At 42.1% G+C, this 144,179-nt stretch overlaps 3 protein-coding genes and 1 long non-coding RNA gene across 4 annotated transcripts; 1 reads left to right on the top strand and 3 right to left on the bottom strand.

The window, feature by feature from the left end:
* Window positions 1-1,822: 1,822 nt before the first annotated feature.
* On the bottom strand, window positions 1,823-22,638 carry got1l1 (glutamic-oxaloacetic transaminase 1 like 1). Its single transcript, XM_077223148.1, has 8 exons — window positions 22,415-22,638; window positions 19,960-20,141; window positions 17,979-18,102; window positions 17,589-17,806; window positions 10,886-11,036; window positions 10,621-10,780; window positions 2,804-2,946; window positions 1,823-2,636 (listed from the first exon to the last, which is right to left on the bottom strand). Exons 1-8 carry the CDS (start codon window positions 22,539-22,541, stop codon window positions 2,497-2,499), a joined length of 1,245 nt encoding a protein of 414 aa, XP_077079263.1. The 5' UTR covers window positions 22,542-22,638; the 3' UTR covers window positions 1,823-2,496.
* Window positions 22,639-22,921: 283 nt separating this feature from the next.
* On the bottom strand, window positions 22,922-25,829 carry npm2a (nucleophosmin/nucleoplasmin, 2a). Its single transcript, XM_077223150.1, has 5 exons — window positions 25,433-25,829; window positions 25,243-25,325; window positions 24,446-24,556; window positions 24,276-24,369; window positions 22,922-23,165 (listed from the first exon to the last, which is right to left on the bottom strand). Exons 1-5 carry the CDS (start codon window positions 25,530-25,532, stop codon window positions 23,116-23,118), a joined length of 438 nt encoding a protein of 145 aa, XP_077079265.1. The 5' UTR covers window positions 25,533-25,829; the 3' UTR covers window positions 22,922-23,115.
* On the top strand, window positions 25,027-118,279 carry LOC143732276 (uncharacterized). Its single transcript, XR_013201085.1, has 5 exons — window positions 25,027-25,166; window positions 27,914-28,024; window positions 58,611-58,697; window positions 105,655-105,836; window positions 117,961-118,279. It is a non-coding gene; the product is annotated as an uncharacterized LOC143732276 (long non-coding RNA).
* adrb3a (adrenoceptor beta 3a) lies at window positions 56,894-102,345 on the bottom strand. The gene is made up of 2 exons (XM_077223147.1): window positions 100,340-102,345; window positions 56,894-58,792 (listed from the first exon to the last, which is right to left on the bottom strand). Exons 1-2 carry the CDS (start codon window positions 101,629-101,631, stop codon window positions 58,765-58,767), a joined length of 1,320 nt encoding a protein of 439 aa, XP_077079262.1. The 5' UTR covers window positions 101,632-102,345; the 3' UTR covers window positions 56,894-58,764.
* Window positions 118,280-144,179: the final 25,900 nt, after the last annotated feature.

Raw genomic sequence — 144,179 nt, forward strand, 5'->3', positions numbered from 1 at the left:
TGGAATTAAACCCCCTGTGTGTTATTTATTTCACCCACATAATTTATAATATTGATGTGTATTTTGTTTATCACTGATTGTTGTTTCACTGAGTTTTTATTTGTGGGCTTAAATACTCACAAACAGTCATAATTGAAAAATCCCACCCTCTCTCTCTGACATTGACAGCATTGGTAGTGCTGCTTGAACTAATGGATCGTTGATTAAGGACAGGTGTGGTAGTTTGCTGATAAGAAGTGACAAGCGAGAGTGTGAGTCTGAGTAGGTCTGCAGGGGAACACAAGCACACCGCGAGCCGAACCTACTGTATACGGGCAGGAATATCGATTGCTGCGTTTGAGGACGGACAGTTACAGCCGGATGAGCAGTGGGCACGGATCTGATTATAACCTATCAATGGAGACAAGTCAAGCGGATCGGAAGGAACGCAGATGTTCGTGCGGTGGATTCAACGCCTGATTTGAGCTAAGTAAAGAAAAGTTGTCCTGCCTGTCAACTATTGTGTGTGCGTGAGAGCTGGGCTAGTATTTTGCCTGAGACTAAGGGTTGCTTTTACTCCTCCTCAGCGTTGCCGCTGTTTTGGATCACGGAGCTGCGTGAAGGGACGAACTACTGCCTCGTTTGAACCGGCACCCCTTTCCGCGGCCTGCTTGCCTATCGGACTTCCATATAAGGTCAATGGACCGGGAATATAGTGTGAGACTTGACTGAAGACTGTCGAATTTTTCTGTCAATGCATCTGATTTTTTATGCGTGGTTGATGATTTTATATATTGATATAGGACAGGATTTGAATTTTGTAATCTAAGCTGAAGAATTTATGAATTGGGCTGTTGCATTAACTGACCAGTGAGTTGCCTTCCTTTACTTTTTTATCCTGTTGCAAATGTTATAAATTTTAAACAAATTGTTATTAAATAAAATTGTGTAAATTCTAGAAGTGGTCGTTGTCCTTTTCCTGTCAGTGGAGAAATTAAATGCTGGTATAATTAAGAACCTCACCTTTCGGTGTGACAAAATATAATAATTTATATACACATAAATATATAGCTCAAACACGTGATGCAACAATTGTGACCATCAGAGAGGAAAAGGGAACGACCGCATCCAGAAACGCACAGGTGGAATGACATCTTGAAAAAGACGCAAACGTACCTGTGTTGCTCTTTCAGGAAATAGGACCCATCACCAGTGCCTGAGCACACAGGGGAATGACCGCGGCAACTGAACAGTGAACTGAAACAGTGAAGCACTTTTCCACCCTCTAACCAGCCGTCAACGCACACAAACCTTTAGAATTTGTTGCTGTTAAAACACCAGTTGAGAGCTCAAAGCTCACAATCCCCGCTGCACTCACGCTGTAGAAACCACCAGCACTGGGAGAGACCTCCGAAACTCGCTCGTTGTAAAAAATAGCACTCTTCAGAGACATCAAATGATCGGCTCCGAAGCGAAAGGCACTAGTGCGTGCATCCACCTCCATATTTATACCTGCGCCGCAAAAGGTGGAGTGTGTGTGATGCGAATCACGCACGCCAATTCCATTGGCTCGTTCAATAGTACTCGAAGAACATTGGCTCTCTGACGCCATCCACATTCAGTCGACGTAAGACTACGTCTGACGTTCTCGACTGAAAGGGAACTATGGGTGTTAACATCAGAATGAGCTCAGTTAAACGGTTAGTTCACCCAATAATGAAAATTCTATCATCATTTACTCACTCTCATGTCACTCCAAACATGTGTGACAAAAGAATGTACTTGAGGAATGTTGGTAACCAATACATCTGGAAAAATAAAAAAAGTTCCACAAAATAAATTATTTTCTTTTTTTTAATAAATGACAGATAACATTTTATAACACGAATGCAGCAGCATGAATAAATAGGCAAATGCCCATCATGTAATTAAACATGCCATATCACGAAAGATTTCAAATGTGGAAACATGCTTTTTTGGCTCTCTCATCAAAAACTAATGCATCATCCAAAACTAAGGCAAAGATATGCTTAATACAGTTTATTTTAGAAGAGAAAAATGGTAAGATGATGCCATTCAATGTTTTAGGATACTGATGTGAGAATTTGCTAATTAACACACTTCTGAGTAATGTATGGGAAGGAAATGTGAGAATGTGCTTGATTAGTAGCATCACACAAGGCTGCGGGTGATGCAGATGTTCTTTTATTTCTTAATTTCTTACTTTCGGCCCTATTTAAAAAAAAAAAACACTGTCCTATCAAGCACACGCACACACACACGCAATATTGCCTTCAGTATTCAAGCACAGGGAACCAGCAAAGTCTATTGAAGCTCTGCCTGCATTACAGCCATTACATTAAAAGTTAAGCCTAAGTTTCAAAAGTTTTACTGTGCTCAGTACACTGTATGAATATATTTGAAATATACCTACTTAAGAAAAAAATTCGCACTGCATAACTGATGAAAAGCATATCGCAGATGAAGGGTTTAAGTAAGCTTGAGTATGATGTGAGATCAGAGTTGAGAATGTATGGCTTGATGGATGGATTCAGCAACGTAGTCGAGGTTACGGCTGTTAATGGCACTGACGTTTAGACACCCGTTGGGTAACAAGTAGATGTGTTTCCTCTGAATCAGAAACTCCACCTGTTGATCTGAGAGAGAGCATGACATTCATTACGGCTTTACAGTGTTAACTTAAATGCATACTGTATTGGGCTCACCTTGTTATATTAGCATTAGTTATGCTGAACTGCTAGCTCAAAAATATGAAGAATGTGGAAATAAAATACCCTATGCATGTATTATGTATACCACTCACCATTCAGTCCAAAGCAGCAATAAAGCCCTCCAGATTTTGTTATGTGATCCCAAAGCCCCGGCCCACCCAAAAGCCTCAGTCTCTCACGCAGACGTTCTCGGATTAGCATGCAATGTTCAGCAATGCCCTTCACACCCTCCTGCCTGAGAAAATACTTCATACTCAGTCATTTACTGAATAATAAAAAGAGCAGTTTTTAATTTCACCTGAATGTTGCATACATAATAGAAAGCCTTGGGCATTTGTTCATCTCAAAATCATTACCGCATTTATGCACGTTCACAAGTGTAATGTTCAGATGGAGATGTTCTTAATTTTAAATGCCAATTTCAGGAGTGAATGATTTCACATTGCTTTTGACCATTAAAATTAAATTAAATGGCTATGATCAATAACAAACTAATCTATTCAGGCAGCTATATAAAGTGAAAATCAGATGCTCTAATTCAAAAGTGCCAAGGACCACATACACATGAAACACGTTTAGATACTTAAGCCACAATTAAAATGTATGAATGGTATTTGCATTATATGGTAAAATGTGAAACTACATGGCATTATGCAGAGATAATAAAATTATGTTTTTAATGAAAAACGATACTCGGTTACTAACATAACCTCGGTTCTCTCTAGAGAGGGAACGAGTATTGCGTAAGTTTAGCTTACGCTACGGGAAAGATTCATCTTCTCGAGATACTGAAGCCAAAAAATTATCCTTAATTCTGTATTCCTTGTCAACGCAGTGCAGCAGCTAGTAGACCTAGAGCAGGCCATCTCGCGTGCTCATTGGCTGCCCTGCGGGCAACTGCTGCAGCCTACCAGTGAGCCCGGCGTGACGTCACGCCCAATGAAGGGCGCCCGCGCCTTCATAGCGTCACAGCCCGCCAGAATGGGCGTGGCTTAGCGTATAACACTAGGGGCTGTAGGCTGAATTCCCTGGTTTTCGTCGACTGAAGCGAAGTCGCTCGTGGCGCGAGCACGGCCGGTTACGCAATACTCGTTCCCTCTCTAGAGAGAACCGAGGTTACGTTAGTAACCGAGTATCGTTCTCTTACGAGAGGTTCTCTCGTATTGCGTAAGTTTAGCTTACGCTACGGGAACACTTTGTCAACGCCGTGCGCGCCAAGCATCCACATGAGACCCCGAGCTTTCAGGGGAACCCCATAAGTGGAAAAAATAAGGTGGCCAGCCACGCGGGCCATCACTTGTACATAAGCACACATAGGGAATACAGAGCAGCGCGCCGGTCTGTATAGGCTCATGGCACATACCCTACTTAGTGCAGCTCAACCAGGAGAGCTGAGTCATGTGAGAGTGATCTGAGCAGGAGATCTGGGCAGAATACACCTCTCCTTCAGACTGACAACAGTTTAGCCTGCAAGGCAGGAACTTCTAGGTTATAAAACCTGACAAAGGTAGACGGGGAGCTCCAGCCCGCCGCTACACATATGTCATGGATAGAAATTCCACTGGACCATGCCCACGAAGAGGCCACGCCTCTCGTGGAATGAGCCCTGATGCCCAGAGGGCATTGCAGACCTTTTGACGCGTAAGCGGCCGCTATAGCGTCTACTATCCATCTGGACAGGCTCTGTTTCGAGGAGGCGAGACCCTTGGTGCGCCCACCAACGAAACAAAAAGCTGTTCCGAACGCCTGAAGGAGGCGGAGCGCGTCATGTAAAACCTCAGCGCTCTGACAGGGCAGAGGAGATTCACATCACCTTCGCTGTCAGATGCTGGGAGAGCTGACAACGAAATAACTTGCGCTCTGAATGGAGTGCCCATCACTTTAGGGACATGGCCATGTCTAGGTCTGAGGATGACTTTAGAGTCATTCGGTCCGAACTCAAGACACGACGCGCTGACAGACAGCACATGCAGGTCCCCTACACGTTTTACTGACGACAGTGTAGTCAGAAAGACGGTTTTCAGTGATAGATATTTCAACCCCACGGTGTCTAGTGGTTCAAATGGAAAAGCTTTCAGGGCCTCGAGGACCAATGCAAGATCCCACATGGGAACCGACGGGGGGCGCGGCGGATTCATCCTTCTAGCTCCTCTAAGGAAGCGGATGGCCAACTCGTGTCTTACCAATGACTGGCCGTGCGTCGATTCTGCGAACGCTGCCACGGCCGCCACGTATACATTGAGCGTGGATGGGGAACTTCCCTTATCCAACAGCTCTTGTAGGAAGGTGAGCAGATGCGCCACCCCGCATGTCCGCGGTTCCAGATCTCTGTCGGTGCACCATCCAGAGAACAGCGACCATTTAGACGCGTAGAGCCTTCTCGTGGAAGGGGCTCTAGACTGCGTGATCGTGTTCATCACTCCTTCTGGCAGGGCAACGAGTACCCGTTGATCAACCATAAATGCAGAGACCAGCGCTATGGATTGGGATGCCAGATCGTGCCGCGAGCCTGAGAGAGGAGATCTGCCCTCACCGGATTCAGCCACGGAGCTGTATGTGACAGCCCTGCTAGTTCCGGGAACCAAATCTGATTCTCCCAACGCGGGGCTATGAGGAGCACCGAGTGGCGCGTTTCCCTGATTCTCTTGATCACCTGTGGCAACAGATAGACCGGAGGGAAAGCATATAGCGGGAGGCTGGGCCAAACCTGGGCCAGCGCATCCTCATCCTTCGAACAGACCGTCGGGCATTGAGCGTTGTCTTTTGACACAAATAGGTCGACTTCCGCTCTGCCGAATAGGCGCCACAGTTTCTGGACCGTTTGGGGTGCAGGGATCATTCCCCTGGGGGAACGTTGTCCCTGGACAGTTTGTCTGGGCCGTCGTTCAAATGGCCAGGCACATGCGCCGCCCTCAGCGAGCGCAGGTGCATCGGAGACCAAATAAGGAGGCGTTCCGTCAGATTGCAGAGATTTCTGGATCTGACACCGCCCTGACGGTTTACATAGGATACCACAGACATGTTGTCCGAGCGGACAAGAACATGCTGGTCCTGTATGAACGGGAGGAAGCACTTCAGCGCGTTCTCGACCGCTATCATTTCCAGACAGTTTATGTGAAAACCCTTCTCCTGGTCTGACCACTGGCCAAAGGCCGGTCTGCCCTCGAACAGTGCGCCCCAACCCGAGTTGGACGCGTCTGACGAGATGACTTTACGATAAGAGATGGTTCCCATCATTACTCCCTGCTGGTACCAGTCGGCCACTAACCAGGGCTGCAGAGCAGCTATGCAGGCCTGAGTCACTCTGATTTTCTGGCCGCCAGACACCCGGCGGGACACGCGAGCATTCAACCAGCGTTGGAGCGGGCGCATGCGCAGTAGGCCCAGCTGGAGCACCGCTGCAGCTGATGCCATACAGCCCAACATCCTTTGAAATGTTTTCAAAGGGAGAAAGCTGCCCTTCTGGAAAGATGCGGCTAGGTGGCGAACACGGCGCGCGCGCTGTGTCGATAAACGAGCCGTCATGGTCACCGAGTCCAGTGCTATTCCTAAAAGGAAATTGACTGGCTGGGCAGTAATGAGCTCTTGGTCCAGTTGATCGTGAGACCCAAGCTTTCCAGATGACTGAGAAGCACTGTTCTGTGAGATAGCAGTTCTGTCTCTGACTGTGCCAATAGCAGCCAATCGTCCAGATAGTTCATTATTCGCAGCCCCTGACTTCTCAGGGGGGCGAGCGCCGCGTCCATGCACTTCGTAAATGTACAGGGTGCCAGGGACAGGCCGAACGGCAGGACGGTGTAATGATATACCTGACCGTTCGAAGGCGAATCTCAAAAATTGCCTGTGACGGGGTACTATCTGAATCTGAAAATAGGCATCCTTCAGATTTAGAGAAATAACCAGTCCCTCGGGCGAACGTGCGTGAGGATTTTCCTGGTCGTAAGCATTTTGAACTGTCTTTTCGCAAGCACTTAGTTCAAATATCTCAGATCTAGGATAGGTCTGAAGGCTCCGTCCTTCTTGGGTACGAGAAAAATATCGGCTGTAAAAGCCTTCCTCGCTCAGAGAAGGCGGTACCTTTTCTATAGCCCCTTTGCACAGCAGCTTTGCTATTTCTGCGTGAAGTAGGTGTGCTACTTACGCATTCACAATCGTCGCGGTCCGGGCTTGAAAGCGCGGGGGACGGCGAATGAATTGAAGTGTATAGCCCTGCTTTATTGTGCTCAACACCCATTCTGAAATCCCTGGGATAGTTTCCCACGCAGCTATGTGAGCCGCTAGGGGGGAAATCGCCATTTGCGGGCTTGTGAAACTGAACCGGAGCCGAAAGCGCGGTGCGCGCGCTCTCGGTTCTGGGCAATGGCTGCGCGCTGAAAAGCCGAAAACGGCTGATTTATGTGAGATGTCCCAATCATAAGGGATGGGGAACAGTCTTTTGTCATTTTTTGACGCGCGAGCAGCGCTCCGTGCGGGAAAGCTTCCTGTAAGCGTGAGCGCGTGTGCGCGGGCACGAGACTTACAAGTGTATTTGATGCCCCGATCATAATGGATGGGGAGCGTTTTTTTAATGCCCTGCGTTTTGTGATAACACTTAAACGCGCAGGCGCAGCCCGGGGGGAGGTTAGTGTTAGCAAGCGTGAACGCACTCAGGCGGGCACGAGACTTACATTCATAACCTGCTTTCTTTTGTGAAACTGACCCGGAGCCGAAAGCGCGGCGCGCGCGCTCTCGGTTCTGGGCAATGGCTGCTCGCTGAAAGCCGAGACCGTCTGATTTATATGAGATGTCCCAATCATAAGGGATGGGGAACATTTTTTTTTTTTTTTTTTTTTTTTCACTTTTTGACGCGCGAGCCGCGCTCCGGGCTGTAAAGCTTCCTGTAAGCGTGAGCCCGGGCACGAGACTTACAAGTGTATTTGACGCCCCGATCATAATGGATGGGGAGCGTTTTATTAATGCCCAGCGTTTTGTGATAACACTTAAAACGCGCGGGCGGAGCCCGGGGGGAGGTTTGTGTTAGCAAGCGTGAACGCACTCTGGCGGGCACGAGACTTACATCCATAACCTGCTTTCTTTTGTGAAACTGACCCCTTAGCCGAAAGCGCGGCGCGCGCGCTCTCGGTCCTGGGCAATGGCTGCTCGCTGAAAGCCGAGACCGGCTGATTTATGTGAGATGTCCCAATCATAAGGGATGGGCAACATTCTTTTTTCACTCTTTGACGCGCGAGCAGCGCTCCGGGTGGAAAAGCTTCCTGTAAGCGCGAGCGCGGGCACTAGACTTACAAGTGTATTTGACGCCCCGATCATAATGGATGGGGAACGTTTTATTAATGCCTTGCGTTTTGTGATAACGCTTAAACGCGTGGGCGGAGCCCGGGGGGAGGTTTGTGTTAGCAAGCGTGAACGCACTCTGGCGGGCACGAGACTTACATTCATAACCTGCTTTCTTGATCGTGTAACAGAGCGGGCAGATAGTGGGCACAGACTTGTGGACACATTTCTTACATTCAACACTCGAGCGGCTTTTCTGCGCTTCATGAGAGTGTGCTCTGCGAGGTTCGGAGTGCTTATGTGTAGTGGTGAACACTGGGGCGTGGGCACACTTCATTACACTTACAACACCGACGGCATGAGCCGGACCAGACATTTTACTCATTTTGAGATTTTTCTGGGTCGCCGTGAAAACGGCGTTTGTGTGCAGGCGAGAGGGTCAACAGACCGGCTCGTTGGCTGCTAATTGAACCACTGCAGTAGCCTGGTTGAAGGGGACTGACAGGGAATAAACTCAAACACGCACGCCTTTTCGGAGGCAATGTGTCTGTTAGTAAGCGTGAGCGCTCGTGAGCGGGCACGTAACTTACATTCTTAATCTGACATTATACTCACTTGAGATTTCTCTGGGTCGCCGCGAGAACGGCGGATGTGTGCAGGCGAGCGGGTTGCATTACCGTCTCGTTGGCTGCCAAATACACCACTGCAGTAGCCTTATCTAAGGGGACTGACATGGCGAGACATTTCGACGGCGGCGCGCAAGCCCGTCCGGGTCATGCAGAGAGCTCGAGAGGGCTCTGCATGACGCGCGAACGGGGACTCGAGGGCGGGGTAGCTCTCTTGTAACGTAAAGAGAGCTAGCCGCGTGCTCGGTGGTCGAGCAGAACTGGAACAGTGTTTGTACGAGGGCGCACGCACGAGTAGTGGGCACGGGACCTACATGTAACACAGATGATGCCCGTCTGGGTCATGCAGAGAGCTCGAGAGGGCTCTGCATGACGCGCGAACGGGGACACGAGGGCGGGGTAGCTCTCTTGTAACGTAAAGAGAGCTAGCCGCGTGCTCGTACGTGTCCCTCGGCCTCATTCTCAGATGCGACGGCAGTGAGGCTCGTGAGCGGCAGCTGCGCGTCGGTGAGGAGAGGCGGGGGGTGTTGAAGGCTTCGAGTCGAGCCCGCAGGGTCGACAGCGGAAGCGCTTCACAGCCGGAAGTGCGAGGCGTCTTAAAAAAGACACTCGCTGCTCTTTTAGAATAGGTTTTAGAATAGGTTTTAGCAAGGTAAAGGATACGTCGCCGGATAGCGTAGCTCGCACGGATGGCTGAAGGTGGCGAAGACGGCCGGCTTCCTCAGCGCTCTCCTAAGCTGGCTGTCCGCTGTTCGACGGCGGCGGTGGCTTCTCTCAGATCCAGCGATGCGAAGAGCTCGCTGAAGAGACGAAAATCAGGGAATTCAGCCTACAGCCCCTAGTGTTATACGCTAAGCCACGCCCATTCTGGCGGGCTGTGACGCTATGAAGGCGCGGGCGCCCTTCATTGGGCGTGACGTCACGCCGGGCTCACTGGTAGGCTGCAGCAGTTGCCCGCAGGGCAGCCAATGAGCACGCGAGATGGCCTGCTCTAGGTCTGCTAGCTGCTGCACTGCGTTGACAAGGAATACAAAATTAAGGATAATTTTTTGGCTTCAGTATCTCGAGAAGATGAATCTTTCCCGTAGCGTAAGCTAAACTTACGCAATACGAGAGAACCTCTCGTAAGAGAACCATCTTGCTGCATTTGTTTGCACATGCCTCTTGGTGTGACAGTGTATGTACTCTGTAATTCAGTGGCATTCATGCATTTAAAGTGTGACTTAAGCATCCAAATACTTTGTGAGGACATTATAACATAAAATGCTGTGAAAAAAAACCCATTTACATTCAAGGATTTGGCATATGCTTTTACCCTAAGCAAATTACAATAGAGGAACACAAGCAATGAATCACAGAGTTAACTATATTCAGCATTCAAAAATGCCAGGGGCCAGTTGCATAAACTTTGCCACTATGGCAAGACTGTGCCTTAAGAACTAGCAGCAAGACAAGAGGTAATCTTTAAAAAGAGTAAGAGGTAAAATAGTCTTTAATTTTCTGATTAAAATTTGACAGATCTACCTTTTTATGTAACTGACTTAAAAAGTTAGAACCAGCCATAAAGAAAAATAATTAGATGAATAACTTTTGAGACTAGGCTAAGCAGTATATGCAACCGGCCACAGGTTTATTATAAAGCAAGACTAAAAAACAAGCTAGAGCAGAACTGAAATGCAAAGAATGTATGAACATTAAAAGGGGTCATGACAGGAAAAATTACATTTGCCTTGCATTAAAAACATCCTGCAAGTTTCATAGTTTAAAATGTCGTTCTCATTATAAACAAAGCATTTATTTATCTAAGCTTCAAAAATGGCTCATTTGGATATTTTGGAATTTGTGACGTCACACCGGCAAATTCATTTACATATGACTTCCCCCAGAGCAAGACATCATTGAATAGTTAAACATCATTGTACCATATATGTACATCGTCCATCCATGTCATGACCCTTTAAATAAACATTTTAACCATGTTAAAATGCATAAATGAATGGAATAAGTCTTACCACTCAACTAAATGGGCAGGATTACTTAATATAGTGGCAACCACCCTGGCCCCTTCCATCGGTGGGCAGGACCAAAGAGTCTGAACGAGTTTCTCAGCTTGAGATTGCACGGCCAGCATGTTCTGCTTTAACACGCAGAGAAGATGTCCCACTCTCTCACCTGTCAATGTCATTAGCCAAAATAATAGTCTAGTAGCTTGACATTGAGACATGTTTTTTAGTTATTTAAACTATAACACAATTTCAAATGGAACAGTAAACACACCATAGAGGCCAAAGTTGTAAGAAAAAGATTGAGCGCAGAGCAGTTCAAGCCCCAAAGACACACAATGACGAACAGCCCAGGCGTCTTGCTCAAGTGAACCACTGCACAAGCCTTGGGCAGACATCAAGAAGAAGGGAAGCAACTGCCGCTTCTAATCAAGAGAAAGAGAAAAATGGGGTTTCCACATAACATAAATTTCATTCAAGGAATCCTTATCAAATGCTACTGTCCCAAACTGTGGCTATAAGTGATGAAAGCTTGAACTATGCTATGTATACACTAATTATTATGAGATCAAAGCAATACACCATCCATCAATGGTCAGTTTAGTATACATCTGATAGCATGTATTAAGGCCCCGATATACTCACGGCGAAGTTCTTTTTCGTTCTTCGCTTTGGGGTAAAACAAAATTCAAAATTTAGCAGTGATATACTGTTGAATATGCAAATATCTGTTGCGCGCTTTCCTCTCAATAACAAATTGAGCACACAAAAAAAAAATAGAAAACGGCAAGAATTTTTTGTAAACTTTTTGTGCATATTTGTAAAACAACTGATCACTGCAACGTCTATATGTTTGCACGAGCTCTGCATTCGGCACTCCAGTAAAGTCACATCACATTTATTTATATAGGCTATGGAACTTTATACAATAGATTGCTTATAATCAAGCAACGTGACAATTGGTAGTATGAAGGTGTTTAGCAGCCGGAATGAACTTTTCCAGAAAGTTCGCTTTGGCAAGCTGTTTCGAACTCCCAAAAAAACTTTGTTTTGGACTGATTTTGTTTGAAATGAAACCACATCAGTTCATTCTTCTATTTTGCTTGACGTATATTGGGGCCTTTAACCCGATATTTGTTTACTTGTTTTAACACAAGTGCATAGAGACTAATTTAAATTATGGATCAGAAAACATGAAAGAAAGTGTTAGATCGCTGATCGATTGCTCCTGTCTGCCTCGCTGCCTGCTGTGCTGTGAGTTTTGTCTGCTTCGAGGCTGTAAGCTCCGTCTAAGCCTCGTATTAGCTTCGTATTTCTTTCTGTTTTGAACCATCATTTACTATCATTTCTAATTGTTTATACTACTTATTACAGCTTACTTATCATTCGCTAGCTTCCGTAATTCTTAGCACGACACACTAGTAACTCGCTAAGTCTGTTTAACGCGCCACCCGTGCGCATTTTATTTATTTTTCTCTCGCGCGCCCGCGCCTCTGAGTTAATAAAAGCCCAGGTGAGTAAGAATCAGTCAACAAACACGGTGAGTAATGTCTTGTCCTGTTATTGTCACCTGCACTTCATGCCACATGTTTAGCAATATAGGATATATATGTGATAAATGCAAGGAAACAGTCAGGCTGACGGAGAAGATTTCAGAACTAGAGACACGCATCCCAACTTTAATTGAGTATAGTAAGTGTGCAAGAGCTTTAGATACTATTTTGGATGCGCCTAGCATAGTGAACCCTTTACATGATTCGGTTCCGGCTGAATTATTGCCTGTGCAGCAAGGCAAATGGGTGACAGTGAGAGGTCGCTCTAGTTGCGGATAAAAAAAAAACACTCTTCCGCTCCGATTACCACAACAAATCGATGTGCCCCACTCAGTGAAACACCGACTGAGAATTCTGTTGATTGTGCCCTGGTAAGTGGCGATTCTATTACACGGAACGTGAAAATAGAGACACCAGCCAGCATAGTCACATGTTTGCCGGGAGCCAAGAGCGCCTGACATCAAAGCAAATTTAAAAGTGCTGGCTAATGCTATTCGTAAATTCTCTAAGATTATTATTCACGTCGGCACTAATGATATTCCACTTCGCCAGTCGGAGATCACCAAAATTAACATTAAAGAGGTGTTTGAACTCGCAAGTACAATGTCAGGCACTGTAATTTGCTCTGGCCCCCTTCCTGTCCGAAGGAGTGATGAGATAGTTAGTAGATTGTGTTCACTCAATGGCTGGCTGCGTAAGTGGTGTCCGCAAAATAATATAGAATTCGTAGACAATTTAAAGGTTTTTGGGGCAAACCTGGCCTGTTGAAAAGAGATGGTATTCATCCCTCCTGGGATGGTGCTGCTCTTCTCTTTAGTAATTTGGCTCATAGTCTTAGAGATAAAACATGACAATCTGGGGCTCAGGTCAGAAAGCAGACAAACTGGCTAAACCGACCGTCTGCTAGCGGCCTCGCGTCACCAAGGTCAGATAAATCCCATCACATAGAGGCTCTTTCACCTAGATATCATCATATAGAGACTGTGTCTGTTCCCCGAATTTGGAAATACAAAAAACTTCCAAACCTATCTAAGGTTAAAAATGTAATTGATGTTCAACAATTAAAAAACAGATATAATACAGATGAGCACACGATAAAGCTTGAGTTGCTGAATATTCGATCCCTTACTTCAAAAGCACTTATTGTTAATGATATGATTTCAGATTATAACCTAGATGTGCTTAGCTTTTGACAGAAACCTTAGCCTGGTTAGAACCAGACCATTCTCAGTTGTAACTGAGTTAGGGTCTGGCAAAGGTCCATAGACGAATCATTTCCACAGGGGCGTCACCAACGGACGTTGCTCAAATGCTTCTGGGCGCAATTGGATAGACCTATAACCAATCAGAGCGATGAAGGAGATGACGTATGCAGAGGACTCTCGCTAAGACCCACCCATTCGTTTAGCCACCAACGGGGCAAGCTGGTTGTAATCATTTTTTACAGTCTATGGTTCTAATCTATGGTTCGTTGTTATGGGAAGAAGGAGGTGGAAACCGGTGAACATTCACATTTGAATGACAAAATAAAACAAATACAAAAACGAAAGTAAAGACGGCAGTCCCTCACGGTCGACTGCCGCCACACATAATAAAACAAAACATCAAATAAAATTCAGGCCTGTCCTCTCTCGGTCTTCAGCGTTGTCGCTCCTCCGTGAGAGATGCGAGACCGGTGCGTCTCACTGGTGTCATTCATTATCACTTGCGCCGTTCTCTCACGTCCCTCTGCCTCGTCCTGCTCGCCACACTGGTATATCAGATTTTTGCAGAATCCAGTCGGTAAGACAGCAATAACATATGTTTTAGACTTGAAGGCTTCGAGTGTTGTTCTTTGCACGGGTTTAAACGAAAAGGTCGATTTTAAATCGCTTAAAACAGACGCGATAGCTGATTCGAACAAGTGATGTTCCACGGTGGCATCCATCTTTGTAATGTACAAAATCTGCCTCACCGTCACTGCGCTGTCGTCATCGTGTAAAGCCCACCCCAACGTTTCTGATTGGTGCCGCGATTTAGACGGATTGGAAATGGGTTTGAATGGGCTCTTTGCCAGACCTACTTGCAGAGCAAATCTAAATTTGCTGGAAGTTGTCTGGGTTTTCCCAGGCTACAGAAACCTGGCTAAAACCAAACGATTACATTACTTTAAATGAGTCCACCCCGCAAGATTACTGCTATAAACATGAACCTCGTCCGAAAGGCAAAGGGGGAGGTGTTGCTGTAATTTATAGTAATATTTTCAAAACCACTAAGAAATCTAGTTTTAAATATACTTCTTTTGAAGTGTTGGTGCTTAATGTAAAAATATATAGTGTAAACGATAAATCACGTTTGAGAATTCTGCTAGCTACTGTATACAGGCCACCAGGGCACCATAAAGACTTTATCAAAGAATTTGCTGACTTTCTATCAGAATTAGTATTGGCTGCAGATAAAGGACTAATTGTTGGTGATTTTAATATACATGTAGATAATGAAAAAGATGCATTGGGATTGGCATTGATATTGATATTTTGGATTGCATGGAAGGAGAGCTCGATTGCTTACAGAGAGGCTTTAAAAGCTGCTAGATCTGCTTATTTTTCAACCCTATTTGAAGAAAATAAACACAATCCTAGGTATTTATTTGAAAAAGTGGCTAAACTAAAGAAAAAGAAAGCTTCAAGCCCAGAAGTTTCCAAGAAACACAGCAGTAATGAATTTATGAACTTCTTCACTTATAAGATCGATAATATCAGGGACAAAATTATAACTATGCAATCGTCTACTACAGTATCGCATCAGACAGTGCATTGTAGTCTCCCTGAGGAAAAATTTGATTAATTTGTTGCTATAGGAGACAAAGTATTTTGCAAAATTGTTAACTCATCTAAATCGACAACTTGTATGTTAGACCCTATACCAGGGGTAGGCAAGTTCGGTCCTAGAGAGCCGCTGTCCTGCAGAATTTAGTTCCAACCCTAATCAAACACACCTGAACAAGCTAATCAATGTCTTCAGGATTACTAAGGCTATAGGCAGGTGAGGTTTTTTTCAGTGTTGGAGCCAAACTCTGCAGGACAGCGGCTCTCTAGGACCGAACTTGCCTACCCCTGCCCTATACCAACTAAACTATTGAAAGAGATGCTTCCAGAGGTCATAGATCCTCTTCTCAATATCATTAATTCGTCTTTGTCTCTAGGATACGTACCAAAACCCTTTAAGCTGGCTATGATTAAATCGCTTGTTAAAAAAATGCAACTTGATCCTACGGAATTAGTCAATTACAGGCGTTGAATTTGCACATCTCGAATTTGCCTTTTCTGTCAAAGATATTAGAAAAGGCAGTATCCTCACAACTGTGTTCCTTTCTTGAAGGAAATGCTATCTGCGAGGATTTTCAGTCCGGATTTAGACCGTACCATAGCACTAAGACTGCTCTCATTAAAGTCACAAATGATTTGCTCTTATCATCCGATCATGGTTGTATCTCTCTATTAGTGTTACTTGATCTTAGTGCTGCATTTGACACCATTGACCACAACATTCTATTAAATAGACTAGAAAACTATGTTGGCATTAGTGGAATTGCACTAGCATGGTTTAAATCATACTTATCTGACCGTTATCAGTTTGTAGCAGTAAATGAAGAGATGTCTTATCGGTCAAAAGTTCAGTATGGCGTACCACAAGGCTCAGTACTAGGACCGCTGCTGTTTACTCTGTCCATGCTACCGTTAGGAGATATCATTAGGAAACATGGAATTAGTTTTCACTGTTATGCTGATGATACTCAGCTCTATATTTCCTCAAAACCTAACGAAACTTACCAATTCACAAAATTAACGGAATGCATAGCTGATATAAAAAAAATTGGATGACTAGTAATTTCCTTCTACTAAATTCTGAAAAAACAGAGATTCTAATTATTGGACAAAAAACTTCCACACGCAATAACCTAAAATACTGTTTAACACTTGATGGCTGCTCTGTCTAGTCTTCGTCGTCAGTTAAGAACCTAGGTGTGCTCTTTGATACCAATCTCTCATTTGAAAGTCACGTGTCTAGTATATGTAAAAGCGTATTTTTCCATCTTAAAAATATATCTAAATTACTTTGTATGCTCTCATTGACAAATGCGGAACAATTAGTTCATGCGTTCATGACCTCAAGGCTAGATTATTGTAATGCTCTACTGGGTGGTTGCCCTGCACGCTTAATAAAGAAACTACAGCTGGTCCAAAACGCAGCCGCTAGAGTTCTTACCAGAACCAGGAAGTATGACCATATTAGCCCGGTTCTGTCAACACTGCATTGGCTCCCTATTAAACATCGTATACTGTACATTTTAAAATATTGCTGATTACTTACAAAGCACTAAATGGTTTAGCTCCGCAGTACTTGAGCGAGCTCTTAACGCGCTATAGTCCTTCACGTGTATTGTGATCTCAAAATTCTGGCCAGTTGATAATACCTAGAATATCAAAATCAACTGCTGGCGGTAGATCCTTTTCCTATTTAGCACCAAAACTTTGGAACAATCTTCCTAACATTGTCCGGGAAGCAGACACAGTCTGTCAGTTCAAATCTAGACTAAAAACACATCTCTTTGGCTTATCATACACATAACACATTATAGATTGCTATGATTCAATGTTAGGCTGCATAGTTTAGATCAGCCGGAACTCGGAACACTTCCCATAAATCCTGATGTACTTTGTACATCATAAGAAGGATGGCGTCTACGCTAATATTAGTCTCTGTTTATCCCGAGGTTTGCCGCAGGTTTGCCACGACAACAACGCATCCCTGAAGTGCCAGCCTCATCAACACTGTGAAGGCCTCATGGACACCTCAACAAACTCGTCTCCATACCGGCGTGATGACTCCGACCCCTAACCAGATGAACTGGATAAATATTGTGAAAGTTCTGATCCAATCTGACTTCTGACCTATTATGCCGCCTAAGTCATAATCATACACTGTTCGTTTGTTGCCCAAAGGAGGACTGGCCCGCTGACTGAGCCTGGGTTCTCCCAAGGTTTTTTTCTCTATTCTGTCACCTGATGGAGTTTTGGTTCCTTGCCACTGTCGCCTTTTTTTCGCCTTCATTCGCCATTGGCTCTTGGCTTGCTTAGTTGGGGACATTTAACATTTAATTTTGAATTTAACAATATTATTACAACTTTACTTTCCTGTTATCTCTGTAAAGCTGCTTTGAAACAATTTGTATTTTAAAAGTGCTATATAAATAAAGGTGACTTGACTTGACTTTAAAACTTCTGTCATTCTCATGGTGAGAGGTTCAGTGAGGCTGAAGTATATTGATCTTACCCTGAGGGTCTAACTAGGCTTACATACCTGATAATGCACTTTCTAAATAATTCAAGAGAAAGACGTCCGTTTTTAAGTTCGATTTCTTATTTCATTCTGAGACCATACCATCATGACCTCAGCTACACGTTTCCAGTCCTCTTGAGAGAGTTCTGCACTAGTGGGATGGTGGCTTGAAGCAAACAGGACCACCACACACCGTTCCGGAGCGTTCTCCAAGTCATGCACCATGTTTTCCATGCACACATCATTGGATTCTGCATCCCAGTACCGATAATGTTGCACATCCTCAATCCCTGCTGCCTTAAAGGTGCCAGTCAGTGAGTCTTTAAGAAACGACAAAGAGATTACCACATGTGCTGCGACTGTTTATTCAAAGTGCAGATACTTTTAAGGTTCATCTTCAGTTTTTGGTTCAAAATTACTGAACATTAGAATTTGATTTCTAGATAAAAGAAAAAAAATCCACATTATGGCATGTGCACATTTTGTACCCACCATCACAGGGAGAGGAGAGCAAGATTGGTCCACTCCAGGAAGAACTTGAACAATACCAGGATCTCAGTAACTCAGCGCCCAGGCGCACTGCTCCGGTACATCCAACTGTTTGGACGCCAAACACCTACCGCATTTCCAAACACATGTCAAATTGAGTTGGTGATTTGGAAAGTAGGCTAAATATAATTCTCAACATAAGTATTTCCCAACTTTTTGTGTGTACCCCCTCAACCCCCACAACGAGGCTCAAATACCCTTTTGCCAAATCAGAATGTGAAGATTATCATTTATTTAGCAAAAGTGGCCATTATTATTATTAATCCTGATTAACTTTTAAAACAACAATAAAAACATTTAATAATGGGTACAGGGATGTCATGCAACGTATGTTTTGGAGGTGCACCAGTTGAAATCTTGGGTCCCTTGGTGCAAATTACTTCAAGGAACCATTCACCAGAATGTGTTTTTGTGTTTAATGGTCAATTCACATTGCACCGAAAGACGGTAAGAGACACTTTTGTGTTAACCGTCGTTTGTTTTTGCCAATTGGACACCTTTGTGGAATGTCTGAGAAGTAACATACTATAATCTGGTGATTGTCCCCATTGGTCTATCAGTGCAGTGTTAATTGGCCTTAAAAACACAAGACAGGAATGAAAAAAAGCAAGGTCTACAGAAGTGTATTTTAAAAGTTTAAATATCTAGTTCAATCATGAAACTCTAGTTTGCACAGGCGGATAGGTCATTTAAATGCAATCAGCTATCAATCACATCATTTACTACAGTGTTTCTCAACCCTGTTCCTGGAGGCACACCAACACTAAACAGTTTCGAACTCTACAGAGACTCCAATGTTGTTTTCGAAATAGCCTCATACACCGTCATTCACTGTTCCCTATACAGTATACTCGTTCCCTATACAGTATACTCAACTAATATAGTCCACTTAAAGGTCTAGGACTTTTAAACAAACAGACCATGCACAGTGCTTGAAGTGGGCTGATACGCACTATCGGCACATCTATATTTAATCTGTAGCATAACTTTGTTTTTTACTTGAACCCACCACTTCGAGCACCGAGCATGCAAGGGGACTCAAGATTAAAAACTGAACATACAATTATTATTATTTTATTAAACAAGAAAAATTGCAATTAATTGTTTCGGTCACTGATCAATATTTGTTTTCACCATATGGAAAAGAACAGCCTCTGCATTTTTTTATTTTGATGGTGATTTTTGTCAATTTTAGACAAACACTTCATCATCCATAATAATCATGCATTTTAATTATCAAATACTGTATATGATTTATTGGAAGTTGCTTTCAAAACCAACTCAACTCAAACAACTGAGCTTGTGGGCCCGCGTTGCTGACACCTGAGCTTGTTTGTCGGTCTCACGTTCTGCGGGAACTGTCATGGAGAAACTTTTTTTATGAGAATTACCAAATGTCAAATTTATTTATAAAAGAAACCAAAAGTTGCAATTTCTGTTTTATAGGTTTGACAACTTTAAGTCCCTGCACATTACATTATATTCCTCTTTTAAATCATGTGGATTTGCTTGTTTCATCTGATTGAAATGCTTAAGGTTGACAGAAATGTGAAGACTGGGTTTTTGTCAGGCCTGAATATGAACACTAAAGTATCATGTTAATCAGTTAAAAAATAGTAAAGTGATCAGTGGAGGTTAGTTTCTATTCTGCACCAATATCTCTAATGTTTGACGTGGATGACTAATCCATTTACTCTTCTCCGTAGTTCAATAATAAAAATCTATATGCAGTTTACAGCTTGTACTGACATTTCACGATAGTGTTGAAGATGACCAGCTTTACACTTATCTACAAACAAACTAGACATTGGATATGTACCAAGCCTCTACAGTGCTATCAGTGTATTCAGCTTGCGAGTCGTTGTTGATCACGTTGGTCTACACAGAGTGACGTCTGTTACTGAAAATAATTAAAGGACATTACCCTGCTTTCAACAATGGCGGGGCTATCTTTGCCCAATGCTAGTTCGGTTGCTCTCTGGGTGAATTCTGGGATCCCAAGGATGGGTGGGTACTCTGGAGTTAGAGTCGGGTCTGTGGCAATTTGCTGCTTAATTTTACGTACGAGAGGAAGCCATGTGGTGTCTCCATGTTCTCCAACATACTCTGGTCATTGAGAGAAATGAATATTTGATTATAAACAGGCAATGTTGTGAAGTAAGAAATATGTAAGAGTTGTCATTTTTTGTATTCCTTTAAATGACCTATAAAATTATGTGAGAATTGAATGGTTTTTACAATAAAATAAAATGCTATTTCTCATGAAAAGCAAATGGCATTAAGGTATTAGTGTCATATGCATCATAAATATGTTTGGTGTACTTTCTGAAATCTGACATTTCAGGTGTACAAAAATTTAAATTCTGTCATAATTTACTCACCCTCAAGTTATTCTAAACCTGTATGAATTTCTTCCTTGCGTTGAACACAGTAGAATATATTTTGAAGAATGTGGGTAACCATTGTTTCTGGTCACAAGTGACTTCTATAGTATTTATTTCCCATACTATAGAAGTCAGTGAAGGTCATGAAGTCGTTTGAGAGGCTGGTGTTGGCCTACCTGAAGGACATCACATGACCCTTGCTGGATTCTCTTCAGTTTGGCTACAGAGTAAACAGGTCTGTGGTTGATGCAGTCAACATGGGACTGCATTATATCCTGTAACATCTCGATAGACCTGGGACTTATGCAAGGATCTTATTGTGGACTGTAGTTTAGCCCTTGTAATGGGTTTTAAATGGATACGATAGTAATCTGTCTTTTAGAACTAAACATGTTTCTTACACTAAAAATCTGACCTTTAGATTATCTAACCTTATGATAAACTTTTACCCGACTTCCCCTTTGGGTCTAATATTATGACTAACTCTTACCTGACTTCCCCTTTTAGGCATCCTAACATTCTAACATTTGAACACAATGTACTGTTCGAAATTAGTGAAAACTCATGACTTTGATTGCATGAGTTTAAAAATAACAAATATGGGAAATGAAACTAGACAGATGTCTAAACTTGAAACCTTTTGGTTACCTAGGAACAAGAGGGCTTGTCTATGAAGAACCAATCAAATTGTGGGGTCATTTTGTAATTTATCATGTAATTTTGCCATACCCCTGTTCTATAAAAACTGTTGTATTCGTGTTTACTGGTGGGATTCTCTCTGAAATTTGTCTGAGATCCTCTGGCCGTGATTAAAGCATGTTCGAAGGCATTGTCTGAAGTCTGTAGGTTATTATAGCTGCGCAGCAAGTTAGGGTTAGTAGACTCAGCCGCCGCGATGTGTAGACGCGCTAGGGTATTGGGTTAGAATCGGCCGATGTCGACTGTAGACGCGCTAGAGTATAAATATTATAGGAAGTAGTTAGGTTTAGGAAAAAATCTACGACAACTTCAATACCATCATGCCTGATCTTCTCACAGCCAAACTGACCCAGCTCCCTGTGCCAACCCCAATCTGTCATTGGATCCCCAGCTTTCTGACAGACATGCAACAGCTAGTGAGACTGGGAAAACTCACATTCAAGACTCTCACAATGGCGCCCCCCAGGGTTGTGTGCTCTCTCCACTGCTCTTCTCCCTGAATACCAACGCATGCACTGTAAAAGACCCTTCTGTCAAGCTCTTGATGTTAGCAGATGACAGTCATCCGGCTTATCCCAAACAGTGATGAGTCAGCTTACAGACTAGAGGTTGAACAGCTGGCTGTCTGGTGTAGTCACAACAACCTGGAGCTGAACACACTTAAAACAATGAAGATGATCTTGGATGATCGGCTCCCAGCAGGCTATATTGAACAATTAAACTAGTGTAACTGTGCATTGTCCACCATAACCGTTGTTCAAATAATTTACTGATGTACAATTTTAGATGTAAATTTTATCATAAACTGTACACTTGTAAATAAAGTATCTGTACATTTATTAATTACAATAAAAAAATGTTCTATACATTTCTACTTTCGGTATTTAAATTTTTGTTTCTTATATTAATATTGTTATATTTCATTTCCACTGTGTAATTCCCATATGTCCGCTCTAAGTTAATTTCTGAAGCTCCTGTCACCAAGACAAATTCCTTGTGTGTGTAAACAAGCTTGGCAATAAAGCACATTCTGATTTTGATTCAATGGGGACCAGCAACTGTATGGCTACTCATATTCCTCAAAATATCTTTTATGTTCAACAAAAGAAAATCCTAGGTTTAGAGCAATTTGACGGTAAGTTAACTGATGGCAGAATTTTCATTTTTGGGTGAAGTAAGCTTATCCCTTTAAGAGCAAAAATTCTATTTTGATTGTATAGGGTCTTTAATTTAACCATCATCATTATAGGTAGTAGTCCGTGTCCAGTTTGAGGCAGATCTAGTAAAATCACTCACCCCTCCCAGCTAGATTCACTTTATCAGGGTGCGTGTCTCGCTTGAAATCCTCTGCAAGCTTCATCTCGGATGATATGAAGACTGCACAATCAAACACAGAAGAAGTAGACATCTTGTGCTGGTGCATTATGTTGTTTTCCCACTGTAAACACAAGTCATTCTACAGATCTGTCAATGACAACCTGCAACGGTTTGTTTACTGTCTGTTGCTTAGATGTGTGACTGTTTCCTAGCAACGGCTCATTAACATTTTAAACTCTGCCAAAAGTCATGATGTCATACCCCCACCAAGCTAGTTCATCTATAATAGTGGTCACTGCTAAGTAAACAAAAAAAATATTTTACAATTAATGACATTCTGTCATAGGACAGATTAATCAGGTCACATAAACTGTTCCTTCTGCATGGTATATACTTTATTTCTTGAGACAATTGTGTCTTTTTTTATAAGGTATGCATATCTCAGTCATCTACAGATGAGGAAAAATACATCATATAAAATTGTGGTATTATTTACACTCAAATTTTATTATTTTACAAGACTTACTGTTTTTCATTAGCATTAAAACACTTAAGTTAATACAGTTTGTCAACATTGAGCACCACTATGATGCTTTAGAAACAAACATCGATAGGGTGCATACTTTCGTCACACAGGATCCATGGTTCAAACTGTCAAAATAAACTCTCATCACTGGCATTTAACCATCTTCATCCTCTACATCCCCTTCAGTCATTTCAATAGGATTCACTGCAAAAAGGTAGAAATTAATATTTAGCATGGTTGAGCACCATTCATAATTGAACAGAATGCAACAGTGCTGGTTCCAGAAGTATTTTCCCCATTCATGTATCCCATAGGGATTTATAAAACTACTCATTTACAAATGTTGACTATGTAAAACTAATTTATTTTAAGTTTATTGCAGAATATGCATATATATGGAGACATTTACGTAATTTGAGTGGAGAGATCAACTAGATTACTTTGCAGTGATTCATGGGAGAGGGAGGAGCTAAAGAGCTTTTTTGGGGGTTTCCTTTTCTGTACAGCATCATGGGTAATGTAGTTTTACATGAGGAATTCCGATGTTAAACATGATCATTTTAAAAAAATAAGCTGAAATAATGCAGGCTGATGCCTTCAGCAGTAGCAAATACCATAGATTAACAACCTTGTAGCTCAGAGTAAGCCTGTTTTTAAAGGTTTATAAGTTATCGTTCAAAATCAATTTCCAGTTTTTACTTCCGGAACCCGAATGTTAAACTCTATTGGAAATGCCTATAAATAATTTAGTACATTTAAATTGATATAAATAGCAAGCAGAATTGTAATTCAAATATATTACCATCATCATCATTACTATTATTTAGAATTTTTCTTTTTAAATAAAACATTTTCATACATGTGGAGCATTGTGGAAAATTACAATATAATCCATTTCACCACTAATTTTAAGGTCAATATTTATTTTTATACAGTTATCTGAATGAATTGAGAAATATTTTGTAGTGCTGTAAAGGCAAAATTTAAATTGTATTGTTATAAATTAAAATTAGTTTTATTTATTTTCATAGTTCGAAATTTATGTGATCAACTTACACTTTAGAAAAAATGCAAACAGTTTTGAATTAAAATTGTATTTAATTTTTGTGGTAAAAATTGTGTTGGGCTAAGGAAAGTCCTCTGTTGTGTAGTATTGAACAATTTCTATGAATTGCAGTTCAGTGCAATCTTTGTCATTCCAATTCAAATCTCCATTCAACAACCTGCATTTTTTTTGGGGGGGCAACAGTGAGTTTTGCCCAACCCTGGAAAATACAAAAAATAGAATACAAGTATTATAATGCAAAATCTTACATGTGATATGCTGAGCAGAGATGAACACAGGTCCTTTACCAGAGCACAGTTTAAAGGTGACAGGTGGGATGAGCTCCAAACCAGGAAAACTGATCTGCAATACAAAACATTCACTCATGTACATTTATGATAAGAAGTTGTCAAACAATCAGCGACAATAATAAATTCACCATTGGCATGCAGTGGCGGAGAGTGGCAATAGGCAATGGTTTGGATGCTCCGACACCGTCACAGACGGACACAATATGCATCTCATCTCCAGCCTCCTCACTAAGACATATCTGTCAAAACAGACATCAGGCCATTTCAGAGTAATTAAAAAAACGGTGGATTTGTTTGTAGGTTATCAGGCCCATTCATACACTTTATCAATGCCTTTTCAATATTTCATCCAAAGTCATTATTTACTCGCCCTCATGTAACGAAATGCAAAGACCCATTAAAACAAAAGGTACATTTTAAGTATTTTACATTGATACTGGTTCAGTCAAATCACGAAACGAAAAAAAAAAAAGTTTTATAAACTTCTAGTTCCAGGCCCTGACACATTACAGTTTCTTATCATTGATGCAAATTATTTTAAGCTTTTAGCCCACCACCACATTGAATAAAAATAAATGTATAAACAAATAACTATGTATTTTTTAAAATAAATAAATAAAAAGACAAACAACACGGCTCCCTTTGTGTTTGTGTTCATGAGCATTGTTGACAAGATTTGACTTTGAAGAATGATAGCATTGTTGAAAAGATTTGACTTTGAAGAATGATTCAAATGAATCGGAATTGCTTAATGATTCAGTCACAACGATTAACAGCTCACTAGAGGGAAAGCTGAATTAACATACGCCACGGAAAAAGAAAGTCATACGAGTTTGTAACGACTTGAAGGTGAGTAAATGATGACAGGTTTTATATTTAGGTGGACTATGAGGCCCAGAACTGGGTGTGTGATAAGAACTGATACCGTTTTGATGAAAAACTGATTCTCCAGAAGATCATTTTCTGCTTGAAAGACAGCTGTGGTCTCGGTGCCACTGAGTACACAGCCTTTCAGAAAGAAAGAAAGAAAGAAAGAAAGAGCAAGTAAAAGTAGGTAAAACCTTGTAGTCAATCGAAATTGCTCGTTGTAGGCTACAGGAGGGAAGTGATCTTACCCCAGTGAACACAGGCTCTGTCAGACACAGATGATGAGATGGATAATTCAGACAGACTGATTGAACTTACAGAGTCATTTTCGACATAGCAGCTTGTCATTTCAGCCAGCACAAACGCTGTTCAGGTGAAATATTGTGAGAAGAGAGTCTGTCTGATCCCTTTCTTCCCCTAAAGTAAACGATTCAGCACGGCCTAATGTTTGTTTACAAAGAGACGTTTTAGAAGCGTAATTCTTTTCATGAGAAAATAATCAACACTATACAATCAATATCAAGTAGCCTAATATCTGGCACAATGACTGAACAGCTATGACGTTTTAATATGAACAGTGCTATGCACATTGACAAAAACACAGCACGCAGATCACTGATCATCAATTGGATCTGTTAGTGATGAACTTCAGGTGTTTTTGCCTGAGCGTGCGAGACGCTTCATCAGACACTAGAGGGCGCTCGATGCCTTCTCATCAAGTGTGTTGCCTGAGGATGTTGTTGTGGAAAGTTTGTAATTACCTACAGTAGTTATTAGTTATTTCTCAAATACAACTTTTTATTAACTTAAAGTTTGCTGAAACAACGGTTTTGTTCTGTGATATGCTTTGTGATTTTTTTTAAATTATCTTAATTTATTAAAAACATTTTTTTTTGCCTAAGCATGCTGGCAGTCATAACCTGTGTCAACTAAGTTTAACCAAGTGTAAGCACACACACACACACACACACACACACACACACACACACACACACACACACACACACACACACACACACACACACACACACACACATATATATACATAAGCTAAATGGCTGTTTAAAATGTGTTTTCGCTATCTTTAACATTTAGCCACAGGGGAAAATCATAATATTTCAGATCACAGTCATACTTATTAACATGTTTAAGTCTAGGGGTCAGAGGGTGTAATTACCACAGAGAGATTATCATGCATGATAATAATCTACATTTCTGTTTGATGATAACTACATTTCTGTTTCACATGTCAACATCTTATGCTCTGACCAAGCAACACTTCCCCCCCCCCCCCACACACTTTTTAAAAATGTATTTTATTTATTTATTTATTGTCTAAGGCAGGTAAATGCTCCTTGCTTTTCCACGGTCACAAGATCTTGACTAGCTCACTGTGGTAGATTTTTCTTTAATCAAAATAAAATTCGCATTAATTGAATAAAATAGAGAAAGTATGTCACTCAAATTATATTTTTAATACAATTAATTAAGAATTATTATTATTAATGATTAGATATTATATTATATGAATTATATTATATTGTGTTATTTGGTCCTTGCATTTGATTGTCTTAATGGTCTTCCAAGAGTGCTGATATTTATTACCTTTTTCTACCTTTCTTCTTCTACCTTGTTTTCCCCTTTCTGTAAAATATAAATAGGAACATTCCAGTATTTTATTGCTGTACCCGGAAATGTCACACATGGGTCATTAAGGTCCCGTGTCATATTCTTGAGTATCTACCTTTTGCCTGAACATGCAAGTTCCCTGTGATTCATATCTGAACCCTGTTATGATTTTCTGGTTAAAAATGTTTTAAATTCACTTTGCTTCATCGTGATTCATTTCTTTCATTGTACATTTTTGTGGCTCGCTGTGTACTTGTTGCTCCTTCATATATATATTTTTTTAAATTAATGCAAATCTTTAGTTTTTGATGTGTTTATCCATGTGTTGATGTATGAACTTGATTTTATTTACCAATGTAATTTGTTGCACATTGTTTAATCATAATCAGATTTACAGTAGTGTTTTGTGTTTTGAAAGAAGTGTCTTATGCTGCTCACCAAGGCTGCATTTATTTGATAAAAAACACTAAAAACATAATAATGTGAAATATTATTACAATTTAAAATAACTGTTTTCTTTTGTAATATATTTTAAAATGTAATTTATCAAAGCTGAATTCTTAGCATCATTAGTCTTCAGTGTCACATGATCCTTCAAATGGGAGACAATACAATTGTGTGCAACACCTGCGCCGAAATTCGAGCCCTTAATATGGAAAAAATCGATTCGTGGCCGTTGAGAATCGATTTTGAATCGACCACATTTTAAAAAACGATTAATCGAAAAATCGATTTTTTCCCCAGTCGTTCATTTATTGTTTGTTCACAGTGAATTAACTTAACTAATGTTAACAATTACAACATTTGATTTTAATAATGTATTAGTACATGTTGAAATTAACATTAATTTAGATTAATAAAAGCAGAAGTATTGTTAATTCTTAATTCATGTTAACTAGTTAACTAATGTAATGAAACATTGTAAAGTCTTACCAAACAAGTTTTTACTGTGACTTTTGATCAATTTAGTGCATCCCAAACTATTGAGCAGTATTGTATTGACCTGTAGTTAACCTCTTAAGATTTTTATTGTCTCATGATTTTCACATATGCCTCACTGATGTTGCAGGGTGAAATTCTTGTACACATTGTTTTTGCAGGTGAGTCCGACTGCTGGCGGTGCTGCTTATCAGATGGCTAACCGATCTATCCTGCTCTATGACATTTTTACCTCGTGTTTTCTGAGGAATTCTTCACATTCTCTTTTTTTAGTAAGTCTCAATAGTGTACCCACTCACTACACACTCATCTATGTTATCTCTGATGTCCCTGTTATCTTGGCATCGGCACCCTGCCCAGACCTGCAGTTTATTTGAGGAACAGAAACTCATAAACAAGCACAGTATTACTTAGAATTATGAAGGAAATAGTAATTATGCTATATACTTTTGCGAAATTGAGTTGTTTGGGTTGATACTATTTTAAGTCAATGACGTGAAGTATTCAGATATTTTTAAACATGGTAGAATATGAATAGAAATTATCACATTTACAGTAATTCCCTTTCACCATCTAAAAATGTAATATTTAATCATTAATAATCATTTATTGAATAAATAATTGGTTACACTTTAGTTTTGGGGAACATACTTTAAACTATGACTTTTGCCTTAAACTCGTAGTTTATGACTTATCAAAAGTTAGTGAGGTAGTTGTAGTGGTTTAAAGTAGGATGTATGGTCATGCAGAATAAGGCCTCAATATGTGGTTTATAAGGACTAATAAACAGCCAATATAGTACAAGTTTAGCTAATAGTGAGAATTGGTCCCTGAATAATTAATTTTAATACTACTATTAGGCCTATGCTACTGTACTAATAAGGTTGTATTTCTTCTTAGTCAAACTCAATAATGAATGCCACTTTTAGCAGTTCTTATAAATCTGATTTAGTCAAAGGACATCTGTTACAGTTTTATTGTTGCCATTGATTCCCTTATTGAATCTTGAATCCCCTACATTCCAACATTTATTTGTTTTAGAGATTCTGAGCAGCTCCGTCCGTCTTCAACCTTGATCTGATATACCTCTTTAGGAAAATGCATCTTCCCTCCTGACATGATGCTGTTTATTATGGCTTTGAGCTGCATGGGAGGTTTGGAGATCAGTATCTCCTAAGATGATTTTTTTTTTTCAGTACTTAGTGGAGGTCATTGACCGAGTAGGACATTGAAGTATCGTCAAATACCTTAGTCTAGATGCCAGTTCTGACGTTTTTCCTTAGGATATTGTTTTGCCTTGTACTGTATCCACATGTTTTTTGTTGTCAGCTCATCTTGTTCTGTGAATGGAGGTTCTCCTTTAATTGTTTCCATCCAATTGTTACATCCTGGGTTGGTCCAATGCCACATTCACCATATGAACTGTTAAACACAAATACTCACGCATGCATACTCTATATCTGTCTGGTGAGCTGTGTAGAACTTTATATATGGTGCAACTCAGGCATTTTTTGTTTATGTTCCACTGAGTCATATGGACTTATGACACCAACATTTACGTTTATTCATTTAGCAGATGCTTTTACAAATGAGGAATACAAACAGGCAAATCAACATAAGGAGACAATAAACACAAGAAGTGAGAAGTTTCAGACCTTGTTCAGAACATTACAAGCTAGACCAGGAATAAAGGGGTAAGCATAGAAGAAGATTATTGTTTGTTTTTCAAGCAGGGTGCAGTTTATTGCTCAATCGATGAGATGAGTTTTCAGCTCTTTCTTCAGGGATTCAGCTGTTCAGATAGGGTTGGGAAGATCATTCCACCAGCAAGCAACAGTGAACAAAAAAACCTTCTGGAAATGATTTTGAGGCAATCGGTGATGATAACACGAGGTGCAGCTCACTTACCAAGGAGAGTCTGAATCAGTTGCCGTTCTGGAGGCAAGCACCAATATTGAACTTGATGCAAGCATCAACCAATAAGCAGTGCAGAGAGATAAACATGTGCTTTCGTGGGCTCGTTGAAGACCAGTAATGTGGTTGCAATGTGAACCATTTGTAGATGTTTGCATATCCAGCCAGACGAGCATTGCAACAGTTCAGTGGTGTGGATGCATTGCATTATAGTGCAACACCAAGTGTTTTAAATTACTGATGCAATTTTAATAAAGCACTGTTTGTAGTCAGAGAGAATTAACACAATTAAGTATTTTGCTGGTCACGTAATCTTGTTATTAGGCTACTGATACCTTTGTAAAAAAGCCACATAGACATAGGTGTATATGACATTTTTTTTCCTTTCAGCCAAACACAAACAGAGTTATATTAAACAATATCCTGGCTCTTCCAAGCTTTATAATGGGAGTGAATTATATAATGGGAGTGAATCGCTTGGAAACAAGCATTAGGGACGGAGTTTGGGCTCGATCGTAACAAGAGGTTCTCCTGTTCCTACTGTTCCTTTTTCTCCATGGAAACCACAGAGCTAAAACAACAAATGCTGCCGCTGAGATAATGGCCTGGTGAAGCCAAGGAAAGGAAATTGTCTTGTTTACTACATTCTGAAGTCCTGCTGAGGCTACCTTGCGACACAAAGACTGCATTCTGGTTCTGGTTCTTTTTGCTAATGGCGGACCCTGAGTTTTCCAGCCTGAGATCGGAATTCCGATCTATTGAGGCTTTACTGGAGGACGCGGTTCTTCGACAATCTTTGCTCTTCTCTTGTTTGGAAACCCTGTATCGAGAAATTCCATCAGGATCTATCATTTCAACGCCTCATGATTCTAACAGTTTGACTGCCCATACGTACTCTACCTGGTCGTCTGTGGAGAAAAAAAAAAGAAACCGGCTGTCTTCACCGCTATTTGCTACCGAGGATGATGATTTCTCCATCCTGGTCAGAAATTTCTTTGCACCGCTCCAGACACTTTGGCCAGAAAGCCGACTAGAGCAACCTATTGCAAATGCCGCTTGGCCCTGAAGTGCAGCATGAATATTTTAAGTTATTGGATCCCGCTGAACATAGTCATATGTTGGCCGCTGGCCCTTGTAATAGAAGAAGAAAACGTGACATTCTTTATCTTCTTCTTCCCCCTCTCCCGTTAAAATCCGAAAATGTTGCCGTCGCCATTCTCCCGTTGGTGTTTCCGGCCTCGAGAATGTCTTTCTCATGAAACACTATCCGGGAGAAAAATCGGCTTCTATACATGATGCCTCTTTGTCAAACGCTCCGACGATGACTGATGACGTCATACACCTGGGTTCCCCTTCAATGTTTCCAAACCCGGTGGCAATCATCTCTGGGGAGACTACACTGCCCTCTGGCATTCTGGAGACAAAATCCCCTGTTACCTGTACTCTTCCTGCTAATCTTGCGGTGTTCTCATATAAGGACACTCTTTCTCCACAACTTCTTTTGCTTGGGGACTCAATAGTTAAAGACATTAGACTCCCAGAAGCCATCACATACTCACTCAGTGATGGTAAGGTCAGTGATTTTGTCCTCCTTTTACCAAAACTTCTTGATCTTTACCCTTCTGTAAAAACAGTGATTGTACATGCTGGGGCAAATGATGTAATGGATAGGCAGTCAGCAAAACTATACCAAGACTTTGAGAACCTTTGTTTTAAAGCTGATTCCCTAGGTAAACAACTCATTGTCCCCTCTATGGGAAGTTTTTTAGTTGTCTTTTTGGATTGCACTTATGGTTAAAAAAATTTGAATTGCTGCTGGTTTTAATTTTATTGGGAATTTTGATTACTTTTGGACTAGATATGATCTGTTTGGAAGAGATGGCCTTCATCCTAATAGAGAAGGAGTACAAAAATTGACTTTTATCCTTTTAAATTACATGGCCTTTGGTATACATTGACAGTTTTTCCAGCTAGACACTCTCCCTGTGCTCTTAGATATTTCCCAATCGATAAGTTATGAAGGTCCTGCTGGAAATGAAAATCCCTTCTGTCTCTGTCCATCCACTCAGTTTGTGTCATCTAGTGTTAGTGTCCCAAACAACCCTATCCCAGTAATAATAAGTGATAGAATAAATCGATCACATCCAGCCTATGGGGTAAATCTGGCAAATCTTCAAAGAGTAACTAAACAAACTCAGATTTCTAAAGCAGATCATATCAGCATAATTAAATTTGTTCTTTTAAATATTAGATCTTTATTTAAGTCATTTTTAATTAATGATCTTATTTGTTCATATAACCTTGATTTTCTATTTCTAACTGAAACTTGGTTAGATCTGGCAAATAATGTGTCTGCCCTCATTGAATCAGCCCCTCCTAATTAAAAGTTTATGAGTGCCATCCGTTCTAACAAAAAAGGAGGTGGAATAGCCACAATTTTTAATTCATTTTTTGAATGCAGACAGCTATCTTTTGGCGAGTTTGTTTCCTTTGAGTATTTGAGTTGAATTATTAAGGGTTCCCCTCAAGTTCTATTACTGATCATTTACAGACCACCAAAGTACTCCCCTAGAGTTTTTCTTGATGAACTAGGTGATCTATTGTCTTTTATTTGTTTAGAGTTTGACTTTGTTTTAATATCTGGGGATTTCAATTTGCATGTTGATAATCCAGATAACAACTCTGTCAGTGAACTACTTTCACTGCTTAACACATTTAACCTAACTCAACATGTACAGGAAAAAACACACTTTCTTGGTCACACACTTGACTTGGTGATCACAAGGGGTATTGATATTTCTGTGACTGTAAAGGATTTAGCATTGTCTGATCATTCCTGCATCTTCTTTGATGTTTCCATGTCTACTCATATGTCTAACACCTCTGTGATGATAGAAAAAATAATTATTAATGATCGTGTGATCATTAATATCACTCTATTAAATGCTCTCTTTGAACAAGTTTTTTCTCTAAATTTCTGAGCCACACATCTAAATCAGTAGATGATTTGATGGATCATTTTAATTCACAAATGTAAGATATTATGGATAATATAGCACCATTCAAATTTAAGAAAGTCAGTAATAAACAAAAAGCCCCATGGAAGCTTAATTCAACAGTTAAGCTTTTGAAGAGAGATTGTAGGAAGACAGAAAGACAGTGGCGAAAAAATAAACTCCCAGTACACTATAATATCTATAAGGAAAAGCTTAAAAATTGTAATACTGAAACTGGTAATGTCACGGATCACAGAGGAATCAGACAAGATGGTAAGTTATCAGTGTTTATTTTGCAGAAGGATTGCGGTCGGAGATAACAGGTGAGAAGAAGTAACATAGAAAGTTCAATGAAGCTTAGCTGTGGTTTTAAGTCTCTCTCTTTCTTTCCCTCTCTTGCAGGTGGCGTGGCGATGGCTGGTACGGATGGGTTGATCCAAGATGAGTGAAGCGACGGTAAGTAGAAGGTAAGTGATCGGGAAGTCTGTGAGCCATGGAATGACGAGACCAGACAAGTGACTGCAGTGAAGGTGAGTGTTTTATAGTCCATATGGTTGATGGGACACAGGTGACGGTGATTAGTACTCAGGGGATAATGAACGGGGAAAAGTCTGGTTGGGTGAAAGGGAACGAGTGGGCGGAGATGGTGATCTGGATGATGTAACCCTGACAGTACCCCCCCCCTCCCGAGGCGGCTCTTGAGGCCTGAGACGGGCGCTGCCGGCGGCGAGGTCGACCACGACCCCTGGGAGCCGGACGATCCGGATGATCACTGTGGAACTGGGTGAGTAGCGTTGGATCCAAGATGTCATCTCGCAGGACCCAGGAACGTTCCTCTGGTCCGTAGTCCTCCCAATCCACCAGGTACTCCAGCCGAGGACCTCGCCGCCGAGAATCCATGATAGAGCGGACTCGATAAATGGGCTCCTCTTCAACGGGAACGGGAGGAGGTACGTCAGTGGGAAGGTTATCTGAGGGAACAGGGGTGACAGGGTCAGTGAAGGGTTTAAGTAAGGAAACATGGAATGAAGGAGCAATCCTGAAATGAGGGGGAAGATTGAGCCTGTAGGTCACTTCGTTCAACTGCCTCTGGATGGTGAATGGTCCGATGAATCGAGGACTCAGCTTACGGCAAGGTAGACGGAGACGGATGTCTCGAGCCGACAACCACACCTTTTGACCTGGCTGATACTGAGGGGTGTCGAGTCGGTGACGGTCCGCTTGTTCCTTGTGTCTCCGTACTGCCTGCTGTAGATGCACAAGAGCTGAGTCCCATACCCCCTCGCTCTGATGGAACCAGAAGTCGACAGCTGGAACCTCCGAGGGCTCACCCGACCAAGGAAAGAGTGGAGGCTGGTAACCAAGGATACACTGGAAGGGGGTGAGCCCGGTGGTGTTCTGCCACAGAGAGTTTTGGGCATACTCAGCCCATGGGAGGTAACGGTTCCAGCTGTCCTGGTACTGATGGCAGTACGTCCGCAGGTAACGTCCAATCTCCTGAATCTTCCGCTCAGTCTGGCCGTTAGTCTGCGGATGGTAGCCTGAGGAAATGCTGATGGGGACCCCGAGGAGTTTGAAGAAGGCTTGCCATACTCTTGAGATGAACTGAGGTCCCCGATCCGAGACGATATCCTCTGGGAGGCCGAAGTTCCTAAAGACGTTGTGGAATAGAGCTTCAGCTGCTTGTAACGCAGTGGGAAGACCAGGTAAGGGAATCAGCTTACAACCTTTAGAGAACCTGTCCACAACAACGAATACGCAGGTAAAGCCTTCTGAATTTGGTAGATCAGTCATGAAATCGACACCAATGTGTGACCATGGTCGCCTGGGAAGAGGTAACGGCACGAGCTTGCCTTCTGGGACTCTCCTCGGGGTGTTGGTGATGGCACAGAGTGAACAACCGCGGATGAACCTGGAGACATCTCTGGAGATGGACGGCCACCAGTACCGTTGACTGAGGAGCGAGAGGGTACGCTTGCTACCCGGATGTCCAGAGCCCGGAAGGGAGTGAGCGGAGTCCAGAAGGGGAGTACGTAGATGTGGAGGTACGAAAATACGCCCTTCTGGACCTCCCGGCGGAGCGGGTTGACGTGTCAGTTCCTGGGCGATCTGTTGGTCAACCTCCCAGACGATTGGACTGAGGATTACGGCTGGAGGGAGGATAGGTTCGGGATGAAGATCTTCAACAGAGGTGTGATGGAGTCGTGAAAGTGCATCAGCCTTGCAATTCTTACTCCCGGGACGATATGACACCACAAAGTTGAAGCGTGTGAAGAATAGAGCCCAGCGGGCTTGTCTAGGGTTCAGTCTTTTAGCCTCCCTTAAGTACTCCAAGTAGCGATGATCGGTGATTACTGTGAATTGATGGTTAGCTCCCTCCAGCCAGTGCCTCCACTCCTCAAGGGCCAGTTTGATGGCCAGCAGCTCTCGGTTACCGACGTCATAGTTCCGCTCCGCCGGGGCTAATTTCTTGGAAAAGAAGGCGCATGGAAGGAGTTTGGGTGGCTCACCCTGCCGCTGAGAGAGAACTGCTCCTACTCCAGTAGATGAGGCATCTACCTCTACCACAAACGGAAGGTCCGGGTTTGGATGAATGAGGATGGGAGCAGTGATGAAAGTTTCCTTTAAACGCTGGAAGGCCTGTACTGCGGAGGGAGATAGGGACAGAGACTTGGGCCGTCCCTTGAGGGAAGAAGTGAGGGGAGCACTGATATGACTGTAGTTCCGGATGAATCGTCTATAGAAGTTCGCGAACCCCAGGAATCGTTGCAGTTCCTTTACGGAGGAGGGTTGTGGCCAGTTCTGGATAGTTTCCACCTTCCTCTGGTCCATTTGGATGCCCTGTTGGTTGATGACATAACCCAGGAAGTGAACGGTAGAGGTGTGAAATTCGCACTTCTCCAGCTTCAGATATAATCTGTGTGCTCTCAGCTTCTCGAGGACCTGGATGACATGTTGATGGTGCTCAGACATAGAAGAAGAGTATATGAGTATATCATCAATGTAGACGATTACAAAACGGTTGAGGAACTCTCGAAGGACTTCATTCATATGACCTTGGAAGACGGCAGGAGCGTTGGACAGTCCGAAAGGCATGACCTGATACTCGTAGTGGCCCGAGGGGGTCACAAAGGCAGTTTTCCATTCATCTCCATGCCGGATTCGGATCAGATTATACGCACTTCTAAGGTCCAGTTTGGAGAAAATGCGTGCACCACGCAGCTGTTCCAGGGCGGCAGGTACCAGAGGAAGGGGATAGCTGAATTTGACAGTGTGAGAGTTAAGATGACGGTAATCGATACAGGGCCGCAAGCCTCCGTCCTTTTTGGCCACAAAGAAGAAGCTCGAAGCGGCAGGGGAGGTAGATGGTCGAATAAACTGCTGATGTAAAGCGTCCTTCACATACTCCTCCATGGCCTTCTGTTCCGGGATGGACAGAGGATATATACGACCTTTGCGAAGGGTGGCTCCGGGTAGCAAGTCGATGGCGCAGTCCCATGGCCGGTGTGGAGGTAGTTTGGTTGCCAGTTCCTTACTGAATACGTCCTGGAACGCCTGGTACTCCACTGGGATTTCGCCTTGAACTTGGACTTCAGGGCTTTCCACCGAAGTAGAACAGACAGGAACTCTAGTTTCCCCCGCGGGTGACTTGGAACGGGACGAAGAATGAACCTTCTGGATGGAACTGAGGCAGGATCTATGGCAATCTTCACCCCAACGGAGTACCTCTCCAGTTCCCCAGTGGAGTACCGGCTGATGTTGTACTAACCAGGGACGTCCCAGGATGATATCCGCGGTGGACTCCTCCAGCACCATAAGAGAAATTTCCTCAGAGTGTAAACAGCCGATACGAAGAGTTAGAGTGGGTGTATAATGGCGAATTCGACCACGACCTAATGGCTTGCCTTGTATGGTTTGGACGGGAAGATCTCGGCACAGACGGCGTCGCCGAATATTCAACTTTTGGAGAAACTGGGTGGATATGAAGTTCCCCGCAGACCCGGAGTCAATGAGGGCTTGCGCTGGGAGACAAACACAGGAGGTTAATACATGTACTCTGGTACGTGTGAGAGGCTCAATCTTCGGGGAGAGTTGAATGGCACTTACCGCCTGTCGCGGAGGTCGTACAGGGCAAGAACTGAGGAGATGCTTGTCGGAAGCACAGTATAGACAGAGGGAATGTTGAAATCTGCGCTGGCGTTCAGCTGTAGAAAGGTGGGTGGAGTCTACTTCCATTGGAACTGGTGCTGGAGGAGTGACTGAAGGCGCCGGAGGCGGAGAACTTACAGTGGGTACAAACCTATCACAAGCGGTGAGACGCTGGGCTGTACGGATTGTCTGCTGGATCAGATTCTCTAACCCCATGCTGTCCTCATACACCACCAACAGCTGGCGGACGTTGGAATTCAAACCATGACGAAAGGCGGTGATCAGGGCGGTTTCATTCCAGCCGCTAGCTGCGGCTAGTGTGCGGAACTGAAGCGTATACGAACTCACTGAAGAATATCCTTGACGGAGGTTATAGAGTTGGTCGTGAATGGACAGTTCTGATATTGTTTGCCCAAAAACCTCTTTAAAGTGCTGTTTAAAACTTGAGAAGGATTTGACCACCGGGGCATCTGAATCCCACAATGACTGTGCCCATCGAAGTGCTTGACCAGATAAGAGTGAGATAATGAAAGCCACCCGGGCGGTATCACTACGGAACTGATGCTCATTCATGGAGATATACAAGGATACCTGGAGAAGAAACCCACTGCAGTTCTCCGCCTCACCAGAGTAGGGCGCTGGCCGGGCCATGGGACTCGCAGAGGCAGTGAACGAAGCAGCGGGAGGTTGCGGAAGTGGAGGTGGTGGAAAGAGTGCCGCGGCGACCGGAGGATTAGCCGCTGAGGAATCCTCTTCTAAATCCGACTGATTCTGCATAATTACTCCTTTCTGTGGTCTGGTCTTCTGTCACGGATCACAGAGGAATCAGACAAGATGGTAAGTTATCAGTGTTTATTTTGCAGAAGGATTGCGGTCGGAGATAACAGGTGAGAAGAAGTAACATAGAAAGTTCAATGAAGCTTAGCTGTGGTTTTAAGTCTCTCTCTTTCTTTCCCTCTCTTGCAGGTGGCGTGGCGATGGCTGGTACGGATGGGTTGATCCAAGATGAGTGAAGCGACGGTAAGTAGAAGGTAAGTGATCGGGAAGTCTGTGAGCCATGGAATGACGAGACCAGACAAGTGACTGCAGTGAAGGTGAGTGTTTTATAGTCCATATGGTTGATGGGACACAGGTGACGGTGATTAGTACTCAGGGGATAATGAACGGGGAAAAGTCTGGTTGGGTGAAAGGGAACGAGTGGGCGGAGATGGTGATCTGGATGATGTAACCCTGACAGGTAAAGCTAGACAGTTGTTCTTTTCTAACATTATCAATCAAAACATAAATAATGCTTGAGTTCTTTTCTCAACAGTGGAAAAACTGACAATCCCCCCTCAAAAACTGCCACCTGAATTTATCTTGACCATAAAATGCAATGAGTCAAAAGCATATTACTGTGCAACCAGAACAAATAACTACAGAAACATTAAACAGAATGGCTAACTTTAGTTTGATTGATACTGAAACAGTTAATAAAACAGTGCATAGCCTCACTTCTTCAACTTGTACACTAGATATTTTACCTACCACCTTTTTAAAATCTGTTTTTCATATTCTAGCACCAGAACTGCTTAACATCATAAATTCATCTTTACAAATGGGCACATTTCCTAAATCTTTGAAGACTGCTGTTATAAAACCACTTCTCAAAAATAATAACTTAGACACATCTATATTAAGCAATTATAGGCCGATTTCAAATCTACCGTTCATTGTCAAAATTATTGAAAACATTGTTTTTGATCAATTAACATATTTTTTAACAATTAATAATTGCCTAGACAATTTTCAGTCAGGTTTCTGGACTCACCATAGCACAGAAACAGCTCTTGCTAAAGTCACAAGTGACATCCGGTTAAATATAGATGAAGGCGAGTTGTCTATCTTAGTATTATTGGATCTTAGTGCAGCTTTTGACACTGTAGACCATTACATACTGCTCCATCGACTGGAACATTGGGTTGGTTTTACCGGTGTTGTGATCAGCTGGCTAAAATCGTATCTTAGTGATAGGAGTTTTATTGTTAAAATTGGAAATTGTTCCTCAACACTAACATCTTTATCCTGTGGAGCTCCCCAGGGCTCGATTTTGGGTCCACTGTTATTTAATCTTTACATGCTACCACTTGATAAACACATAAAGAAACATTCAATCTCCTACCACAGTTATGCTGATGACACTCAAATTTATTTACCTCTAATGCCTAATGACTATACCTTGAACATTGAAACACTGAAACTCTCTGTCAATGCATTGAAGAAATATATACTTGGATGTCACAGAACTTTCTTCAGCTTAATAAAAATAAAACTGAGGTTATCATTTTTAGAAGAAATTAGGAAAAATGTAAAATCTCTACCCTGCTTGAAAAAAAGGGCCTAATAGCAAAGGAAGTGGTAAGAAACCTTGGTGTCTTAATAGATAATAATCTAAATTGTAATAGTCATATAAAAACAATCACAAAATTAGCATATTTTCATCTTAAAAATATCATAAACTTAAAAAATGTATGTTTAAGGAAGATCTTGAAAATATCATACGTTCATTTATTTATAGTAGGATTGATTATTGTAATGTGCTTTTAACAGGACTCCCCAAAAATACTTTAAAACCGCTCCAAATGGTACAGAATAGTGCAGCCAGGATTCTTACAAAAACCAAAAGAACAGATCATATTACTCCAATTTTAAAGTCCTTACACTGGCTCCCAGTTAGATACAGAATTAATTTTAAGGCACTCTTACTAGTTTTTAAATCAATAAAGGGGATGGGACCTAAATACCTTCACAATATGTTTCAACAGCATACTCAACCAAGACCCCTTAGATCACAGCATAAACAGCTTCTACTAAAACCTAAAGTTAGAACAAAACAAGGGGAAGCTGCTTTTAAATACTTTGGCGTCCGTCTCTGGAACCAGCTTCCAGAAAACATTAAAAACGCTCCAACTATCACAATTTTTAAAAATAGATTAAAGACTAAGCTTTTTTCAGAGGCTTTTTGCAGTTAATGCGTAATAAATAAATTTATTTTCATTGTCGTGTATTTTTGTGTATTTATTTCCTTGTTGGTGTTTTATATAGAATTTTAATTATTTATATTATACTGTGTGAAGCGTATTGTATTGCTGCTATGTATGAAATGCGCTATACAAATAAATTGCCTTGCCTTGCCTTGCCTTGAATAGGCCTGAGATTTTGATGCCCAAAAAAACCACATCCATCCATGATAAAAGTAACCCATACGGCTCCAGAGGGTTATTAAAGGCCTTCTGAAGCAAAGTGAGAAAAATATCCATAAATATAACTTTATAAACTGTAATCACTAGCTTCCGGTAACGTCCGTCCGCACGTTCACGAGAGAGTTGATTTCCGGCGTGTGACATAGGATGTAGGAAGTAGGAGTAGCGTAAGCAGGTGAGAGTTCAAACAAATAGTGCTAGGCAGCAAACTCAAGCTCCTCTTGAGCTCCTCTCCTCTTTAGAAGTTTTAGACTTCTAATTTGTGACTGGTGTTTTGTTCTGCTCTTTCTCTCTTCAGCCAGAACTCAACTCATGTACGGAAGTCAGTGATTCTAGTTTATAAAGTTATAAATATGGATATTTTTCTTACAAAAATGCATCGCTTCGCTTCAGAAGGCCTTTATTAACCCCCTGGAACCGTATGGATTACTTTAATGATAGAAGGAAGTGCTTTTTCTAACTTCAAAATCTCAGTTACTATTCACTCCCATTATAAAGTTTGGATGAGCCAGGATATTTTTTTAATATAACTCAGATTGTGTTTGGCTGAAAGAAGAAAGTCGAATAACCTTCCAATTTCAATTCGCTCTTTAACTTCTTTTTCAATATTTAAGAATCACCTAGCTCAACATCTTCTGAATATATGTAAATGCGTCATTGTAACCTATTTTTGGCATGGCACATACATTTTTGTCTGTATATGAGTTTATTTGTGTCTAGATGTGTGTTTTGGTACATATTATATGTGTTTACTTTGTTTAGGGATGAGTGCGTCACCTTTAGAGAGTCTTGGATGAGTAAATGTCTTGTTTGTATTGGTTTTGTTTATATATTTCTGTACTTACCATTATTGTAAAGTATGTTGTTTTTTTCTTATTGTGTATTTGTTTTTTGTTTTTGTTTTTTGTTATGTCTTATTTGACAGCTGTTGTAAGGTCAGTTTTTGTATCTAGATTTGAGGACCCCCTCGAAAACGAGATGGTTCATCTCAAGGGGTTATTCCTCCTCAATAAAATAAATGTCAATTAAATTAAATATACAGGTAGGATGGCTTGAGGGTGAGTAGTCTAAATTATGCGATCATATTCATTTTTGGGGGATACTTTAAGTAAGACTTAAATACATCTTTGTATGTAATTCCATAATTACCATATTGTCTTCAAAATGTGGTTAAAGTGTACTGCTGAATATAGTGATAGACGGTTATGGTAAACTAAAATATACTTTAATGCCATTTCTATTTAAACTTGTATGTCATGTATTTAAATATATTTGTCATTAATCATTTGTATGGATGAAACGTCTCGGTTACGTCGGATGACGACGAATGGGGTTTCGCTTAGAAAGCCTATCGACTTCAAGTATTACAAAACGAGCCAATGGCAAAGAAATGCCATGGGTCTGCGGAATTTGCATAGCGTATCTCCGCCTTACCTCGTGGGTATAAAAGGAGGACGCCGGCAACATGCAGATATGTTTCTTCGCTGAGGAGCCGAGACTGAACTCAGGCGATCCCGGTGGTACAGCGGAATGTGGCATGCAGACGTAACTTCTCCATTCCCTACTCAGGGAACGAGGGTTACATACGTAACCGAGACGTTCCCTTTCGTTGTCATTCCGAGTTACGTCAAATCTCTAATCGAGCCACCTTCTCGGCTGTCTTCCAGTGCCCTGCGCAAATCTGAGATCGCTATCGTGAGACTGGCATGGACGAAGGACTCTTATTTAGTACAGGAATACCAAGGTACACTGGGGAGCATATCCCATAGAAATATGCAATTACTGCCAACCCAGAGGGGGGGACTTAGAGAATACACATATGACCCGGAGGGATGCATATGGAGAACACTGGGGTGTCCAGCCGCAGGTGGAATATTTCAACCCCAGGGGTGGCAAGGTGGCTTGCCAAGGGAAAGACACATGTGGGGGTCACTCAGAGGAGGGACCATGCACACGGGAGGCACCTAGCCGACGCGCACGTCACGGATGCTGGAGGAACTCAGGGCTTTCAGGGAAGCTCACCTGAGGAGAATATCACACGTATCCAGTCCGTGGAGTGGAATGGCGAGCAAGCGAAGACACCTGAGCGGCTCCAGTACTAGCTGGTTAAAGCGAGTACATGAGAGCACAATGGCTCCACTCGGAGATTGTAGAATCTGGCGAATGTGTTAGGTGTCGCCCAGCCTGCAGCTCTGCAGATGTCTGTTAGCGAGGCGCCATGCGCTAGAGCCCACGAGGACACCACACTCCAGGTGGAGTGGGCAGTCACACCAAGGGGGCACAGTCGACCTTGCTGCTGGTATGCCAAGCAATGGTGTCCACTATCCAGTGAGGCAACCTTTGCTTGGAGTCTTTCAAGAGCGAGAGCCTTTCCCTTCAGCTTCCCACCATAACAGACAAAGAGCTGGTCTGAGGTCCTGAACACTGCGTTCTTTCTACATAGGCGCGGAGAGCACTGATTGCAGAGGCTCAAAGGGAGCACTCTGCAGGGCAGTAAACACCACTGAGAGGTCCCAAGAGGGAACGAGAGGAGGGCGAGGAGGATTCAGTTTCCTCGCTCCTCTCAGGAACCTGACGATCAGGTCGTGCTTCCCCACAGACTTACCTTCGATTGGATCATGGTGTGCGGCAAAAGCGGCTACATAGACTTTCAGGGTGGAGGGAGACAGCCTTCGCTCCAACCCTTCTTGAAGGAAGGAAAGCACGACACTGATTGAACATCTCTGGGGGTCTCCTCGGTGAGAAGAGATCCAGTTGACGAAGAGGTTCCACTTCAACGCATATATCTTTATCTCTGTAAAGCTGCTTTGTAACAATCTACATTGTTAAAAGCGCTATATAAATGAGGATGACTTGACTTGACTTGACATAGACGGGTCTCGTGGACGACGCACTAGCGGAAGTGATGGTAGCCACCACCGGTGGTGGTAGGGTACTCAAACCTACCACGTCCCGTCCAGGAGCCACACGTGGAGGATCCAAAGATCGGGACGAGGGAGGAAGGAGGTCCTTCCTCAGAGGAAAGGAGGAAAGGAGGTCCTTCCTCAGAGGAATTGGCCAATGAGGTGCTGTTGCGAGGAGTACTAGTTCGGAGAACCAGGTCCCGGCGGGCCAGTGTGGCGTGACCAGAATGACCTGCTCCTTGTCCTCCCTGATCTCGCATAGGTCTGTTCAAGACGGCTCACTGGGGGAAAACCGATACTTGCGGGGCCCCGCGGTCAGCTGTGCGCCAGTGCGTCCGTGCCGAGCGTGCCCTCGGACAGGGAGCAAAACAGAGCGCAATGGGTCGAGTCGTGGGAGGCAAACAGATCTACCTGTGCGTCCCCGAACTGGTCCCAAACCAGCTGAACTGACTGGGGATCGAGTAACCATTCTCCAGGGAGGGGCTGCAGCCGTTGGAGCTCGTAGGCTCCACAGTTCAGGGCTCCAGGAAAAATGTCTCGAAGCGACCTCAGATGCTTCTGACTCCAAAAGAGGAGGTGGCGGGTGAGTTGCGACATACGGCGGGAGCGCAGACCACCTTGATGGTAGATGTACGCTACTGACGTGGTAATGTCAGAATGGGCTAGTACGCGTTGACCTTGAGCAACCCAAGAGCGGTGTAGAACAAGGCATACTGCCAGCAACTCGAGGCAATAGACATGCTAAGGGCGCTAGGTCCTGTCCAGGAGCTGGCGGCAGCATGTCCATTGCGCATGGCGCCCCAGCCCGTAGTGGAGGCATGTGTTGAGAAACAACATGCCCGGAAGCTCAATCCAGGGGCACTAGCCCGTAGAAACTGAGGTTCGACCACGGGGTGAAGGTCTGACGGCAGGTCGGAGTAACTGGTACCTGGAGCACGCCGTGTTGCCATGCCAACCTCGGGGCTCGGTCGCGAAGCCAAAGCTGAAGCGGTCTCATATGAGCAATACGAGCACCGATGTTGCGGCTACGGACGCCATATGCCCCAGGAGCCTCTGAAAAAAACTTCAGTGGAACCGCACTCTTGCGTTTGATTTTCTCAGGCAAGTCAGCAGTGGCTGAGTGGAGAAGGTGACCAAGTCAATACCGAGAAAAGAGATCCCCTGCATGGGGCAAAGTTTACTCTTTTCCCAGTTGACCCGAAAGCCCAGACGAGCTAGGTGCCGGAGCACGGTGTCCCTGTGTTGGCAAACCTGGTCTCGAGAGTGAGCTAGGATAGCAAGTCGCCGAGATAGTTCAGGTTGCGAACACCGTGTTCCCATGGAGGAACAAGGGCTGCCTCGACAACCTTTGTGAAGGTGCAAGGAGACAGGGCTAGCCCGAATGTAAGAACAGCGTACTGATATGCGTGCCCCCTGACAGCAAACCGTAGGTACGGTCTGAGTCGAAGGAGAACGGAGAAATAAAAGTAGGCGTCCTTCAAATCCCTGTAATGGCAATTAAAAAAAAAATCTAAACACATTATAAATGTTAGAAATGTATTGCTAAAACATATTACAAAGACTGTGAACTGTGAAGTACTGAATTTTGGAGTTAGACCGTTAAACAGTTTTTCACCATTGCTATTTTCCGTATTTTTAGGCGGGTCTAAAACGGGGCTCGATGACGCACTGGAGCCCCTGAGCTCCTGGACACGCCCCTACTTGATGACGCACTAGAGCCACTGAGGCTGGCCGCTCCACTAACAATATAAATAGAGCACATTCGCATCAGTTTGGCGCTCAATGACGAGTTACTGTCAGTACTATTATTTGTTACTACAGTGTACAGTTCGCTAGTTAGCTATGTCTTCGTCACGGAAATGCGTACTACCTGGATGCGATCATGTACAAAACAGATCGGTGTCCTTATTTAAATTTCCTAAAAACGATCACATCAAGAAGAAGTGGATTAATTTTGTGAAGAGCCACCTTGATGGGAGCTGAGGATCACCACCAAAACCCGCCTCTGTAGTGATCATTTTACACGGGATAGTTTTATAAACTTTCGTTGAAGACAACTGGGATTCAATGATACGCTGTTACTGGTGAATGGGGCCGAACCGACTATCTCCCGCCTCGGCCTTCATCCTCCCATCGCGCAGACAACTGGTGCGATCATCGGCAGTGCGTGCCCACCAATGAGTGTAAGTTGCCTTGTGTGCTAATGTTATAATTAACCTAATAAGCTGCTAGGAGCATCCATTCCGGCTGTAGCTGGTCGTGACAGTTGAGTGTGGCAACGGCAGCTTTACCGCGAGTGGGCGTGGTTTCAGCCAGCGGACACACCCCCAGCGTTTGAGAGCAGAGACCACTGCTAATTTTTTCAAGATTTTGATAGATTAATTTATGTACTTGCCGGCTTTTTTATCATTCAAATTTGGCTGGGTGGCTAATAACAAATTTTTCTGTGATATGACAAACTCAGAACACATACTTCATTTTGACTTTACAGGGACTTTCAGGTCGATTGCTGCAAACCAATCCTGTGGCCGCACACATTCGGAAATGCGTCTGGCCAGGAGCATCTTGAACGGCAGCTTGTGAAGGGGGCGATTCAGATGCGCAGGTCCTGGATTGGCCGTTACCCACCGGATTTCTCCGGGACAATGAGGTTGGGGCTGTAAAACCCGGACCGGACTCATTTCGGCTGGTGGGACAGTCTCGATCGTACCCTTCGCCAGTAGGGTAGCAACCTCCGCTCTCATGATAGGGGCATAGCCACCGACCATAGTGGAGCGGACTCCCCTGAGGCGGGGAGGAGACCGTGCAAACTGAATCGAGCAAACCCAGCAACCCAGCGGAACAGATTGGGAAGCTCTAGCCAGGCTCCCAAGAACTGTGCCAGCGGCATGCGAACCACAGACGTCCCCTCGGTGGTGCAGTGAAGCGGAATGACCGGCCCGGACGTGGACGGCATAGCGGCCCGGTGTGGGGGCATGGTCATAACCGCAACCTGACAGAGGAGGCCAGGGAAGGACCAGCGTTCTGCGGGGGCCTGCTCTGCCAGGGGTCTGGTGACAGGGGGATGAGAGCGGTACGGTCCGGAGACGGCACGCACTGTCATCCGGCTCTGAGACAGAGGGGGTCGAAAGGTGCACGGCTCGGGGGCGGCGCACCGTGTCGTCCGAGAACTCTGTATGCTCAGAGACGGGAGAGTCAGTTCTTTCTGAGAATAAGGGTTCTTCCCCGGCCCTCACCGGGGAAAGGAGTGACCCTGCTACCAGCTCCTGGAAAGAACTGAGTCCCATCTCTGAGCAGCCCATCTCAAGAGTGCCACTTAACGCGGCGTATAGCGGGGGGCGGGGCTGGAGAGGGCTGTGGCGTCCCCCTGCGGCTTCCTATACGGCGGGGCTGTCGGGGCAGAAGATGCCTCAGTCTGCTCATGGGCGGTTGAGAACTGTTGTACAGCCCCCAACCGCACCGCCGAAGGGCAAACCTGGGATATGAGGGTGTCGAGCAGATAGGATCGCACCGAGAAGAAGCACTCTGAGGACACAGTTCTTTTAATATCACAACAGAGCGTTCAACCGGGGGACCCCAGTGTACCCATGGGCAGCGGCCCTGTGGAGGGGAGGAAGGGCGGAGAAGATCAATGAGGGATCGCTGGAAGACATGGGGGTCTTCAAGGATTTCGAGATCTCCTGATGCACATCCAGGAAGAAAGGTATTGGAGTGGACACTGACGGGTCCACTGATCGTCCAGGAGTGAGCGCTCAGGACAGGGTGGAAGGTAGGGCTGGGTAAAAAATATTGATTTCTCGATTTTAATCGATTCTCATTTTTACTAACCGATATCGATTCTTAAATCCTAAGAATCGCTTAGTCATCCTGTTTTCAATTGATGAATGAATGGAACATTGTAGTGCGCATCCCATCCAATAAACGCAATAATCTTTGTGCTTTGTTATTATTGATATGAAACAAAGTCTCAGATTTCAAATTACGTCCATTTTCTTACGAAATTCAAAAACATAAATACCGTTTTCGCGCTCTGGCGCGAGACCGCTCTAGCGCAGCGCAAGAGAAGCAGCAGCGCAGAGCGGACATGATCTTCACTTCCGCCTTAATAATACCTGTTACAACGCAAAATAAACATGAATGAGCATCTGAAAGTGAGTTAAAAGATAGAGAACAACGAATGGCGTCAGTGAAACGTCTCAGGTTACGACTGTAACCTATGTTCCCTGAGAACAGGGAACGAGACAATACGTCAACGACGCTATGGGGAACGCCTCAGGCGTGACAGGTGTCTGAAATCACTATCAAATCATGTCAATCATATTGACCGGCGACAGCCCGTGAATCATTAGCGTGAATGATTAACGTGCGACCTGGAAGTATAAAGGGGCGCCTTGCAAACATGACAAATCACCTTATCGTCTGAAGGGACTGTACGGTAGGCAAGCCCCGCGGCATGGCAGGGAGACGTATTGTCTCGTTCCCTGTTCTCAGGGAACATAGGTTACAGTCGTAACCTGAGACGTTCCCTTTCGAAGGGAACTCAACAATACGTCAACGACGCTATGGGGAACGATATACCAACGCCGCCATGCTAAGGGGAGTGCATGCCAAGTGGCAGTGACAACTGTCAGAACCAGCAACTTCAAATGAAACACTAGAACCACTCACCCTCAGGTCACACTGGGCTGTCAGTGACAGCATTCCCTACGGTCATAGCCCAAGCTACAGCCTCACAGAAAAACCTTCATAAACATGGTTAAATGAAAGGTCTACCTGGGCCGGCTCCGGGCCTGGAACCTCAGCTTCCAATTAGAAGGGGTCCCTTCTAGGGAATGTGGCTAGGGAACCCAAGGGAACCCCAGCCAGTCACTATTCAGGGGAACGTACTCACCCCGAAATGCCACCAGGACGGCCTGACCTGGCGCCAGTACATAGACACTTAGTCTGGCCAAATCCTGTCTGTCTGAAGACAGAGCCTCTGGACAAATGCCTTAAGTAAGGCATCCAACCCGAGGGACTGCGAAGCTGGCAGTGAACCACTCGGCCCGGATCTCAGAGACGGGATATCCCGGAGAGTATGACTCAGCATAGTGCTTTCCGACCCTTGCTAGCGAGGGGAGTTTCTCTACTCGATCCACGGATCAACCCAGTGTCTGTGTTTCAAAACACTGAGGAGGCCTGTGAAGGCCTAAGGGCTGATCTAACTGGGAGGCCTCACGAGAGGCCTACGACCGTCTGACCAGACTCAGGAAGCCGCATGCTCAAAGAGACCCTCGTGAGGGGAGCATAAGGTCTGCCTGGTAGGCAAACCAGGCTGTAGGCAGAAAAGGTTCCGGGAGGGAACCTTTAGCAGAGAATGAACACTTTAGCGAGCCAGGGCGCAAGCTCGCCTTCAGCAGCTGCCTATTAAGGCTAGCTGAAACTGATAGCAAGAGACCACTAGCTTCATAAACCCAGCACCACTAGGGAGCGTTACAGGGAGGCCCGGAGAGGCCTACTACCTGATCCTTTAGGGAGGCACGTGAGGCCTACTACCTGATAACCACAGTACGTGGGAACTCACCTTCAGGGAGGCCCGGTGAGGCCTGCTACCCTATGACCACAGTATGTGGGGAGCTCACCTTCAGGGAGGCCTGGAGAGGCCTACTACCTGGTAACCACAAACTGTGGGAACTCACCTTCAGGGAGGCCTGGTGAGGCCTACTACCTGACCGTTCTCAATCAAGGAGGCCTGGAGGAGCCTACTACCTGATACCCCCAGTATGTGAGATGCTCACCTTCAGAGAGGCCAAGAGAGGCCTACTACCTGATAACCACAGTACGTGGGAACTCCTCCTTCAGGGAGGCCCGGTGAGGCCTGCTACCTTACAACCACAGTATGTGGGGAGCTCACCTTCAGGGAGGCCTGGTGAGGCCTACTACCTGGTCACCACTATCTGTGGGAACTCACCTTCAGGGAGGCCTGGTGAGGCCTACTACCTGACCGTTCTCATTCAAGGAGGCCTGGAGGAGCCTACTACCTGATAATCACAGCATGTGGGAACTCACCTTCAGGGAGGCCTGGTGAGGCCTACTACCTGACAGCCAAAATATTTGGGAGCCCACATCCAGGGAGGCCCAGAGCGGCCTACTACCTGACAGCCACAATATTTGGGAGCTCACATTCAGGGAGGCCCAGAGAGGCCTACTACCTGATAGCCAACGTAAGTGGGAATTCGCCTTCAGGGCGGCCGGGTGAGGCCTACTACCTGATAACCATCTTAAGTGGGAATTCACCTTCAGGGAGGCCTGAGTGGCCTACTACCTGATAACCACTGGTAGCTTTGAGCCCTGAATCCGGGTGAAAGTATAAGGTGGCCTGCTAAGGCCAGCCAGCTGGGGACTCGCCTATCAGGGAGGCCTGGTCGGGCCTACTAGCTAATAGCAAGTCATATTCTGCCATAAAGTACACTGTTGGAAACCATACTACACAGCATAATTCACTAATGGGCTTCCAGTAGCGCTATAAGGTATGTCCCACAATGTTGGGACTCACCTCCGAGGAGGCCTGTTTAAGGCCTACTACCCATCAGTGAGTCAACTGCCCGAACCACCAAGGCCAACCACGTAAAGTGAGCTGGCCTACAGTGCCCTCTGGGGGGCTGTCCAATCAAGGAGGCCTGCTGAGGCCTACTACCTAATGGCGCAGCCTTCGTTGGCAGAAACACTGTTTACACAGCGCCTACAGCATCCTGGTGCCTAATCACATTGCCCATGGCAGTGTACTCCGCAAGAAAGCTAGCACCCTTAAAACAAGGGGAGTACAACATACGCCACTCTGCCTCAACGGAGGCCCCAGTTAGTCAGGGGCCTACCATCTATGCATGGGCGTCAGCTCAGGGCAATGCTCTGGCTTCAGGGGAGCGTACTTCGACCAAAGAAGAAGTGAAGCTTACTTCATACTCGACCCGAGCCATAGTGGTGCGAGGTGGGATAAAACAGAATTGGGAGTGAAGTGCTCAGACCTACCCTGTATCACAGGGGAATACTCACACCTCACCCTGAGGTTACCAGGGTGCGGGCCTGCCAGCGGCTCTAGGGGTGACAGAAATGTATCTGTGCCCAACCTAGGGGAGTGGGGCTTGAATGAAAGCCAACCACCTACAACCTAACGCTCGAGCAGTAGCTCAGCGAGGTGAGTGAAGCTTAAACTGGCGGCCTAAATCCGTAGGCCAGTTCTGCATGGCAGAGTCGGGCAGGAAACCCAGTCTTCTTCGTGAAGCGAAAGACGGCCTAACCCTGCTCAATAAAGACATATATACCACGGAGGCCTGTTTGAGGCCTACCATGTCCTTACAAACCATCCTCAGCACCACGCTGCATTACTCTAGGCACCCCAGAATGCAGAGAAGGGGGCGGGCCTTGGCCTAACGACTCCCACGGGAGGAGGCTGTTTATACAGGGATGCTAGAAACCAACATTCACACAGTGAAGGGTCAGAGGAAGAAATGCTAAAATTTTTAGCAGAGCGCCTCTATTATCCCTGGCACAGCCTAGGCCAGCTACAGAGGCGGCCCTGGTGAGGGCCAGCCTGCAAGCATAGATCAATCTGAGGGCTCGGAGGAGCCACAGCCTTACTAAAGAATATAGTCTGTATTATTCCATACAAAGGGCTGCAGAATCGCTCAGCCTAATGAAACCCAAACAGAGCTCAAGGGGCGAAATACTCAGGAAGAACTCAATGGACCCGTGGGCCGGACATAAGATCTATCTGAAGCTCTAGCGTCAGTCAACACTCTAAGTAAACAATTCTAAGAGAGATACCAACTACTCTACCCTGAGGTGGCTAACAGCCTGAAGGCTAACATAGTTATCGTTCTGGCCACCTAACGGGGAACTTCAGGGCCCTAATGATCCAGGAAACTTCTCTTATCTTATTACCTTGACATGACCCCATAGCTCTATACAGGGAACGAGGTCTGTAGAGAGATACATCTCGGAATTTTAATTCACAAAAAATTACTCTTAAAAGACCAGTCAGCTCACCTGCGGCGTGCGGAGTGAAGACTCGCCAGATAGTTCTTTATGACCCTGGGGTCCACCACTTTACATGCCTGAAAGAGGCGTTTCTACTAGCCAAGCCTAGGCGGGCCATTGGAACATCGTTCTTATCATAGGCCCAGCCCCAGGCCTGATGTAATGAACGTCTGGGGAGTCAGAAGAGAGGAGAGGGCTGGATTTCTTTTTAATGAAGCCCTCCGGGGAGATTATCCATCAGCGACACTGTGTGCGCTTGTGCTGGATAACCTCCCTCAGATCCCTCTTCTTGCGAGAGTCACGCCTCTTCTGCGCCCTGTTCCTCCACGGAGGGGGCGCACGAGAGGCGACACTGGCTCTCTGGCCCTGTCTACGGTCCTCGGACCGTGAAGGGCCAGGCCCTCCCGCCTGCCTGGGTGTGGAACCGGATCTCAGCGGTATGCAGGATCCTGCAGCAGGTCGGCCTGATATGCCTGCAGCACCGCCATAGTGTGCAGGGAAGCACCAGCCTGAACCGCTGTCGTGTATGCTCTGCCATTCAAACTTGCTGTTGACTTTAGCGGTTTGGATGGCAGGGTTGGAGCTCTCAGTGTCGACGCCTGCCCAGACACGAGATAGTTCGCAAACGACTCGTCAAATGGGCGGCATCGACACATACCCATGCTCTGCGATCCCCTCAACATCAGCGAAATTAACCCGCTGATGTCGGTGAATACGGGCAGAGTATGGGCTCTTCCATGCCCTCTCGATCTCCGTGTGAAGATCAGGAAGGAATGGAAGGCTCACCTGAGCTGGTGTGTATGGCAGGGGAGAAACCGATCGCCAAGCCTACCACGAGCGGTCTCTCCTCTAGCGCGTCGCCATGGCAGCTACAGCCTGTTGGCGGCGCGCTCCACAACATCCACCAGGTCTGCATACATGGGGCAGGGTGGCTGAGAGGGTTCAGGATCTACCTGATTATAAACCTCCTCAGCCATCTCCTGCTCGTCCTGAAGAGCAGCAACTGCAGGAAACCATTGGTGCCTGCAGTTCGCCCTCGTCAGCCGTCGAATCATTTGAGAGGTTTACAGGACTCTCAAGATGATCGATGAGCTCTATCTGGAAGCCCATGATGCAAGTCGCCGCTCTGCCTCGGCACGAGCGGGACCACGCGGACCAGACGTTGAACCCCCTTCACTCGAGAAGAGGGCCACACGAGAGCGGAGCGTTTTAAGAGAAAAACGCTCACAGTTCACACAGAGGATTCCCTCGAGAACCTCTCGTGCGCGCTCTTCTCCCAGGCAGGAAAAAACACACTCGTGTGCTGTACATTTCATTTTCTTACCGTTTCATTGAGTAGCTTTTTCAAACAGACAGTCCCTGAAGACGATGAGATGGTTTGTCATGTTTGCAAGGCGCCCCTTTATACTTCCAGGTCGCACGTTAATCATTCACGCTAATGATTCACGGGCTGTCGCCGGTCAATATGATTGACGTGATTTGATAGTGATTTCAGACACCTGTCACGCCTGAGGCGTTCCCCATAGCGTCGTTGACGTATTGTTGAGTTCCCTTCGAAAGGGAACAGCTTGTAAACAATGTCATGTAACGTCACATTTACCTCAGAAAAACCATATCCAGTGACCCTGAACTCGTTAGTCAGCTAGAAAAATTAACTCTAGGAGCATTTTGGTAAATATGTGCACCATATTACATATTCATTATATTTTTTTATGTTCTTCAATATTTAATGCATGTTTGAATAAATCTGGCAAGTTTTTATGACAGCCACCATTTAAATGTTTATATTTCATATAACTTTATTATTAGAAAAATAAATAAAAGTGTAATTTAAGTGTTTGTATACAAATCAGTAAATCTGTACCTTCAACATTAAGCTATAGTAGGCTAATGAAACAATTTTAATGATTTAACAATTTTAACAATATTGAATCGAATCGAAATCGAATCGAATTGTTAGCTTGTGAATCGAAATCGAATCGAATTGTGAAATTTGTGTCAATACCCAGCCCTAGTCGAGCCAACCCAGCCATCCCACTCTAGTCCGATGCTCGCGGCGGCCCGGGAAAGCATGGCCGTCATCTCAGGATCTGACTCGACAGATGCCATATGCACACCCGAAAGTGGCAGCACTGTCGAATCTTCACTTCCTGAAGATTCTTGCCCACCTTGTGATGCTGCGATGGACAACAGATCCGATTTTGGAACGTCAAAGGAAACCCGCGGGGGGTCCGAGGACGGGCCCGGGGGCATCCCGTGATCGCGCACGGGTTGCGTCAATGAAGAGGGGGGGCGTGGGGCACAGACGGATAGTCGGCGCCTTTGTTCCACACCATCACCCTCAGGTCACCCTGGCCGCAAGCCGAACTAGCACCTCACGTGGAGAGTGTTAGATTGGGTTGTGGATGAGGGGACTCTCTCTCTAACGAGATCATTGGGTCACGTTCCCGCGGGGAGAACATGAGTCATCCACAAACGCTGCTCTAGTGTAATCAAGCCCAAGCACGCAGAGCAGAGAATGTGCCCATCAAAATCGAAAATGAGTCAACCGCAACCAGAAATGCACCGTCGAGCTGTCTTTAAAAAGGCGTGCAAGCTCTTTTGTGAGAGGAAAAAACTCCACAATGTTGAAGCAAGTAGGGAGAAACACACTCACTGGCAGATCACTGCACAGATCAGCAGGCAATATGAACTCGCTGCAGATCGCCGTCACACCAACACCGGAGAATGGCTCGTCTCGTAGAGTGAAGTCAGGAATGGCTGTGGAGTGAAGAGATACTCTTGGCTCCGAAGCGAAAACATATCTGCATGTTGCCAGGATCCTCCTTTTATACCCACGAGGTAAGGCAGAGATAAGCTATGCAAATTCCGCAGACCCATGGCATTTCTTTGCCATTGGCTTTTTTTGTAATACTCGAAGTCGATAGGCTTTCTAAGCGAAACCCCATTCGTCGTCATCCGACGTAACTTGGAGTGACCCCGAAAGGGAACTGCAGTTAAGTATATTTAAAGTATAATAACTTTAAATGTAATAGCAACTAACACTACAGTTAAAGGGGTGGTAAAACGCATTTTTTCGAAGGCTTGATTGTGTTTGTGGGGTGCACTGTAACATGTGTTCATGCTTTGTTTTTTAAAAATTGCATTATGTTTCATATATTTTACCTTTATTCTACACTGCTCTGCCCCTCCTTGTAAAAAAGGTCTGATGGTTTCCTGGTTCTATGAAGCCAGTCCCTCAAAACTACGCAATGGGCTAAGATTGGTTAGCTGTCCCAGTGTGTTGTGATTCGCTGAACGACTAGTGCACCTTCTCCAGAAACGTCACGCCCCGTACCTTTACCGGTAGCCTAGTTTGTGCTTTGGTGTATTAGGCCGGTGACACACTGGCTGTGTGGCGTTTCTGTTGCGTGTCAGCTGTGTGGCAGTTGCGTTGCGTTTTCTGTCTTTGCACACCAGAACGTGTCTGATGCGGCGCTGCTGACACGGATCACCCTTGTTCGACATATGGAAGAGAGATGTGGAAGCCCTATATACTGTAGCCTACTTTATGTTAAGCATAAATATAAAGCCTACTGATAAAGACACTGTCAGCAGTATTGACAGCAAAATAGACTACAGAATATTTCGTTCTGTATTGACAGGTGCAATATTTGAAAATTGATAATTATTTTTAAATTATATTTATATCTGAATTTATGTCAAAACCTAGACTTTCAACCATCAAAATGTAATTTATTAATATGTATTCGTGTACAAAATAAAATATAACATCTTTCCCTATTCCATTTTGCCTGGAAACGCTTCCAACACGCTTGCGTGTCGCGTGAAAAATAGGTGTCGGTTCTATTTCTAGCATGCGCACGTTTTCCACATGGCTCAAGCCGTGCCTGAGACGCGTGTGTCACACAGGCAGTCTGCATTGCAAGCTCTAACCTGTTAACATGGAAGCCGAAATAAAAACGGACACGCCACGCAGCTGAGCCAGTGTGTCACCGGCCTTATAAAACTATGAAACGTTTGTGAAGATGATCGAGCAGAACCTGTTCGAGAACGGCTGTTAAACAACGTTTCAGAATGGTTTATTTTTTGTTGTTCTCTCATTACTTTTTAGATACGCTGTTATTTAATTGTACTAATTATTATAGAATTACAAAAAAATAAGCTTCATAAACAAGAATTTCATATATTCGTTCTAACAAATTATTCTACAGTCCTCAAAGGGATTTTTTTGAGTAAAGACTGCGGATCTATAGTGATTGTTTCTGACTGTATGCCACCGTTACTTTTGTATTTTTAGAACGATTGTAGAAATATCTGTCGACAGAACTATTAATCCAAAATGAACACTAAACATCGGCTGCCAAATCAAACACAGAACCATGTTTAGCATGCCTGTAGATAAACAAGCATGTAGATAAACATAAAAGCTCTAATCAAAGAATAATTTACACTAATTCTAAGTTCGCTGTTGAGGTTAAAAAAAGTTTGTAACCTTAGGTGTTTGTCGGATAAGTTAAGTATGAATGAGCATTTAACAAACTAGCAGAGCCAAACAGCGTTTTCATTTGTTTATATCCTTGCTACAATGCACAATTAACAATACAAACTATTACAGGAAAACACATCGACGAAAAATAAATAATACTTACAGGTTTTGGCCCGTAAACAAAAGCTTCTGATTTTAAAGTTGGAACTGCTCCATCTTTCAGAACAAGCCGATGTGCGAATCTTGCATTGAGCTCGCGAAGATTGTGAAAGCTTTCCTCCGTAACATGTGCAGCTCAGAGAGCAATATTTGGGTCATAATTATGAGGGACCCTGTTAAAAATAAATTTTAACCATTTATCCCTAACTCCCTTGTCCCTAGGAAGGCTGAACAAAGTGGACCTGCAATCCGGATGAAAATAACAGCAGTGCTTCGACGGCATTGCGACAACTCATCTCCAAAACAGTAATATAAAATGGCCTCGCCCCGCTTATTAAGTATTCTCGGAGGAGGGGTTTATGTAAATAATGGGATATGCTGACGTCAGCAACTCCGGAGGAATGTCGTGTAGTCCAAAACCGGCCGTTTGCTGTAGTCCTTAGAAATTGAATTTTTTTAAAGCAAATATCTCCCTTTGCTTTGAACTTTGAGCGCTGTAACTTTGCAGATGTTGTTTATGCAAAAAACAGCAACATTACACACTAGCTAAAGTTAGAAAAGGGAAATCGTGTTTTACCACACCTTTAAAATTACTTTTCTAAAGCATGTCAAAAAGTTGCTAAAAGAATATTATTAAAAAATACATCACTTTAAAGTAAAACATTTGGCATTATTACAAAGTTCACTTTTTAAAAAAAAATACATCTTGAAAGTGTACTCTCTTTAAGTAAACTTAAATGGCCTTTTATTTCTTTAATATACAGTAATGTCTGCAAGTACGGTTTTTAAAAAATATATTATGCTACACTTTATTTTGATTATCCACTTTACTGACTTTCTATTAACTATTTGTGACTTTTCAACATGTCAACTTACTACACTGTTAGTATACTGTTAGGTTTTAGGGTTTGGAATAGTAGAATAAGTTGACATGTATTTGCAAAGTTAGTAAAATGGACAATCCAAAAAAAGTGTTACCACATATACAGTAAGTTTAATATTTGAAGTACACATATGCACAGTCAATACAATTAAATGAACTTATTTTCTCACTACGGATGATTGGAGTCTTCATGAAGTGTACATGTCTTTAAACTGATTTAAAAAGTGTTATTCTTTTTTGTGTAAAACTTTTTAAAGAGGAAAACGCTACCAAGTACACATTTAAATTCTAAATTAGTGATTACCACATTGTCTTGTCATTTATGCAATGGATGTAAGCTTGAACCATCATAAATGTAGGATGTATTCTCACACTCATTCTGAGCCCACATAACGAATATAATATCTTTAATATACTTTTTTAATTTCATAATTTTGAGCATTTCTGTCAGCTCAAACATTCTTTTGCCCCACATACATACAATTACACACAATTGTATATACAGAGTTTGAAAAGTAGACTGATGTGCTTGCTTAAAATGTATTTAATATCAATAAGTATTCATCTGATATTTTTTTTATTTTTGGTTTCCCTTTGTAATCTCACTTAAATAGTACATCTATCTCTACCAATGTACCTGATCAAAAACCTGAACAAAAACACATGTACCTAAAATCCTGTTCTCATATTTGTCCTGTTAACACAACATCAAAACTCCATCATTTGATATTATAGTGCTAAAGTTGCCACAACTGTCCAATACTTGCTACAAAGGCTTTTTGAGGAAATCAGTGAAAGAAGAAGTTGTCTGTATCGACTTGGTATGAGATGGCATTGTGATCAGTAAAAACAGGAAAAAATAAAAAATAAGATTTTTGACATTGGCATAAAATGTGTTTTTAACACATTAAGCATTAAAAGTTATATTATACAAATAGGTGATTGTGTTCCCTCTCGGCACACTATGTCAAAAATACATTCTAGAATACGAGGTTCAGGTGCTTGCTTATGTTGTAGGCCTATAATTAAAAAAAATGTGAGTAGAGTCCAGAATATTGTAATGGTTGGAGGAGTGTAAAGCTTTTTTGTCCTCTTTTTTCTGAATTTTTGAAATAAACAAAAAAAAAGCAGAATTGAACATTAGTCAGCAAAACAGATAAATCTGATGAGTGCCAAAGTATTTTTATTTTTTTTTAGCAGGGATGCATGGTATATTGATTATTGGATGATATTGGATGTATATATTATTTTATCCCTCAATATTATATATAATTGTGTATACTTGATTAACTTTGTCGTCATCTAACACTCACTTAAAGTTAATCTTTAAATACAGTAAGAATTTGTCAACACCACAATTTAATCTTTAGAGAATCTCAAAATATAGATTTTTCATATTATATATTACAAATTCATTATTGATTTTAGTTTTTATCGATTTATTTAAATAGTGTAGAATTTTAACATTGGCTATTTATCTGGTTTAGCAGTATCAACCAGAATGTTAATATCAGCGCATTCCTGTTTTGAGTTAGTGAAGAATTGTCCTTTCTCTACTTTTTTTTTTTTACAAAGCAACCATATTTGAAAAATCCCATGCAAATTCTGAGCTGTCTACACGCTCTCTGTTCTCGGGAGAGTTCAGGTTTGCTTGCAACGTTAGAGTGGGAAATCTTGTAGCTTATATTGAGGTTGCTGGACTGGGAAAAATCAATGACTACTGAACCTGTACAACAAAGAAATATTAACGTGGCAGGTATTTTACACATTCACAGCTAAAATGTGGGGGTTAAAATAAATAATGATAATTTAGTATAGATATTGTACAAAATGGAAACTTTTTATATTTAAAAAAACACACTGTGCTTGGAAAAGTCTAACATCTAGAGTTCTTGTGTCCCATGTATTTGAAGAAGTCCATACTCAGAACATAGCTCTGAAAAACATGTTGGAGGACCTACTGGTCTGATTAATTTTTTTTCCATATTACACTCCTTCATGAGCAGTACCAGTTCAGTCGTTCTCTCCATAGACGGGCTGCTTGTGAGAAAGTTCTCGTAGCGCTTGCCTCTGTATGGTTATATCTTTGCACTCTTCTGTCTTTCAGTTTTGGAGCAGGCTCCCCTGATGGCTATCATGGTTGTTTTTGCTGGGCCCTTGTGGTCTCTGCTGGGGAAGTCCCGCCAACTGTGATGTAAGTCAATCCTTTTCCCTGTTTCTTCTTCCTCAGCGTCCTTTCATTACAGCCATGCTAGAGACTCTCAGCCATCCTGCTCCTCTTGGTTACAGCTGGAGGAAATAAATAATACGTGTTAAAGCTGAAGCTCGTAATGTTTTTCAATATATTTTGTAACTTTTTAAATACTTTTCTTACTCCAACTGAATATGTAGAAACAAGTATAAGAACCATTTGTAGGTGCTATAATCAAACATTGGGTCCTATTTTAACGATCTAAGCGCATGGTCTAAAGCGCACGGTGCAAGTACACTTAGGGCATGTCCGAATCCTCTTTTGCTAGTATAACGACGGGGAAAATGGTCGGCACATCCGGCACATGGTCTTAAAAGGGTTGTCCCTATTCTCTTAATAAATAATGGGTGTGTTTTGGGCATAAAGTGCAGTAAACCAGAGTGTCCTTTCCCATTCCCTTTAAAAGGCAGTTACGCTCGTGCCATGGCTGATTTGCTCTTTACATGGCAGAATTTGCAAGTGGAAAAACCGAACGCGTCTCCAGTGAGAAAACGTATCTGCTCATGCGCAAGGTTAAAGTGCAAGCAGACCATCTACGGGACAAGCTGGATTCCACCATATCTTTATGGACAAAATAATAATCTTTTATATTGTAATCCTTTTATTTTTAGAGTGTACGTGCCCGCCTATAGGCACCCTTTAAATAAAAAAATTAAAAAATACTACAAATAATGGCACAGTCTATTTCAGTTGCCTCAAAATATCAATGTGCCATCAATGCGCCTGAACACACCTCGTTTTCAGACCAGCACGCCCATGGGAGCACAAATGCGCATATGCATTTGCTATTTAAACAACGTGGCCCAGGACGTGAAAAAGATAACTGCGAAAAACTGAAACTAGCAAAAAACATTTGTGCCTGGCGCCACATTGCAACTAGTGTATGATAGGGCCCATTGTCTGATACAGCAATATTAGATTAACCAAGATTGGGGTGTTAGCGGTATTATTTGTTTCTGACCACAGACAGGGAAGTGTTCTGTCTGAGGGAAAAGTCATTTTTTGGTGATACAGAAATGACACAAGTATGGTGTACATTTTAGGACATTCTCAGACCTCAGACATATGAAGACAAGGCATCATGCCTCAGACTAAAAGGCTTCAGTCATTGGACAAAACGGCAGACTGAAAAGCTTCAGGCCTCAGGAAAAACAATGTCAGGTGACGAAACAGCCTCAGACAAAAAGGCATCAGACATAAAGGCATCAGCTATAAGGCATCGGGTGAAACGGACTCAGGTGGAGTTTAGAGGTTTGGCGAGTTTTATTTGCACGTTTAAAAAGTTAGATGACATATTTCAACTAGCTATAGCTTGTATGTTGGCAAACTATTGATAGTTTTCACGATTGTGAAGTTAAAGCGTTCTTAAGACATATCTCAGCACCAGAACATCATACAGACATGTTTGTTGGCTCGTATGCAATCATGTATGACACCCTAGCAACCGAGTGACGAGTTTTGCCACTGCAAGCACCTCTTCACATTTTCTTCAGGAAATGTACATTCTAGTTTATGATGAGATGCGCTCCAGTTCACGTGCAATGCAAGTGACCGCGCCTGCGCCTCCATGTAATGATTATATTGTCTGCTATATTTGCTTCTTATTTATTAAATCCAGGCAATTGGTTGATGAAAAATTTATTAAAATTAAGATACAATTTATATAAAACGAAATTCACTTTAAAGAAAGGCTTTCTACAAAACAAAACTTAATGAATTGGTCAAAATCATGTCTGACCCATTTATTGCGCATCCTATCACTTTTCATAATCAACATTGAAAAAAAATAACATTATAATATTTTAACAAATATGAAACTAAATGCGCTTATTTAATGGCTATAGTAGACCTACAGACTCTCTATTGTTGCACATTCATTTAATTATGATTTTTAAGTTTAAAGGCATTTGTTTGTGCATAGTAAAACATATCTGCAACATTTATCAAGTTCACAGATAATTATGCGTGCATGTATTAATCATTTTGATGCTAAAATCATAATAAACTAGGCTATAATACAAAAATGTCAAATACAAAAATCAGATGAGCCCAGAATATGAACCCAACGCGTTTAATTAAACGTTTAGCATTTTCCTCCCATAGAAAACCATTATAAAACGCATAATATGGCTTAATGCAGATTAGAATGTCCCCTTATTATGTTGAAATAGCAAGTTATTTTGTCGAAATAACAAGATTATGTCGAAATAACGACTTATAATGTCGAAATAACGAGATGTGTTGAAATAACGACTTAATATCTGGAAAAAAACAAGATAAGTTTTCTTTTTGTTTCTTCACAGCCTGAATATAATTCCAGAAATTATTTTTTGGGTATTGCTATCGGGGTGCTTTGGTCTTTCTTGGGGGTGCTGAAGCACCTGCTAGCCCCTCCCAAGCGCCACCCATGAATATATCCCAATACAAATGAAAAATGTTTATAGCAATGTTAAATCAAGCAGTTTTAATCAAGCAGTCTAATAGCTCGAAAGAACGCTTTAACTTCACAATCATGACAAACTACCGATAGTTTGCCAACATACAAGCTATAGCTAGTGCAAATGAAACGTGCAAATGAAACTCGCGAAATGCATGTTCTCTTCTGTATAGAACGTAATTAGTGTAACATTTGATGAAAGCAATTATATAATTAAAGCTGCAAGCAGCATTTATCGGTGTTAAGGCAGTTAAGATTTTTAACCACACAAGCATCAAAAGATATCAAGTTTTATGTAGCAAGTATTTAACCACTGACATCATAGATGTAATAGACCATGTTTTAGCATAATTTACCATGATATACCACATTTTAGTGTGATTTTTCATGATTTACCATGTTCCAGTATGATTTACCATGAATCTAGCATGATTTACCATAGTTTACCATGGTATACCAAGTTCTATTATGATTCACCATGATTTACCCTGCTTTAGCATGGTTTACCACAATTTAACACATTCTAGTATGATTTAATATGATTCTAGCATGATTTACCATGTTATAGGATGTTTTACCATGATATACCACATTCTAGAATGATTTATGATGGTTTTGTACATTATGGTATGAACATTATATGATCGTGGATGGAAAAGACCATTTACAGCTAATACAAAATTAGACAACCTGCTCCTTCCCTGTGACACCATAACAACCACATTTGGCTAAATTGTGTCTCATTTTTCACCCCTGCTTCAGCATGACAACATCAACACCAGGAGGGAGTGTATCCTGAGATGCCTCGTCATCTACCTCAATGAAGATCCAGAAACCTTCTTCAAAGAATATCTGGTAAATTCATCACAGTATGTTTGTCATATATTGTTGAACTGTTACTCCCTCTCACTTCTCCCATGACACACTATTTACATTGACAGAGCCCAGGTGTTCTTATGTACTGGTCTAGACTAGAGATCGTACATGTTTCTGAGTTTAGGGGGGAGTGTGAGTGTGTGCGCTTGGAGTGGGGAGGTTGTTTAGAGTTCTGTTGGCCTGGGGGATGAAGTTGTGCTGTTGATAATGGACAATTGCTTTTCTAGATTTATTTTTGTGTCTGTCGCCATCACCTGTGGAGCCCTGCATCACTTTATGTCCCCTTATTTCTCTGTCCATCTTTATTAAACACTTGCTGTGTTTTCTGTGTTTGTGTTGTTCAGGCGACCGAGGATGCAGAAAGGGACCTAGCAACCACAGTCATGGGGATTTACGTGATCCGAAGTGATAGGGATCAGGAGCCTGAGGACGTTGGAGTTGTGATTAAAGGCATCAAAGTCCTGAGCAACTTGGGCAGTGTCATCATGGGCTTCGTAATGCTTTTTGGACTCATTTATGCCCTTGATCTGAGTTTTTCAGACAACCTCAAATACACCTTCGAGTTTTTCCAGAAGATCATAATGAATTTGGATGGGCACAAGCTGAATGCAAAGATACAACAGTTAGAATCAAGCTGTTTGCATAAGAGGACAAAACCATGTGACGATCTCCCTTGATGGAGGGTTTTAAGACTGAGATTACTTGGTCTTGGACAAGTGTTTACACCCAGAAAAATTGCCCATTTCACCTCTCCATCATGATTTCTTGACTCTACCTCCTCCGTACCATTCCTCTCTACTTATTTGACTTCATGACTCGAGAGGGATTAAATTGAGCTAAAAACAGCTCAACGCGCTGTATTTTTCTTTGATTGTTAGTGGCCAAATTACAACAGCTTACATAGCCTATTGTTTTTTTCTTTCCCTTTGTGTAAATGATAGTTCAAGGCAAGAAACTACATATACAGAGTTTTTGCAGTTCATTCTATCCAGCTATAGTGTCTTTATTGTTTATGTTTGGGATAGCTGCGCATTCATTGTTTACAAGTATACTTGTGTTTTATCTAGTAAAAAAGTTAATGTCTTGATATTTTTATTGAAATATGCTCTCCAGACATGTATTAGGATGCTTACAAATCTGCTTGGAACAATATTTTCTCACTTATGAATAAAAATAAATAAATAAAAATACACAGAAAAAGTATGCTTTTCACATGTAAATCCTTAAAAGGGGAATTTATTCCTACCTCATTAGAATTTCCAGAATTTATGAATATGAACACTTCTAAAGTTTCCTGCTGCACACAAGATGTATCCTACTGCACACCCATGTTCAGTGTTGTGCACTTTACAGCTTCAAGTTTCTACATCATATTAATATAAATTTAATATTGGATCAGACTTGAATTCCAAATTAGTTGTGATATCACAAGTCATGCCAGTAGGCCTTCCCGTTAAAACTGGAATTTCACTAAGTTCGGTGAAAATTCCCACTTTCAGCTGATGTGTGAAAATAGCATTTTATGTCTCCAACTCTGCACATACATGTTTGATTTTCACTGTGTAGAATAATGTAGAATAGATGGCATTTCGATAATTATTGATCTAGAGAGTCCAGAGAATAGGCCTAGACTGGTTTGGTTCCGATCGGGCGAAAAACCAGGGACTAGTTCGCAAAAGTAGGGTTTGGACAAAATCCGACATAACTTTTTTTTTTTTTTTTTGCTTAAAGGGTCTAAGAGTTATGAGCAATTTAGTACTTTTGGTTGCTGTAGCGCCGCCTATGGGCCAATCGGGGTCATACTCTGATAGGTTCTCCCCAAAAGTGTGGCCTACCATCTGGCCGAGTTTCAAGTCTCTAGGCCTTACGGTTTGGGCTGCACGAGGCGTTTTTTTTTCAATTTAAATTTTTTTCAAATACCAATTACAATAGGTTTTCAGCACTTTGTGCTTGAACACCTAAATATATCATGACGGGTTACTGCCTCCATCAGATGTTGTTGTATCTGATCTGAACCACGTACATGTGATAGGGCTGGGCGGTATATCGAGTTTGTACAATATATCGATATTTTTTTCCCCACGATATGGAATGAGGCAATACCGTGGCGTTTATATCGATACAGTAACGTTAGTTTGATACGAGCACATCTGAAAAATAGCGGAGTACGCAGTGTGAGCTCCTGCAGTGAAAGAACAGTACAATTTGTCCTAAACATGACACAAGCTTATTAAGCGCTTCAAAATAACAGGTAAGATAGTTAAAAAGTTTAAAGCAGCTTGCCCTGTTAGATGCTCGGACAGATAGCCTACTGTTAGTGACTGAAAGATAAATACTGGCACTGTTTAATGCGTTTGAGACGTGGTGCTTTTTTCAGTGCTTAACTTACATTTCACGGGTATATTCTCCGTCTGTAAATGTTCAAACAAATCAAACAAATATGTCCATTTCACTGTCAGGAGAGGACGAGCTTCTGCAAATGAATCTCCGCTAAAATTCAAGCTTCCGTTAATGAGCGCCGCCGTGCGCATGCGCGCCAAACAGACGAGCACAATATAACAGTAGCGCAATAATTCTGACTAAAATACATATTACTAAAATATTTCTTGTTGGAGATAATAAATGTGCCATATGTCGAATTTTAAACCTACAAGTATATTTTTATGAAAGTGACCATTATAATGGGGTAATCAAATGCAGGCTAATATAAATAGTTTGTGCTTTTGTTTTTATTTTCATTTTTAGTTTAGCCTTTATTCATTTTTAATAACAAAAGCATTATTTTTGTTTTTAGTTTGTAAAGTTAGAATGTTAGAATGTAATGTGATTTTAACCACCTTTTTGCACATAATATATTGCATAGCCTACATTACATTCCCTATATTTGTTTCCATATCCTTCAATATCAACATTGTTTGGATATCATTGAGCAGGATGTGAATTTTTTTTTTTTTAATAAATACATTTTCTTTATCCAAATACAAAAATATAGAAAGTACCGAGATATATATCGTATATCGCCATTTAACCAAAAAATACCGAGATATGATTTTTTGGCCATATCGCCCATGCAGCCCTAACATGTGACGTCACATGGGGTGGGGCAATGTGAACCTCTAAACTCCAACTGAGTTCATTTCACTCGATCCCTTATAGCTGATGCCTTTTAGTCTGATGCCTTTTTTTCTGAAGCTGTTTTTGTCCGATGACTTTATGTCTGATGCCTTTTTGTCTGAGGCTGTTTCGTCTGATGCCTAATTGAACAAGACCTGACAACTGACATTGTTTTTTCTGAGACCTGAAGCTTTTCAGTCTGCCGTTTTATCCAATGACTGAAGCCTTTTAGTCTGAGGCATGATGCCTTGCCTTCATATGTCTGATGTCTGAGGATGTCCTAAAATGTACACCGTACTACGTCATCTCTAAGGGTAATAAAAATTGTACAAAACAACATGTTTGGAAATTCAAAAGAAGCAGTCTGATATTACATTGATTTAAGTGGTCAAAGCTGTCCACACTGTTAAAGTCAGTATGAACGGCAACATTGCCAAAGACACTGGCTGCATGTCTAAATGCAAATCTTATTCTGACACTCACTGGCTTGTAAAAGGCATTAACTTGTCAAATACTATTTGGATGGACTAGTACCCCCTTTCCCTGTTCCATGCCAGTTCCCAAATTCAGGGTTTCTTAGCTTTAAAATCTGTTGGATATGGCATATTCCTTCAACCCAAACTGATGGGACACAGATATTTGCTTTTGATAATAAATGTAAAACGTGTTGGCACCCTAATGCATGCTGATCAGTCACTGATTAAATTCAGTCCCAAAATGACCATTAAGATGTTAAGGGTTAGAAAGATTTTATAATTTTTTGGAAAGAAAATACTTTTATGCAGTAAGAATGCTTTAAATTGCTCAAAAGTGACTATTCATAAAATAATCATGAAAAAAATTTAACATGGTTCCCATAAAAATATTAAGCAGCACAACTGTCCTTCCCTAATGTCACGATACTGAACTCACGATAAAATTTTATTGCGATACTCCAAGACATATGGTAAAAGGTTAACAAAAAATGTTCTGTTGATTAAAATGCTAAATTTGGTGTTAAAATGTGGGTGTAAATGAATAGGCTTGAACTCTTGTCACTAACTAGATATATTTAAAATAATGTAGGTCACTTTTTACTGGTAACATAAGACATTTGGCATTATCAGGACCCACAAATATTCCCCCAATGCATTATTATACATTATATTCACCATTATATATAGTAGTTTACTGTTGTACTGACACTAAAACTCTGAAAACCTGAATTTTTTCTGACACTATATATTGTTACACCCCTACACCCTTGCCTAATTTAGTAGATGCGGTTCGATGAATATGCAAATTAGCCCCGCCTCCACTCACTCATACCAACTCAGAGATCCACCCATTGATGATCACACTTTGACGTGATTGGTTACAAGGCAGTTTGTGACTTTAGAAAAACACAAGCGATTTTAACTCTCTGGGGTCGGCCGTCGCGCGGACACGACGAGGTCGATTTTTTTCACATATCAGAAAAATAGACTTAAAATACTCGATCATTTCTGGTCATACAGACTTAAGAAATATGAAAAAATGAACTGTTAAATGTCTATTTTTTATGTGTCCACAAAACGAAATATTGTGCTTTTGTAAAATAAAGAAAATAAACAGGGTGTGCTTTCTGCCTCTCCGTCTCGTTAAACTTTTTTTTGTGCACGTCTCTAAACTGAAACAAAACTCAGCGAATACTATTCACCCATGCATGTGATGTATATCTTTATAATCATTTAAGTGTGTACTTTTAAATGATCTGATTCAAAACGAAAACAATTTTTCTCTGTTTAAGTAGTTTGTATAAAACCAACAAGATGTCCAGTTTCTCAAACGCTTGGTCATTATTTTAATTTGACCACGCGTACACGCGCAAAAGAGATTGATTTGCAAATCTCCACGCGAACACTCTCATTACCTCAACAACAAAGCACCAAACTTCATCAGTCCTCTGCTTTTCGTCGAGTTTGGAAGACACGCTGTGAGCTTACATTGGATTTACATCAGAAGTAGAAGAAAGCGAATTGAAGACAAGAAAGATGTAAGGTAAGAAATGTATTATGAATTATATTAGTTAGTGTTATTGTTGCATAAACTTAGCATTCCAGTTGAACTGTTGCTAGACTAAAATTTATGAAATCGACAGAAACATGTTGAAATATGAACTATAGCCTAGACGGGCAGGAAATGTACAGTATATACATGTCATACGACACGATGGTGTTTTTATGTTTGATAATAAAACACAGCATGATGTTAGGCTAGTATCAGTGTTTACTCTAATATGTTGAATATTATAATGGAAACATTTAAAGTAACATATCCATATATTTTTCTCTAGTGTACTCAAGTGTTCATTTTTAACGATTTATAGGCCGCATGCTATAGGCTATTGTTATTATTATTTGGAATTAAAATCGCCCCACATCATCACATACCCTTCACCATACCTAGAGATTAGCACGGGGTACTTCCCATAAGATCATCTCTCAATGCAAATCAAACCAGCTATGAGGCTAACTGAAATAAAACCATGTCTATATGGTGAAGAGTGTGTGATGATTGTGGGGCTATTTTAATTCTAAGGGAACTTTATCAGGATGCTTAGTATCCCGCATCCATGAAATAACTGGCCTTTAAAAATAAAAAAAATTCCTTCCTCTATGGGAATTTAACATAGGGGTGTCCTGATTTATGCACCTTGTATTTTAAGGAAGAACATTTTTAATTATTTGCGATACATTATTCATTCACAAAGAACATTGGTGTCCTTAAAGTTTGGAGTTTTCCTCATTTTTTGATTTAAGGTATTAAGATGATTTTTTCTATTTCTCTTTTTAGTCAACTTTAGCATGGGTGTGTTCACTTATTCTAAACACTATGTGTGTGTGTGTGTGTGTGTGTCTGTGTGTCTGTGTGTGTGTGTGTGTGTGTGTGTGTGTGTGTGTGTGTGTGTGTGTGTGTGTGTGTGTGTGTGTGTGTGTGTGTGTGTGTGTGTGTGTGTGTGTGTAGGTTTTTTTTTTTTTTTTTTTTTTACAGGGACCTGATTCCCCTGATGAGTCCTGCTGACTTCAGCATTCACAGGAGACTCTGTACATGAACATGGTAAAATGAAAAATCAAACACCTTGGAAATGACATGTATGTACTATGTTTCAGGAATGACACAAAGGTGTGTGACTGTTCAAGCCTCTGTCTTTAGATCAGTGTGTTTACTATTGTGTTTTTTTTGTCCTTTGTTGTGTATCTTTGGATTATGTTTTGTTGTAAATAAATCCAAACAATCTAAAAGCCATTATTTTTTAAATCTCCTCATTCTTTGTGCAAGGCTCCTCATACTGATAGGGCCTGATAGCACCTAATAGGGCCATTAGGGGAGGGTCTTTGTCTCTCTCTGGTGTAAAATGCATTCATATTAATGAGAGATCACGCCCCTTTGCATACAGCTTTCTCACACAAAACATGTCTTGCAAATTTTAAATCAGTTTATTTTTTTATCTGAATGAGTAGTCAGGATGATTTTCACATAGTTTTGGAGCAAATATTCTAGGCTATGTGATGCAATTTTCAAAAGTCTTGTGAAGAAATAATCAATATGTGTTTCATGACCTTATTTCAGTGACAATTCTTTTTCGTTTTTTCACAAACCACTCATAAACGTCATTATCTCAAAACTATAAACTTTTACATGCTACTGACATATTATTGTAGCAGAGTTTGTGCTGAATACAGTGTAATCAGAGTTTAGCCATGAAAATGTCACAAGTAACAGAAATAAGCACAAATGTCAGAGCATGTCAGAACACCTCCATATACATTTCGCATTGAAAGCCTGCCTGTCTATAGTTCATATTTCAACATTTTTCCGTCGATTTCATAAATTTTAGTCTAGCAACAGTTCAACTGCAATGTTAAGTTTATGCAACAATAACACTAACTAATATAATTCATAATACATTTCTTACCTTAAATCTTTCTTGTCTTCTCGCGTTCTTCTTCTTCTGAGGTAAATCCAATGTAAGCTCACAGCGTGTCTTCCAAATTCGATGAAAAGCAGAGGACTGATGAAGTTTGGTGCTTGGTTGTTGAGGTAATGAGCGTGTTCGCATTCCTTCACATAGAGATTTGCAATCAGTCTCTTTTGCGCTTGTGGGTGTGGTCAAATTAAAACTAATGAGCAAGCGTTTGAGAAACTGGACATCTTGTTGGTTTTATACAAATGACTTAAACAGAGAAAATTTGTTTTCGTTTTGAATCAGATAATTTACAAGTACACACTTAAACGATTATAAAGATGTATAGCTCATGCCTGGGTGAATAGTATTCGCTGAGTTTTGTTTCAGTTTATAGACGTGCTCAAGAAAAAAAAGTTCACTGAGACGGAGAGGCAGAAAGCACACCCTGTTTATTTTCTTTATTTAACAAAAGTTGTTGTAAAATGTTTATAACCATGTTGTGTTTTGATTGAAAGTGGACATATACAAAAGTAGACATATCACAGATAATTTTTTCATATTTCTTTTTTCTGTATGTTATTAAATGACGGAGTAATTTCAGTCTATTGTGCTACTATGTGAAGAAAATCCAGCAAAACGCGCCGGCGCGTTTAACCCCCAGAGGGTTAAAGCATATTAAAAACACCACATAGACATATAAACAACATTAAAAGCTTGATTTTAATGTTTTTAATGAGGGGACTTTCATTTTAATGGGGGACTTTATAAGAAAATAGAAAACAGTCATTTCAAATTGTAATAATATTTCACTGTAGATTTGATCTTGTAAATGCAGCCTTGGTGAGCATAAGAGACTGCTTTCAAAAACATAAAAAAATATCATCCTATCCAAACTTTTGAATGTTAGTGTAAGAAATTTGAACGCCTCAGTTACGACTGTAACCTTGGTTCCCTGAAGAGGGACCGAGACGTTGCGTCGATTGACGCTAAGGGAACGCTTTTTGTGTTGATGTATTGAAGCACATGTAAAATCAGTCCAATGGCGTGACGGGACGTCAAAAGCGGGTGACGTCATGATCCAGGAAGTATATAAGCCGTTTCAAACCCAGCCACGACAGCTTTGTAGGGTCTGAACAAGTCGCTTACAGGCACGTAGGAGATATGGCAGGTGACGCAACGTCTCGTTCCCTCTTCAAGGAACCGAGGTTACAGTCGTAACCGAGGCGTTCCCTTTCAAGGGAACTCGCGTTGCGTCGATTGACGCTAAGGGAACATCTATACCAACGCCACCATAATGAGAAGTGCCTGTCCAGTGTGAAATAGGGCGAGCCGCACTAGGACGAGAGCACTCGGGACCCTGATGTAGAGTCCAGCTCCAGAGAATAGAACCTAACGAATTTGTGAGGTGAGGAACAGCCCGCCGCATCACAAACGTCTTGAAGAGGAACTCTTGACAATAAGGCCTTAGAGGCCGCCATACTCCTAATTGAGTGGGACCGAACAGCCATGGGGGAGGCTGCCTGGTCGACTCATAAGAAAGTGAAATAGCCTCAACCACTCACTTGCTCATCCTTTGCTTAGATGCAGGGGAACCCTTGTTAGGGGGCCCGAAACAGACAAACAACTGTTCGGATTTACGCCACATGGCAGCTCTGTGGACCTCCTCCAGGGGCTCAAAGGGAGCCTGGGAAAGCCCTTGGAGGACAATCGCCAGGTCCGAAGGTTGGAACCCTCGTGCGCACAGCAGGCCTCAGCCTCAACGTGCCACGTAGGAAACGAGATACCAAAGGGTCTTTAGCCACAGACATTCCACCCAAAGGAGTGTGGTAAGCACCTAAGGCCGCCACATAAACATTTAAAGTGGACGGGGATAGACCTGCAGTGAACCGCTCCTGCAGGAACTCCAGCACTGTACCAACCGGGCAGTTAACTGGGTCCAGCTGATGGTCACTACACCATGAAGTGAAAACCTTCCACTTCAGGGCATAAAGTTTCCTCGTGGAGGGAGCTCTGGATTGTAGAATGGTCTCCACAACCTCAGTTGAGAGACCTTACCCTATGAGCTGGGCCCCCTCAGAGGCCAAGTCCACAGGTTCCACAGTTCTGGACGAGGGTGAAATATAGAGCCCTCTGCTTGGGACAGAAAGTCTCTCCTGACGGGAAGCTCCATAGAAGGCCCGTAGAGGAGAGACAATAGATCTGGGAACCGTACTCTGCCCGGCCACCGCGGGGCTAAAAAAAGTAGGCGCAGGTCCCCGCGAAATCTCTCCAGAACTCCCAGGAGCAAAGCGATCGGGGGAAAAGCATACATACGTAGCCTCTGCTACGTCTGTACTAACACATCCAGTCCGAGAGGAGCTGGATGCGTGAGGGAGAACCAGAGTGGAGAGTGAGACATCTCTCGAGACGCAAACAGATCCACTTGAGCCTGGTCGAACTCCCTCCATATCTGTTCCACCACCTCGGGGTGGAACATCTAATCCCCGGGCCTCAACCCCTGTCTCGACAGGATGTCTGCTCCTAGATGACTTATATAGGTGACCACCGATGTGCTGTCTGTGTGGACCCACACATGGTGGCCCCTGAGGTCTGGTAGGCCCTAAGTCGAGCGTCCTTCCAGTATCGCTACCCAGCCCGTGAGGGAAGCATCTGTCGTTAGCATCCTGGGATGACAAGAAGCTCTTAACACAGTGACCTGGGACACGAACCAAGGTTTCTTCCACATAACCAGGGCACGTAGGCATCGCCGCGTAACCCTGATCATGCGAAAGGGGTTGCCCCTTGGGGAAAACCCTTTGGTCCTGAGCCACCACTGCGAGGGTCTCATGTTCAGCAGGCCAAACGGTATCACGCTGGACACTGCTGCCATCAAACCCAACAGTCTCTGAAACTGTTTCACAGTGAGTGACTGGCCTAGCATTATTCTTTCCACAGCTGACAGGATGGACTCTATACGTGCCGGAGACAGGCACGCCCTCATCAACATTGAATTCCACACTCTCCTTAGAAAAGTGGTCCTCTGTAATGGAGAACGCACACTCTTCTCGGCATTTAGCCGTAACCCCAGATCGTTCATGTGGGTGAGCTAGAATCGACAAATCGTCAACGTAGTTAATTATGTGATTACCCTAAGGACGCAGTGGCGCCAGAGCTCCATCTACGCATTTCGTGAAAGTGCGGGGTGATAGTGCTAGGTCGAACGGAATAACTTGATATTGGTATGCTTTGCCCCCCAAAGCAAACCTCAGGAACCTACCGTGATATGGAATGATGGAAAAGTTGAAGTATGCGTCCTTGAGATCTTTTGTGACAGACCAGTCCTCAGAGCTGATTTGTGGCACGATTTGTCTCAACATTTTGAACTTTAGTTACATGACGGAAATGTACAGAACTATTAAAATCAAAATGGGACGCAACCCCCCATCCTTCTCTGGAACAATGAAATACCGGCTGAAAAACCCGGTGTCCCTGCTGGAGGGAGGTACATATTCTATGGCCCCTATGTCCAACAGGATTTTCACTTCTTGTTCCATAACCAGAACCTGCTCGGGGCTCACCACGGTGAGATGAAAGCCCCTTTTGGTCTGCAGAACCTAACGAGACATATTTGGCAGTAGCTTCCACGCTGCCAAGAATTCTACTAGAGGTACCAGCCTCTCGAGACTGGTTTCTGGATTCAGTTTTTGTTGAGCAATCAGCCCATCGCCCTGTAACGGCGAACCGGCAGGGAACAACTGAACTGACTGCTCTAGGACCCTCCTTGGAGGGGGCGGGCATCCCAGGGCCACTACGTTTCCGGGTGGCACCTGAGATATGTGCTCGCTGGAGACTGCTGCACCCTGTAACACACGAGGTGGCAGGGTTAGCATAACGGTCCCCCGAGGGCACCGAAGGGAGACGGGCACCGTAAAATGAGGTGTTAACTGCTCTCCCTCGGTGGGGAACTGCCCTCGAGTCAGGCCTTTTCTTTGCAGCTTTCTTGGAAATAACGACGGTCCTTAGATCCGTCTTATCCCTTGAAGGCTGCTGTTGAGCGCGCTTTCCGTGTCCCTAGTCTTTTTGTAGGGGAACACGGGAAGCCATGCTCTGTTTTTGTGTGGCACGGTTTTTAAAAGTTTGGGGCTGCTCCCCAGCTCCCTCAGCAAACCCAGAGACATGAGTCTGGCGAGGGAGAAGTTTTTGGAAGGTAGCTGTTTCTTGTATGTCTGACTCCTGAACCCTCTCGACGACCGTGTTCACTGCGTCACCGAAGAGGCCAGACAAAGAGATAGGAAAATCCATAAAACATATTTTCTCATTTTCTTTAATATTGCTCAAATTGAGCCAGAAATGTCCACCAGTGTTGCCATAGACCGGCCGATAGAAATAACCGTCTCCTTGACAAATCTGTGGCTCGACACAGTTCGCAAACTGCGTTCGGGCCAATAGCCCCGCCCTCATTAATGTCTCCTAACATTTCAGCCTGGTAAGCCTGCAGCAGCGACATTGTGTGAAGACTTGCTGCAGCCTGACCAGCCGCTGAATAAGTAATAATGTGGCTTTAAGGGAAGATGCAGATTCAGGGTAGAGATAGCTCGCAAACGTCTCTTCCACTTTCGGCATTTCCCCATATCCGTGCTCTTTATATTGTGAAATAGAAGAGTAGTGTAATGATTGTGCACTGTACATTCTATATGACACAGGTTTCTTCAGCAATCTCGACACCTCAGTGTGGAGATCGGGAAAAAACGGAAGGCTCAGGCATTGAGATTGTGTACGAGGGGACAGGAAGCGTTCGTCTGGTTTGTTTTTTAAACGAACGTCCTGCATATCTGCCGGCCAATCAATATGTAATCTTTCGACCGCTCTCGTTACAACGTGCCTGTATCGGGGTGGAAGAAACGGCAGCGCACACACATTCAGGGGTTCACACACATTCTAAACTGCTGCTTGCTCGCCATAGTCTTATAAATATATATATATATATATATATATATATATATATATATGTATATATATATATGTATATATATGTATATATAACAGACAACACCAAATAACAAGGACAATTTCACATAGAGCGCTTGTGACGACACAGAAGCTGTCGCGGCTGGGTTTGAACCGGCTTATATACTTCCTGATTCATGCATCACCCGCTTCTGACGTCCCGTCACGCCATTGGACTGATTTTACATGTGCTTCAATACATCAACACGCAAAGCGTTCCCTTAGCGTCAATCAACGCAACGCGAGTTCCCTTGAAAGGGAACCTGTTTCACCTTTCAGTTTTTTTGTTTTGGTTTCATGTCTCATCTTGCCTAGGTCAGGAAATGAGCAAGGAGTGCAAACTGATGCATCTTCATAAAAATGCTTGCATCACGCTTCGGTTTGGTGGTTAATCTGTTGTAGATGGTAGACATTCTGTTAATTAGAAGTGACTTGACGGTCTGTGGGCAGTTATAGTGCACATATTACATGGCTAATGCAGGTTTTAGACCAGTCTAGACCAGGTTTTAGACCAGTCTCAATCCCTTTCCATTGTTAATCTACTCTGCTCCCTCTAATGAAGACTGGCTTGCCAAGTGATACCTTTGCCAATGATATTCTCTGTTAAGCATCCCTCATCGCATAGCACCCTCTCGTTAACCTCGTCACACTGCTGTGAGCCCTACCTCTTCTTCTTCTCCACTATTTTCTTTCACTTTAAATGCCTGAGATTCTGATCCTATCTCGGCTACTGTACAAGTCTCCACAGGAACACATAAACAATACCAAGCGTTTATGTGCTATCTGAGGGAAGAGGAAAAAACAAAATGAGAAATGTTCTGTGAGTGCCCGGCCCACCGCTCGATACTCAGGGGGGCCAGCGTGATGGAAAATAAGATGACCAGATACATTTCCCAGTTAAAGGTTCTCGGTTTAATTGTCAACATACAATGGAATAAGACATTTTGGTCCCACTTTATATTACTATGTAATAACATTTAAATTAATCCATTAATAGGCTCCTATTAAGATTTGACATACTTTTTACATCTTACAATTTTCTACATCTTAACGAATCCAAGACGGAAATCATTCTATTTGGATTGCGTCTGCTACAGCAATCTAAAGACTAAACTTAAGAAATTTGAACCAAATATGAGATTTTGCGTAACAAACTTGGGTATCCTAATTGAGAGCAACATTAAAATGGATAACCAAATTAATGCTGTTGCCCAGTTTAACTTCTTTCATCTTTGTCAAAACAGTGTATGTGTTCCGAATTGAGTTCTCTTTCGCGACTTCTTGTGCTTGAATGCTTTAAGGATGTAAGGGGAAGGATGTACTAACACTTGAGTCATTACTATTTCCTTACAAAAAAACTTACAATGACTTCAGTAATAATTAGGTAGTTATCATGCTGTTTACTTTAGAATACTGTTTCAAATAATTTGTAATTCCTTCTGAAGGATTTGGTAATACTTGAATCATTACTAGTGGGTTACCATGATCTTCACTCTAGAATAATCATGCATTATGCATTACTCGCATTAATACCTCCAAGAGGTATGACAAAAATACTAATTACTGGTAATAGTAGCTATAGCTAGAAGCTAATAGTGAACTACCACATTCAGCTGAGCACTGTTACTTACTCATTCGTTAATCAAAGTTTTTTGTGAGTTAATAGTAGTAACTAGGGGTGTGTTCACACTTGGCTCTAATAATGACAGTTGTCTCTAATAATCAAAGGGTGCAGTATCTGCATTATAGTATATGTTAATTTTTCAGAGCATACAGTATAGTCATGAATACTGGTTTCCCATTGGTTTCCAGTCAATTAAGCCAGGTTTCATTGATTAGTTATTGTCTCGATTACTTTGTGAAGTTGAGTAAGTACGCTAATCTCTTTGCTGCTACTGTCACACAAACAGATGTATGCATGAGGTGTTATGTTTCCAGATATTATAGAGTGCAACAGCGACTGTCCACTTTTTCAGTGAGTTTTTCCCCCATTTATTTTCTCCATAGTGAACCACCACCCAGGCCCAGGACAAACTTTCATTGTGCTTTGGCCATCTGACCTTTGCACTTTTGTTTTGTTACCTCGACATGCACCATCTGCTTTGATTGACATCATAACATGATCCATGATATTGCTGTTTATGTTCATAACGCATTTCATGGACACTCAGCCAAGGCTAATGTTTCACTGTGAGCTCCAAAATGGAATAATCTCCATGGTGCATTGTCCATACATTTGAGAAAAAATATTAAACAATACATAGCCTTGTCCTTTGCCAACGTTAGCCTCATCAGCCGGAAGCCCACTTCACCCAAGCTGCCGAGGTCAGTGGCAGTGCAGCCTCGCTTCTGTTGCGAGTTTGGCGAGTGCATTCAGGTTAGTCTGCAAAAGTCTGTTAAGTGTGAAACACTGGGATATTTTCCCAACTTTTTGAAAACTGTGTATTTAGTTTAAAATATATTTTTCTGATTAAAGTTAGATGGTTATGTTGGCCATTTCTAGCGCTATATTGGACACTGCTTTATTTGGGAAAATGGTCCAGTGAAATGTCAGATGTAAAACACGGTGAACTTCAGTGATTGATGACCTGAAAATATTTGAATCACGTCTCTCCTTGCTGCCATGCCCAGAAAGGCCACCTGGAACACGTTTTGAATTTCTTCGTTTGTGATCTCGCTAACTCAGCTTGAGCCGTTCCCTCCTGTCATGCTTCCACTGCTGTTTTTCTTACAAAGCTATTCATTAAAACGGAGAGGTTTGGGAGTTACCTGACACTGTAGGGGTCAAAGGGGTCTGTTATGTTATAATTTCAAAGTGGGGGTGTACTATTCCCTGTGAAATTATTTAAATTAATCATCGAATGCATTTCATGACATGCATGCGCATTTCAATATTCATATTATCCACACTATTATTATTAGTATCCTGTTGGCTTTGTCTGCTTATCGGAATTGTTTTAAGGTGGCACCCAAATCATTCATCTCATTAATCTTTGTCACTCTGTCATGGATTCATTTCTGATTACCTCATAAAGAATCAAAGTACCAAGGGGTATTTTTGATGCACTGAGAGAATGTGCAGCATCTGTTTGTCTGCCGTCATCCATATCTATGTGATGTGACAATGAAAAGCAGAGCGCAGAGTCTTCAGCCATCAACTTTTCCACTTTTCAAACTGTCCTTTTAAGAACAATTAAGAAACTCATACAGGTTTGCAACAACATAAGGTTTAATAAATGATGACGGAGTTTTCATTTTTGGGTGAACTAACCCTTTAATATTACATTTAAAGTGAAAATATTTTGAGGTGGGTAACACTAAGTTTACACTAAGGCTCCATTAGTTACTGCATTGAGTTACACTAACAATGAGCTATACATTTGTTACATTATTTATTCATCTTTGTTAACATTACTTAATAAAAATACGGTTTATTGTTAGTTCATGTTACCTCAAGTCCATTAAACAATATTAATAGATACAACTTGAGTATTTTGTTTTGTACTAATTGTAAAGTGCTATCAACTGTGGTTACGTTCATTCATGCATTTTCTAAACCACATGTGCAACGTGTGGGGTTGTTGTTGTTAGTTCATGGTACTCAATGCATTAACTAATGTCAATTAATTGAACCGTTCTGTCAAGTCACTGTCCCTCATACAGCATCTCAGCATACAATTTTATGGCACAATTTGAAATTAAGAAAGAGTCATTTTTCCCCATCCAACTCAAGACTCTTCTTGTCCTTCCACATATGCAGGCACTGTTTGTATTTGTTATGCTTGAATATAAACTCCAGCATGCTAACATGAAAATCATAAAGTTCTAGCTGTTATGTTCATTCTAAAAATGAAAACATACTAAAAATAGCAACTCTGACCACACCTATAAGAGTTTATAAAGCATAACGCAGTCACATATGCGCTCTCATATCTTACTCTCCATTGAGTTTCTCCTTGATTTACTGCACTCACTGGGCATAGTGTTTCCATTTAAGATGAATCAAAGTCATTTATTTAGCAAAATGTCTGTCACACACAGTGCCTGAGGGAAAATGAGGTCGCCATTGTAATAAAATGTAGACCAGGAGTGGAAAGCATGATTTATATCAGGCTAAATAGAAAGGTTTAGCTTGTACTGAGGGTGGAATATCAGTATCCTGTTTAGCTTTAGCTCATTTATCAAATCTTACTTTGGATGTCCAGAAGGCCATTTATGTACAGTACATGGAATTCTTCTCATAGATGCTACATAGAAGTATAAGCAACAATAGCCTCCATTTTTATATTTTTTTCACCCTTTGGTTTCTCATAAGAAAAACGTCTAAGTTTTGCTGACAAGCATTGACGAGTGACATTGTCCAGTATCGGAGGAAAAGGCTTTCTGCAAATATCAAGGAAGTGATTTCTACACTGGGAACTAAGTCATGACAGGACCGGTTGACACTTTTGTTGAGCATTCCATCCAGATACGGCCTTTATAAAAAAAACTAAAAAAAAAAACTACATGATCCAATCTCTGCTTGTTGGCCCTAGTTCAGCACAATCATCTCTTCCATCAGCTGAGTTTGTGGCAATCCAGTTCTCGTTTGTTTGCTTTTTGTCACAGACACATCCATCTCCCTTGTCAATGAAATTTGGTGTCATTAAATGTATACATAAATGTTTGTGCAGTCATTTTGAGTGATAAGACGTTGTATTCCGATTATGTGCTTCCATGGATGTAGCTTTGTCTTATCATTCAGCAAAATGGAGCTCTTACAAGGTTGATTTCATGCTCCAATGCCAGCTGTACCAAACAGTTAGATGACCAAAAAAGTCCTGTAGGTCTAACAGGTTCATAATATGCCTGTTGTCCATCTAGTTTACACAGTTTAATCGTAAATGAGCTGTTAAGCCTTGAGGTTAGAGTTCAGAACACTGATATAATTTTAGCCACTTAGTCAAACCGCAGTATTGGCATGGTTGAGGAGCTGATCTCACAATCGACAAATGTTCTCACAAGTTTTATTTGCTTTTACACTAAGGGCCAGATTTACTAACAGCTTGCTCCAGCACAAAGCCTCTTTTGGCATTAAACACTACTGTCAGGATCTACTAAAGACACGCAATGAAAAAAATTGCGCTGAAAGGGTATTATCATAGTTATTTTTGCGGCTGACTTTATTGCATATGCATTTGTTGGAGTTTCCCTTTCAGATGCAAAATTTATGGAGGGAGAGTATTTAAATGAATGGTGATTTACTAAGGTTTGCACTAGTCAATTTACTGGTATTTATTGGTATAATATAGCTTTTCCAAGCTTTATAATGGCAGTGAATGGTCCATCAAAGTGCATACATCCATGATAAAAGTGCTCCACACAGCTGTTGGGGAGTTAATAAAGGCCTTCTGAAGTGAACCGATGCGCTCGTATTAGAAAAATATCCATATTTAAAACTTTATCGACTAAAATAACTAGCTTCCGGCAGACAGCTGTACGCATCGATTTACGGCGAAAGAGTAACCCTTGAACTTGATGCACAACATAATGACGAACACGGAAGCACAGAGTAAAACAAAATACCAGTCACTAATTAGAAGTTTAAAACAAGAATTTTTAAAGAGAAATGTCGGAGGAGCTTGAGTTTGTTGCCCAGCCCTGTTTGTTTGAACCGCGAGAGGTGTCAAAGCTTACGCTACTTCTACATCCTACGTCATACATCGTCAAGTGTTACTCTTTTGCCGTAAGTCGACCTGCGTAGGCCGTCTGCCAGAAGCTAGTTATTTTAGTCTATAAAGTTTTTACACGAACGCATCACTTCGCTTCAGAAGGACTTTATTAACATGCCAGAGCTGTGTGGAGCACTTTTATCATGTATGGATGCACTTTGATGGACTTTAAAAAATATACATCCATTCACTGCCATTATAAAGCTTGGAAGAGACAGGACATTTTTTAATATAACTCCGATTGTATTCGTCTGAAATTAGAATGTCATATACACCTAGGATGACTTGAGGGTGAGTAAATCATGTGGTAATTTCCATTTTTGGGTGAACTATCCCTTTAAACCAGACACTGAATTGCACTGCTCTTGGTAGATTGCGTTGGTCATAATGGAAAAGATCAGGCTGTGTCTGTGATTTTTTTAATTTGCATGTCAGTAGATCATGCGCAGAATTTTCCAACCCTATCTAAGCTTTTTTGGAATTACACTCTCATGCTAATTTGCCCTGTTTTAATAATCTGGCCCTTAATCTATTACAGGACTCTACAAGAATGGCTTGAACAAATGCTAGATAGTTTGTTCCAATGAGGCATATGATAACTAAAGGTCAGCAAATATTTTTAAGAATTGTATTTTGTACATATTTGATCATCAAGACTGTCAGGGTTCACCTAAAAATCTATTTTTTATTTTATTTACTGCCTTCATGCCGATCCAAATCTGTATGAATTGTATTGTACAGTGGATTACAAAAGAAGATATTTTGGAAGAAGATTTTGAAAGATATGCTCATATGATTAAAGTCAAAGGGGCTTAGTGTTGATTTGGACCCTTTGTATGAACTAAAACCACTGAAATATTTCCCCAAAAGAAAGAAAGTCATAGAGGTTTGGAACGAGGGTAAGTAAATGATAAAAGAATTTACATTTTGGGGTGAACGATCCCTTTAAGTTTGTTCTGACCAAATATTTCTAAAAGACGTTCTTGGTAATTCTAGTCCAAACCCGTCAAATGTTATTTAATATTTTGGTAGAGAACAAATATATCGAGTCAGTTCATCTGTCAATCTAGTTTCTATGGTAATTACTCAATTTTTACTGCATCATAGCACAGCAGAACAACAGAGCTGCCCTTTGACATCCAGTGCTTATCCTACAGAGGCATTTTGCATTTTTCCCCCAATTTCCTTTTCTGAACCGAATGAGCCTTAACTGATTTTATATACTACATACCTCTGAGACATTCATCACAGGCAAAACTTCATACCTGAAATCATACCACAGGGCCATGTTTTCCAACTTTTTGTGTCTTATTAACCCTCTGGTCACATCAATAAGGCTCAACCCCATGGTACGATTTTAGTGTGAACATCGAGTACTCGGTCATTCGCCTTGCGACACCAATCGCACACTCATCAAAACATGTACCAACAAGGTTGTTTTGTGTACTTTGCAAGACCAACCTTTCTGGTACATGTTTTGATGAGGGTGCGATCAGTGTTGCATGGCGAATGACCAAATGCTCGATGTTTGCTCTATAATTGTACCATGTGGCAGTGTTTACCTTTTTATTTTTGTCTTGCAAACCCTCCTGCCACATCAATAAGGCTCAAATATGATTTTTAAAGCAAATCACATGTAGAATTGTTCAATTTGCAAAAGCTATGCCTAATATTAGCCATCCAACATATTAGCCACCAGTAATACAGACATTTGGCAACCTCCAGCAATAAAATCAAGGTCAGTGTGAACGAGGCTTCGGTGTGAATGTCATCACCTCATACACAGGCTATAATCCGCACAGCTGCTGGCCACTGACTCAAAAATCACACTGTATCATAACCATAATAAAATGTGGCAAAGCGAGACGGGAGCAGCTGCTCCTCTCTACTTTTGATGTAAAAACTCTACTCTTTCCTTTCATGAAAAATTTGGAAATGCAGAGATATAGACTTTATTACGCAGCTGTTTTGGCAGAATGAGAGAGAGGAGCAAAGCTGAGAAAGGAACAGAAAGATCACCGCAACCGGGTATTCAAATCATGTCTCCCAAAGATTGAATTAAGCTCTGAGCCAATGACAGCTTCAACTAATTTTGGTGAGTTTATTTGCAGTCCCACAGGAGATTAAGTTTCACTCTTATTCGCAGAATCTCTATGCTTTAGACTCTAGACAAGAATCACCACAAAATGTGACCCAGACCAATATACACATATAATTTATTCTTCATTTGTTTTTTTGCTAGTTAAAACATTTAAACATTTCCTTAACATAGATTTGCGTCATAAGCAAAACTGTGTAAGATACTGTAAAACACCTTTTTTTCAGAGAATTTATATTAAGGGGTGGGAGGATTAATCTTGAAGCATCGGTACTTTTAATACTGATGCTGTAAATCAAAAAAAAATATTGATGCAAAGTGTTCAATTTAAAGTATTATGTATTGGTCATACAAATAAATCATATGTTTTGTATCACAATACTGGCTGATGCTATTTTGTATTTGGTTGAAAACCTTCTGAAAAGTTGGCTTGAAAAGTCTATTAATTCTCAAGTAAATAAATGAGTTTAAATTATGTTTTGATATTTATTCTAGAGAACAAGGCTAAGAGATGTGTAAAGCCTTGTCGTATAAATCCTTACACTGAGTGCAGATAACAGGTACTGATGTAATAAGTGTAATGCAGAATGAATAAAATATATATAATCCTCTGCACAGTATAGCCTCCCCTGTCAACAGACGTACATGTGTCTAATTGTTTTTTTCCAGTCTTGAAATGGATTAAATGCTTAAATGTAGTAAATCCAGCAGGTAGATCAGAAGGTTCTACAGTAGGTGCAATAATAAAAAAGGTTCAATAATAAACTCTTTAATAATTACCCATTAAAATTAATATCTTTCTGGTTTGGTTAATGCAACATCTTATTTTACATCTCATGATAATTGCTTTTCTTTTACTACTTTTTTCCCAAAGCTGTTGTTCAATGACCAATGATTAGTGAGGTGCCTGTAATAACACAAATTGGCCTTGTCTACATTTGCGCACCGACATATTGAGGACATTTTGAAAAAATGGTGGAATTTCCTTTTAACTGTCAAAAGTCTTTTTGAGGCAAGAAAAATAACTCTATTTGCTGTAACTGAACCATGGGAAATATTTACTCCACTGCCCCCACTCCACTCGCATGCTGTGTACGTGACCGATTTGCAAAGCATCTTAAGGTGTTGATATGGGTATGGGGCCATACCTAGATATCTTCTTTGGGAAGAAAAACCTCTCCAGGTAGACTAACTACACTCTCAGACACTGATTTACGTTATTTTACTCCTGTGGTTCTGACTGTGTATTCAATTCAGTAACAGAATGTGACGTTCACAGCTGCCTGAGTTATTATTCTCCTGCTGTTTGAAAGCCCTCTCCATCTTGCCTGCATGAGGAGAACTCTGATCTCAGCATGACATCTAAAACAAGTGAAACCACATCTTTCTGACACTCAGCAAATCCTTTTTTTATTATCCTTTTAACCCTGTGACATCTCTCTCTTTTATATTCTCTAGCTGTTCACTGGAATATCGCAATTTTCATCCTCCAATTTCCACAAATGATTGTTCACATAGGCAGCACGCAAAGTTTAAGATGACTTTTCGGATAAGCTCCTGTGATGCTTTGCGTGTAATAAGCTTTAATGGATATATAATGTGATCTCTAATTCAGTCGTCTGCTAATAGTAGAGTTCATCGAGTTCAGTGTCAAAACAAAAGTGCATGTTTGCTTTTCAAAATCAAGACATCTAAATTATGGACTAGCCAGTGCATTATTAAACACATACTACATTTTAGCAGAGGGATGTTTTGACTTGATTATTATATGTATCAGTTTTTTAATGGGGGCATTCATGTAAAAAAGCACATACCACGGATAAGATGTTAAGATGAGATCATTATGATCTCATAATCAGTACAGTCACATTGCTATATATATATATATATATATATATATATATATATATATATATATGTATATATATATATATATATATATATATATATATATATATATATATATATATATGTATATATATATATATATATATATATATATATATATATATATATATATATATAATCTTGATACTCATAGCTTATTATTTTATATCTCGACTTCACTTTACAGCATAGGGCATGGTTATGGAGATTTCTCCCAATTTGAGTGGTAGCATCCAGAAAAGTGGTATGCAAATATGGAATTATTATTATTATTATTAAAGTCCTTTGTCAGCATAATGCTCCCATGATCTGTTGGGGAAAGGCCATTTTAACAGTTTAATAACTATACTGATAAACTGTAATATAAAGAGGAATCTCTCTTACTGGTGTACACTGAGAGACTCCTATTGTGTTTTTACTGGAGCCAACGTGACCCCACACTCTTAAAAAATAAATGTCCAAAAAGAGTTTCTTAGCGATGCCATTGGACGTCTCGGTTACGTATGTGACCCTCATTCCCTGAAGGAGGGAACGGAGACATAGTCGATGTGTCGACTGATTGGGATCACGCTTAGGGAGCCTGTCATCTTCGAGTACTGTTAAAACGAGCCAATGCACATTGGCGTGTGAGATCTGGGGTGCTACATACGTAACCGAGACGTTCCCGTTTCAGTCGCTCACGTTCAACCTAGTCGACGTGTCGACTAATTTGGATCCCAATTAAAACGCCACTAGTGCTGCCACCTTCCAGTGCCTAGACAGAAGCCTCCTAATCCCCCCGCATTCTTTTGAGGCGAAGATGGGAAAGGACTTAGTCAATGGGGTGGCTCCAGCCTATGACGGGGGGAGACTCAACCTGACAGTCACCAAACGTAGGGATCACAACATATGGACCCAGCCTAACACAGGTTTAACCAGTGCATACGAGTGATGGGCCTGGGTTCGGACGTTCCACCACGTCCGTTGCCGAAGGGCATGGAGGAATTCGACAGGGTTCGGCTAATAAGGGTAACTCACTGGAGCAAGAATTGCGCATGTATCCAGTCCATAGGATGGGAATGGCACAGCAAGCTGATACTTCGAACCAGGCTTACAGTGAAACTGGGTTCATGTGAAGTGAGCCCACGGGAAGCAGCTGTTCTACACATGGGCTATTTTTTTTCTCTCTAGCGAATGTGATAGGTGTTGCCCAGCCCCCAACGATATTTGTCATCTGTTCAGCGAGGCACTCTGTGTCAACGCCTAGGAGGGAGCAATACACTTACTTAGGAGGAGCTCAACACCCAGGTGGGCACGTGCAACTTGGGAAACGTTCGTCACCAAGATGAAGGCAATCACATTTAGTGGGCCAACCCCTGCTTGGAAACAGCCTTCCCTTCTGCTGGTCTCCGTAACAGACAAGAGCTGGTCTGAGGTCCAGGCTTTTTCATTCTGAGCACATCTAACCGCAATGGAGCGGACGGACAGAGAAAAGCCAGGGCTGGGTCTGCCTCCAAGTCCCGGTTTTATTAGAAACAGACCTGGAACTCTCAAAGGTCTAAACGCGGGTGCCATCATGCCCCATCCCTGAGAATATACTCAGAGGAAGAAGTCATGAAGGGCTGTCGAGAGGTGAGGTCTGGTTTTGCCAGTAAGGGCCAACTAGCAACACGTGCTCCATCTCTTCTCTGACTTTAGCATAGTTGTGTGCAAGAAGGCTCACTGGGGAACGCATTTCTGCAGGGGCCCCGGGGCTAGCTGTGGCCAGAGTCTTTCTGTGTCAAGGGGTGTCCACTCAGACAGAAGAAAAAAACAACTGACAGATGGATGAGTCCGGAGAGGCATCAGATGTAACTGTGCGGCCCAACGTGGTCCCAAACAGCTGGACCGCCTGGGGGATGGAGATTCCACTCTCTCTGGGCCAGAGGCTGTCACGAGGCTCGTCAGCGGCACGATTGAGCAGGCCAGAAGTAGTAAGTGGAAAGGAGCAACCTCAGAAGCTTCTGTCTCCAAGGAGGAGGTGGCGGGCGAGTTGCAACATGCGAGGGGAGCGTAGCTCTACTTTTCAGACAGTACATGCTCACTGAGCATGTCTCAAAACAAGGTGAACTGAAAGCAACTCGAGGCAATGGATGCCAGTGCAGTCGGAGGGCTGCCCAGACCTCCATTACTGCATGCCCTTTGTACGTGGCCCCTCAGCCGGTATTGATGGACACTTGTTATATGAGCCATTGGCCCAGAGAATCAAAAGGTCTGTTACGGACTGAGGGTTTGGCGACAGGGCAGGGTGCTTTCACACGGAGCGTGTCACTCTGCCACGGCCGCCTCAGGATTCGGCCATAAAGTCAGGTCTTCATATGGAGGAAGCCAAGCGGCTGCCCCCAGGAGCCACTGAAGAGTTTCAGTGGGACACTTTCTAACTTCTATACAACACTAACCATCCACATACTCTTTTTCAGAGATGCGGTGGACCAAATCCATCTCCAAAATAGAAAAGAGATCCTCAGCCCATGGATGAGTTTAGTCTTTCCCAATTGACCTGAGAACCCAACTGGCTATGAGCACTTGAAGGGTAGGACTTTGTACTGATACTTCAAACCTTTCAAACGCATGAACACAAGATGGCCTGTGGTGCGGAAGGATAGAGATCTGAGTGTGGTGCGCAACACTAACCTGTCTCCACGAGACGGCCAGGGATGCGTGAGAAGGCGGATGACCGGGCAACATTACACTGCCAGAGGGAGATAACTCAGCCGATTTGTCATCTCCAGAGGCCAGCTCACCCTCCGATGCTGCTATCGACAACCTATCCTCTGGGGGAACCCCAATTGAAACGGCTTATCGGTCTATTACATATGGACCAGCACGTTCAACAGGAATTTCTACCGGCTGCGATGTGATGGAGGAGGGATGAGCCCACAGGGAATGGTTACCGGGCGAGACATCCATCACTAGCCTCCGATCACCCATCCTACACGGCACCCGGGGGTGGGGCATGGTAATGGGGACTCCAGCTTTGCGGACGAAGGCGAGTCTCGATCTCAACACCGCAACAGTCATATTCCCGCAATGGGAACATGAATGTCCACAAAAGCTGCTTCAGCGTGCTGTTAGCCCAAACACCTGTTGCAACAATTGTGACTCTCAGAGGGGAACAGGGATCGACCACATCCAGAAATGCACAGGTGGAATGACATATTGAAAAAGATGCAAACGCACCCGTGTTGCTTTTTCAGGAAATTAAAAACTCTCACCAGTGCCGGAGCACACAGGGGAATGATCGCGGCAACAGTGACAGGGATGGTGCAGCCTGTACCAGTGAAGCACTCACTTTCTTCGCCCTCAACTGGCCGTCACACAAAATAAACAATTTTTACACAGAATTGTGATGCTGTTAAAACAGCATTTGAGAGCTCAGAAGGTTCACGACCACCGCTGCACTCGCACTGTAGAACCACCAGCACCGGGAGAGACTTCCTGAAAAAGCGCCGACACACTCGCTCGTAATATAACAACACTCTTCAGAGACATTGACATGAAGACCGAGCGACTGAAACAGAACCACCATCTTGGGTACCTCAATTAACCTTTCAGTGAAAAGTTCTTAAAAGAGGAAGTGTGAAGAACATTTGAAAAATCTTTAATAAGAAACTTTTTCCACTATAAAAAATGTTCTTCATGGATCCATTGCATCAATGCATCAATAAAGAACCCTTATTTTTAAGAGAGCAAGCAGAAGTCACTTTTCTGAAAGTGCAAGTCTAGATTGTAATTATATTATATTATATTATATTATACTATATGATATTATATGAATGTATTATACACTGTCCTATACCAAGAAGCTGTTTGGATTTAAAGAGGTTAATGCATAAGTCAGTGATTTGATCAATATTGCATTAGTAATTATGTTTCTAGTGTATTACATGTTTGGCAACAGTTCGTCTAACCCTCTAGATAGAAATAATACATTCAAAATATTTGGTCAATATCTTGTATTGACAATGCAAGAGTCCAGCACTCTGTAAAGTCTCCTCCAGTATATCCCAAAGACTTTCAATGAATTTAAGGTCTGGACTCAGAGGTGAAAATTATTCTTCATGCTCCCTCCCAACCATTCTTTCACAGTTTGAGCCTGATGAATCTTGACATCCTGGAATAAAGTCATGATGTGTCTTCATACATGTCTTCATACATGGTTGTTTAAGAAATGAAAAGCCACACACCATCAATTAGGGTTAGAAGAACTGTTGCCAAACATATAACATGCTAGAAACATGATAATAACTGCAATAGTGATCCAATGATCTTTTTTTTTTGGGCCGGGAATTATATAATATAATATAATATTCTTACTAAAATAATCTCAATAAAAAGGTTAAAATCAACTTTAGTATTATGATTTTCACATATACATCCATGGAGTAATAAATCATTGTGGATAGTGACAATATGTATTGTGTATAATTTGACCAAAATAAAAATTTGCCTGTGAGAAAAATAAAAAAATTTGGCGAGCAGGATGAGGCCGAGGGCCGTGAGAGAGCGGCACGAGGAGCGAAGAGCTCTCACGGAGGAGCGAAGTATAAAAGGAGAAGCGATGACAGTGGAGATCGAGAGAGGCCAGGCCTGGACTTGTGTTGTGTTTGTTTTGTTATATGTGACAGCAGTCATCCGTGATGGGCTGCTGTCTTTTACTTTCGTTTTGTATTTGTTTTATTTTATGTTATTAAAGTCTTTGAATGTTCGCCGGTTCCCGCCTCCTTCTTCCCATAACATCTGAACTGTGTTACATATATATATCTTGAATGATGATGTATAATAATGCAATGGGGGAATATTTGTGGTTCCTGATAATGTCAAATGTCAATGACATTATTTTAAATATATATTACCAGTGACAGAGTGCAAGCATGTTCGTCTAAAATAATTCTGTATTTTCAGCTTCAGAATCATGAATATTTTTATTCTGGTGTAACCATTGTCCTGTGCATTGAGTTACCTGCACTAATTCCAAGCCTGTTAGTTTATTCAATGTAAAACGTCTCGGTTACGTATGTAACCCTTGTTCCCTGAGTAGGGAAAGGAGACGTCTCATCGGAGGAGTTTACAACGAATTGGAATCACCCTAGGGAGACCAACTGCCTTCGAGTGAACTAAAATGAGCCAATAAACATTGGCATGCAAGATTTGCATTCCGTGCGCCGCCTACCAGTGCGGGTATAAAGCGGAAGCAAGCGCACACACATTTTGCTTTTCGCTGAGGAGCCGGACAGTGTCCTGTCCTCCGCGAAGGTACAGCAGCATGGCGACGGGACGAGACGTCTCCGTTCCCTACTCAGGGAACGAGGGTTACATACGTAACCGAGATGTTCCCTTTCGTGGGAACTCCTATGTCTCGTCGGAGGAGTTTCCAACGAATTGGGATCCCTAACAAAACGCCATGGTGCTGGCCCCTTCCAGCGCCCAGCTTAGCTACCCACCGGAGCAGTTTCTTATCGTCTTTGGCGCGAGCTAGCTAGGAAAATCACACCGCTGTTCTGCAAGACCCTCTCAGTGTAAATGGATAACACTGGGAAAGCGTGCCCAACTTGTGGGAGGGAACACTGCGGAAGCCCCTGCTAGCCCAAAGGGAGGCACTGGAATACACATATGTACTAACCTGTGGGGTAATGACAGAGATGCTCACAAGTCTCTGAGCTAGAGTCCAAGTCAAGTCTCAAGTCTCAAGTCTTTGAGCTAGAGTCCAAGTCAAGTCTCAAGTCTTTGAGCTAGAGTCCAAGTCAAGTCTCAAGTCTCATGTGGTTATAATAAGTATTGCATCACGTACAGCGACCCATCCAGGCTGCTTAGAACACTGCATAGCTATAAGGAATTCAAAGCATGTAATATGTTATTATGACTCCTTTATCTATTAGCATACAGTATTAGTTTTGATTTTGGTATATAATCAGTGTAAACAGGCTATTGCAACATGACAAAAACACCAAGAATGCTTTACTTTTAAGTTAATATCTGTATTTTGCCTTTTAGCTTGAACATACAGTACAGGACAGACCAACAATTGAGGTTCTGAAGAAAAAGGACTCCCTTGTCTGTCGCTGAATTATAATGAAAGGCCTTAGCTCCTATTGTGCTGGCTCTGTGGGGCCATAAGACCAAATATAGAAAATGTTATACCTCACAGCACTAAAACTTACAAAGTCCTATTTAGTGCAAAACATCACAGTGTAGCTAAATGCAAAACACTATTGCAACCAAATGATGTGAGATATAGGCTAGGCTACTATCCACAAAAAATTTATGATCACACTTCCTTATGATAGAGTTTGATTTCTGATTGTTCGGTCCACGGGGTCTTACATGCTGTCTTAAATGCGTTTCATGGGGCACACACGCTAGCACACACACGCAAAGTCTCTCGCTCTCTCCCTCTCTGCCATGCGCGCAAACAGATCTCGCGAGAGAGCTATTATGAGCCAGTCGTTGAGATAGTTGAGAACGCCATGTTCTCTCATGGGAACAATGGCCGCCCCCACAACTTTCGTGAAGACACGGAGGGACAGGGCAAAGCCGAAGGGTAGGACCTTGTACTGATATGCTCGACCCTCGAATGGAAACCGAAGAAATGGTCTGTGACGAGGAAGAATTGAGACATGAATGTACGCGTCCTTCAGGTCCATCGCTGCAAACCAATCCTGGGGACGGATGCATTCGAAGATGTGTTTCTGCGTGAGCATTTTGAACGGGAGCTTGTGTAGGGCCCGATTCAAAACTCGCAGGTCCAGGATCGGCCGTAACCCACCGCCTTTCTTGGGTACAATGAAGTAAGGGCTGTAGAACCCAGACCTCATCTCGGCTGGAGGGACCGGCTCGATCGCATCCTTCGCCAGCAGGACGTCGATCTCCTTCCTCAAGACAGGGGCACTGATACTACGCACACGGGTGAAGCGGATGCCCCTGAACTTGGGAGGCTGGCGGGCAAACTGAATTGCTTAGCCGAGCCGAATTGTACGAATGAGCCAGCGGGACGGCCTCGGAAGCGCTAGCCAGGCTTCGAGGGACCGTACCAACGAGCCCACGCGAACCATCGGTGTACCCGTGGAGGGGCAGCGAGGTGGAAGGCAGGGACCAGACTCCGGAGGCATTACTGCAGCCGAGAGAGGGGTCTGGGTGTGCGGGGCAACACCTACCTGCTTCCACCGGGGGACAGACAACAGGGAAGGCCCGGAGGCTTTCAGCTGCTGGCTGTCCCGAGGTGAAGGAAGGAGGGGAAATGAGGAGGGATGCCCGGAGGCGTTGAGTCCTGATTTCCGCACGTCCTTGCCCAGCGGGAGACGAGAGCGACGAGGCCGTAGCGGCGTCACTGGCGTCTGAGCGCTGGGGTGAGGGGAATGAGAGTGGCGAGGCAGCGTGGCGGCGCACACTGTCATTCTGACCCTCTTGGACGGGGGAGACTGGGAGCGGCGAGGCACTTGGACGACCTCGGCTGCCAAACTCGACCGTGAGTGACCCAGAGGAAGTAGAAACTGCTCTTTTATTGAAACTTTGGATACCAGAGTCGTCATCTGAGAACCAGCACGAGCCGCCCCGAGATACCAATCGTCGAGCCGCGAGGGTTCGGGACGCGGTCGAGGGTTCCACTCGAGCCCGACACTCGAGGTCGCCCGGGAAAGCATAGCAGCCATTTCCCGATCCGACTCGGCTAGCGTTACGGAGAAGTGAGGAGCCTGCGGGGGGTTTTCCCCCAGCTGGACATTCCTCACTGTAACCCTCAGACCACCAATGGGATTAGCCGAAGTAGCCTTCTTCTGAAGTGAACCAGAAGAAGCACTAGATCGGGGAATCTCCAAAGGGACTCCCCCTCGTTTGAGGGATCTTAGTCTCGATCTAAGCATCGCGACGGTCATGTTCCTGCAGTGAGAACATGACTCTTTCATGAACTCTGCCTCAGCGTGCGCGAGGCCCAAGCACGAGAGACAGCGATCGTGACCATCAATCGGCGGCAGATGTTGACCGCATCCAGAAACAAACGGATGAAACGTCATCCTGAAAATGGCGCGATCTTCACCCGTGTTACTCTTTTAGAGAATGCTCTCTTATTGTGCTGAAGCACACAGGGATCAATGCGGCAACACAGCGGGTAAACTGCAAGCCCGCTGTATGCACTCAACCGAATACCAGCTGTGAAAGCAGTTCTTTTGAAAGATGTAGATAGCGTGTAATCACAACCGGCAGCCGGGAGCTCGCGAAGATCACTGAAGCGCCGTCACACCAACACAGACAGATCCAGGAAAAGAGCAGACTCGTTGAGCACAAAGAAAACACTTTCTTGAAACTCATTCACTCAGAGGACACAACTGGTCGGCGCCGAAGCAAAAAACAAAATGTGTGTGCGCTTGATTCCGCTTTATACCCGTACTGGTAGGCGGCGCGCGGAATGTAATGTTTATTGGCTCGTTTTAGTTCACTCGAAGGCAGTTGGTCTCCCTAGCGTGATCCCAATTCGTTGTAAACTCCTCCGACGAGATGTAGGAGTTCCCACGAAAGGGAAACACACTTATTATTTTTATCAACAGTAAAAAATTATGTTAACCTTTTTCCGTATGTCTTGGAGTATCGCAATAATATCATATCGTGAGTTCAATATTGTGATGTGTACTATCGAATCGTGACATGAGGGTATCGCTAAAACCCTAACATAAACTGAACAGATGCCACAGCCCAGGGGCGTCGTCAGCCGATTTTACCGGGGCTTCAGCCCCGAATGTTTTGAGTGTAGCCCCGAATGTATTTTGAAAAGTTGACTGATATGAAACCGGACAATATAGCCTAACGTTATGTAAACCCCCGAAATCATAAGTTGCCTTGTTTCATTGTGCTTTGGCTTTGCTGCTGTCTCTGACTGGTGATTGTTGAAATCTGTCTCGCACAGACGCACCACGTGAGTTTCACTTTCAGCCTATCGTAGAATATCTCCAGGATTTGCGCGCAACAGCAAACAATCTCACAGCAATTTTAAAAAAATAAATAAATAAGGCAGTCAGCACCGCCGCACAGTCCTCTGTCAGATGAGATGTTGTCAGGCTTTATTTAAGTAAAACTCAGAAAAACAAACTTTCCTGTCGTGTCAGCCGTGTGTTCGCGGTGCGCAACTCTTCAATATCACGCGCAAATGCGGCGCGCCCTGTATCACGCAAAAGAAACTACGAGTATGTAACGTTGTGTTCTGTCGTCAATTAAGTATTGAAATAACCAAAAGGGAGATTAAAGCTGCGTCCAAACTCTATGTCGGGGCTTTGGTATTCCTTTGTAGGCTACATAAATGTTACACATTTTGGCGTAGCCCTACTAATTTTTCATTATTATTATTTTAACATTTTATCAATATTGGAAAGTCATCAAAACTGACTTGGGTCATTAAAAAATATATATTTTGTGACCAAAAATTTGAAAAATACATCTAGCCTAAATTATCGTTCATGGCATTCTTTTAACTATAGCAACCCAATTTGTCTAGATCTGTAATATTATTTCCTATGTATGATGAGGTTGTCTTTGTTATAAATTATATTGTATTTTTTTATTGTGAGTGTGAAGGCTGCGCAGTCGTGTGATTTAGTCAGCTTGATTAACATTATTCCTACAATGTATTCCTATTTAACACAGATGTGCTTGGCTAATTATAGAAACTATAAGCAAAATTCATAAGTATAAATAGATTTATTTATAAAATGTATAAGTATAAATATATATATATATATTTATAAAATGTATAAGTATAAATATATATATTTATTTGTATGGTCCTCCTCAAATGTGTTCGAATATTTCACCAGTATCAGCCTTTTCACCGTTTGAATCAATCCGCTTGTCTGTGTTTGCACAACTTGCATCATTAAGCCAGTAGGTGACGACTAGTGACTGTCTTTATGAGTGAACAATTTAACTTTAATTGAACTGATTAGTGCCAAAAACATTGCTTAACTCAAGAAAGAAACAAGTTGCTGAAACCAATCTTTATTGCTAATATATAAATTGCTCATTTGCCCAGTAGCACCTCAATGCAGTACAAGAAATCCACGGGGAGGAGTCGGATCAAGATCCAAGGGGTGGAGATGGGCAGGATTAGGGGTGGGTTTAGGGATTAGGGGGCGGAGATGGGTAGGTTTAGGTATATGTAAGGTGGGATGATTTCATTTATCCTCATTCTCATGTTTAAGAATCTGTTATCTGCTTGACAAATAATGTATACTACTGCCCACTGACATGCTTTTAACGCTATTGTTATCCAATTTTTTTTGGCCTTCAAACACCTTAAAATGCACATATGTAGGTCGGAGAAATCAAAATTTTCTCGGGGGAGCGCCCGAACCACCCTAGCTACCTCACATTTGAATGTGCATGTGTAATGTGAGCTGTTGTGGCTACAGTGCCAGGGCTGAATTTTTTTACCAATCTGCCCCCTGCAAATAGGCCTACAATATACATTATTCTCTGTATCGAATCATGTTATCTTATTATCCACCCCAGCCCCTGATGTTTCGGGCTCAGCCCCTGATGTTTTTAAAACCTAGAAACGCCCCTGCCACAGCCTCCATTGATAAAGAGTTATGAGCTTAGATTCAGGTATCCTCAGAAAGGGATCCTCTCCTAAAATCTCATAGCAGGCTTGCTAGATAGGGATAAGGGATTGCTAGATCTTGCTGATTTGCTGACTATATATATTGTGGCTAAAAGAGCTCTTTTCCATATTGAGTTCATATCCTGTTGCAGAGAATTACCTCATTGCTTATTCTGTCTTCACTTTTTCTGCCCTTCTTTCTTTTGCTCCAGGTTTTTTTTTTTTTTTTTTACAGAGAATGATAGAGTAATCATTTGAAGGTATGCTTATGCTGATGTACAACATATGGCTCAATGCACATGCACAGAGGGTGTTATTCGGAAACTAAAGGCCATCTGGGCATATTCAATTGTTTAAATATTAATGATCATTTCACTTTGATATATATGATTTCATACACCTCAAAGGAATAGTTAAATCCCAAAAAAATACAATTCATATAATTATAATTAAATATAATTATGCATATTCATATAATTGGGCATTTTCAATTGTTTAAATATTAATGATAATTTCACTTTGATATATATGATTTCATACACTTCAAAGGAATAGTTAAATCCAAAAAAATACAATTTATATAATTATAATTAAATATAATTATGCATTATATTATATGAATATTATAATATAATATTATATGAATATTATTCATATAATTAAATATGCATTATTCACCCTCGTATATATTTTATGGATGCAAAAGCACCATAGAGGTATAATATATAAAATGTTCCACCACAATGAGAATGTTCCACCAATAATGTGATTATTTCCAATAATCAGAGTAAGGGCTTAATCGCAGTAAGATGTTTTCATGACAAGCGCAAACCTCTTCACTCCAGTTTACACGCAGTTTTCATTGTTCTGATTATTCACAAAGAATGGTGGTTAATTTTGCAGCCATTATTCACATACCCCAAAGCACAGCACAAATGATGAACTCCTGGTAGATGTGTTACTGGCCACTGTTTTAATCTACTTTTATTATCTGCTGTTTTCGACCATCAATAGCTATACTGCAATATATTAATTTTGCATGTCGTAATTAAAAAACCTAAACATACATTTAAATATACATATTTTTATTATGATTGCTATGATTATGGGCTTAATCACATCCATGTGATTGAAGTATTATACATGAGGTAAAGTTTAATTATAATAGCATTATAAGAGTGCTTGTAAATGTACTCATTGTATTTGCATGGAAAAGTTTAACCACTAGCTTCTTCAAAATTTCTCTTTTTGCATTCAATGGAAGGAAAAAAAAGTCATGTGAATTTGGAACGACATGAGGGTGAGTAAATGATGACCAGTTTTTAATCGCTGTGGCTGAAGTATCCCTTTAAATGGAACAGGGAAAAAAGAAAGGTGTTTAACTCCCTCTATTCTGCCGCTCCTTGATTTGAGATCTCAAACCGAAACATGTTGTGCCACTCAGTTATTTATCAATCAAGAGCCAATCTTAGCTCCCCTTTTTTGTAAAGATCAACAGTAGCCAGAGAGCGATACCAGTAGCTGATGGTGGTGATAAACCTCTGATCTGTGGAAACATGGTGTCCCACTGTTACAGCAATGAAGGCGATGAGAGCAGATAAGCCATTATACCAGCCTCAGCTTGTTAGCTGTATTGTGCTCTTCCTCATAAACCTATTCAGTGATTAAGCACCTGTTTGTAAAGTCAGGCTCCAGGAAAATATGTACACAGGTGTCAAACAGCCGTACAGTAACAGCCCGATTCCTAAATGTTTTTTTCAATCAGTGGAGTTATGATCAGATGGAACCGACATCCTAATTTGTAGAATGTCTAACGGCATGATGAAAATGTTTTAATTCAGCAAATGGAAATTTCCAGGCTTTCTCATAATGAAAGAATATCCTGATTCAAAGCTGTTCCATTTTCAAATGGACCAACTGGTCATTTTTAAAGTAGAACATTGCAATCCTATGGAGTAATGCAGAGAGAATGCTCTCCAGTGTAGATCATTTTTGCCCTGTCTAGTCTTCTAACTCGTTTGATTATTTTCCTAACAAAACTTTACTTTTGATGTGTCCATCTAACTTGCAATTTGCATGGATAGGTGAATGCAATTTGTTTCTTTTGGCCAAACATCAGCAGAGAACATCTGGATGTGCTCCACTCAAAACAGTCTTTGACTTTAGTATGCAAATGTATTGAAGGAGTAAGGTTTGCGTTTACGCCTATGTTCACTGACCTTTGATACTTGCAGATAATATGCCAAAATAGAGCACAGACCAATAATATGATGCAAAAACAGTGAACACTGTCCCAATCAACTAAATAAGTTGCAAATGTGACAAAAATAAAAATTTGCAAAAATATTTGAATATGTAGTCACCACTAGTGATAGTTGGGAAAACTTTGTGCACATTTATATTTGGTTTCCTTAAAGATCATCCCGATAGCATGCATGACTATGTTTTCTGCACGCAATAGCAAATATAGTGCAAGAAGTTGACTTTAAATGTGAAGTTTTTAACATTTATGAAACCGCTTTCAATGAGTAATCAATTAATCGTTCACAGAGGACTATAACTGAAACGAGTCATTTTCCAGATATGTCTGATACTTTATAGTTATAAGATTTTCACTGAATCTTAATAAATGAACAATGGTATTTTAAAAGCATACATATATTATTATTGTAAATTTTATTTTATTATGTAATTTGTATTATTATTTAAATTATATTATTATTATTATATAATAACAATTTAATGTTAGCTAAAAAGTCATTTGGATAAAAAAAAAGGTTTTTAATTTTTTCATAAAGTTTGTGAAATCCTGACAAAGAACAAAAAAATGTATCGCTCATTTTCATGAAGAAATTAAGGTTTTCTGTTAAGTGTTTGCCTACTATCTTGCCTTTTCTTCGAGCATTGGCTGCGTTCGCTCTGTTTAGGTCATAAACAGTTTCTTCTCAAAGGCGGAAGTGTTGCGTTTCAGTGATAAAGTTTATCAGCTCCTGGGGGTGTTAGAGAAGCAACAGAGGGGCCCTAAAACTTGCCAAAAAACACTACAGAAACCACCTCATTCCTCACCCATACAAGTAAATTTGGAGGTAGCAACACATTTATGGACAACAATAAATACATATTTAGCTTCTACAGCAGTAATATACAATTGACGCAAGTTTGATTGCAAAAAAAAGGCGTCCTTATAAAGTTCTTTCTCACGGAGGGTTAATCAATTTATATACCATTTCCTCAATGCGCTCACTGAAACACAAAGCAATCATTGTGACTTCATTTGTGTGTTTCTGCACACAACACAAAATGTACCCATCAGCAGCACAGAGCAGCAAAATATTGACTTCCCATTAAACAAAACACTATCTTTATTTGAATAACTGTATGTCCACAAGGGCAACTTTTATAATGCACTGCTCTAAAAATACTCAAAATGCTTATTTTGTCTTATTACATTTTGCTAGACATAATTTTCTAGCTGCATCCGTATTAAATAAAACTCACTGGAGACCTGGTCACGGTGTACGGAGAATGAAATACACAGTTTACGTGAAAGGGCTTCTGACATCACAGGGCTTATCAAATTTTACTCAATGTACTCGTAAGTTGGTGAGCTATACGCTGAATAATGTGATTTGTTTGTTGAAATGGGCTACCTGACACCAGTGAACTCACAGCTTCAAGCATTCGGAGATTGAAGTCTCTCAGAATTACTTTAGGTTGTTCCTTTCTCTCCGCCTGTGCCGTTTGGTCTCCACTGCAACCTTTTTACTCGCATGAAGTCTGTCGTGGTTTTAGCTGCTTGTCCTCAAGAGAAAAATGATCTGGACATTTGTGATATAAAATTATGCATGTGCGTATATAGATACAGTTTCATCAGTTAAGACTCTCATGCTATAATTTGAAACTATATGTAAAGAGTTAGTGATGCTTAATGCTATAATGAAAAAATGTAATGCTCAACAAAAGTGCCTTCTATTCAGTGGGACTGTATTGAACCAAACAATAATTTTTTGGTCAGTTATTTAGTTTTCTGATGAGAGAAAGATGACATTATGCTCTTTTTTTAGTATCTCCTCAATTCAAAATTCAAAATAACTAAGATCTCTCTGTCCTGTGGTGTCTGGTGTACATGGCTGTGTTTGAATGAGAGATGCGTGTGCATGTGCATTGTTTCCACTTCATTGTGGCTAGGAAATGTCTCCAGGGCTTGCCCACCCAGCCCCCTGTAACAGCTGCTGTAAACCCTGTACTGTGATAGTCAAGTGTGTCTCCCCCATTCTAGGAAAAGTATTTCCTGAAAAGCCTCTATATACAAAGCAAAACCAATCCTGATATCCAATTCCTATTTTAGTGAATCAAATATCCTATATAGAATTTGTTTTATTATTATCTGTGCATCAGAGCACTGACACTGTTTTATTTAAAATAAAACGTTTTTTAAATGTCTTGTTGTCAGGAAATATTTGATGTAGTATAATTATTTATTTCCTGTGTTGCAGAAGCTCTGTGTTTGTAAAAATGAAAACCCACAAAAACATCTTAAAATCGGCCTCTTCCAGTGAGTCATTAAAGTAACTACCATATTTTCTGGATAAAACCCTACAATTATCGGATCACTATTTACGTTGTAAATCCGACAGACTAGAAAATGTTCCAAATGCAAATGCTTTATGAAACAAAACTATGTGTGTTTGTATATCCTTGTGGACACTGATAATTATCTTTTTGATCTGGATGAAGATATTTAGATCTGTAATGATATAAGAGATTGATATTAAAAGTTATGTGTCTCTTAGTGTTGGGATGGGGTTTAAATTAACATTTGTATAAACTTTACATGGTGTCTTTTTTTTCTCGCTTCTATTTTTGATTTCCAGGGAAGGCACTGTTATTCTTGCTGCTATTTATCAAGGTGAAACTCAAAAGATACAAAAATAAGTAGTACTGTTTTTGAGAGATACATTTACATTTACAGATACATTTCATGATCATATTTTTCAGTTTCTTTTTTTTTTCACATTTGTGCAAGTAAAGAGACTTTTTTTTTAATATAAAGAAGTAACTTAATCATTATCAACAATTTAAAGTCCAACCAAAATAAACAAAGGGCAAGTCTGCCTCTTTTTAGATGGTCAGTTCTCTTGGGCATTTAAGAGAAAGAGCTAGATTTAGAGCACATAGTTTCTCTTTCGTATCAGAGCTTGTGTCCTGTTCCATTCCTCATACCTTTCTGTTGACATGCGTTCTTTTAAAGATAATGCCAAAATGTTCAAACCAGAGTAAAAATTCTTCCTTTATGCCCGTTTTGCTTATAAACATTAAGTGTTGTAGCTCCCCAGAGGGACCTTCATCTGCATTAGGTTTAACTGGCCCTTGTTTCTTGTTTATCTAGCTATAAAAACAAGTAATTATTAGCTTAAACCTTGTATTTCTTACCCCTACACAAACTTCATCTGGCTGCTTTACATTCCACCGTAAGCAGTAACATAACAAGTCATTTATTTTTGCGTGAAATATTGTACACATCCAATAGCTCTGTAACCCAACACAAATTCAACATTGCCCTGCTCAACCTTGACGCACTTCTCACAGGGCTGTATCCCTCCTGAGAAAAGTCACCATAAGCGCATTCACAGCTTTAGGTCACCTGATTACACCATGTTTAAAATTCACTGGACATGTAATATTGAGCAATCTGACCCTGACATTGATTCAGGGAAATTGATTTCAGTCATTCGTCAATACAGGCATTATACTGACATACGTAATCAAGAAGTACATACGGTTCTGCTCTCCTGTACTTCTTGGAAAATTGATCAGACACATAGTGAACACTAAAATAAATCTGAGCAAGGTGAAGGATTAAGGAAAGTGTAAAACTCTTTACTTACAGGTAGTCTTCACATATACACATGACAACACAGAACTAAGAAGAGAATGAGACTTACAACTCCATCTCCGGTTCGGAGAAATCACTGAAGAACGTGCTGCCGTTGGAGTGTGGTGGTCCCGGCGACGGCTCCTCGCTCCTGTAGCTGCTCTGGCTGCTACCTTCCCCAGGCAGTGTCCCTTGTGATGTGGGGGGCTTCTCTAACGATCCAGGCATTCCTGGCTCTGCAGAACCCAGGAAACAAGGGCATCGAGTCCGAAGCGCCTTGTAAAGGAAGTTCATTCTCAGCGAGGATATCCAGGGACAGCCAAGAAGGTTCTTGAAGGCCGCACGAAACTCTGGGCTTCGGCAGTAGATGATGGGATTGAGGCTGGAGTTGATGTAGCCTAACCAGTTTAAGCATCGAAAAACAATTGGGTCCAGCAAACTTCGATTAAAGACATTGATGATGTTCGCCACGAAGAAAGGCAGCCAGCACAGTGTGAAGATGCCCATGATGATGCCAAGTGTCTTGAGGGCCTTGTGCTCCTTCACTGCGGTTAATTTCGACGGTCGCCTGCGGGAACTTTTCCGCCTTGCCGTCATCCCTCTGACGTTATTGCACATCGAAGGCAAGTTGTTGTTGCCATGGATCACCGTCTGTACCTGATTTCCCATGCACTCGTTTTGGAACCTCAGAAGGTTCTTGCCAATTAGCTGTACCTGTCTTGTGGCAATGAGAAAGACACGTGCATAGACAAAAATCATAATGAGTAGTGGGATGTAGAACGAAACCACTGATGAAATTATTGCAAAGGGCATGTTTGTATCAAAATCACAGCTGGTATGGTTTGTTTCATTGTTATTAGCAGCATGCAAGTTGGTCATAATTGGGACGAAGGAGATAAGAGCTGAGACCAGCCACACAACGCAAACGATAATTCGAGCCCTGCACTTATTCAGGAGCACTTTATACCGCAGTGGCCGAATGATCGCAATATACCGATCCACCGCGATGATGCAAAGGGTCTCTATACTGGCGGTGACACATAAAACATCAACCGATGTCCATAAATTGCACAAAGTCTTACTAAATTGCCATTTTCCTGTTACAGCAATCGTGGCAGCCAGTGGCACCACCAGCACCCCCATTATGAGGTCAGCACATGCCAACGACATGATGAAGATATTCGTCGTGTTCTGAAGCAGGGAGGTACGTGCTATGGCGATGATGACCAGAAGGTTACCCACGACGATAATCATGATGATGATGATGATGATGATCATCATGACCATGATGAACTGATCAAATGATTTCAAACCTTGAGGAGGTACAGTGGTTACTGGAGTGATGGTTGTCAGGGATTCCATGTTTCAGTATTCAGAGATCAAGGTATGCGATTTTTCAAACTGGATATCAGAAACAAGCAGCAGCAAAGAGACATAGCTAGGTGCTCAAAACTTCTATTCGGTCTTCAAAGGACTGAGATACCATGAAGATGATGTATTTAATCATATCTCCAAATGTTGAGCAACAGCATCAATTCCTTTTCATATATTCTTCAGTCATCCTGAAAAATATTCGCATATCCAGCTGTCCTGTGCCATTTGTAGTAAACACATGTGCCTGACCTGAAGATGTAGAAGGAAAGAAAACAAAAAGTCCCCTTTATTCTGAGTTAAAACTGGTCCAAGAGAGATGGGGGAAAAACATATGAACTTTTAGAAAAGCTCCTCAAACCAGCAGAGAAAAGGCAGATAAGCTGCCGTCCTGTTGAAGTAGTCCGCTTAAGTGGAGTTTGAGCTGAAGTGGAGGAGGTTCAGTCAGCGTGCTACCGCCGCGTGTGTGGAGCGAGCGAGTGGAGGTGCTTCTACTGCCAAAAGCTCAAAGGAGCAGTGACACTGCCGACAGTCAACAGTGGGAAAGCACTCTCCCTATCTGATAATGCTCTCTCCCTCTCTCTCTCTCTCTCTCTCTCTCTCTCTCTCTCTCTCTCTGTCTCTCTCTCTCACACTCTCTCTATCTCTCTCTCTCTCTCTGCCTTTTAGCGTTCAGCATGCTGTAGTTGCAGTCACATTTCACCCAAGAGGGGTGGAGTTGTAAAGAGTGCCTCACTCCCAATATTCACACACCCCCTCTCTTTCTTTCTATCCAACAAGTACACAATCAGCAAACATAAAACACTTTTTATATTGTCTGTCACACATAAAACACTTTTTATATTGTCTGTCACACATCAGAAATAAACATATGGTACATGCAATAATATGTCCAAAAATAAGGCAACACGTATCATTTCAATGCCTAAACTGAAGTTAACCTGTTACAACATTAAAATTGTAACTGTTACAACATTACAATTATAGCAGAATTACAAGATATACATTATAGCTAGATCTGTCATGATTGTGATGATGAAGTTTTTTTAAAAATGTTGATTGAATATAGTATATTTAATATTATATTTGGTAACACCTTTAAGGTGATGTAGTTACATGTTACTACATGTTCTTACTATATAAAAGTTATTCATAATTACAAGTAACTAACCCTAAACCAAACCCTAACCGTAACTCTATAGTAAGTACATGTAGTTATAGTACTTATTTGAATAAGTACAATGTAACTACATCACCTTAAAATAAAGTGTAACCTTATATAATATGATATTATTTAAAGGGGTGGTTTACTGCTTTTTTTCTTTGCTTACTGTGTTTATGGGGTGCAATATAACATGTATTCGTGTTTTTTTTTAAGCCTTGTTTTTCATAAATTTCACCTTTGTTGTAAGCTGCTTTCTCCTCTGTCATTTGAACGACCGGTTGACTTCCTGATTCTATGAAACCACTCCCTCAGAAACAGGCAATGGGCTCAGATTGGTTAGTTGGGCCACTGTGTTGCACTTGGCTAAACTGCCTGGCGGAAAATTCACGCCCATTACCTTTACAAGCGAAAGCTGCATGTGCTCCGGTCAAATGTAAACAATGGTGTCAATACTGCGTATCAGTTTGAGCCAGAATCGGACCCAGAAAGCGGCAATGAAGAGAGTCAAGCAGAACCTCCCCAAACACGGCTCTTACAAAACGTTTCTGAATGGTACATTTTTGAATCATTATTATTATTCTATTCTACTATTATTATATAAGAATTTCGATATGCTGTTATTTGAAAATGCTACTGCTGCTTGTTAGCTTTTGAGATACGGTTTTCTCCTGATTAAATGTTTAATATAACTGAATAAATGACTGAGTAATACCATTTTTTAAAGTTATTGTTTTATCGATATAATGAACAACCGTTTATCTATTCACAAAACTTAGTTTACTCTGTGTATCGTTTTCTTTAGGTGTACATGTGGCAACTGTGTTAAAAGGCCAGAACTTGAAAACATCTGATAACAGCAGCTGAAGTTTGCTGTTGCGATTATATATAATTTTTTGAACATTATACACGTTTGTCGTATACACACAAAATAGCAAAGAACTAAGAACTACGTTCTTGATCAAATCGAAAAATTGCGAATTAAAGTATACATGGAAAATACATTTACAAAATTAGTACATAATTACAAATTCAGGTCCAAAATGTTTGTACGCGTTTGTCATAGACACACGAAATAGCATAACTAAGTGGCTACTAAAGCCAGCACTGGCATTTGTTTACGTCCTTGATAAAAACTAAAGCATTACTAAAATTATATATGCAAATACATTTAAAATGATTAAGTCTTACTTACTGGCTGTGGCCCAACAAATGTTGCCTCTGGTAACAGTTTGTTGTTGAATCCGGCATTGAATTTGTGGAGATTCTGGAAGCTGTTTTCCGTAAAATGCGCAGCACAGAGAGCTATATTACGATTGTAATATTCAGGAACATAATCAAACATAAATTTTAGCCATTGTTGACAAACTACAGCGTCCATAGGAAGCCCGAACACAGAAGACCTGACAGCTGGGTGAAAATAACACACTTTCGACGGCATGGCTACTGCTCTCCACTATAACTCTTCCTCTTCGACAAAGCAGCAGAAATTTGGCCACGCCCCCTTTTTTAATATTCCGGAGGGAGGGTTGGTTATGGGTTAGTTACGTATAAAACCCGGGAGTATCTCGTTGTAGTCCCATTCGAGTCGTTTTTGTAGGCATTAAACTTCCTGATTTTTAAAAGACGATATCTCTGCTTACGTTGAACTTTCAGCGCAGAAACTTTGCACATACTGTTCATGCACCAACAGCAATATTACACACTATTTAAAATGAAAAAAGTGAAATCGCAATCAACCACCCCTTTAATCTAATTATTAATTAAATTAACATTAAATTAAAGTTATGATTTCATTTATTCACATGGCAGATCATTTTAAATGTTTAAAGTACACCTTTTATCAGTATGTGTTTTCTCTGGGGAATTGAACCTGATGTTGCAAGTGCAAACACTTAGTTTAATTCATTTAATTCAATTAAGATTAAGAGGATTTTTTTTTTTTAATTCAGGATAAATGCTTACTGTTGTCAACTGTTTTTATCTGATGAATTTAAAACCATTACAGTTGCCAAGTGAAGATAACACTAAAAATGAGAAGCATTTAGAATAACAGAGCACTTTTTTTTTATCAAAATGAATTTCTATGTTGGTGTTGAAGTAATAATTTGTAAATAAATACACTTTTTTTTTTAAACTTTGTATTATAGACACATTTTCCAGTGTTTCCAGGGTAGGTGATGTCTTTGTCATGTCTTGTCTTGTCTTGGTCACCTTCTCACACTGACAGTATAGTCACTGCAACCAGACAGGCCTGTTCAGACTGAGCAATATCTGTTCATACCAATCTTTACTGCCTTGTCCTGCTGTTCAAAGAAACTCAGAAATGTTGTCATAGGTCAAGAATTTAGTTACAAGGCAAAGGCTCTGTCAATCATGCTGTGCTCCGATTAGTTGGAGTCAAACTGATGGATGATAGTGCATGTCTACTTATTGGGGATTTCTTTCTTTTTAAGTCAGAGCCTATCTTTAATTAATTAGAGGTAGTTTGCAATTTGCCCCCCAATAAATAAATACATTAAAATGTATTTAATAAATTATTATATTTTGTTATAAACTATAATAATTTTAACAATTAAATTACCATTCCATGCAAAAAAAAAAAATATTTAAAAAAAATCCCTTTTTTGGGGGGAAATGGGGTGTTGTCTCACCATTATAAGTTGGGATACATGCATGAATTATATTGAGTTAGCTCATTTTAATTACCTACATTTAAAAAAAGCACAAATCCAGTTTTTTTTTTAAAGATAAGCTGCAAAGTCTTTCATGTTTTCAGTCATCCCACTGATATGACATCCAACCTTTGTTGAGTATCTTCTATTATCACATTCTACTGTGTTCTTTTGCAGTGTTTGTCGATATGAACAGGATACCAGCTCCCTCGAGCCGTTGTTCAGCACTAAAAATAATAGATGCTTATCTGGCCTGCGACTCACGCCAACCCGGCCGCAACCAGGAAGAACAATCAAGACAAATGCCTGGCATGCCATTCAGCTGCGAAAATCTGGGCAGAGTATTCACCAAGGTCTTTGTCATCAAGTACTTCCTTCCCTCTTCTGTCTCTTTCCTACTCTCTCTCTTTCTGCCTGACATTATATTATTGTATTCGCACCACTCAATGCACAAGTGTGTTTTCCTAGTTGCAAACCAGTTTGAAAAAGTACACTTCAGCCAACTTAAAAAAAAGCTTATTATTGAAATAATATACTTTAAAGAACGTAAGTACAAATTCAATTTTAATGTTGAACCTATTGCATGTTAATTGCAATTAAATTAAAATGTATTAGTTTAAATTGCAATAAGTTGAACATGTGTTTTTTTGACCCAATAAGTACATCTTTGTATGTAATTTCATAAATACTTCTATTGCCTTTGAATTATGGTTAAAGTGCACTGCAAGTAATGTATTTGTTTAAAGTTGATGTTGCAATTTAGTACTAAATAAATTTAGTTTGAAATTAACTTTTTCACTCACCGGCTGATTTGGCCGTATATATATATATATGAAATATGAAATATGAAATATATGAAAATAAAAGCAGGGTCTGCTAAAATTATAGGATGTTGAAAAATAGCAATGTATTTTCGGTTAACCAAATACTCAAATGTCCTATAAGACAGAGCTCTCATCTTCAGCAGTATCCGTAAGGAACTATTGTTTTTCAGCTCAGTTTTTGCGTGTGAAGTCTGGTCTGTGGGAAATATCGCCACATTATTATGGGTTGTTAAATCTTCGCTATTGCTTCAATGCAAATGATTAAGCGCGCCCTTATAGACCCCTTTTCAGTTGGTAAACATGGTGAAGTTTTTTTGTGGACGGAACTTAGGTGGTTGCAGAACGATCACTCTGGCCGCTTCCCTAACGTTGGTTTGCAAGTTTTGTTAGCTTGTTTTTTAACAATGACTGGAGAAAATCCGATGTTATCTTAATGTGCAAGGTCACTCACTGTCCAGGACCGCGATTGTTATTTGCAAAAGTTAATTTTAACGGACGGAACCAGATTGGCTGACCCGTACACGCTCCCTCAATGGATGGACGATCTGACAGGATTAACGTTAACGCTAGGCTACCTCCGGTTGAGTGGTCTGACTTCTACATCTATCCGATAGAGAAACCGAGCGTAAAGAGTAACTGAGGGCATATAAATCTTTAGATGCCTATAACTATGTGATGAATGGTCATGTACAAGTGGTACGATCCCCAGTTCTGCGCCAAGAAGACGACAATGTAAAGAATTATAGTGCAATTTTAATAATGTGAATATTTTCTAGAAATAAAAATTCTAGATACTGCATATTCATTTTTCATTGATTCTTGCATCCAACAACACAACAAGATGACATTTAATAATAATAATAATAATTTAAGCTCCTTATTTTGTAGCCGAATCTGTGCTGGTTTGTATTGGCCGCCTGCAGTTTTCTCTTTGTTTTGCCTCCAGCTAACACCGTGACGTAACTGTGACGTCAGCTCGAAATTGGTCTATTTGTTGTGTATTGACGTGTGTTCAAGTAAGCCAGATATGCTCATACGCTATATTTAATATATCATAATGTATTTAGATTAGCATTTGCGCTAAATCTGCACAGATTTGTTTTTACTCGAACTTCCTTAGCAAAGTATCACGCCAAATTGGCTAGTGATTTGACAGCATTACACGTCACAGTTGATTTTTACCCTCATTTGGCGGGTTGGTGGGTGTTCATTTCAAACCCTGCATATAATATTAACTTTAAATGTAATATTTAAGAAAACAACAGATAAGTGTGTGCATCGGACAAGAATATATCCTCTCAGACAGTCTTAACCTAATGATATTCTCAACAAAATAAGAAGATACTTTTTTCGAATTTCGAGTCCAATATAGAGATCGCTTAGACATGTGACCAACTGGGCGGCAACGTCATCAGAACCTAAAGAATTATGGGTATGTTTGGCCCGTTTACATGGGCTGGCATAGCAGGCTAGTGTTCTAGCATGAAAAAATAAATAAAAATAGCATGAAAAACAGAATATAATCCTACAAAATGCAGCGGGCTAAAGAAAACATTGTCGGACCATACCAGAAAACGTCTCAGGTTATGACTATAACCCTTGTTCCCTGAGAAGGGAACGAGACACTGCGTCGAGAATCGACTCTTTGGGGATGCTCCCTTAGAGTGCGCCTCTGAAGTATGAATGAAACTGTTCCAATCCTGATTGGTGTTGCGTCATGACGTAACATGTGACGGCATAACCGGATGCATAAAAGCGACGCCGGCACACACACACACTAGCCTAGCGATGAAGCAAGACGCTCTAAGGGCTCGAGGGGCGTGGCAGGACGACGCAGTGTCTCGTTCCCTTCTCAGGGAACAAGGGTTATAGTCATAACCCGAGACGTTCCCTTTCGAGGGAACTCAACACTGCGTCGAGAATCGACTCTTTGGGGAACGAATGCCCACTAGGCCACGCACCGAAGACAGGCCTGCCCAGGAGTGAAACTGATTCAGGCACTCAGCAGGACGAGAGCACACGTGCGCCAGGCGTACTGGGGAGGTGCAGACTATAGAACCTAATAAAAGTGTGTGGGGTAGCCCAACCGGCTGCCTCACAGATCTCCTGGAGGGGAACTCCCGAGAGGAGGGGCCTGGAGGACGCCATGCCTCTAGTAGACTGAGCCCTTATGGCCAGAGGTGAAGGCAAATTGCGCACCTCATAAGCCAAGGCAATAGCCTGCACAATCCAATTACTAATGGTTTGCTTGGATGCCGGGAGCCCTCTCCTAGGTGACCCGAAACACGCTAACAGTTGGTCCGACCTCCTCCAAGAAGAGGACCTCTCGAGATAAATACTCAAAGCTCTGACGAGGCAGAGCAAATGAAGCTTCTCTTCTTCTGCCGACACATGAGGTGGAGGATGGAAAGCCTGAAGGGTCGTAGACCTAGCCGTATTAGCAGGCACTTTAGGCACATAGCCCGGTCTCGGGTGCAAAAAGGCCTCAACCTTGCCAGGGGCAAACTCCAAGCAAGCTGGTGTCACTGCCAGGGCTTGGAGATCTCCCACCCTCTTAAGAGAGGTGATGGCTAAGAGAAAGACCAATTTGTAGGTAAGATCTTTAGGCGAAGCCGACTGAAGAGGTTCGAAGGGGGCCAGGGATAACCCTTCCAGAACCACTGCCAGGTCCCAGGCAGGAACCCTGGACCTGGTTGTCGGTCTCATCCTCCAAGTACCACGGAGAAAACGAATGACCAGCTGGTGCCTCCCCAGAGGCCCATCACTTAATGGTGCATGGAAAGCCGCAATGGCAGTGTAAGGAACTCAGCTTTTTGGAAATATTAATAATCAATAATATCTTGTTATTATTAATTATAAATATTTGGGTCAGTTAATTGGATTAACTTGATGTGGCTGAATTAATATTACAATCAATTAATCAGTTCTTCCAACGAACTATTTTGATTATTAATTTATTCTAATAAAAGGTATCTTCCATGGCCACCGAAGAATAATTATTTCTTCGCCTGTACAGTACATTGAGCCAGTAGCAAAAACCGTGATCGTAAAGTGACTTGTATTGCAAACAAAACAGAACCAAATACATATTATGTACAAGTTTTATTAACTAAATATAGATATTTATATGAATATAAATAAACTAAACAACATACACACATGAATACATAAATAGGTTAGTGATAGGATGAAATTGGAAACCGGAAGAGGGTCTATGAGAAGAACCTTCAGAATTTCATTTTCACATTTCATTGAATTGAATACTTGCATTTGTAATGGGAACAATTCTTGAAGTTGTTGAAAATTGGAGTCGTTGATGGTTCCGGCAGTGTCAAGTGGAAGTTGGTTGAGCGTTCTCTTTCTCCAGGAACGCATGACTGGTTTGGTGAAGGCCTGGGACTCTGTTGAGGCCACACCGAGCACCCAGGAGAAGTGAGGAAGTCGGAAGGATGGGTGATTGGAGTCGTTGTTGGTTGGAGTCTTTGTTCCAAAACTCCTGAGATTGTCCTTGGTTCTTTGTGAGAGAGTCTTCTCTCTTTTCCATGAGGCCGGATCTGGTTGGAATCGAGGCCTGCTGGGCCCTGGGGCCCCCGTGGAGGGGGAGGGGGCTCCCCAGTCTCACCAGAACAGTGTTGCGGCTGGATGAAAAAACTAAGAGAGGGCGGTCACTGTTGCCTGCCTCTGATATACCCTGAGAAAAGAACCAACCCCTAAGGTTTGAATGGACCTATGAGTAAGGTGACATGTCCGAGAGGGGAAGCGGCTCTTAGTTGATTTATGGTCTTTGTCCCCAGCATGCTTAGACTGTTCATTCAAGCTCAAATAGACATAACAAATTCACATTGCATTCTAAGAGAAGGTGATGTACATCAAAGTGTGTGTCATTAAATGAGGATTAATTTGCTAGGAAGCGTGATACAGGTGAGGTTATATTGACCGTTGGGTGGTTGTTCAACCACATACACCCCAATCAAACATACCATGTTGTTATACCTAATAGTACACGAGACAGTAAATCATCACAGTTTCTGTGAGGCATGTTCCTTCATAGATCAGAGTAACACCGCAAAGTTTATTTAATTAAAGATGGTCTCTCTCTCTTAAGCATGTGGCGCATGTGGCCACATTCCTTTGAGGTCGTAAAGTCTGTTATCAGTCTTAAAGTGTTCTGTAACCGGACACCCGGCTGACAAAGTAACTTCATTTGTGAAGTTAGTTTTGGGGGAGAGTTTCATAGACCTTTATATTCATTAAATATAGTGAATATGAATAATTAGTGTGTGTCTGATTGGTCCAGACCCTACAGCAGCCACGTACACCTGAAGCGTGGAAGGGGAGAGACCCGCAGAGAAACGATCTTGAAGAAGCTCCAGAACTGAAGCCACCGGGCAGTTAACTGGGTCTAAATTATGTTCTCTACACCAAGTAACGAAAACGTTCCACTTGAGGCCATATAATCTCCTAGTAGACAGAGCCCTAGAGCTAAGTATGGTTTCAACCACCCCGGCTGATAGACCAGCGTTTAGGTACTGAACCCCCTCAGAGGCCAGGCCCACAGTTTCCACAGCTCTGGTTGAGGGTGGAAGATTGTGCCCTCCACCTGAGACAATAGATCCCTCCTCAGAGGAATCTGCCATGGCTGAGCTATCAGGAGCAAAATTATATTTGAAAACCATACCCGGGTCGGCCACATTGGGGCAACCAGAAGTAGACTGATGCCCTCCTGACGGACCCGCTCCAGGACTGCCGGAAGCAGAGCGATCGGGGGAAATGCGTACAGGCGAAGCCTCGGCCAGGCCTGTACCCTGGCATCCAACCCCAGTGGGGCTGGATGTGAGAGGGAGAACCAAAGTGGACAGTGGGACGTCTCTCGAGACGCGAATAAATCCACTTCCATGGGCCCAAACCTCTCCCATATCAACTTCACCACATCTGGCTGAAGTCTCCATTCCCCGGGCCTCAGCCCCTGCCTCGACAGGATGTCTGCTCCCTGATTCTGAACCCCCGGAATATACATAGCTCTGATAGACAGTATTTTCCCTTGGGACCAGAGAATAACCTGATGCGCCAGTCTGCACAGAGGGCGCGATCTGAGTCCCCCTTGTCGGTTTAGATAAGCTACCACTGATGTATTGTCCGATCGTACTAGGACATGGTAACCCTTGATGTCTGGAAGGAAGCTCCTCAGAGCCCTGAACACAGCCAACATCTCTAGACAATTTATGTGCCAAGAATGATGATGGTCCTGCCACAGACCCCTGGCAAAGCGGCCGTCCATGACCGCGCCCCAGCCAGTGAGGGAGGCGTCTGTCGAAACGGTTTTCCGGCGACATGACGCTCCTAACACTGGCCCTTGGGACAGGAACCAAGGTTTCTTCCATATTATTAGAGAACGAAGGCATCTGCGCGTTACTCTGATCATACGAAATGGATTCCCCTTGGGGGAAAACCCCTTGGCTTTCAGCCACCACTGAAGGGGCCTCATGTGTAGAAGGCCCAAAGGTATAATGTTGGATGCCGCTGCCATGAGGCCCAGCAGTCTTTGGAATTGCTTTACAGTAGTGGCCTGGCCTAGCTTTAACTTGGACACCATCGCCAGAATGGACTCGATACGCGCCGGAGACAAGCGTGCCTGCATCGTAGTTGAGTTCCACACAACGCCTAGAAACGTTGTGGACTGGGACGGTTCTAACACACTCTTCTTTGTGTTGAGTCTCAACCCCAATTTTTGAATGTGGCCAAGGACGACATCTCGATGCCGAACTGCCATTTCTCGAGACTGGGCCAGAATGAGCCAGTCGTCGATATAATTCAGTATGCGGATGCCCTGAAGTCTCAGTGGAGCAAGTGCTGCATCCATACATTTGGTGAATGTGCGGGGAGAGAGTGCTAGGCCGAACAGAAGAACCCGATATTGGTAAGCTTCGCCCCCGAAAGCGAACCTCAGGAACCTCCTGTGACATGGAAGGATGGATACGTGAAAATAGTCGTCTTTTAGATCTATCGTGACAAACCAATCCTCGGATCTGATTTGACTCACGATGACAGGAATAGTGAGCATTTTGAACCTGAGCTTCATCAGAGACAGGTTCAAAACCCTGAGATCTAGAATTGGCCTCAACCCCCCATCCTTTTTTGGAACTATAAAGTACCGGCTGTAAAATCCGGACTCCCTGTCTGAATGAGGAACACGTTCTATGGCCTCCTTTAGCAGCAGAGATTGCACTTCTTGTTCCATCACCTGAGCCTGCTCTGGAACCACTGTAGTCTGCACCACCCCAGAACATTTGGGGGGGCGGTGCCCGAACTGCAGTCTGTACCCTGACTTTATTATATGCAGGACCCATGCAGATATGTTGGGAAGATGATACCATGCCTCTACAAAATCTACTAAGGGAACCAGCCTCTCGAGACTGGCCTCTGGTGTTTTTCGAGCACCCTTCTCGATCCCCTGAAGCGGAAGACCGGCAGGGTGTAGTCGATACGGTTTTCGTGACCATAACTGATGCTCGTTTTTTATTTTTCGAGAAAAACGACCCACAGTGCGTTCGCTGGAATATGATGCGGCCCGAAGTGTCACCGACGGCGGGCAACTCACATCGTTTCCTAGAGGGCTCCGCTGTGAGAACAACCTCGGTTGTTCTACAACGGAGGGGACAGCCCTCAGAGGTCCCAACACTCTGGCTAGGACCTCTTTCCTGAAACCCTCCTAGACTGAAGGACATCCCTTAAATCGCCCTTCTGGCTGGGGGGCTTCTGCTGGGAGCGTTTCCTCGGTTGCCAAGCTCCCGGAGGAGGGGCTCTAGAGGAAACGCTCTCCCTTTGCTCTGCCCGGTGTGAGGAGCTGGTTGATGGCTGGGGCTGATGTTCTTGCCCCACCCTACTCGATTTGGACTTCAATTTTCGGGGGAGGAACTGCTGGAACGCCGCAGATTGCTTCTTCTCCTCCTGAAACCTGTCGACGACCGATGTAACGGCGTCGCCGAACAGGCCAGAAGGCGAAAGCAGCGCATCCAGCAGAACAGATTTATCTTTCTCCTTTAGACCAGATAAATTGAGCCACAGATGCCTCTCCGTGGCCACCATAGCTGCCATAGAGCGGCCAATAGCGCGGGCCGTCTCTTTAGTGGCCCGGAGAGACAAATCTGTGGCTTTGCGCAACTCTGAAATATCTTCAGGAGTTGGCCCCTCTCCCTCGTCCAAATCTTTCAGGAGATCGGCCTGGTATGCCTGCAAGATAGCCATAGAGTGCAGACATGAACCAGCCCGACCTGCCGCCATGTAAGCCCTGACTATTAAAGCAGATGTATCTCTGCAGGGCATACTAGGCAGCGCAGGGGTTTTAAGGGAAGATGCCGACTCAGGAGATAGATAACCGGCTAGAGCTTCTTCGACTTTAGGCATCTTCCCATAACCCATATCCCGTGCCCCCACAACATTGCTATAATCGACAACAGATGGACGGGAGACACGGGACGAATGCGGTTTATCCCACGATCTCGAGATCTCTTTGTGGAGATCGGAGAAAAACGGCAAACCCCGCGCTGAGGCTGTGACCTGTGCCGCAGGAAACGCTCGTCTAACTTGCTTACGACTCGCGTTCCCTGCTCATCTTGTGGCCAGCTGATGTTAAGTCTGGCCACGGCACGAGTCTCAACCTCCACCAGCTCCTCATAAGCTTGGCCGTGAACTGGCGCGCTCGACTCACGGTCATCCTCGATGCTGATCACCTCTGCCTCCTCGGAAGCAGAGAGCTCAAGCACCGGGACCTGGTCGTGGGCAGAAGAAGCCGCAGCGCGGGCTTCTGCACCACTCACAGGGGCTTCGGGATCTTCAGATGAAGAATGAGAAAGTGCCGCAGCAGTCTCATTCTCATCTGCGAGATCCCGCTGCGAACCCCACGATCTGAGTCGCCGCGCCGCCTCAACAGACGCGGGACCAGAACCGCGGGGAACGCGAGCCTGACCGAGCTTATCAAAGCACGCCAGCCGGGAGCGCAGCACCCTCATGGGTAGTGCTTCACAGTGTACGCAGCTCCCTCGAGAGCTGCCTGGGCGTGCTGCGCTCCCAAACAGTTCACACACAAAACATGCGTGTCCCCATCCGTAATAAAACGAGGACAGGGGTGCACACACATTCTGAACTGCTGGCTGGCCATAATATATATAGGGATAGACAAACAACACCAAATAAGACAGACAGTCGTAACATAGAGTGCTTGCTGAAGAGTGAAAAAGCTAGTGTGTGTGTGTGCCGGCGTCGCTTTTATGCATCCGGTTATGCCGTCACATGTTACGTCATGACGCAACACCAATCAGGATTGGAATAGTTTCATTCATAATTCAGAGGCGCACGCTAAGGGAGCGTCCCCAAAGAGTCGATTCTCGACGCAGTGTTGAGTTCCCTCGAAAGGGAACTGTTGTCCGTTCAAAAGTATGCTAATGTTTTAAGCAGCACACTCCTCGCTCTCTCTCATCTATCTGCATGCAGTCGCAATTCATGTTAAGATTGCAATGCTGGAGTGTGTGCGTGTGTGTGTGTGTGTGTGTGTGTGTTAGGGTTAGGGTCTCGCCCCGCGCGAGAGAGAGGCGCGGGCGCGATCGAACTGTGTGTGTGTGTGTGTGTGTGAGAGAGAGGCACGGGCGCGATCGAACAGTGGAAACATAAAACATACTCCCTCATTTTGTTCATAGAGGTTATCATTCAAATTGCAAAGTGTTTACTTATATTTGTGTAACTTACACTCGCAATAAAACACAACATTGTGCTTTTGTCACACTCTAAACTCTTGTCAAGCTGTAACATACAACTGTCACCCAACCAAACGCAACATCCAACCCCATTTCAAAACAGTCTGTGGGTTACATCTTTTGGACATTAATCATATCGCATTGGTTTTCATTTCTTGTCTTCAGAGCAGTTACATATTCTGCACTGATTAAAAAAAATCAAATGTGTTTTTAATGGTAGCATAATTTTATACGAAAATCAATTATTAACCATTCAGATGAGAATATGGGTTAAATGAGAAGTTAGGGTTCATTAAAGTTAAGGAAAACAAATATATTGATCCGTGCTTAAAGGATAATTCAGGTATTTAGCACTTTGAGTCTATTTTCTAGTTTGTTTTGGATGAACTAAGTTAGAGTGGTGGGTAGAATTTTGACGATAGGTCCTGTCTCGACTTTTTTAATCTTTTAGAATCGCCTCTGGCCACTTCATAGTGAGTGTCTACGAGCATACACAAATATGTCCTTAAAACAACCCTTAACGTTTGTTTTCAAAACTGTGCAAGAAGGACTATTGCAGTTTATAACACAGCAGGTAGACGGCATCTTGAACACTGCATTCTTCCCTCCATGCAATTAAGTCTGGCGCCTTCTGTTTGTGCCGCGGATTCCCAAAATGCTTTGCGTTCACCACTGGTAACGTCACATCTCTATTGAAAACAAGGTTCACAATTATTTCCGATCACATGGACAAACTGTATTTCCTCTGCTTCCCCACAGAGTTGGCAGCATTATTCTTTCTTCAGTTAAGTGAGGCTTTATTGCTTTTGTTGTTCTCTCGGGGCCTTTAAGAAATGAAGTACTTGGCAAAATTGACAATCTAGGACATTTAGTAAGAGTTTTTATTGATATGAAGAAATGTTAAAATATCAAAGTGATCTAATGCAGCTAAAGGTCTACAGTAGACTAGACTAAACTGAGATGACCTGAAGTGTATTATATCTCCTTCCGAGCATCTGAAAGTATGTCGGTGCTCATTACCTTCAGAGAAATTCTTCTGTAAACCCTGATGTGACTTTATTGCTTTATTAGATTTCAAAAATGATCACTTAGCTACAAGCTTCATGCCATTCTAAATGAATTTGGGCTGAGGCTATATAAACAGGTAAACATTCAGTAATCCTCAAAAAATCTAGCGCTTTATAGTTATTCTAGACTTCCACTGAAGCCTTTTTTCTTATTGCTCAGAGATATATTGTTCAGACCTGCAGTCATAAGATTAAACATTTTCCTTAATTAAATTCTGTCTGTTTGTGTCAGTGTTATTTTAGTATCGCTTACATACTTTTATAGTTTTTCATTTTATTTTGAATAAGATATTTTTTGTATTTTCTGTTTTCATTTTAATTTTAGTTAAGTTTTAGTAATTTTGTTGTGTTATTGTCATTTAATGGTTATTATTATTTTAATGGTCCCATATTGTCAAAAATGAAATTTCCTGGCTTTGTTCATGATAACAGAGGTCTAGGGGCTATGGAAGTACCATATAAGTTTCAAAACAGTCAATCCATATACAAATGCACACAGCCTGCATAAAGTAGCTGTGCTTTTTCACAAGCTGTTGTGACTTCCATATAAACGTGAAGAACTACTCAGTCACCGCCTTCAGTCACCACCCCCACCAATGGTGGGTCACTCAGAAAACAACAGGCCAATCAGAAGAGAGGCTCATGAATATTAAGTAGACAGGCCAAAATCGACCTGTTCTTGGCAGAGCTCCTGAGAAAGGAGCTGTAAAAATATATATTGAGATGGTTTTTGGTACTTATACCGCAAATATATTCTTAAGGACATCAAAACCTAAAATAAAACTTTAGAAAGTTGTACAATGTGGGACATATAATGTCTGTATAATTTTTAACTAAAGGTACACATTTTTGTTCAAAATGATCTAAGTTTAGACCGGGCTGGATGGTTTTCACGGAAATTGCATACATACGCTACTCACCCGTGCATGTCTCGTCATATCCATAAAAAGAGAAAGGTTTCTCCGGCTACTTTGATGGTGTAGGAGTGGCATAGTTGTCAGAATGAGCGAGAAAGGTCGAAATGGAGCAGCTAATTCTCTTAGGGGAATCGGCCGTTTTAAAAAACACAAACCGAGGAGAGTTTGCTGGCAAAAAGAGAACGCGACAGAGCTCATAAAAAAACAAGCTTGGCTTTTCAGAGAGGGTGAGAATTGAGCATTTTAAATGTAAAAGAGATGCAGAGATGGTTTTTTTGTTACTCAGCATTTTATTAAACTCAACAATTGCCATATGTAGTTTATTAACAGAGTTCCTTTTAAAGCATTATCTATTATGAAGGGTATTTTCATTACGGCCTGTTATAGAGCTGTGCTGGAATTTATTTTAAAGGAAGTCCATTTGTCAGGGTTCTGCCCTGGCAGCTTTGTCTGTGTCTTTGTTGCATGCCTCTATGTTTGTGTTGTTTTTGAACATATGGTTTTGTTTGTGTTGGCCATGTGCTCCTTTGTTCCTGCCTCCTTGTTTCCCTGTACCACTCCCTCTTGTCTAGTTGAGTCCTCGTTGTCTGAGTGTGTTCACCTGTTCCTTGTCCGAGTGTTGTCACCTGTTTCTCATGTTCTCCGGTCCCTTGTTTGAGTCCTGGTTTACCTGAGTGTTCACCTGTTCCTAGTCCAAGTGTTGTCACCTGTTCCTCTTGTTCTTAGCTCCCTTTATATGTGTGCTCTTTCCCTCATGTGTTGCCAGTTTGTTAGATGTTGTGCCACTGTGTACTACTGTGTTACATAGTTTGTTTCTTATTACCAAAGTCATTAGTGTTTTATGTGTAGACGTTTTTTAGTGCTTTAGTTCTGCCATCGGTCCTGTCTGTCTTTTCTCCTGTGTCTCTAGTTCCTGTCCTGCTAGCAGAGCGTCCCTGGCTGCTTACACTCTTTGGTTTGGAGCAAACCTGGTGCTGAGCCTGAGATCCCTGAGTGCCTGGGGTTGAGTCTGCAATCCCTGAGTGCCTTGCTGTTGTGCTTGAAGATCCTGTCTGGCTATTGCTACTATTCTCAGTTCTCATACTACTCTGCCATTACTACTCCCCAGCCTACAGTCATTTTGTGCTTGTAACAACTGCTGCTCGGCTAGTTACAACTGCTGTCATTGTGTCTCAACCCTGCCTATTGTCTGGACTGTTCACCTATGCCACCACATCTTGTCATATGTCTACTGTTTGTCAATAAACCTGTTATCACTCATTCTGTATTTGAGTCCTCCTTGATAGACCCATGACACCATTAAAGGTTATAGCTACAGTAAAGTCTTTAACTAGTCACCTTGAGATCCTTTCAGTGTTGTGAGTAACCGTGTTACTGTAATTCCACTACTTAATTAGCGGTTACGAGCATGTAGCTAAATATTTATTTTAATCAAGTAACGCAATTACAATTAATGACATTTAAATGAGTTCGTTGCTCTCTTTTGTGAAAATGAACTCTTGCAGACAAGAAGACAGAAGCCTACTTTACCTGCATCTGATCTAATGTCGCAGGACCTTATTCTGGCGCAATGATACACCAATCGAACAATGAGCATCAAACCACAGCATGGCCGATAGTGCGTATAGAATGTGTTTTCTCTCCTGAATGTATGGACATTACTTTTCGCTCATCGAAATGAAAGACACCAAGTGTGTCCGAGAGCAGGCTCGACAGTGCGCGAGAGAGACCAAGTGTGTACGAGCATAATATAGTTTGTTTATTAATAGTAGAGTGCAGTCTTGTGGGTACCCCCCGGCCTGCGAGGGGCAATGGGGTTATGCGGTGAGCTGGATGAGGCCGAGTGCCGTGAGAGAGCGGCATGAGGCCGGTGGCGTGATTACTGATGAGTGCCACCTGCGCGACCGGTCTCGTATCTCTCACGGAGGAGCGTAAGCATAAAAGGAGGAGCGATGGCAGTGGAGATCGAGAGAGGCCAGGCCTTGACTTGTGTTGTGCTTGTTTTGTTATATGTGACAGCAGTCGTCCGTGAGGTGCTGCTGTCTTTTACTTTCGTTTTGTATTTGTTTTATTTTATGTCATTAAAGTCTTTTAATGTTCGCCGGTTCCCGCCTCCTTCTTCCTGTAACATCTAACCTTGTTACAGTGTCTCTCACATTGTCCCACAGCAACATTAAAACAGTGTAGATTAGTGTACAATGTTTTATAATAATAATTTATTCTATTTAGTGTCCATTTCATTCAACATATTTAATATTGGGGGTTTCCAAGTTATTTCCCATATTTAAACCTTTTTAAAAAAAAAAGTAATGTAATAGTTACTTTCCCTGGTAATTAGTTACTTTTGTAATGATGTAACTCTTTTTGTTTTGAAGTTACTTTTTGTGAGAAGTAACTAGTAACTATAACTAATTACTTTTTTAAAGTAACTTACCCAACACTGGATCATTTCCATCTAAACAGGTTATATTACTTAAGCCTATAGGGAATGTTTTATGAGCAGTAGGATAATCTCTCTCTTTTTTTAGTTATGAGAAAAAAAACATTCACCCACACTCGCACGCTAGATAAATTATATTTATTACAATTAGTTTTATTTGATGACAAAAACCCTGGTTTGCATTATGGTTTATTATAATGAAATTAATATATTAAAACTAATTATAATAAATATGATATATTAAAACTAACAATAAAAATACTTTCATTTCTTGAAATAAAATAAACATTAACTGGTATAAAATAAAAGCCAGCTAGTTCCCATGGTGATACAGTAGTTGTCATTTTATTTCAAGAAATGAAAGTATTTTATTGTTCGTTTTAATATATTATATTTATTATAATTCGTTTTAGTTAATGATGAAAACCCTGGTCTGCATTATGGTTTATTATAATGAAATTAAGTGATTGCACTGACATGTTTTTCCTCAAAAAATATTTTACCCCAACGTAATTTTTGTTGAAATGTGCACCTATAAAAATCTCCTTGTAAAAATGACTAGAATGGATAGAATGTTTGGCATTCAAAATCATTTGGACACGAGTTATGCACAAAATTACAATATGAACAATTCAATACAACAATTTTGGCCTCTAAATAAAGTATTTTTGGTAAGAAATCATCTACTATTATGTGTGCATGCTCTGCTCCTAGTTGTACTTTGTCTATGCACCAAAATAATTTCTATCTACCAACTTCAGTATTTGCCGTGGTCATTCCCATGGCTTTTCAGCTGCTTTTTCAGAATAACGCAGAATAAAAACGGAGTCAAAGTTTGTAGAATTCGTTATGTATCTGTTCTCACACAATATTTACTACGTGGTAACGGGTATGTGGTTGTGAGTGTCCATTGATGTCTCTGAGTGCAGTAGCAAAAGGGGTGATAAATGTGCTGAGGAAGTGGAGTGACTCATTAGTAAGAGCCTCATCTGAACTTGTTAAGGGCTCAATTGGATTAAGCAATAAAAGCTCATTTACAGTCTCTTATTTTGATTGATTACAATGCACAGGTGCACCTCCTCCTCTGTCTCTCTCTCTCTCTCTCGCTCTACTTTTTCTCTCTGGGTCTTACTTGAGATTTCAAATTTTATGGAGTGGTTATACTCGGGCTCTGAGCATAACTCCACTTGTAGACATACTCCCACGAACTTCGCCATTGTTTTGAACTGCATTCAACTACGTCAAGTGGACGAGGGAAGTTAATTTGGACAGACCCTCAACCCCTTGACAGAGGGAGCGAGTCTGCTCAATATACTTCAGGCAGATCCATAAACCACAATGCAACACGATTGTATGTCACAGCAGATCGCGCTTAATTTACCCCCACCTCACGCAACTCTAGTGTATGATATTGGGGTTATTTTGAAATTTTACCTTGACTTAATTTGTTGTTACAGTTCACCGTCTATCTCTGCACTACATTCCCCAGAATCCTCTTTGGTGCACCTGCAATCACTCTCCCCTGAATTCTAATCACCCGCACCTGTTCACAATCAGCAAGCCTCAGCATAAAAACACTCACCACAGCCTCAGTCGGGGTGAAGCCTCCAACAGGAACAGACCATTACCCATTGTCTCCCGAAGTCTCTGATGCATCCAGTGCCCGCTAAGTAACGTATACTCACCTGTGAATACTAACCTCTGTATCCTTGTTCCGCTGTCTCCAGAAATCCTGTCTGAATCCTAGTGATGGCGAGATGAAGCTTCATAAAGCATTGAAGCGTTCCATCCAATTGGTTCACTCATGTTCCAAAGCTTCATGGTGCTTCATTTGCTCTATTGTGCCATCAAGTGGACAATAAATGTAAAACGTGCAGTGTGATTATAATGACATCGCATGGTTCCATCGCAAAAAAAAGAAGTTTGAATAGATCGCTAACAAACTCGCAAAGTACCAAGTCCACAAAATGTGAGGGGGAATCCATTGCATTTTGCTGGCCCTTATATTTCAAATAGACCGCCAAACCGCGAACCACTTCCTGAAGCAGTCACGTGGTACAGGCGGCTCGCAAGGCTTCAAACGTCACCACATACGTCACCGACACAAGCCTCGATACGCACTTCACAGAAATCATCCCGGATTACTCGACACACGCTTCGAAGCCTCGATACGGGAGGACACATCACTACTGAATCCATGGTTCCCGAGATCCGGTATTCACCTGAGCTTCCTGTGTTCACGCTGAGTTTTACTTGCTCGTGACTGCATCTGAAAGAGAAAAGACAAGTATTAATGAACTGTGACTGCTTTACATTATTTTTAGATTATTGTAATGCTCTACTGGGTGGTTACCCTGCACGCTTAATAAACAAACTACAGCTAGTTCAAAACGCAGCCGCTAGAGTTCTTACCAGAACCAGGAAGTACGACCATATTAGCCCGGTTCTGTCAACACTGCATTGGCTCCCTATTAAACATTGTATAAATTTTAAAATATTGCTGATTACTTACAAAGCACTAAATGGTTTAGCTCCCCAGTACTTGAGCGAGCTCTTAACGCATTATAGTCCTTCACGTCTATTGCGATCTCAAAGTTCTGGCCAGTTGATAATACCTAGAATATCTAAATCGACTGCTGGCGGTAGATCCTTTTCCTATTTCGCACAAAAACTTTGGAACAATCTTCCTAACATTGTCCGGGAAGCAGACACAGGCTGTCAGTTCAAAGCTAGTACCTACCCGAAGTGATAAAATTCTGCATCAAAATTTATAGACAAGTAGTTTGTTTATTGCATGGTTTGTAAGGAATTACAAACCTGCTCACATATATTCAAACGCACATAACTATAGAATCAATTCTTAATGCGCATGTGAACGCCATCAGCGTCTATCACAGGTTCGCGTTTAAAGTCTGTTTAGAGAGAACGGTGTCGTCTTAGCGGCCCCTAATTTAATAACAAACTATCATTTAGATGGAAGTGAATCAATCAAAACTAACTTTAGCTGGGAAAAACCTTTTTCAAGAACCACTAAAACTAAACCAATCTCTGTTACCTTAAATTATGTTTATCTCTGTAAAGCTGCTTTGAAATAATCTACATTGTTAAAAGCGCTATATAAATGAGGATGACTTGACTTGACATCAACTAACCTGAAGAGAACCTGCTCACCTGTAATCTGCCCCGCACGTAGTGTTCTTCACCGAATCTGCACCTGAACTTTGAATACTCACGTTTGCACTTGTCACATTAAATAAAACTGTGTTTGGATTCACTTACCTCTGTCTCCGTGCCTGTATCCTGACACTTGTAGCTACCTTAAGATGACTGTTTTTTTTTACACCGTTACAGTTAATTGTACTGTTATCATTTTCATTTGTGTTTGTTTTAATATTTTCTCCAACATTCCAAGCATGCATTCAGGTCTACAAAATGGTGCATAAAACAAATTTATAAGGAAACAACTGTAAATAATAAATCAGCTCCAGTGATCAAAGGCTTAGGGTGTTCCATTTAAACACACTGCAAGGTTCCGCCAGTATTGGGCCCTCGTGCAACAAAAGCAATGATGTATTTCCGAGTGAACGAGACTGAGGGAAATTAGCTAGGGAACGGCATAAAAATTGACTTAAATGCAGCCTCAGCTTGAAGGACACTGCAAAGGTCATATGGAATATAAGTGTCAAGTTTGTATATCTAAAGTAAAAATATTTAAAACTCAAAGGTGTGGAATTTTTATATAGCTTAAATACACCATAAAATACTTATCATTGTTTGTAGGGAATATTGCAGTGTTTATACCAATGATTTATCCATTCTTTATTGCTAGCTGGTTTAAGAAAAGGGAATGTAGGATTTTTTTATTAAATTAATGATAAATTAAGTCTTTAAGTCTCTGTATTTCTCAGTCATCAGCATCACGCTCTTCTTTGGATTTATACTTCACAGCCCCGTGACAGAACACCGAACCACATGAGAGAATAAAAAATAAAATAAAAATGTATATACTTGCAGTTCGCCTCCTTCTGCTCAAGCAGGGAGATTGTTCTCTCAAGGACCACATGAGGGATTTCTTAGATCTGGCGTGCCTTACCCATTATCCCAAAACTCTGTTCTACAACACCAGCCACTGGTCCTCGAGGGAGCTTTACTGCATATGTGGCCAGCCTTCATTCATGCCCACAACAGACCATCAGCAAAAGCCCATGAGACTCAGAGCCATGAAGGTGCTCGGATGTGCCTTGGGCCTCCCGTTCATCAGCTTTGCCTTGGTTTGAGGATCCCTCAGCTCCACCTTGAGCCTCGGAGCCCTAGATTCCACCTCGGCCCTCCGACTCATCGGCTCTACCTTGAAAACACTGATTATACACTGAAAAACTAAGTCAAAGCGTCAAGTCCGACGCTCAAAACATTGCTTGGCGGCCGACCGTCGGCTTGGTGTGTCCCGGCCTTTAATTGTCAATCTGCACCACTGACAGAGTTTGATGTTGCTGTATTCCAAATTACGAAATTAGTCTAGTGAAGGGAATTTATACAAATGTTATCAGATATTGTTCTGTGTGCAGGAAGCAGCAAACACTGCAGTATATGTCAAATGGAAAGCTTCAGTCAGCACTCTTTGCTCCCTTTTTGGAGGACGATGGATACTCCCTTTGAAGGAAACAGTGAAGTGAAAAAGCCTGATAAGGGGCAGGGCAGTATTTCTTGAATAGGAGAGTTTGAAGGGATATCCTCTGTGACTGCATATAAGGGGCATTTTGCCGTTTTCACCATATGTAGAAACAGCACATATTTGTAATTGTGTTCTCATGCTTCTGAGTGTTTTCTTGTTCTGTGTGTGCATGTTTTAGGGTTGTCGATGGGAACCGCAGCAGTAAGTGTCAGAGCTGACAGACTTGGCAGGTGGTCATTAGTCTGTGCGTGAGAACATGCCATAGCTGGCTGTGGTAGTAGTCCAGAGGGCTGGGGTGAAGACTGGCACAGCTTGAGGTGTTGATGGCTAGTGGCCCTGTAAAGAGTACACCTCTCTGCTTTCATGCCTAAATAAACTTAGAAGTGGTATGCTTGGCTTGTCAACTAACAGTCAATAGCTACTGTTAATGACAGAGGATATTGCTGAAATGTCACTTTAACTTAGTTAGTCTTTGTCCATTGATCAAATGAGCCTTTGATCGAATTGGCTAAATTGAATTTTTGTTTTATACTAGTCTAATGTATTCTGATTGAGGGATTGGAGTACTGATTGACAACTTGTTCTTGATTGGATAACACTGACCAAAATAGTCTAGCCATTAGTTACTTTACTGGGTTGTTTTAGGGTTTCTGAGCCAATGACTTTTATAAAGACAGAAACCATTGGAAACCAGAATATATTTGGTACAATCACCTTATAATCTCTTGGCAAAATAAGTCAGATTTATTCACATTTATTGGTCATGGCAATTTAATGGTCATGAATTGTTGCAGTTTCAGTGATGTAATATTTGTCCTGTTTCCTTTTATATTTATAGAAGTTGGATGCAGTAGTGAAATTCCTACTTTTTGAATTTATCATGCGTTGAATGATCGTAATCTATATTTTTCAAGTTTTGTCATCAGAAACTACAGTACATGATCAAAAGTATGCTTTTTTGCCATACAATTGCCATTTTAGTTACACCCTTCACTAACAAGCGTTAAAGAATGGGGCACACCAAAGTTCATAAAGTAATGATTTACTGAGGGAAGAACTTGACTGATCCGCACAAAGCCTAGAATTGAACCCATATTGAACTTTTGTTATGAACAATGGGCCATCATTCAACATCAGTGACTGATCTCACTGATGCTCTTGTATCTTTATGAGATCAAATCCCAACAAGTCACATACCAACATCTGGTGTAAGTTGAAGTATTAAGGTATAGTTCACCCAATAATTGTGAAACTGATGGGCTGTATGTATACATAATTCAACACTTAAACACCAGCAAAAAGGACCTTGATTATTAGTCGAGAAGCTTGAACCCTTGAGAACCGCCCTTCTAGAAAATTCACATCATCCGATTAATGACTCAGGAAAAGCTCTTTATCACTGCGGGCAAACTCAAAGCTATAATCTCCTCAGTATCCACATAAGTCTCGATGCCTCGTAAATTTGTTTTGCTCCTTTTCCTTGACCCTTCCCACATCTGTCCGCCTCCAGTCTCTCTAAGAAGAGCTTCTAAAATATTAGAAGAGCCTGGCCGGATTGTAAGAAGTTTACAAGACTACAACTCTTTCCTTCAAAGAGTGGAAATGCTGTTTACAAAGAGCAGGCCTCCTTGAATTAGCTAGATTCTATCAAGCTTGGCTGTATGTTATGAGCACAGTCAGAATGCCTTAGCCTGCCTGTTTATCATACACCCGCCACCAATTTGTTTCGGGATTGTTTCATTAATTGCCATGGAAACATCTGCGTACGTTGGGATCAAATTAGAGATGGTCCACTTTGCAGAACAGCGACATGATCCTGTTCCTTGAGGGGGAAAGCAAAGTGAGAAAAGTGGAATTAAGGATGAAAGGAAAGTTCAAATCCAATTTAGAGAGTGAGATTGCTTAACTTGAATGTGTGTCATGTGGTATTGGTCAAGAGAGGATGGCTGAGAAGAAAAAAAAAAGAACTGTCGAGTAGAAACTGCAAATGGGGTGAGATGAAGGGACAGACTTAAAGAAAAGGACATCTTTGAGCAAATTGCAACTAGCTCAGGCTACTCAGATTGGCCTCTTGGGCATGACTGGAATTTAGCCTCTCTGGGAATATTGCAGGAAAATCCCTATACTGTGGTCCTTTATGGCAAATGTAATGAAAACGGTGTCATATTTTACTAAAATATGTCAGTCAGGTGATTGCTCACACAACCAATGAGCCGCATATTGCAAAGCAAACAGAAAAGAAAAGATCATATAATCTGGAGAATTACGTCTCAGGTCTGAATCAAAAGATACTTGGCAGCAAGTGATTTTGAAGGGTTTGTTTGCATAAAATCTTTTTCTAATATTTCCATATGTTGCTCTTCTCAAAATCAATCGGATATAGTACCAAGAAAAAATAATGTATATTAATCCATGTCAAACATTAAAATGCTTTCCTCAAACAGCTGAAGTTATTAAAAACAATGTTTCCATATGTCCAAAAGAATGTCGGCTTGAAACGTTGCATGCTGTTTTAATATTTCTTTCTTTTTGGACTTTCAAGGCTGCATGTCGTGACTAGCCTGTTTGTGTGTAATTTAGTATTGCCCTGTCTCAGTTTGTTTGAGTGGCGTTTTCTTAACACAGGAAATTCTCCATTAGCATGGGAGGCTAATCAAGAGCGCTGAAGGAAATAGGAAACGTTTAGAGCAAAACAGTGCGTCCCACCCACTCAGCCAAGGCTATTCCAGTAACATTTCTTTTTTTATTAATATTTTTTTAAATGTTCTATTTAACTATACTATTTAACTTATCTAAAGCTGATCATTCATAAATAAAATAATATACATTTTAGTGAACTTAACTTTTTTTTTTTTATTGTAACATTTTACTTTTTAAAACATGCACTACCAGTCAAATGTTTGGACACTTGCATAAATTTAATATTTTTATTTATTGCATTATTTATTTGCTTACTTATTCCGATAGTCCACTTTAGACATTCTACTGACTGTAAGTAATTTTGCAAGTACATATCAACTTCTATGCGCAATCGACAATGGAATGCGAGGAGACTTACGTAAGTTGATTTATTGATTAATGATTATTTTTAAAGGGTTAGTTCACCCAAAAATGAAAATTCTGTCAGTAATCAATCACCTTCATGTTGTTCCAACCCCGTAAGACTTTCGTTCATCTTCGGAACTCATATTAAGATATTTTTTATTAAATCTGAGAGCTGTCTCACTCCTCCATAGGCTTCTATGTAATTGAAACTTGCCGGCCCAGAAAGTTAGTAAAGACAATGTTTGTCTTTACTAATGGGGCTCTTTTCTACTACATTGCGTGATGGTCGGGGACAGTACTTTTGGGCTGGTAGACCGGGGTGGTGTTCCCTCTTATTAAGAAGGGGGACTGGAGGGTGTGTTCCAACTACAGGGGGATCACACTTCTCAGCCTCCCCGGGAAAGTGTATGCTAGGGTACTGAAGAGGAGAATTCAGCCGATAGTAGAACCTTGGATTCAGGAGGAACAGTGCGGTTTTCGTCCCGGTCGTGGAACACTGGACCAGCTCTATACCCTCTACAGGGTGCTGGAGGGTTCATGGGAGTTTGCCCAACCAATACACATGTGCTTTGTGGATTTGGAGAAGGCATTCGATTGTCTCCCTCGCGGGGTCCTGTGGAGGGTGCTCTGGGAAATGGGGTCCGGGGCCCTTTGCTAAGGGCTGTCCGGTCCCTGTACGACCGGAGCAGGATCTTGGTTCGCATTGTTCCCGGTGCATGTTGGACTCCAGCAAGACTGCCCTTTGTCACCGGTTCTGTTCATAATTTTTATGGACAGAATTTCTAGGCCCAGCCAGGGGCCGGAGGGTGTCAGGTTTAGAGACCACACAATTTCGTCTCTGCTTTTTGCAGATGATGTTGTTCTGTTGGCCCCATCTGACCAGGACCTTCAACATGCACTGGGACAGTTTGCAGCCGAGTGTGAAGCGGCTGGGATGAGAATCAGCACATCCAAATCTGAGGCCATGGTTCTCAGTCGGAAAAGGGTGGCTTGCCCACTTGAGGTTGATGGAGAGTTCCTGCCTCAAGTGGAGGAGTTCAAGTAGTTCTTGGGCTCTTGTTCACGAGTGAGGGTAGGATGGAACGGGAGACTGACAGACGGATTGGTGCAGCTTCTGCAGTAATGCGGTCAATTTACTGGTCTGTTGTGATGAAGAAGGAGCTGAGCTGCAAGGCGAAGCTCTTGATTTACTGGTCAATCTACGTTCCTACTCTCACCTATGGTCATGAACTGTGGGTCATGACTGAAAGGACAAGATCCCGGATACAGGCGGCCAAAATGAGCTTTCTTCGCAGGGTGGCTGGGCGATCCCTTAGAGATGTTACGGGCGCGTCCCACCGGGAGGAGACCCCGCAGAAGTCCTAGGACACGCTGAAGGGATTATGTCTCCCGGCTGGCCTTGGAATGCCTCGATGTCCCCCCTGAAGAGCTGGAGGAAGTGTCTAGGGAGAGGGAAGTCTAGGCATCTCTGCTTAGTAGGGCTGTGAATCTTTGGGTAGGCAGAGGTTCATAGGTTTTCACGATTCATAGGTTTTCGATTCGATTCAAGAACGATTTTTGCAAATTCAGAAAGATTCGATTCAATGCGATTCATATTAAAATTCGATGCGATTCGAATAATTCGATTCGATTCTTATTTTTTTATATGCATTCATAGGATTATTTAAATGCTTCCCCCAATGGGTCTTAGTCAGGGTCAAAATTAACGACATTTTGTCTATTGTTAACGTTAGTTCATGTTAGTTTTTAATGAATCTATTATTATAAAAAATATTTACAAAGCCTATAAATTAGCATTTGTAAAAATGTAAACCAAGATTTAAAAAGGCTTTAAAAGTATAGTTAGTTCATCATGCTAACTATTTTGTAGGAACACAACCTTAAAGTGTTCCTGGTACATTAAACATCCTTCCATTGTGAGACTAAAAATACCATGAACTTTCCCAACTAAACCTTAACTAACGTTTCCTCATGGAACAGCTACTCTTTGTTCTCTTTATCCGACTGAACATTTTCCTTGTGGTTCTGAAAGAAAACGCGCCGGGTGTCTACTTGTGCTATAGTAACGATTACGAATGCAACTTTAATGCGCATCTGATTGATGGATAAACCACGCGCTCTTATTTCAGTGTAATTAATGTTGTAGTTATTTCATCAGTTCAGTTGAACGACATTAAGTTACATTTCATTCATGATTAATCGGAAGTATGTGCATTTTAGACACCTATTATATGTTTTCTCTTTCCATGTAATAAACGCGCACCCTTGAATAAGTGGGGTTTTATCTTATCTTAATTAAAATAATGGTGACGTTTCCACGCAACGAGCGCGTTGTTTCATAGCAGTGCCCGCGCAATGATATGGCAGCTTTATCAACGGCTTGCTTTCTCGATAGAGAGCTGTCATCTGCTCATGTGAACACCAATGGCTGTCCTGAGGAGAGCTCAAACATGGACTGCTCAAAAAACTGTAGATGAGAGCTATATGGGACCGAGCGTGAGCGAAATCCAGTGAAAGATGGTAAGAGTGCAGCGAGTATGTGAGAGCTGTGAGGACGCGAAATGACGCCGCACAACGCCTCAATTCGCGCATGTAGTCATTTAATGTTTATATGTTTTAAAGCACTGAATCGATATAGAATCGCAAATTATTCGATTCTTAGCATTTTAAATCGAATATTGACCGAAATAAACGATTCACGATTCGAAATACATGTTTCAAGATCGATGCATATGCATCGTCAGGAATTGTAATCGATGCATCGAGAAAATGAATGAATCGTTACACCCCTACTGCTTAGACTGCTGCCCCCACGACCCGACCCCGGATAAGCGGAAGAAGAAGATGATGATGATGATCATTTATTTGAAATAATTTATAACAATCTAAATGTCTTAATGCATCATTGCTGAATAAAAAAATGAAAAAATATAAAAAAAAATATTTCCCCAAAAAAATCTTACTGACCTTAAACTTTTGAATCAGTTTTAATTATTATGATTATTATTATTTTTTGTTTTTGTTTTTAATCAATGAAATGTACATAAGGAAAGCATTTATGTGAAAAACTACACACATAGGCTGAAATGTGTACAAAAATACCTTGGTCATAAGGACACCAGTATAAAGTTAAAAGAGTATGTGCTCCACAGGAAATTAAGAGACAGTTTGTTTCAGCCTTTTTTTTTCATGACAGATCCAACCAATGTAGCTTGGCAAGAGACACCTCAATGTGTCAAAGTTCAGGAGCGCAACTCTCCCCTCATAGCATAATGGAGCTTTGGGAATGATGGCCAAACAATCTATAAGTTCACTAGCAAATCTATCCAGTAATTGCTCAGAGACGTGCTAGAGTCCAAATCCACATGATTTGTGACGCTCAGTTGGTCAATCTGTCTGCGCGTTTCAACACAGCAGGGAAAAATGCAATTTCAACACCAGAGTCAAATGAGTTTTTGTGGTTCACTCCTCAGAAAAGAACAGAATTTAACAGTGTAAACCATTATGTCATGCTACCTAAAGTAACATTCCCCTCGAAAAACAAGGAAACAAAATGTCAAACCTGTCCAGTCTCTATTGTACACTTACATTCAGATTTGTAAGAAAACCCAAACCATGATCTTCATATTACGTAATTATTCACTGAAGACTACGTTTTTCCTCATCTTTTGAAAGTGCATGAAATTGGTTAATTTCCCAAACTTTTTATATATATATATATATATATTTTTTTTCCTGAGACATGTTCTTGTGGTGAGTGCATGTGAACATGCAAATGATGTGAGGCTACAGCAAGGATGCAATACCTGTACTGTAGATACCTGGAGAAAGCTCTCAGTTAGCATTGCCATTCATCTCAGAAGACTTACAAGTCTTCAAAGTCATTAATATCGCTAATATCACTTGTCATTAATTAGTCACTAATATCATTGCTTTGACATCAAAGGCAGAAGACAGGGAAAAGTCAATTTCACTCCTGAAGTGCCTCCCAAAAAAATCAGAAACTGGTCAAATATCCGTCAAATAACTTTAAAATATCATCAATAGAGAAAGACATTTTTTTGCTTCCAGATGGTGTAGTTATCAGCTAGCCAGACCTTGACCCCTTTTCCACTTGGATGACACTTTTGCGAAAAAAACCGAGTTCAAACCTGGTTCGTGTAATTTCCTGATCCCATTCCCTTTCTCTACTCTCATGTTTCACTGTCTTCTCGATAAAACAGGCAAAAACACAGAAGGTGGCAAAGTGTATGGCAATAACAGATTTATTTTTCTACACTGCATTGGTCTTAAAACAAGATAATTTTTTTAGAATAAATCTTGAATTATTTTTACTATTTTCGTAAGGATACAGCATATAAGAGTTATATTTGTACAGTTTGCTCATTGTTATACTTGTTTTTAGAGGTCCTTTAGTTACTTTCAAACTTTTGAAACTGTCTCCTGAGCTAAAAAAAAATAATATATATATATATATATATATATATATATATATATATATATATATATATATATTAAAGGCAGAGCTCTGGTTCTTAACTCCCATTTATGTCACCATTTAGAAAGTCAGTAACCTAAAAATAAGGGGAAAAAAGCTTGAGCTATGTAGAGAAAAAAAGGGTGGAATCATCCAGTGAAGTCCCACCAGCGTTTCTTCGTGTCTGCAGAAGAAAGGATGAGATCATAAAGCAAACGTTTAACACACACTGTGCAGGTTGGAGCAGTGCAACTATCAGTATGTGGGGGAAATCACTGTCATAACTCAAAGAGTGGAAACAAATGCTAGTTTTTGCTCTTTGCCTTTTCCTTTTTTCCCATAATCACAGTGATGAGCTTGTATTGTTGTAAAACCTAATGTGAGACTGGAGAGACAAAAATTTCAATTGCATTGATACATTCTTAAGTGGCTTCATATGGTTCCTCTCTGTATGTTAAAAGCCCTTGAGTAGTGATAAGTTTCCCCCGCACCTGAATCTTGCCAAGAGGAAACGCTTATAGAAATGAGGCCCTTGCATATGTTCACTCCATAAGTGCTGCTTGGTTCTGTGTGTTTCATGTTTGCTTTAGGCTCATGAGTTGCAACTCGCAAATGAGTTTAAAATCTGTCATTATATGAAATACAGCAAAAAAGTGCTGTATCACAGTCATAGTAACAGTTTATATGAAACGGCCCTTCACTACAGTACACAGAAGTGACTGTTGGTTAAAAGGTACTGTGGAATGAGGAGCTATGCACTCAATGAACTGAGGCGAAAAAAAAAGAAAAAACTGTTCCATATGTTAACTGATACTAAAGCATAAAACAAAGTTTAAGGGTTTAGTTAGACCCCCCCACCCAAAAAAAAATTAAATTCTGTCATCAATTACTCAGTCTTGTTGTTCCAAACCCATAAGACATTAGATAAGACATTATGTGACTCCAGTGGTTTAACCTCAGTTTTATAAAGGGACACGAGTGGAGATTAATATTTTGTAAATAAAAAACTTGCGTCGCTTAATAAAATTGAGGTTAAAGGGGTGGTAAAACGCATTTTTTCGAAGGCTTGATTTTGTTTGTGGGGTGCACTGTAACGTGTTAATGCTTCGTTTTTTAAAAATTGCATTATTTTTCATATATTTTACCTTTATTCCACACTGCTCTGCCCCTCCTTGTAAAAACGGTCTGATGGTTTCCTGGTTCTGTGAAGCCAGTCCCTCAAAACTACGCAATGGGCTCAGATTGGTTAGCTGGCCCAGTGTGTTGTGATTCGCTAACCGTCTAGTGCACGTCTCCCAGAAACGTCACGCCCCGTACCTTTACCGGTAGTTTGTGCTTTGGTGTATTATAAACAATGGTGTCAATAAAACCAATTGGACCCGGGGAAACGTTAGTGAAGATGATCGAGCAGAACCTGTTCAAGAACGGCTGTTAAACGACGTTTCAGAAACGTTTGTTTTTTGTTGTTCTCTCATTACTTTTTAAGATATGCTGTTATTTAATGTACTAATTATTATAGAATTACAAAAAAATAAGCTTCATAAACAAGAATTTCATATAATCGTTCTAACAAATTATACTACTGTCCTCAAAGGGATTTTTTTGAGTAAAACTGCGGATCTATAGTGATCGCTTCTGACTGTATGCCACCGTTACTTTTGTATTTTTAGAACGATTGTAGACAAATATCTGTCGACAGAACTATTAATCCAAAACGAACACTAAACATCGGCTGCCAAATCAAACACAGAACCATGTTTAGCATGCCTGTAGATAAACAAGCATGTAGATAAACATAAAAGCTCTAATCAAAGAATAATTTACTCTAATTCCAAGTTCGCTGTTGAGATTAAAAAAAAGTTTGTAACGTTAGGTGTTTGTCGGATAACGTTAAGTATGAATGAACATTTAACAAACCAGCAGAGCCAAACAGCGTTGTCATTTGTTTACTTCCTTGCTACAACGTACAATTAACAATACGAACTATTACAGAAAAACACATCGAAAATAAATCATACTTACAAGTTGTGGCCCGTAAACAAAAGCTTCTGTTTTTAAAGTTGGAACTGCTCCATCTTTCAGAACAAGCCGTTGTGCGAATCCTGTATTGAACTCGCCACAATTGTGGAAGCTTTCCTCTGTAACATGTTCAGCACAGAAAGCGAGATTTGGGTCATAATTATTAGGGACCGAGTTAAAAATAAATTTTAACCAATGATCCCTAACTCCCTCGTCCCTAGGAAGGCTGAACAAAGTGGACCTGCAATCTGGATGAAAATAACAGCAGCGTTTCGACGGCATTGCGACAACTCATCTCCAAAACAGCAATCTAAAATGGCCTCGCCCCGCTTATTAAGTATTCTCGGAGGAGGGGTTTATGTAAATAATGGGATATGCTGACGTCAGCAACTCTGGAGGAATGTCGTGTAGTCCAAAACCGGCTCTTTGCTGTAGTCCTTAGAAATTGATTTTTTTAAAAGCAAATATCTTCCTTTGCTTTGAACTTTGAGCGCTGTAACTGCAGATGTTGTTTAATATTACACACTAGCTAAAGTTAGAAAAGTGAAATCGTGTTTTACCACCCCTTTAAACCAATGGAGGGACAGAAAGCTCTCAGATTTTATCAAAGAGATCTTCATTTGTGTTCCGGAGGTGAACGAATGTGATGATGCATTCTAGGAAATCTGTGATGAAAATGTTGTGAGGGAAATCAGATTTTTAATGTTTTTGGAATAAAATTTCCGACTACTTGCAAAGGATAATATCATATGTATCATGTTCTGTATACACACAATGAATTAAATATTTTGACACTTTTTCTGTGCATAATTTAACATTACAGCTTGACTGGAAATAGCATTAACATTAAACATTAAAGATGACATTAACCTTGTTATTATTCAGTCTCTGAGTCTGACACTGTTGTCTCCTTGGTAATCAAGTGCACTAACTTAGTAAATAAAAACTTTATAATGGGCAAAATTGGGTCAAAATGTAATCATCAATGCAGTCATAATATTTTTGAAAAATTAAGAAACATCTTAATGATTTTGTTGTTATTGTTATTGTTGCTGCTGTTTATTTCACTCTTTACTTAGAATATCGTAGTTTTATCCATCATAACAATTCTCATTTGTATGATATTGGTTCTTGGACATTTTTTGTTGTTGTCTTAATATAGGATATATTTTTGTTTCATATGAAAAATAATTGAAATACTTTCCATTTTTTTTATTGATTCCATATTTGTATATTCATTTTATATTTAAAACAATAATCGTGTTACATTATTCAACTGTAATTGTTATGTGAATGCATTCATGACACCTATAAATGCTACTTATGATGCAGTTTAAAGGCTGAAATGTATGATTTAATTCAATTGTTCCCTAGTTGTTTTGGTAGTCTGGAGCCCTGTTTTAATCCGGTTTGGAAAATGCCACCTGTACACTTCAAATATCTGACAGAATGAGAACTATTAAAATATCCTGTGTATGGGAATACCACCATCATTTGTGTGTGTGTGTGTGTGTGTGTGTGTGTGTGTGTGTGTGTGTGTGTGTGTGTGTGTGTGTGTGTGTGTGTGTGTGTGTGTGTGTGTGTGTGTGTGTGTGTGTGTGTGTGTGCGCATGACCCTCATGTTCTCAAATGTTCTGCATTTGGCCATATAACTGAAAAGCGACATTCTGTTTGATCAGTTCACATGGTGCATAGCATTGGATTTGATTTCTTCAAGCAGTATTTATTTATGCAGCTTGCCTTCTTCCCCTCAGTCTTCTACCAGTCTATTTATTAGTCCTGAATTCACACGAATGTACAGCAGTGGCTTTGGGAACTAAACCGGACAGTGGGGTATTTTCAGAATGATATTACAGTTATATTTCATCACTAGTAAAATTTTAAAGGCAGGAAACACAAACCAGCTTTACAAGCAAGACCTATTTTCACAGGCTGGTGCTGCGTTTCCCAAAAGCATTGTAAGCCTAAGTAGATCTTAAAACCATTGTAAACAATGCTCTGTTATCCGATGTACTTAGGCTTACAATGTTTTGGGAAACAAAGCCCAGATTGATTGCTCTTCTTTTGTAGTGGTTAAAGGGATAGTTATCCCAAAAATGTAAAGTTTTTACTCAACCATATGCCGTTCAAAACTCATGAATGAAAGGGTAAAGGTGGCCAGAGGTGACAACACAACTACTATTACTATTATTACTATTTTACTACTACTACTACTACTACGATTACTTGTAATCATCATCATTTCAATAAAATAAAACCATGATGTGTGGTCATAGGTGAGCATTTCATGTAACCATTTTATATTAATCTGCATTTATAGACTATTCATTTTCTACGTCATTAAAGGGTAGCTAAACACTAAAACAACTTTTTTTAAGTTAATGATCTGTAAGAATGGAGCTTCATAAATGCTGTTCATTGATTCGAGTAAATTTTTTGACATTTGTGTCTAAAGTGTTTTAATTCTACAATATATGGTGTAATAACGTCTGAGTGCTGCCCTCTTCAGGTTGAACTGTGGCTACTGCAGTTGAATTTTCCTATTGGAAGTCTGACGTCAGGGGGTACCAGCTAACCACGCCCTTGCCTACAGAGAGATACGTCTCAGGTGCACGCCTCCACCTTAAAGGGATAGTTCACCCAAAAATTACTCACTCTCATGTTGTTCCAAACCTGTAAGACTTTTGTTCATCTTCGGAACACAAAGATTTTTTTTATAAAATCTGAGAGATTTCTGTCGACTCCATAGATAGCTAAGCAACTACCACTAATGTAATTTATTTTCCACCTAAGCAAAAAGTTCATAAAGAGATCGTAAAACCAAATTTTCTGAAGAGACTAGATCACTTTATATGATGAACACATTTTATTCACATATTAACATTTATCAGCAAACATAAACAGAAGTTCAACCTAATCTGCTTGTTGCCCATGAACAAACCTCTTTTGGAAGCTCAAACTTGCTGCGTAACACATGAGAATGAACCTCATTGCTTCTTGCTGAAACTCAAACGTGCTGCGTAACACGAGAATGAACCTCATTGGTTCTTCTGGAAGCTCAAACGTGCTCCGTAACACGAGAATTAACCTCATTGGTTCTTGCTGAAGCTCAAACATGCTGCGTAACACACAAGAATGAACCTCATTGGTCCCTTTATGCCTCTTTTTGTCATTTTTGGAGTTCACTATTCTGGTCAACTGGTCAACTTCAACTGGTCACTATTCCATTCCATTGTATGTAAAAGAGTACCATCAACATCTAAAAACTTGTGTCCCACGGAGGAAATAAAGTCATATAGGTTTGGACAGAATTTTCATTTTACGGTGAACATTTGAGTAGAAGAGGCCTAACAATACCATGAATTCAAAATTTGTATTTAGATCAAGATCAATGATTCTCAATTACACCCCTTGATGTTTGCTGAGGCCCCCTTAGTGAAGGGCTCCAGCAAACAGACTTATTTGATTTGAAATAAGACAAAACAAGCATTAAAATAATTTAAAGGTAGAAGTGTCTTTACCTTTTTAAATGAATCATTTGATACAATGCATTTAATGTGTACATACATGTTTTTACATAGTGCTTATTTAAAAAAAAAATACCTGCATGTAATTAAATCGTCCCGGTTGAGTATGCAACCCCTGTTCCCTGAAGGAGGGAACGGAGGACGTAGTTGACGTCGACTGAATGGGATCATGCCAGGGAGCAAGTCATCTTCGAGTACTATTGAACGAGCCAATGGAATTGCATCACACACTTACATCACACACTCCGCCCCCGCGGCGCGGGTATACATACAGAAGTGGATGCTCGTACTAGTTGCTTTTTTGCTTCGGAGCCAAGCGTAACTCGGAGTCAGCGGTGGTCCAGGGGTACTGGCAAGGGGACTACGTCCTCCGCTCCCTCCTTCAGGGAACGGGGGTTGCATACGCAACCAGGACGTTCCCTTTCAGTCGATAACGTCAGACGTAGTCGATGTCGACTGAACGGGATCAACCATGAAAATGCCACTAAAGCTGCCACCTTCTAGTGCCTAGACAAAAGCCTCCTGATGCCCCCGCAATTTTAAGGACAGGGCTTAGGCCGGGGAAGTCACTGCTGTTCCTACAGGACCACTGGGAAAGCGTTCCCTGTACACGGAAGGAAGGGACGCAGCGGAAGCCACACCCTAGCCGAAGGGAGGTAAGGTGGAGAATACACATATGAACTAGGCGGATGACCGGGCAGTACGACATATGGAATGTCACTGGGGTGGCTCCAGCCTATGACAGGGGGGAGACTCACCGGACAGTGACGGCAGAGGGAAGACACGGGCTCGCCCTAGGGAGCCATATTGTGGAAGAATACACATATGGGATCACCGTAGGGATCTCAACATATGGACCCAGCCTAACACAGGTTCCACACTGCTTACGAGTGGTAGGTCTAACACCGGAAGTTCCTCTATGTCCGATGTCGGAGGGGTGTAGAGGAGCTCAACAGGGTTTGGTAAAAGGGAACTCAACTAGAGCAGAAATGGCGCACGTATCCAGTCCATAGGAGGGGAATGGCGCAGCAAGCCGACACTTCGATGCGGGCTCACGGTGAAACTGGCTTCATGAGAAGGGAGCCCACGGGAAGCAGTGGTTCAACTAAGGTGTCGCCCAGCCCCCAACTCTAGAATATCTGTCAGCAAAGCACTCTGTGTCAATGCCTAGGCGGGAGCAAACACTCATTTAAGAGGAGCTCACCACCTAAGTGGACATTTGCATCTCTGAATCTTCACCAAGATGAAGGCAGCCACCATTCAGTGGGCCAACCTCGCTTGGAAACAACCTTCCCTCTCTGCTGATTTCCTAGAATCTGCCTGGAATCTCTCCAGGGATCTGGACGCAGGCGCCATCATGCCCCGTCCCTGAAAAGTATTCAGGGGAAGTCAGGAGGGCTGTTGAGGGGAGCTAGGTCTGGTTGGGCCAATAAGGGGCAACTATCAAGACCTGCTCAACTCCTGACCCAGCACAATAAGTGCAAGCAGCATGCGTGCACAAGACAGGACCACTGCTCAACACTACATGTGAAGATCACTGAGCTTCAGGAGCAACTCTGCTCAACACCTGAGTGAAATTCACTGAGCTGTCGGAACATCTAATTCACTTTCTGCTGAAATGAATTTCACTGAGCTTCAGGAGCATCTCTGCTCAACACCTGAGTGTGGAGTAGGTGCATTTCTGCGGAGCCCGGGGCCAGCTGAGAGCCAGTGCCTGTCCAAGGGTTATCCGCTCAGACAGAAAACACAACTGGCAGAGGGGTGAATCCGGAGAGGCAACAGATGTAACTGTGCGGCCCCGAAGTGGTCCCTGCCCAGCTGGACTGCCAGCTGATGGAGTCTCCACTCTCCCTGGCCATAGCTGTCGTGAGGCTCGTCGGCAGCACGATTGAGCAGGCCGGAAGAAACAGTGGAATCAAGAATTTTTTTTTTTTATTGCCAAGTAGTGTTGTGCACATACAAGGAATTTGCTTTGGTAATAAGGTGTTACCGAGGCTGCTATATTCAGCGCCAACTTGAGAAAAACAAAAAAACAGCATGACATGAGGAGAGGTGAGGAGAAAAAAAAGGCGACCCCCAGACTATGCTCCTGTAAGGAGAACAGTCTGGGAACAGGAAAAAACACCTCAGCAACATTAGCACATAAACAGTACACTCTACAAACAAGACATTGCAACATGGTGGGGAGTGGGGGATGGAGGTAGTCCAGCCCAGGCAAGCAGCATCCGGTCCTGCAGCCATTATGGCGCTGGTCACAGACCCGCCTGTCAGACTGGGGGTACGAAGCGGCGAAGGCGTGGGATGGGGTGTGGGTTAGGTGCATATCTGTGTATGTGTAAGTTCATGTGTGTGTAGGCCTGGAGAGAGTCGCTAAGCCAGCACCATAATCTAGGAGCCTCAGTCCGCAGGATTGTCATAGCGATACACAGCAAGTTGCCATGGAGACAACCTTGATCATGTCCCAGGCAGAGTCAACAATCAGCAGGTGTCTGAGGAGTCGGGGAAGGAATGCAAGAGCGGCTCACTGCAGTGCTCTTCCGGGAGAGTTGTTGTTCCAGCAGCGGCCTTGGCCAAGGCCAGTGCTGGTAGGGGGGTGCCGAAACAGATAAGATTGGGATTGTTTGGTCTTCGGGCGAGTAGCCGCATTCAATTTATGCAGGCTATTCTCCTGGTCCGTTTTGGTCTCTGAAACGATCCATTTGCCTTTGCAAAGCTGTGAGCTTCTCCATGATGTTATCCATATTGTGGTTCATAGACCCAGTCTGAGTGCAGACAGCTCTGCCCACCGCTTCAATCATCACGGGCAGCCTTGCGGGGCTTTTGACAGCTGTCACCGTCTCCTTAGTTCCTCGGTAAACCAGGGCAATGCCTAATCCAATCAGCAGAAGACCTGTTATCATGGTGCCGAATAGGTAGATATCTTCAACGTCCTCCACGGAAAGAGCCGCCAGACACACGACCCGCCACCTCTCCCACGCGTCCATCGTGTAGCCAGCTGCGAACGTCCCGGCAGGGCAGTCAGGTTCCCCCGAACCCAAGCTTCTCGTCGAGAAGATGGTGTCAATTGCGTTGAGAGACCAGTTGATCAAATCCATAATTTCTTGGTTTTGGAGAGCAGTGTAGCGAGGGTCTCTCAAAGTACAAGACAGTAGACGTGACGAGAGAAGCAAAGCAGGAGAGGCGAGGGGAGGGAGAGGGAGAGAAAATGCGACCGCCTTCGTTGAGAGCCAAGAGGGAACAAGAGGGAATGAAGTGACCTCAGAAGCTTCTGACTCCAAGAAGGAGGTGATGGGCGAGTTGTGGTATGCGAGGGACCAGTACCAGCTCGCTGAGCAGTGGTGGCTCAAAGCGAGGTGAACTGCAACAACTCGAGGCACGAATGCCAATGCAGCCAGAGGTTGCCCAGGCCTCTGTTAAAGCATACCATTTGTACATGACCGCCCAGACGGTGTTAGTGGACCTCATTCTAGGAGTGGTTTGGCCTGCAGAAACGAAAGGTCTGCACAGGCTGAGGGTTTGGCGGCAGGCCGGGGTGATCTGTTGTCACACAGGGCGTGCCTCTCTGCCACGATCACCTCGGGACTCAATCATGAAGCTAGTGCTGAAGTGGTCTTCATATGGAGGAAGCCAAGCGGCTGCGTCTGCCATATGCCCCAGGAGCCTCAGAAAGTTATTTCCGTGGGGACCCTTTCTCACTTCTACATTACTCTCTCTCCCAGTTGACCTGAAGACCCAACTGGCTATGGTGCACTCGAAGGGTAGGACCTTGTACTTAGGGATGGGAATCGAGAACCGGTTCTTCTTCAGGACCGGTGCCCAGTGAAACAATTCCTTGGAACCGTTAGTATGCCTGCTTAACGATTCCGCTTATCAGTTCCGCTCGTTGCAAATGTGTCATGACGTCACACACGCGCTGCGTTGTTTTGGTTCAGAACGCAGCAAACATGGCATCGAGGCAAAAGCGCTCTAAAGTTTGGTTATATTTTACGCGAAAAGACGACAATATGAGGCGCCGTCTAGGGCTTAAATCAAACTTCATTCACGCACACATAAATGAAACACTTGCATACACAATACTAGTCAAACATACATGTACACTGCTGAATGCTCAAACAAATACATATGAAATGCACAACAACACACCTAAAGTCGCTCACGCACATACACGCAAACTCTACACACACAAGATGCGCGGAACTCTCCAGGCACATACTCATAAGAGACGCGCGCGCACACACAAACTCTCCACGCACATACTCATATAAGGCGTGAGCACACACACACACACACACACACACACACACACACACACACACACACACACACACACACACACACACACACACACACACACACACACACACACACACACACACACACACACACACACACACACACACACACACACACACAAACACACACACACACACTCACTCAAACTCATGCACATACTCAATGAGAGTATGACGGCGCCTCATAACAATACGGTCACTTGCAAGACTTGTAAAATTTCCATCTCGTCAAAGGGGGGAACTACCTCCAATATAGAGAAACATTTGGCCACACACACAGCATGAACAGACTTTAGTCCCATTAAACTTAAACTGGAATGTCACTGTTTCTGTCACTGCGACTTCACGAACAGGTGAACACGCACACGCGCACGCACGCACACATCACTTTTGAAGTAAAATTGAAAATTGAGGATGCAGTGCATGTAATGCATCAAGATATCGAATTGAACTGAATCGATGACATTATAATCATAATCGAACCGTGAGACCAGGTTCACACCCCTAATACTCTGTGCTGTGTCAGCGAGTCAATAATAATTAACAAACAAATAACTTAAGTTATAAGTTCAATAAGTTAATACAAACAAACAAATTTGTACGTATTCCCTCACCCAATGAGAATCGATAAGCGAATCGATAAGGAATTGAATCGATAAGCAATATCGATAATGGAATCGGAATCGTTAAATTCTTATCAATTCCCATCCCTACTTGTACTGATGCTTCGAATGCAAGAACACAGAATGGTCTGTGGAGCGGAAGGATAGCGATCTGAAGTACTGTCCTTCAGGTCGAATGCTGCAGGCCACCTTGGGGACGGAGCATATGAAAATGCTTTCGAATAAGTGCCCGTTTCAATTGACACAGGTCCAAGATGGCCATGACCCACCACATATCTAGGGTACAATGAAGTACGGGTTTTTAGAAACCGGTCTTCATATCAACTGGAGGGAGAGGCTACATTGCGTCCTTCACCAGTAGGACTGCGACATGCGCACACAGGACAGGAACAGTGCTCAACATGTAGGTGTGATGAAGATCACTGATCTTAGGAGCATTTTAGCTCAACACCTAGGTATGATAAATATCACTGAGCCAGGGTGGAAGCCAAGCAAAATGAATCGAAAGCCGAGTCTGGTGGTATAGTTTGGCCATCTGGACTGGTTGGGAAGCATCTTTTGGCGCTTTTCCACTGCATGGTACGGCTCGGGTACGGCTCAGTACGGTTCGGCTCGGCGCCGCACAGTTCGGCTCGCTTCATTTTCCACTGCGTGGTACGACTCGACGCGGCTCGCTTTAGCTCGGTTGCTTTTCCACTGGAGTTGGTACCGCTTCAAAGTGGGTGGGATTATGACTGATCGTTATAGTTTATCCGCTCCTCGGCAACCAATAAGAGGAACGTCTGTGCTTCTCATCCACTGACCACGATTCAGCCATTTCTTTTTTGGAAGTTTTTTTTCTTCAAGCAAGTCATGCAAGTAGTTTTAAAACAGGTTCTACAGCGGTGGCTGTTACTGGCTATTTAAATCTAGCGGGTTTGATGTCTCACAAATACAATGACGCTGGTAGTGAGGATTCTCTCTGTCTGACCAATCAGTGATCTACAGTGCTTCCACGTCACATTTTAGAATCGGTACGGTACGCTTGGAACCTCAACAGAGGTGGTACCATTTAAAGCGAGCCGAAGCGAGCTGTACCGTACCATGCATGGGGCCCGGTTACCACAGAAGTACCCGAGGGGGGCAGCGAGGTGATGGACAGGGAAACGGCTCAGAAAGACCAGAGCCGGCCCAAAGCAGGGTCTGAGTGTGGTGCACGACTCTTACCTGTCTCCACGAGATGGCCAGGGATGCGTGAGAAGGCGAGTGACCGGGTCCTCGAGACGCATCCGGTGCCGGCTGGCGAACTTGTGTTGGGGGCTACAAGGTTGTACTGGGTCACACACTGCAGACTAGCTCTCTTGGGGCCCAGGAAGTGAGAAATTGCTCTTTCTTTGAATATTTGGGTGCCACTAGCTCCACTTTTTTTGGGAACCAATGGCAGAACTAACACACACAAACACAAAAACTTCACTCGGTCCTCTTACGAGTGAACTGAGTGGTCATGACCATCCCCAAGAGCATTCCTCCATCCCTGGGTGGCCCCCTCAGGTTTAACGCTTTTGCTGTCACTTGCCACCTGGCTTGGCAGCACCTGAAGCGGCCGGGGCACCCCTTCTGCGGCCGGCTCCAAGCTGAGTCCTGGGTGGAGGCTGCTGTGACGGTCTAGTGGGAGCAGAGGCGGCTGCAGGCGGGTGCCCTCGGCGATGAGCAGACGGAGGATGTGCCACCAACGGCTGGGTGGAGGCAGCAGCAGGTCGTCGGGGCAGGATGTGCCTGATGGCCTCCTTCTGCTTCTAGGCGGCTGAGAACTGCTAAGCAAAGTTTTCAACTTTGTCGCCGAACAGCCCAACCTGGAAAATGGGAGAGTCCAGGAACCGAACCTTGTCCGCTTCTCTCATATCCGCCAGGTTGAGCCAGAGATGGCGTTCCTGGACCACAAGCGTGGACATCTCCAGACCGATCGCACCAGCTGCAACCCTCGTTCCCCGGAAGGCGAGGTCAGTTGCTAGCTCACGGTCTGGGCTACCCTCGTGCATGCTCATGAGTGCCTGGGCCTTGTGGACCTGA

The sequence above is a fragment of the Siphateles boraxobius genome, unplaced genomic scaffold (assembly GCF_051911475.1).
Source record: "Siphateles boraxobius isolate OS27281-9 unplaced genomic scaffold, OSU_SipBor_1 9, whole genome shotgun sequence".
Lineage (NCBI taxonomy): Eukaryota > Metazoa > Chordata > Actinopteri > Cypriniformes > Leuciscidae > Siphateles > Siphateles boraxobius.

What these genes read in the sequence shown, in the direction of transcription:
- got1l1 (XM_077223148.1), bottom strand. Translation starts at nt 22,541, where the DNA reads ATGCACCAGCACAAGATGTCTACTTCTTCTGTGTTTGATTGTGCAGTC. An exon ending in GCTCTCCTCTCCCTGTGATG is followed by an intron (nt 17,807 to 17,978) that starts GTGGGTACAAAA and finishes CGTTTCTTAAAG; the next exon opens with ACTCACTGACTGGCACCTTT. An exon ending in CCTGCCCATTTAGTTGAGTG is followed by an intron (nt 2,947 to 10,620) that starts GTAAGACTTATT and finishes GTATTTTCTCAG; the next exon opens with GCAGGAGGGTGTGAAGGGCA.
- npm2a (XM_077223150.1), bottom strand. Translation starts at nt 25,532, where the DNA reads ATGACAAGCTGCTATGTCGAAAATGACTCTGTAAGTTCAATCAGTCTG. An exon ending in ATCAGTTTTTCATCAAAACG is followed by an intron (nt 24,557 to 25,242) that starts GTATCAGTTCTT and finishes CTGTTTTGACAG; the next exon opens with ATATGTCTTAGTGAGGAGGC. An exon ending in TCCGCCACTGCATGCCAATG is followed by an intron (nt 24,370 to 24,445) that starts GTGAATTTATTA and finishes TTTGTATTGCAG; the next exon opens with ATCAGTTTTCCTGGTTTGGA.
- adrb3a (XM_077223147.1), bottom strand. Translation starts at nt 101,631, where the DNA reads ATGGAATCCCTGACAACCATCACTCCAGTAACCACTGTACCTCCTCAA. An exon ending in TCCGAACCGGAGATGGAGTT is followed by an intron (nt 58,793 to 100,339) that starts GTAAGTCTCATT and finishes TATTTCCTCCAG; the next exon opens with CTGTAACCAAGAGGAGCAGG.